The sequence below is a fragment of the Larimichthys crocea genome, chromosome VIII (genome assembly GCF_000972845.2).
Source record: "Larimichthys crocea isolate SSNF chromosome VIII, L_crocea_2.0, whole genome shotgun sequence".
In the NCBI taxonomy this organism is placed as follows: Eukaryota; Metazoa; Chordata; class Actinopteri; family Sciaenidae; genus Larimichthys; species Larimichthys crocea.
In genome coordinates, this window is record NC_040018.1 from 24,523,657 (window position 1) to 24,651,722 (window position 128,066).

General features: G+C 40.8%; 6 protein-coding genes and 1 long non-coding RNA gene across 19 annotated transcripts in view; 4 read left to right on the plus strand and 3 right to left on the minus strand.

Annotated features, from left to right (window-relative positions):
- The window catches only part of pnoca (prepronociceptin a), a 13,134-nt gene extending 5,636 nt beyond the window's left edge, over window positions 1–7,498 (minus strand). The window contains exon 1 of one of the 2 annotated variants that reach the window (XM_019258370.2): window positions 7,374–7,498. The gene's annotated coding sequence lies outside the window, so the exon portion shown is untranslated. The remainder of the gene's footprint in view (window positions 1–7,373) is intronic. The other variant, XM_010734060.3, reaches the window with a different exon arrangement.
- A 21,991-nt stretch (window positions 7,499–29,489) lies between these two features.
- Window positions 29,490–67,285, plus strand: kif13ba (kinesin family member 13Ba). Of its 4 annotated transcripts, none has more exons than XM_027281152.1 (40): window positions 29,547–29,562; window positions 30,219–30,381; window positions 30,608–30,969; window positions 36,126–36,219; window positions 45,029–45,041; window positions 45,725–45,785; window positions 45,901–45,993; window positions 46,605–46,785; window positions 47,951–48,038; window positions 48,422–48,556; window positions 52,495–52,607; window positions 52,972–53,083; window positions 53,241–53,453; window positions 53,543–53,653; window positions 53,740–53,874; window positions 54,357–54,487; window positions 54,610–54,696; window positions 54,969–55,159; window positions 55,248–55,527; window positions 55,651–55,813; window positions 55,929–56,084; window positions 56,231–56,380; window positions 56,688–56,813; window positions 56,981–57,154; window positions 57,246–57,403; window positions 57,504–57,636; window positions 57,749–57,904; window positions 58,001–58,100; window positions 58,209–58,335; window positions 58,418–58,473; window positions 58,568–58,692; window positions 58,785–59,060; window positions 59,166–59,318; window positions 59,499–59,576; window positions 59,667–59,717; window positions 59,908–60,058; window positions 60,778–60,908; window positions 61,141–61,266; window positions 61,563–62,160; window positions 62,253–67,285. In XM_027281152.1, exons 3-40 carry the CDS (start codon window positions 30,900–30,902, stop codon window positions 62,456–62,458), a joined length of 5,502 nt encoding a protein of 1,833 aa, XP_027136953.1. In that variant the 5' UTR covers window positions 29,547–29,562; window positions 30,219–30,381; window positions 30,608–30,899; the 3' UTR covers window positions 62,459–67,285. The 4 variants fall into 4 exon arrangements, with proteins under 4 accessions (XP_027136954.1, XP_027136953.1, XP_027136956.1 ...); XM_027281155.1 differs by having other exon boundaries at window positions 29,548–29,562; window positions 61,141–61,197; XM_027281154.1 differs by having other exon boundaries at window positions 29,548–29,562; window positions 60,811–60,908.
- LOC113746267 (uncharacterized) lies at window positions 37,416–37,878 on the plus strand. Its single transcript, XR_003462713.1, has 2 exons — window positions 37,416–37,601; window positions 37,780–37,878. It is a non-coding gene; the product is annotated as an uncharacterized LOC113746267 (long non-coding RNA).
- LOC104919714 (homeobox-containing protein 1) lies at window positions 65,923–86,873 on the minus strand. Of its 4 annotated transcripts, none has more exons than XM_019258381.2 (10): window positions 86,534–86,873; window positions 78,704–79,207; window positions 78,044–78,129; window positions 77,818–77,928; window positions 76,798–76,954; window positions 76,595–76,677; window positions 75,870–75,965; window positions 75,638–75,732; window positions 75,212–75,295; window positions 65,923–75,091 (listed from the first exon to the last, which is right to left on the minus strand). In XM_019258381.2, the coding sequence occupies exons 2-10, from the start codon at window positions 79,204–79,206 to the stop codon at window positions 74,762–74,764; spliced, it is 1,545 nt and encodes a 514-aa protein (XP_019113926.2). In that variant the 5' UTR covers window position 79,207; window positions 86,534–86,873; the 3' UTR covers window positions 65,923–74,761. The 4 variants fall into 4 exon arrangements, with proteins under 4 accessions (XP_019113926.2, XP_019113928.2, XP_010730096.2 ...); XM_019258383.2 differs by having other exon boundaries at window positions 75,638–75,726; window positions 86,534–86,872; XM_010731794.3 differs by having other exon boundaries at window positions 75,638–75,729; window positions 86,534–86,872.
- On the minus strand, window positions 86,318–97,567 carry tdp1 (tyrosyl-DNA phosphodiesterase 1). 4 transcript variants are annotated; one of them, XM_027281159.1, is made up of 17 exons: window positions 97,410–97,567; window positions 96,299–96,898; window positions 95,869–95,912; window positions 95,299–95,354; window positions 94,476–94,572; window positions 94,292–94,326; window positions 94,040–94,132; window positions 93,707–93,877; window positions 93,548–93,626; window positions 92,620–92,796; window positions 91,990–92,038; window positions 91,727–91,793; window positions 91,379–91,486; window positions 90,871–90,973; window positions 90,618–90,723; window positions 89,388–89,493; window positions 86,318–86,344 (listed from the first exon to the last, which is right to left on the minus strand). In XM_027281159.1, exons 2-16 carry the CDS (start codon window positions 96,894–96,896, stop codon window positions 89,420–89,422), a joined length of 1,857 nt encoding a protein of 618 aa, XP_027136960.1. In that variant the 5' UTR covers window positions 96,897–96,898; window positions 97,410–97,567; the 3' UTR covers window positions 86,318–86,344; window positions 89,388–89,419. The 4 variants fall into 4 exon arrangements, with proteins under 4 accessions (XP_027136960.1, XP_027136961.1, XP_027136962.1 ...); XM_027281160.1 differs by having other exon boundaries at window positions 86,331–86,347; window positions 89,387–89,493; XM_027281161.1 differs by lacking the exon at window positions 86,318–86,344 and having other exon boundaries at window positions 89,230–89,493; window positions 97,476–97,567.
- A 2,231-nt stretch (window positions 97,568–99,798) lies between these two features.
- eprs1 (glutamyl-prolyl-tRNA synthetase 1) lies at window positions 99,799–121,216 on the plus strand. 3 transcript variants are annotated; one of them, XM_019258386.2, is made up of 37 exons: window positions 99,799–99,987; window positions 102,739–102,823; window positions 102,922–103,021; window positions 103,108–103,264; window positions 103,370–103,506; window positions 103,805–103,899; window positions 104,023–104,149; window positions 104,236–104,428; window positions 104,538–104,709; window positions 104,845–105,078; window positions 105,275–105,359; window positions 105,921–105,980; window positions 110,109–110,219; window positions 110,437–110,573; window positions 110,680–110,887; window positions 110,972–111,084; window positions 111,214–111,331; window positions 111,763–111,936; window positions 112,012–112,179; window positions 112,407–112,649; window positions 112,949–113,167; window positions 113,412–113,651; window positions 114,196–114,414; window positions 114,534–114,764; window positions 114,844–115,109; window positions 117,025–117,076; window positions 117,187–117,396; window positions 117,531–117,603; window positions 117,775–117,854; window positions 117,986–118,087; window positions 118,246–118,401; window positions 118,657–118,854; window positions 118,965–119,138; window positions 119,259–119,419; window positions 119,795–119,873; window positions 119,960–120,024; window positions 120,192–121,216. In XM_019258386.2, exons 1-37 carry the CDS (start codon window positions 99,945–99,947, stop codon window positions 120,340–120,342), a joined length of 5,436 nt encoding a protein of 1,811 aa, XP_019113931.2. In that variant the 5' UTR covers window positions 99,799–99,944; the 3' UTR covers window positions 120,343–121,216. The 3 variants fall into 3 exon arrangements, with proteins under 3 accessions (XP_019113931.2, XP_027136957.1, XP_027136959.1); XM_027281156.1 differs by lacking the exons at window positions 112,949–113,167; window positions 113,412–113,651 and having other exon boundaries at window positions 99,800–99,987; XM_027281158.1 differs by lacking the exons at window positions 112,407–112,649; window positions 112,949–113,167; window positions 113,412–113,651 and having other exon boundaries at window positions 99,801–99,987.
- A 2,739-nt stretch (window positions 121,217–123,955) lies between these two features.
- The window catches only part of glo1 (glyoxalase 1), an 18,497-nt gene continuing 14,386 nt past the window's right edge, over window positions 123,956–128,066 (plus strand). Inside the window, exon 1 of the mRNA XM_010731826.3 lies at window positions 123,956–124,125. Coding sequence (XP_010730128.1) covers window positions 124,057–124,125 — 69 coding nt within the window. The 5' untranslated portion in view covers window positions 123,956–124,056. The remainder of the gene's footprint in view (window positions 124,126–128,066) is intronic.

The following is a 128,066-nucleotide window of genomic DNA, read 5'->3' on the forward strand; positions in this document are numbered from 1 at the left end:
AAAACTACATATGTCAACCTCATGTTGTTGTTAAAGTAGAAAAGTCAGGGGATCAGCAAATCATTAGGATTCATCATCTGGGGACCATGAATGTCTATAGCAACATTCATAGAAATCCATTCAATAGTTAGGGGATAGGAGATATTTCAGTCTTGACCAAAGTGGTGGGACGACCAAACAACAGAGCAACAGAGCAACGTTTTCATCCCCAGAGCCACATTGCTATTGTTGCAAGAAAAGCAGTTGGCTTTAAAGCTAACACTAAGTTTTATTTAGGCAGGGGAGGATAAATCTCTACCCATATGAGGGCGTTTTTATCAACATAAATAAACAGGAACCACAGAAGAGCAGATCCTATATGAGGGTGTCAGCTATTGTGGAAAAGTTGAGTACTGGCAGCTCCTAACTGACATTTCAACATATCAACACAGAAAACATACAGTCTGGCTGCAGACACTCAAGCCTCACTTAGAATATTACAGAAATGTGTGCACACACAGACATTCACACTATAAAATATCCTGTGTTGCTGAAAGCTCTGTAAAAATAAATGAAATGAAATGACTTCTCAACAAGGTCTTCTATTGACGTCTGCCAAGTTCTCTCTCAAGAGAGAGCCTTTACCCAATTACTCTGCTTTTAATTAACTGATTAACCACTAAATAAACCAGTTAATTAAGTCATTACTGTCTGTTTCTGCGCTGAGGTGCCGTTGATTGAGGTCTCGCAGTCCAGTGGATGATGAATAAAGATCATTTTTACAGATGAAGTGAATCCCCGTCTATAGATATCTCAATAGTATCTGACTCAATCTGTTACCATGTGACCACATGAACTGGTTTTGTGCCATTTGACACATTTTTCCTCCTGAAAACATCTCAAGGAATACACATTCAAACAAACAGTAAGTGGAATATCAGCACAGGATCTGTAGTCTCCTTGGAATATATCTACATATGTGGAATATAACTAAGTAAGTTCAGCAAGGTTTGCCGTGTTAAATGGAAAAAATACTGAACATCACGACAATCTTCAGATTCTTGATTCAAAAGTTTGCTAAGTCAATCATCAAAAAAGTCTCGTCATTACATAACTCACGACTCAAAATTCTCAACCTGTCTTACACTCTGTTATCAACTGTTTTCAACCATTATTTTCCACCATTACTGCCATTTTCTCATCAAGAACAGGAAGTACAAAATAAATTACTCTCAGCCCAAAGAGCGACCTAAATCCGGATTATTCACGCGTGGTTGAACGGAGGAGCTGTTTGCATACGACTTGCAGCTCTTTATTTTTAAAAGCTGAACTGCAGATTTTTACGTCATTTGAATTCAATAACTACAATATTGGAAATGTCAGTACAACATGTAACTTTTCTGACTTTGTAGGTGGTCCAGTCATTTGAACACACTGTAGCTATTCATGCACGTGCAAAAAGAGGAAAAACATAAAGACAATCTTATCTTTTTTAATGGAAATCTTCTGTACAGTGATGTTATAATTTATGCATAATGACGACTACGTTTGACAGACAGGTGCCTAATTTGTATTCTGTGGTAAGGTGCATCAAATCATGACTTGGTCTTTCAGTTAAATCTAATTAAAGGTTTAATGTAGTTCAAACTACAATATCTTATATCAATATGCAAATCATCTTTTTTTTTAAACATGATTGTCACTTTTCCTTTTTTTTACCTTTATTATGTAAAAAAATCTGTAAGTGTCTGAAAATTAGAGTGATAAAATAGTAAATGATTTTGATAAATGATTGATGAGATTTTAGTCCTAACCCATAATGTTTAATAAACTGCAGTTTTAAATGTGATAGCTTTACATGAAACTGAAGGACAATAGCTTCCAGCCCTTAAAGGAGAGAGGACCAGCATATTAACAGAAGTAAGGCAAACATAATTAGTGTGTATGAGTGTAGTGTGAGCGTATTCATGATGTTAGCTTTGTTAGTTGATGAGTCAGTTTGACAGGTAATTAAATGTTATGTAGTCTTCTGCCTGGAGACACATAGCGGACTACTTTATCTGTCAGAAAAGTCACTTTGATTGACAGCTTGTCGGAGGCCCACTCAAAATACATTGTTTTAACATTGATGGCTAACTGGCAAAGTGCTCATTGATGTGACCCTTTCAGGACATGGTATCGATATCAGGTTGATTTAAAAAGATCTAATCTATATATTAATTGTCTGTGTCACTACCTACACGCACTCTACTAGTGATTCTTCTGTCATTACCTATTTCTTTGTCTTGGATTAATATTTGCTTTCTTCCTCGTCAAGTCTCATTCTCACCCACTCATGCTCTTTCTTTCCTCTTCTTCTGTCACGCACTATCTCACTCTGATATTTGTGTTTAATGCATTTATAGATCACGATAAAACTACTACTGGCTGTAAAGTTGGGCTAAACTTTGCCAGATGAAAAATCATTTCACACTAGTTATTTTACCTGTTACAGTACTTGATACTAGAGCAACACCTGCCTTATTTTTGTATCAGTGGTGATAATCACCTCATTGGCAAAACTGTTAACATCTGAATCCTACATTACATAACTTCTCACTGATGTAGAGACGTTTCTTTTTTGCTTTAAAGCATCAAGTGCATCATGTGCCCAGGCAGTACATCTGCACTACCACAAAACACATTATCTCTCATGATGCTGTCTTATGTCTCCTGGTCAGAGTTCATGTCAGCACACAGACGTGTCTGCAGAGTGGGCGTTTTGACCTATCTCAAGACAGAAGAAATCTTTTAGAAGAAACCTTTAGTGCTTTTACAAGATGTTCCCTGTCAGTCAGACTGTGTGTGACGTGGCAGTAGATTACATGCTGAAGCCATTAATGGCAGTCACGCTAAGCTAAATCAATTTCCCTTCTCAATGCAACTAATCACCTAAGGTCTATTAATGGTTGGGAGCTGTGCACATACACACTTACACAGGGGTCATACAGCATTCATTTCATATTGATTTCTTTGTTTGTTAGTTTATGAGGCAATGCCCTGTCATCTTTTTTGCTTTTCTATCCCGCCTGCACAAATTTATTTGTTCATCCTATGTTTTTTTTCATCTTGAGACAAGTAATTAAATGTCTACCTAGCTAAACTAAATTTAAGTCACTGAATTAAGGCACAGAGCCTTTGTCAAACACAGGTGAAACTAATAACAACACTAATGGCTGCATTACATTCAGGCATGGCTGGCTTGCAAACACAGAAATCAATAATGTTATTACATGTTATTAATGTTATGTGTCTTATTCCTGCTTTAACATGTCAAAACTAGGTTTACTGAATTGTGTCGAATGAGTTCCAGAAGTCATAATCTTTTGGATGATATTTTCTGCTGTGACCAGACAAAAGTCTGATGAGTGCATGATAACATGATAACATTGTTGTACAGTGTTGTGGAGCTTAAGTTTAAGTCATGTCTTCTCTTCATACAACAGTTAGAAGACTCTCTTCATGACAGCACAGTTTAATGGCCCTTTCAGACACAACATGAGTTACACTATGCTCGCCACCCCACTTTGTTCCAAGCAAAGCATGGTGTCGTGGCCAAGCCATTGGAAATAATTGGATTCAAAACACATCGATGCTGTGGTCATCTTGCGTCATAAGACTCACACAGAAATCCATATAGAGCCAAAAGACTTTGTAATGCAGGACATTGCTTTTTATTATGATCAGCTTGTGTCAGAAGAAAAGAAGAAATCTTGTGACTGGACAAAATAACGACAGTCATTTTTCTTGCTAGCCTTGGTGGTGTGCACCATAATTTATGCTAATTATCCCAGTAGCACCTTCTCATTGCTTTAAAGCTTTGCAGACTACTACTACTACTTCTGAAAGTGAATCCAAAACATCTTGATTGCCCCCTTAGTGGAGATCTAGCAGATGCAACATGGGCCAAACTAAAAAATCTAAGTACAAAACAATGAATGTTTTTGGTTGTTTACTGGTTATAGGATCTCTTTCACTGAGGCCACCTGCTGGTCCCTGACTCGGAAGTCACACATTGCTATGTGTTGGGAAACTTTACCAAACATTTAATCTTCAAGGTTTAAAATTTCATAATAAAGGAAAAAATAATCATTTATCCACTCTCTTTTATGATGGCCACTTATGGCAAAATGCCTTAGAGTACAGTGGTAGGACAAGTGGCAGCAAACATATCCATCTTTCTTAAAAGGTTACATCAATGCATCAAATAGAGAGTAAGTAATTTTATCTAATTGACACTATGTCCTATAAATACATGCTTCCGTTCCTAATTCCTAATCAAAGAGCCTGAAGAAAGGTCAGAGCCTTTCTGCTCTGATGTGTTCCTTGTGCCACAGAGCAATCGTGTAATAAACAACAGTACTGTACATCTCTTCCCCCAGAACTAAAATGACCACAACTGCATCTGACATGAGTCGGTTCTCCTTTGATGTAGAAATAAGGGGAGGAGAAAAAAACACACTGCACAGCAAGAAGACATAACATAAAGAAGAATCTACAAAATCCTCCCAACACAAAAGGAGGGACGGGGACCCTGCTGTGTTAGGAACATTGTATCCTTGGATTAACGCCACAAATGTAATTCAGTGCAGCAACCAGAGCTGTACCACTATGCTTTGTGACCTGTGATCCAGCACTCTTTATCCCCCCTCAATTTTCCCTATCTGAATGGTTTCCTGGGTTTAAAGCCAATAAAGCCAATAAGGTATAATGTTGTGGAGGAAACCAACAAATTCAGTGATACTGAGGAGATTGTTTGAAATGTTTTTAGGCTTTGAGACAAACATAACACCACATACGCATTTGCCCTTTTTGTTAGTTTGACTGTTAAATCTGACAAACCGCACAATAAGTGCCTGAATTTGATGTATTCAGCTGTTTCGTGAGTCTGTAGGTGGTGGCAATCTGAGTATTTTATGTCCTTTTGATAGGTTTCTTCATGTCAGATAGTGATTTATTATACTAGGTGCTGAAATATCCTCTCTCCTATACATCATCATCACTTCATCTATGTTTTGGCCCATCTACGCACAGGAACACAATGAAATTGCCCGCAAAACAATGGCACAAAATGTTCACCAACAGCTGATTGTGTTTCAGGAATGTTACATTAGATCATCCACATCTCTGTTCTATCTGCAGAAATTATATTTCATACACAACTCTTATTTAATGTACTGCACTTTATCATTATTTACTCTGGGTTTTATTCCCTCCTTACAGCCTCAGTGAAGACATTACTTGCCTTGCTTCACACAGCTAATGCAGAAATGCTTAAACACAACACAAAGCTAATTAGAGGTACATTTCACAGTTACTTAAATCAGATTCAATCACATGAATGATTTGAGTACTTGCCCTAAGCTATGAGAAAGATTTCTGTGAATCAGTTAATAAATAAAACAAAATAACATTAATTCAGCCACAGCGCTATCTGTAGATTGACATCAGCTTCTCTCTGAAGATATGCACAAATCGTTTGTTACTCAGATAATTAGAAGCAGATAGATGCACTTTCAAATCAGTTACCACCACCAGTTGGTTGTTGAAAGGGCCTTTTTGTAATAGCTTTCTTAAAATAATCCATTTTGCACTGTGCCTTTATGTTCATAGGTTTTCTTTCAAGGTCAAATGAGAAGTGAGCCCCAGGCTAAAGAAAAAACACCATGTTAATTATTGAGTGTAAAATAAAAGTTGAGAACTAATCTTAAAGTGTATTACCTTCATAAATGTTTTCTGACAGCTTAGAAAACACTCAATAATGAGTTTTACACCTAATGCCTGAAGGCATGAAGACAGAACAATATGAGTAGGTTGTGCTACTTTACAGAAACAGAAATACTGCAACTACTACTACTACTGATGATACATTTAAATAAATAAACTATTAATTTAGAATAATTGCATAATGTAAATTCTAAATCAGTACATAGAAGCAATTTATACCATTCACCTAAATGTTTGATAGTAATGTGATTTTAAAATATATATTTCAAGTATATGAATCAATCACATTTAGTGTGATATTAGATTATTATTCCAACTTTTGAAGAAGAAGAAGAGGGTTTTGTCTCATAAAGACCAAGAGGCTCTGCCAGATGTGGTCAGATTTATATGTGATCAATAAAATCCACTTACATTACTGTTTATAACCTTTCCCCCTCCCTTCATGATCCGGTCATTCTTCTTTTTTTTAGTCTGTAATTCTGAACCACAAGAAAAACAGTCTGATCAAATGTAAATCAGTCTATAGGTACCAGCTTCTAAAATCATCTATTATTCATGTAATAATTCATATTTTATCACACATTGAACCTTTAGATCTGAGTTGTTTTTCACACTGAATAAACAAAATATTCCAGGCCATGAAAATCTAGAAATAATCCTCTAATGAACTGAGCCTGAGAAAATCTGACCCTGACTAATCAAGACGCACTCACCTAAATTAACTTACCTTTCATTACTCGTCCTAAGCTACAGTGTAAATACAACGCAGCAGCTTTCAGAGAAGACTCCCCTTTCATTCATGAAACCCACTAGAGTGCAGCGGTAAATCAGGCCTTAACAATTAATGACTAATAAGGACAAACAATTTATGACCTTTTTCACTTAACTTAATACCAACATGCTGACAAAACAAGCATGTGTAGTCCTCTGATGGAGTGTCTTCACCTTCACCCTGCTTCCTTATGCGTTTAATTTACTCACACACTTAGTATTTAACCTTGGGGAAGTAGTTATTGCTCCTTTAGAAGTGATGCATTGATTCTGCGAAACAAAGAATCAGGTTTGTTAAGTAGAGTTAGAGACTGTCCGTTTGTCACTGAGGTCAACAGCAGATAAAGCTTAAATTCTTTGATCAGCGTCATTACAAGCACTCAGACGTAAGAGCTCATGGGTCAGAGGGTCAGAGCAACGTAACATTAGCCGCAACACTTAACTCAACAGCAAGCATACAGCACATAAGTGATGGAGACAAAGACAAGCTTACAAATATGTCTGTCGTTTTTTTTCCCTCCCTTGTGTCCATTTGTTTCAGCTACATTTAGATTGAATTTAATTTAAATTTAACAGACACAAGTACATTACCAGCAACTAGTAAGGAGTTAAATTAATATTATCACTTTCTGGAACAGGTCACTCTGTGCAATAGTGTGCAATTTTTGCACAACATATATATAGTCTTTTTTCTGCCTGTCAATCAAATGTCACAAAATGTCAGTAAATAAAATAAATACAGCAAAAATGCAAAATGCAAAAGATTCTGTATTAAAGGTCAGAGGTCAAAGCATTTCTTTTCTTTTCCTCTTTTTTCCTCGTCCATTTCCTTGCTTCCCTCCCCAGGGTCTTCTTACCTGTGTTGGGGTCCCTCGGGTGCAGGTTGAGGTTCGTCAGCGTATGTTTCCTTCCCTCTGTCTCAGCGTGGTTTTTCTGGCTACGTGGAAGCTTGAGGCAGCTGCTCTTATAGGGACCCACCCCTCCCCTTCAACCACCTCCTCTGTTTCTCTCTCTCTCTCTCTCTCTTTCAAAACTCCCTCTTTCATCACAGAGTGGAAAAGAAAGGAGTAGGAGGAGGAGAAGGAGGAGGACAAGTAGGAGGAGAAGAAAGAAGATGGGGGAAGGAGGGGAGGGTGGTACAGAGGGAGAGAAAGATAGGAGTTAGGATAGGGAGAAAGTAAATTGCAAAAGGAACCACGAGAAAATGAGAGAGCAAAGAGAGAAATGGTAGCAGAAAATAATATCTATCTCTCTATCTATCTACTGTATCTATGCAAATATTGTTCACTCAAAAAGTTTAACCGCTAAACACTAGATGTCACTTGCTTTACCGAAAGGTCCGTTCTTAATATGCGTGTGTGCACTGTAAGTCACTCTTGTCACCGTGATATAGCACAAACTCCTGCATACGTGTGTTGAACTCACATTTCAGGTGAGCACAGAGAAACTTTCCTCCTACAGCAGATACATGTGGAAACAGCCTTCTCGTGTCAAACTCTGCACACGTCGTTCTGCTCAGTGAAGCTCAAACATCCAGCAAAGTAGCAAAAGCGAAACACAATTCTTGAGTGAAGACGTTCTACAAACAATTCTATGTTTCAGTCATTTTTACATATTTATGCTAATGTGACCAGAGCTATTTTATGATTTCTTTCTCACTCTATCAATATTTAAAGAGTCTAAACCTTTATAAACCAAGCAGCAACCTCCATGGCTGTATAGAGAAGCTTGATGGAGGTGCCATAAATTGCAGTTGTTCGAATGGCCTCCTGAGAATGGCTGCAGAGCGAGTCAATCTCCATACCAAGAGTGCCTTTATGCTTATTATTCCATGTATCTATTTACTACCAATTATTACTCTCTATATGGTAATGTAGCAAATATACTGTTACTTCCTTGTTAACAAAGAAAATGTAGTATTTATATGCAGCATTCTTTTGAGGAAAGGCTGGAGGACATCTGGCTGTCACTCCCCCACCATGTTGTGGGAGTGACAGTCAGATGTCCTCCAACCTCTCTTCAGGCAGTGGCAGGACTGTATTACTGTCAGTCTGCTCACAAACAAAAATCCACGCTGGAAACAAAAGAACCACGACGAGCTTCCCGAGTTTCTTATTATGCATATGTCCGGTCTTCATTACCAGAAGGATGTGTGCTATTCCTCTCTGATTAGGATTACTTTACTTTAGCCATACATTTGCCGGTTTTTGCTTTGATGCAGGATGAAAGTGAAGTTACTGTAACAACAAATAAACCTGTACTGAAAGCAGGGACTTCTATACACATGTGGCTGGAATACAATAAATCATCTGGATTTAAATTTTCACTTTAAGTAATGGACACAAAGCCTTTGAGGTATTGAATAAGACCAATGGCGTAGTAATAATAATAAAAATAATAATAAAAATAATAATCGTATCCTGCACATGACAGCTCTGACTTTTCATGGGTTTTGGGCACCACACAGAGTTAAATGTCACTTCCTGCATCCACTATGTTACGCTAGAGAATGCCCACTAATTATACATTAATTATATTCCAGCATAGTCGGGACACTTAACATGTGAAATTTTGGGCAGGCTGGGCAACGGACAACGCTCAAGTTCCTGTTTCATAGTCGCCATGGCAGTGGGGTTTGAAGAAAAATGTAAAATAAAAAAGTAAACTTCACTTTTTAAGGGAAACTTTGTGTTTTAGTCCCAGTAAAACTCAAGGTCAGTTGCCATGATAACTGACTCGATGAACCTATATGAGTTACCTGAGTTTCTCCATGACTCCTCCCTCTTACATAATGAATTCAGTCCGTATCAAAGCACATATCAAAGTAGATTAATGTATGTCAGAATAAAAATCCCGGTTTGATATTGGTTTGTTACGCAGGACTATCTAAAGTTACTGCTTTTATGCACTGTCAGTCATTTCTTTAAACAGCAGCTTTTGCCTACGCTTTCAAATATTATATTATATACAGCATGAAGTCACCCTCGACTTAGAAAAAAAAAATCTAAAAACAAAAAAACTCTCTTTTTGCAAGTGGAAGTTGTTTTTAAATATAACACAGTGACTCTGTCCAAAAATCACAGCTGTCAGTTTGTTAGAGCAGTTAGTCATCTGACTGTCCTTTGTTACTGCTTTCCTCTTTGGAAATATGTGCCAGAGCAATTCATTCTGTTTCTTTAGTTACTTTTACACACAGTATTGAAACATTATACTACCTGCACAACTGTTGAGGAATCTTTGAGTTGATCACAGGCAAACATGACCACCACCTACTACATTTTTATAGTCAGTAGTAAATGTCATCAGTCTGATAAACTTGTGTTTCTATTCTCTACCAATGTACAGCTGGCAACACAGTAACAAGGCAATCATCAACATCTGAGACATTCTGCACTGTACAAGAGGTACGATCACCAATACTCCAGAAGGTATTTCCTCATTTAGCATTCTGATGGTGGTGGTCCAAAATCTCTCATAGGTGTTCACCTGGGTTGAGATCAGGTGACTGTGAAGGCCATTCAATTTTAGAGGACCTGGGGCAGCTTAAAATACGTTGTGTAAAGTGGTCATTCCTCATGTGGATTCATGTCAATCTGGTGGATTAGTTGTGTGCATCATGTTTGGTTTCCTTGAGTCAATAGAGGTTTTGGGAGATAGGATCTAAAAACTGCAGGTAGGTCTGCCTCTTCAGTTGACATACACATGAACACTCGCCAACAAACAAGCTCTGCTTTTCTGACACACACGCCAATGGACATTTCTAATTTGTTGGTATGTTTATAATGAAAAAAGTTAGGACACTTTCCTACTTCCTTTCTTTTCCTTCTTTCCTTCTTGAAAGCAGTTTATAAATTATGAGGTAAAAAAGTCGTTGCTAGAGTCTCGGCTCTGTGAAGTGTAGTCGAATCCTTACAGCCACCAAACCAACAAACTGTTGTTCAAACAAACTGAATGATGTAGCAGTAAAGACAGCCAAGTGGAGGTCAATAGACCATTATTGTGTTTGTCTCTTCTAGTCAGTGGTTCATTAGTAGATACCCATCAGAGGAGGGAGAGCAGCTTGGTAATCCAAAAGACTGTCCATTAATCAAGACATCACAGGTTCAGTGCCCACTCATCTAAGATTTCCGTTCAGCCCCATGTCCAGTCCAGTGGGTCATATCATGGTATGGCTCAAAGCCCTTAATAAACATTAGTAAAATGTCAGAAGCATTGAAACTTGAAATTTTCTTACCATTCATTGCTGAAAGAAAATTAAATTACTCATCCAGAGCTGCCGTATGAATTGTGATTGCAAGTTCACTGTGGTTTAAGGGGAATGGCTTTTCGGCAAAGACTGCTTTTCATCGCTTTGTCAGGACGTTTTGAAGTAATCACAATGAAGTGAATGATACATTTTGACTAGTTGGTATTAAAAAGTTGATTAAGATGATGAATGGTAATTAACACTGATGGGCAGTGGTGGGTGCTTGGGCCAGAAAAAATGTAATAATTTAACTCGACTCAACTCAGCTCAGATGAAATAATAGTGAATCAACTCACACACAAATCAAATTAACGGAAAGCAGATAGCGCGTAATAATGAGAGCAGAGACAGTCATCAGATGTATATCTCCTTCAGTTCAAAGTTACACTCTCCTCCATCTTCAGAGACCAAAATAAATGGAGGAAGCAAACCTTAGTGGCATCAGACGATCACCCACACAGTAATGACGGTCTGCAATGCTGACTTACTTCCTCGCCTCATCGAGTGCTCACCCCTGATTACACATTCTGGTGTTTTGGCAATCTGAAAAGAGACACAAAATGCTAAATGAGCAATTAGGCTGCATTGTGGAGCCGAATGCAGCTAGCTGATTGAGCCAAACAACAAAACAGAGGAATGTTGGGTTTCTACAAACAGGACCATCTGAGAGCATCATGCCACAATAAAGAGATTTAAAGAAACTGAGAGTGTGTATAAAACAAAGTGAGTACGACAAGGACCGAGAAACAACAAGATACATCACTTTGTCTGATCTCAGTGTCTGGTCCATGAAGCAGATTTTCCTCCACCAAATGAATCAATGTCATTAATTAAATACTCATTAAGACTTTTCCTGTGGGAAATGGCTGATAGCTAAACAGTAAATTAGACAGAACCACAACAGACGCTAATTTTATCCTACATCTGAACAACCAGAAGAAAGAACACAATATTGTTTTAAGCACCACTGTGGTTTACATTTGAGCTACTGCCATCCTGCTGCTCTTTGTTTAGGCTTAATGTACCTGCATAATGATGCTTATTGTCCTCCACCTCCTTTAAAATAACTAAATTTCTAACTTCATTATCTTGACTTATGTCCACTTGCTTAACTTAATTTCTTTCCAAGCTGAAGGCTCCTGTTGTGGTCAATTATCTAAGGTTTTATTTTTTTACTGTGGCAGACAGTTAGTAACTTTTAGTTTAGTTACTGTTGCATGCACCATTTTTCTTATTAAATTAAATTTACAAGGACAACACAATGCACATCATGTAGAGTGGTACAAATAGTATACATACACAAAAATATATATATAAATAAAAACATTATGTTCTTTTCTTGTTTTAAATATACAGTGTGTGTGTGTGTGTATATATATATATATATATATATATATACATATTAAAATATATTTTGTAAAATCATTACCACCTTTGTTACTTTTTTTTTGTCTTTCCTCTCTTTCATCCTCATTTCTCCTTCTTCTGGTCCAGTAATGGGTAGGACAGAGGGAGGTTGCAGGTTTGTCGGAAAGAGATAACAGGTCTTATCTTCTCTCTGCCAGACGCTAAGAGGCCTGATCCAATCGAGACCTGGTTAAAAGAATTCATTGACTTTTACACCCCAAGCCTCAATATGAAGTAGGTTCACGGGAAAAACAAAGATGTTGATGGAGGGGTGAAGGTTTCCTTTTGTTCAAATCCGTGTCATGTTGAAGGAGCATCGCAGATAAGTTAATTAAAGCTGTCCCTGAAATAACCCACATGAAAGCATCACTCATTCATACCAGGCATGACACAACTTCCTAAACCAAATAAAGCATCATCAAAAAGTAAGTCAGAAAGTGTATGTCTCTTTCATGCTCAACAATCCTGAACTTTTCTTCTCTGAGCCATGTAGTTGTTGTCTAGTTGCCAGTGCGGGGGTGTTGTTAGCCACCAGACCATGTGTGAAAACCTATGGACCAAATGTCACAGATGTGATTCATTCAGAAGGCGTCAGACCATGTCGTTTTCTTACCAACCAAGATGCCAAAAAGGTTACTGTGACTGCCCCCTTCCTCTCCACTGCTGACTGCTGCCATTCTTTCCCATCTAATTGAGCCCCTGTCCATGAAGGTTAATGGTCATCCTCCTGCTACAACCATCGTCATATCTGATAATGATGCGTAAGTGTTTGTTCACTGCAGACACTTCCGCTTCTCTGTGATTTTTTTATCGTTAGAAAACAACACTCGCAGCAAAGTACATCCTTGTACATCTTTCCCTTTATTATTTTTCTCTGAAACCAAGTTTTATATTCATTTTCCATAGCATCCCCACAACGTGGCATAAATATACAAATTATACACACGGTGAGTACAGAAAAAAGAAACGACGAGGGGTGAGGGGTAGCATGTGGTAGGCGGAGTGAGCAAAGGGATGACGCCCTGCCCCCCCCAATCTTTTTTTCATAGAGTAAATTGCTGGTGGGTTGTAACCATAGACGATATAAATACGGACTTTGCATCTGTGACGTCATCCATAGGTTTCTGAAGAGCCATATGTGAAGGTCAGAATGTAGCAGCTCTGGCTGTCGCCATCTTGGCAGCCATCTGGTCGCCTCCCAGCTAATCTAAAAATCGACAAAGACGCGGATCATTGGTGGACCTGAGGCAGGCTGAATGACGTTTGGGTGCTCAAACAACCCACCTGTATAATCTGTACAAGCATGAGAGCTCTCATGGTTTAAAGTATTTACTGTTTTACACCAAATATGTAACAATTTATCGCTTATTTTGTCTTTCCATTTCTGGTGTATGTTAGGCTTATGCTGGACTTAATTGATCATTTGCTATCTTACTGTCAATGCGCCTGTCAATATAATTGTCATGGTTCAGAGGGGAACCCAGAAGCAGTGGGTTAGAGTGCAATGGTTTATTGAAACAGAGAGAGAATGCATGAGATGAAAAGGGAGCAGGTAGGCGAGTGTGGGAGTCCAGAGTTGGGGCCAATCAGAGAGCGGTTGGCTGGCAGGCTTGAAGGGTGGAGATCCACACGGCGGCTACACGAGACGTAGGCTGATCCCTGAGGCAGAGAGACGTGGTTAGAGTCGGGCAAACACAGACAGCAGGAGGTTGGCAGAAACAGGCAATTAATACAAAGTAGGATTTTGGGCTAGAAAGCTGTAGCATACACAATACTTGGCAATGATCTGGCAGAGACTGGCCGCTCCTTAAATACTGCCAGCAGTTGAAGAGGAGCAGGTGAGGTGATGAGGTAACGAGGTGATGATGTCAGCCAGGTGAGAGAACAACCACACACAAGACAAACAGTCATCCTGACTGGGGATTCGTGACAATAATGACAAGTGTCAGATTTACCACTTGAAATTTATTGTCATTTTTTAAACAATAAGTCGTTGATTTCAGACAGAAGTGGCTTCTCTTCTCTAGCTGACAGCTGTCAATTTTGTCAGCCCAAATGGCTGCCGTCTCTGGAAGATTTTATCAGCTGGCGACCCTAATTAAGCTAACGTTACCTCCCGGAGTTGATTGAAAATACTGTCTCAAGCTGCCTGTTAAATGTGTACAGCTGAAAAATGAGAATCCCATGAAAGGCACTTGATGACTGCATAATATTATGCTAAAATACTGAGATAGTATTCCCCTAAAAAGTCATTATTTTTACCAGTTGATGATCTATGGGAAAAAAAACTCTGAAAGCACACGGTTGTACATTGGTGTATTGCAGTGTAGCTGTAGAAGATCCTATAATTATGAGTATGATATGGAGAAACTGGAAGATCAGATTTTCTTACTAACATTTCGCCTTTGGACAAAAGGCTAAAAGGTATGAGGACTTTGCAGCTGAGGAAGAGATGCTATCTCAGATACAAGTTGGCTGGGTTTGCTGCAGTGTAAATACCCCTAAATGCAATATGATGCATGACAAAACTGCTAATGTTAGCATCCACTTCCTCAGTGAGAAAATACCATTGATTGGGTGAGCTCGACGACATCAGGACTATTTTTTATAATTTCCTTTGAAGTAATTTGATTACCACTGTAAGGTTGTAAGCCAGTTTGCCAGACATGCCATAAATTGCAGCTTACATTAGCGCAGGTACAAACACACTGTTCTCGGTGTTAGAGTATCAGCGATACTACATTTAAGCTCTGTGCACCATGATTTAACATACAAAGAAATACAAAGCTAGGCCTATCCTACATTTCTTTAAGATTTTTTTTTCTTCTGTACAGTTTTTTTGCAAACCTGATTGATGTATCTGATCAGTCAGTGACGTCAGACCTCGTCATGGCCTTGACTAATGCCTACGATGACAATAGATGAGATCACAGCTATTTTTTGTTGCACTTTTCTCCATCACTTGCTTCATTTAACTGTAGATGCAGAGGCTAGAGCCAATTAGGCTGCAATCCCAGCACTACCACCACCACAACCACAGTGGCTGATTTATCAGCCTCTAAAAGCCACACCGTGATGGCCACATTAGCTAGAACTCATGAGCAAATGATTGAATAAATGTATTTCTCCATCACTGTCTTGTGATGGCCTGTTGCATCCAGGGAGTTTAATGATGACAGAAACCTAGTATGGCGCTGTAAATTCAATGCAATTCCCATTATTCATAGCAGGGCGTCATCATCTGGTCAATGGTGGGAGCGTCAATAATCAAGCCATCCGTGGTTCAGTAGAATAGTGTTGGAGAGAGGAGGAAAACAAATGAATAAATGAACTAGGAGGATCAGACAGAGAAAGGAAGTTAACACACACCTCAATTTCAAGATAAACGGACCTCAGTAACACATCTGGGATTTCTACGTCAAATGGACTGATGTGTTCCCTCCCAGACCTCCTTATCTGGATGTAGACCGAGCAGTGATAGAGCTGAAGGTCTCTATTAATAGGCTGAGGTGGAGGTTTGGGGTGGCAGGTTGATCAGCAACAACGATTCTCAACCTGGGGGAGGCAGCTAGGGAACAGTGAGATAAGTTATCTTCTGAAAAGACAGAAAAGGAAATTCTGTCAATAATAGTAATGACAAAAACATCAAATAAATATTAACTTCATGATTTAAATGTTAAACTGCGGAGGAAGAGTGGATAAATAAGGGAAATAAGGCAATACATAAAATGCCTATAAAACTTTGATTGAGATAATAAATGGATCGTCAATATAATATGTCAATGTCCGACCATTGAAGGCTTTAAATAGTCTTCTTTAACCTCATTATGCAACTGTATGTATCTTGTTCCTACTTTGTGTCCCTCATTTGGAAAATGAAAAATATATTAAAAAAATGAATGTGATAAAATGTTATGTATAGCTGCCAGTTATGTAAACCACACTTGGCTTATGACCTTTTAAATCTTAGATAGTTAAGCATTTTGGGAAATATCCGTATTTGCTTTCATACTGAGAGTTAGTTGAGGAGATTAATTCCAGTCTCATGTCTGTCCATTAAATAATAAGATAGCCATGAGGCAGTTAGCTTAGCATTAAGACTGGAAATGGGGGATATCAGCTAGCCTGGCTCTGTCTAGAGGTACAAAATACAAGAACCTTTAAGAGTCACTAATTATTATTTTGTTTTTGAGTGCAGTTATGTCCTTAAGTCTCTGCTAGTTGCCTGATAACCTCACAGTAACAACAAAATTTCAGGAAGTGTAACAGGTATGGAATGAACCCAATTGCAGATCTAATGAACCAAGTATCCTTTTACAGAAGATGGTGACAGAGAAGTAGATCCAGGTGAGTATGGTAGGTAATGGATGCGTGGGAGTTCAGATGAGGACTGGGTGAGGATCCGGACCTTGAGACAGAGTCAGCGACAGTAGAACAGGCAAGGTGAGTCTTCTCTCAGAGCAGGAACAGGCTGAATGCCACCCAGCCACAGGCAGGCAAGGAAAAGTAAAACAGTTTAAATAAACATGCTGCATGTATTTTGTAGCCTAAATGGGTTTTTCTTTCTGTTTTAACACTTTTTAATCACCTCACAAGCCACAGATTTGTCTGATGGATTTTAGTGTAGGAAATCATTGGAGAAATCATTACAAACGTGACAATGTGTGAAAGATGTGACAAGTTGGTGCATTTCTAGTCTGCAAATGTGCACGATATTCACATTAAAAGAGCATCGATACTAATTAGATATGTGAGGATACAAAGAACAGATACAGCTGAAAACAAATAAAAAGATCTTTACAAACATCAACATGAACCTGAAGCGCCCTTCAACTCCTCATCACATGTCAAGACTTTAGTGGTTCATTTTTCAGATTATGTTTACCAAACCTCAAACCTCGGTGTCATAATGTCTTGATCCAGTCCTGATGTTACTAACATGAGGGTCAGCGGCATCCCTCTTGGATTTGGAGGATGTGAGGATAGTTGAAAAAAAAGAGTACTAGGAGTCAGGAGCAGAATAGGAGGAGAACGATACAGGGAGGAGGACGGAAGAGGTGAGTCTGGGATGGAAAGGGGCACTAATAGAGGTCAGAACCATTAGCTAAGAAATCTGGATGTGGACAGAAGGCCAAAGCATCAGGGACTGAGAGAAGCTCGACCCAGTGGTTTGTGGAGAGTTTTCCGCATAAGAGCCAGTCCCAAAGCAAGATGAGAAAAGAGACTCAAGGACAGCTGGATCAGCAAAACTGCAGAAATATTTAATGCAGGACTTTTAAAACAGTAAATGGTTCATTGTCACACACCCCTGCAAAGACTTAAAAACACACACATACACACACTCACTAGTCTATTTTCATTCCTCTGGGCTTTATCTGAAAGAGGAAGTGATTGGTGTTCAGCAGAGCAGAGAACAGAAACACTCTGTTATCTACCAGTGTTCCCTCGACGCTTCACTTCTGCCGCTGTGTCTCTGTCTGCCACACACACACACACACACACACACACACACACACACACACACACACACACACACACACACACACACATAACACTCACTGACTTAAAATCATGCACAGCTCGTACATGTACACGGACGCAAGCACACACACACACACACACACACACACACACAGCCAGAGTTTGGTAAGTAGCACTGAGCACTTAATTTATGTTGAAATCCTCTTGAAAATGCAGAAAAGGTCTCTAATAGATAACAAAGTTAGATTTAGGGTCTGGAACAAAAATCCCTGTTGCATTGAGAGCTGATGCTGTTTATTGACTAGAGTTGCCACAACAGTTGAAAATAGATTAAATGGAACCAAAGTAAAGTAAAGAAACAATAAACTGTGAATGTTTTGGTATAGAAGTATATTTGAAAGTGGCTGTACATGCCACTGGGCCATTCCGCAATAAACAATCCTGCTAATTTATTTCTGTCAGAGCTTAAAGCTTTTAAGCTTAAAGGTGAACTTCAAAGTCCAAATTACTGCCTGTGAGGAATGTCTGCAAGTAGCATAAATGTCAAGACTGAAAACACACCAGGATTGAAAATGGCAAAATGTTGTGGTTAAATCAAGTCAATCCATTGCAACTGTTGCAATCAGGGGATCTAAAGTTAATCTGTGTGAACAGAGAGTTTAAATCTTTTCTGTACAGTGGCGACCAATGAAGAGACAGAGAGCCAGAGTCCAAAATGAAGTTTATTGTAATTAGCTTTGTTGGGCCATTTACTTTTATTTAACCTCCCCCGTCAGAGCATGAACCACTCCAGCAAGCAATTGTTTGCACACAGTTAATGTTAAAAAATCTGTCTTTTTATTAAAGTGTGTGAACTTCTTGTCTTGTTAGTGACCATGCTAAGCTAACCAGAGCCTGTGAGCTCAGACAGCATTATTTTCTCTCTTCGATAACTGTTAATTGACTGACATGGTGAATAACGTGCTAGGGGGGAAGTCAACATTAGACTATCGAGAGAAAATAGTGAACTCCAGGAGTTATTGTGACCAACTACCTTTAGTCTAGCCTCAACTAGCCTTGCAAGTAGTCACTAGTCGCCAAGTTTCCAGTCCAACTTATTTCGTATGGAAAATCCATCAATTTTCTACAAATCGGACAAAGGAAACAATGTGCAATAGGATTTTGTAACACATCTTTCTAAAAGGAACATCAGCACTGAATATACTGGCAAATAGTTTAACTTCACAAATGTAAAAGATGAACAGATCAGTCAATTTCACAGTGCACAGCAGTTCTAGTGTTGAATACAAAAACAGCCAGCTGGTTATATCGCATGTAGAAAGTATCAGTGAGAGGTCAGAGGTGCACTGTATTGTGTACTATATCTAACTTTGATGCTGGAGACACTAGAGTTTATATTCTGTCACATAAAAGCAGTAATAATGGCCTTTATTTGCTATAATAATATAACTAATTAATGTTCTCTTCACCTTAAAGTGTTTAAATTGCAATACATGAACCATAAACACAATATTTCCCCAACTAATTTCAGTTTAATACCAGGCTGACCACCTAGTACACACAGGTGAATAAAACACAATGGTGAAAGGTTGCACAAGAGAAGCACAAATGAAATGTGCTGAACATGTGATGAAACAAATGTGAAATTATATTCTACCCTGGCCGTCACCAGCCAGTTCCCTAGCTTCTGTGTACCATCAAGCTCTGGGTTTAAAATAACCTTGTCAGTGGTTAATGTGTGAGACGAACAAAACAAACCCCTGCAGCTTTCTATTGAACACCGCAGACCCAGGAAGCACCAGGCTGACGAGTCAATGCAGGAACAGTCGATGATGCTGCTGTTCTTCTGCTACTGCTGCTGTTTTTCATCACTGTCTGCCTGTCTGCTGGAGGCGTAAAGTTTCTGTATCTACAAAAAGTACTCACACTGTATATGCACACACATATGCCAAACAGACACGTATGTTAACATTTTATAGTATTGTCAGTGCGTGTACAGTATGTCATAGCTTCATAGTGTCAGGTGGAAATAAGACACAAAGAGCCCCTTCTTCAAGTGTCCTGTATGGTCACGAGTAAAGCTGTATGAATGTAAATGTTAAGTATTTTCTGTCTACAGTACACAAGACAGTGTCTCCCCAGCTGCACAAGGAAACCCTTTTCACCCATGAACCAGTTTAGTTTGTCAGTGGTCAGCGGTGCGGTTGCTGATTAGATTGGCCTGTGTAAGTAATGAGCTCATGGCCATAAAGCTGCTAAAGTCATTAACCGTATAGAGCTCGCTGTAATGTCTAACCCAGTCTTACGGCAGTTTGTACGTTTGTTGAGCATTAATACTTACTGGTCTGCTGTATATTATTAGTTAACATGCACGTCTTTTGGGGTCCAAATTCTTTCCCTGGGCCCTATGATAAGACACGTGCATGAGATTTAAGTCAAAGCACTTTTTTTTTTTAAACAGTGGTCATCTTAATTGAACTTCAAAAATACCTGTAAGTCACTTGTGAAACATAAATCAGCTTTTAGAATGCTGTCAAAATGAAATGGGTATGGAGCATCCGATTTCTGGGTTGCATATTCTGGCATAGACCTCTGCCACCAAGGCCATAAAGAGCAATCTCCACTGTCTCCTGGCCAGGGCTCTGCTTTTAGCCCTAACCCCCATCATGCCCTGCATAGAGGCAATAGGCAATAAAGACAATTATATTAAGCAACCATTTGAGATCCCATTAGGGTTTGGTTGGCTGGAGCTTGAGGTTTGGAGAAGTGGGAGGCTTGATGCATTGCTTTGCCTCTTGTAATGGACAGGATGACATCACACAGCTCAAGTCGTGACTATGTTTTCAGGTGGACTGCCCTCAGATCGTGTTCAGATAAAAGATGAGTTATGATGTTCAGATGTTAAACATCAGTGAATGATGTTCTCCAGAATGAACTGGACTGCATCTGAGCTCTGTTTAACATTAAATAATTTACTGGCTAGTCAAAAAACTGCAGGACATTTCTAAGTTTTGATGTGAACAAGTCTGTTTGATTGACAATATTACTGCAAGTCACACAGTCTTGTTTAACCTTGATTAAGTGAGGATAGACAGGGAGAAGGTATAGTCTGAGGGTAAAAAGTACAGTTTTCAGTAGTAGACATCGTTATGAAAGAAGCATTTAAACAGTGTGTTTGTGTGTGTACAGTACAATGCTGGAAGCTAGCATCACTCAATTATGTCTTCATCCCGTCTGGATTTCCCCCAGGCCTTGGGAATTCAACCAAACAGTGCTTCAATCACCAGCTGGCTCCTTTAACCTGTTGTGACTGTTCACTATCTGCTGCAGACAGACCAGGAAACAAGAAAAGCTGGTTAATGTCCACAGTGTATGGAACATTTCATTTGTCACATTATCACTACCTGCACAGGGAAGAAGAATATGTAGTGCCGTCTAGAGTCTCAGCAACAGCTGTCAGCAACAGCATGTGCTTGAGTAAGGCAACCACACCCCAAATGCTAGAGAATAATGGACAATATTCTGTGGATAATTAATGACAAATAACTAATGTAAAGTAATACTATACCACTGACCATTATTAAGAGGCACAGGATGCATCTGAAAAAGGGAATATTGCCACCCCTCGACAACAAGTTTCATAATATACATAAACATACAAAAAGTGCACACACAACTGAAAATCATAGACTACAGCTGTGTGAGCAATCAAGAGGCTCAAATGAAACTAACTTTTGTGTATGCCAGGCTGTAGAACAGCTTAAGTAATGCCGAGAATCCCCAACACCAACCCATCTTTCGTCTAATCATCACACACAACGTACATACACACATGCGCACAGACACACACCATCTCCTGCTTTGGTCTGATTAGTGGCCGGAACAATTACTGTAATCGTGTCATCTCAACAAAGAAGATGATAAGAAGTCAGACCCCCCCCCCCTTACCACACGCACACAGACACATCCTTATCACTCACCCTCCCACCCACACACGCATGCACGGACACACAACATGGAAAGAAAGCTTTCCTCCAGATGCCCACCATTACTTTCACCGAAAAAACTGGATGCAGAAATAAAGAAGAGAACTACTACTAGTTATACTAGAAATAGAAATGTTAGCAGAGTAGAGGTTGACTCATCACATGTCTTATGTAGAAAGCATAGCATTTTATTTAAGAAAATACCCACTGGTTTCTAAATGGCACTTAAATCTAAGCAGACTGGAAGAAACAAAACTGTTTTCTCAGTGGTGCACCCCATATTTACAAAAAATACTCTCCAGAGGTTTGTTTTCTTCCACTGTACTTTATCTGTGTTATCTAAAAAAACTCCAGCTTTATAAAAACAAATTTCAATACTTGTATATGTGCTGCCAAATTGTCCGATTACACATCCGAGTGGGAAGACAGAAGTGTCCTCTTTTGTGTGGGAGGGAAATGGAACACTGGTTAAATGCAAGAAGTGAGTTTTCAGGCATTCATCCAGGGCTGGGTCCATCATGTCTGGCCAAATTACATCAAGCAGCGGCTCACTGTGTACACGATGCTGTGGCCAAACAGAAACAGAATTTTAGATTCAACATTAGCACTTTTGATGACATTTAAGCAGTGGTTTGTGTAGCCATTTTGTCAATAATAAATGCCTTTAATCAAATGGAGGGTGTATATGTGATGTAGGGTGTGTATATGACCTGCACTTATACAATATCCAAAAGGATAATTCGATTTTTCAAGCCAAGCTGGCAGCGTGGATCGAGGGTTGTCAGTGTCAGTCTGTCAGTTCATCAGCCCAGAACTCCAGTCTGGACTGAATTATGTCAACAAATATTGGATGCCATGACATTTTCTACAAACATTAACAGCCTCGAATGAATAGGTGACCCCCTGACTTTTTCTCTGTTGTGACCATGAGGTTGTCATTTCTTTTGTTTTTTTTGCCATCTATGAACTGAATTGACATGAAATTTGATTAATGTCCTTCTCAACGTGAAGTTTAATAACTTTGGTGATCTCTTGTTTCTCTTATAATGAAATAACTGCACTCCCGGTGCCATTGTTGAGTGAGTCACTTGATTGTTAGTGAGTAAAATGTCATAAGCAATAATTCTGTTGAGACTCAAGTTATAATAAACGGCAATTATCTTTTATGGATGAATTCCAGATTAAATAAGATTCTAATAGATTCTTGTTGGGATATGATGTTAATACATTTTTCTTTTACAAAATAGGCAAGACTCTGAGGTCTGTTATATATTATGTTGTCGCTCCCACACTCCTCTGTTGAAGTTTTAAACAAAATACGTTGGCAGTAAGAGGTCTAGCAGAATTTAAAGGTGTAGTTTCCCTGTTTGGTGTGTGCCCTCCCTGAGTGCTTCTCCCTGATGACCTCTGCCCTCTCATTTTACATGTATTTACTGTATGTGTCTGTGTGAGGGAGATAACAAGAGGCTAATTCCTCATTACGCTGAGTGGAAGATGCTGATTGAAACTGAATAATGTCAACTGTGGGAGTGTTAATATTAGTATTCTTCAAAGTCCCTGCCCTTTGAAAACCCCTGCAGTGACTCAGTCACTCTCAGCCCTCCAGGTTACCTGTGGGGTGCAAACATTTACTTTAAATTAACCAGCTTGAAAGAAAGTAAACAGACCTGTAGGGCATAACTTTGTGTCATGGTACGCACTTTGCCACAGACTTTTTCGCTTTGAGCCTGCCATTTCCATTTTGCCTATGTATAAGAGGAGTGGTACGTTTGGAAATTTGTTTGCCGTCCCTTGATTCACTTTCACCCAGTAATTACATAGCATTACAGTATATGGGATACAAGTGGCCATGTTAAGAGGATTGAAAATGTAACACACTTGTCCTTAAGCAGATCTATTAATTGAGAATAATAAATGATAAAACACTAGGGTACTTTCATAAATAAGTCGTTAAACACTCAATATGGAAATTATGACAAATCATCATGCATCCTGTGTAACTTGTGCCACTTGGGTGTATATCATTGTCACTCTCAGCCTTGATGAGCCAGACTCACTGAAGTCCATTTGACTTTCCAGAGACTGAAACATCAGATGGCGATGGGGATTGCCATCAACTGTCCAATAATTGCCGTCAGCAAGTTTCCTACTCTGCCAGTCACCTGATCCCACCTCCTGCCTGTTCACCTGTTCCCCATCAGCCATTCTGTGCCCAATCAGGATGGCAGGAAGAAAGTTTGCATGTCTAGAACGGATACATTATAATGAAGATACAAGCCTGGGGCCATTACAAAAGCGTTATTTTGCCAGAATTTGGAGGATACAACCACTCTTTTGCAGGCCACAGTATCCCAGAATCTACTGTGTGTGTTAATTCATACTTTAAAGGAAATACAGTATATCAGGAAATATCTCATTACCATGTTGTATTAGTCATTAGTCAATGTATCAAATGAACTTAATTTATATATATCTGTAAAACCCTTAACAACAAGACTGCTAATGACATGGATCATCACATGGATACAGCAATAGAGTCACTATATATGACATTATATATATATTTAAAAAAAACATTTATACATTCAGAGGTGCTGGTAGATGGACAACAGGGCAACTTCACAGTGATGTTCTTGAAAATGTTTTACAAATTGATAAAGATCTCATGAAGGGGCAGATCTAGCATAGCTTTAAGGTGTCAGCAGTTCAGTCTTTCAGCCATTGTACATATAATACATATATGTACATATATTAGCTGCCAGGCAGCCAGCAGACAAACTGATGAGAAAACACTTATTACAATGTAAACAAGAGCGTTTAATGTCCAAAGAATTTACTACTTGAATAATCTCACTCGCAATCCAATCATCAACCAACTCCAATCAACTCAAACTCTCAACACACACTTCTTGACTTCCTTATAAATACCTCACAAGACTAATTAGATTATACCATTTTTGCAGATTTCTTATATTTTCATACAGAATATAGATAAAAAAACATATTGACAATAATACCTCAAGTCCCTTCTTCAGATTGTTCTTTTTTATGTACTGAATTAGTTAAGTTTACATTCACTTCAAAACAAAGAGCAAGTGTTACAAAAAAAAATCATTTACACAGTTTTCTCAATACTGTTTCGTTCTTCAGTACTCACCTGTTAAATGACCATGTCACTGTCGATCACAGTAATGATCACTGCACATCTGGTTCTCCACAATTTTACATTTATATAACATTGATTTTTTTTCAAGAGACATTTTTCTTGCAGAATACCATGCATAGCAGAGTCATAATTTAAGGTGAGAACCAGGCCCAGGCCCTGCAGTGTAGACCAAACCTTTCTCCTCCAGTGGCAACAGTATTGGGAGAATGAGACAAAAGAAAGACACTTGCATAAAGACGTGCTTCAGTAAAGGGAGAAAATTTATATTTTAGGTTCTATATTACAAGAATGTAATAGAGACGGTAATAGTAGACGAATAAAGACCAGAGGGAGGCAGCAATGCGACAAAAACGATGCCAGGAGCCGGAAAACCACAAGGAAGAAGAAGAAGAAGCAGGGGAAGGCTAAAAGCAGAAGGGGGATGTTTTTTTCGTAACACCACAAGCGGAGAGAGTAGCAGTCAGCGGTAGGTTTGGCGTTTCAGCTCTCAGTTCAGGTCACATCATTTATCGCACATTGTAGTCTCAATCACAGCGGGTTTGGATATAAAGTGTGTGTGTGTGTGTATTTGCAGGTGAACAACGAGGCGCACCGCCCCCTAAATCCCCCGCAAAAACGTGAATGACACTGATTATCTCGTTACCACCTGTTAGTGGGCGGGATATGTTAAAGAGGAAGTGAACATTGTGTCCTCAAAGATGGCGAGTTTGACGTTTTAGAAGCAGGAAAAAATGGGTAAGAATAAGGATTTAAGTGACTTTGATAAGGGCCAAATTGTGGTGGCTAGAAGACTGGGTCACAGCATCTCCAAAACTGCAGCTCTTGTGGGGTGTTCACGGTCTGCAGTGGTCAGTATCTATCAACAGTGGTCCAAGGAAGGGACAGCAGTGAACCGGAGACAGGGTCATGGGCGTCCAAGGCTTATTGATGCACGTGGAGAGCGAAAGTTGGCCCGTGTTGTCCAATCCAACAGACAAGCTACTGTAGCTCAAATAGCTGAAAAAGTCAATGCTGGTTCAGATAGAAAGGTGTCAGAACACACAGTGCATCGCAGTTTGTTGCGTATGGGATTGCGTTGCCACAGACCAATCAGGGTGCCCATGCTGACCCCTATCCACTGCCAAAAGCGCCAACAATGGGCACTAAAGCATCAACACTGGACTGCAGAGCAATGGAAGAAGGTGGCCTGGTCTGATGTGCGTCGCTTACCTGGGAAACACATGGCACAAGCTGGCGGCGGGGGCAGTGTGATGCTTTGGGCAATGTTCTGCTGGGAAACTTTGGGTCCCGTCATTCATGTGGATGTTACTTTGACACCTACCACCTACCTAAACATTGTCACGGACCATGTACACCCTTTCATGGAAACGGTATTCCCTGATGGCAGTGGGCTCTTCCAGCAGGAAAATGCGCCCTACCACAAAGCAAAGGTGGTTCAGGAATGGTTTGAGGAACACAACAATGAGTTTGAAGTATTGACTTGGCCACCAAATTCCCCAGATCTCAATCCAATGGGGGATCTGTTGGATGCGCTGGACAAACAAGTCAGATCCATGGAGGCCCCACCTCAGGACTTAAAGGATCTGCTGCAAACATCTTGGTGCCAGATTCCACAGCACACCTTCAGAGGTCTAGTGGAGTCCATGCCTCAAAGGGTCAGTGCTGTTTTGGCAGCAGAAGGGGGACCTACTAAAGATATGTAAATAATATGTGAACAATCAATCAATAAAATGTCTTTTTGTACGAATATATCTCAGTTGTACATGATTTTTTTTTCAGTTAGTCAATTTAATGTGTTACTATATTAACTATCAAATATATATATTGAGTAACGTTGACCCCGTCAATCTCTACTTGTCTTGTCCCTTTGTAGATTTAGTTGGCCCACTTGGGGGTATTTTGTTGGGTATTCTGACTTCTTGAACGATCTCATGTGTCTTATGACTGCATTTCACTCTACATTTTGTTTATGTAATTATAGCACATGGTTAGCACAAATGTGCCCCTATCCGTCATGTGAAATTACAATAGAATAAGACATTGTAAGAAATGAATGAGTACAATATATTAGATACTGTCTATCAAGGACAATGTGTTCTTGGTAAACCCTCATGAAATCCCCACTGATCATCTCACTCTTTTACTGCTTTAAAACACCATCTAAATTAGATTATATTTACAATTTAAGGTGGATTATCTGTTTATACAAGTTCATGCAAACCATTTAAAGTAATAGTAAAATAAGAGCAGTCTTATACCTGTATATTTTATTTTCAAATATACATTTACATTAATTTCCTGAATCTCAGTGTTTGAGGAAATGCTAAAGCTGACCACAAAATCATTGTCCTGCCTTTCTTCTTGTTTTTACACATGCAGCATGAGTTTCATATAGCACAACAGTACACTCAGAGCCACCCAATGGAAAAAAAGACAGCTGAAAGTCCTTCAGACGCAAGCAGTGACGGCAGATACTGATGTGTACGTAGTTGCGTGAGAAGGAGTGGGGTATGGTCTCTGCCTACGCTGTCGAGACTGTGACGTTGAATTTGCTCTGTCCTTTCGATTACCCTTCCAGACACCTGTGGAAAAGGGATTGGTCCAAGTTGTTTGAGATGAATGATGTTGGGGGTCATTTTAAAGGTGTAAATTGTGACCTCCACCCTCTTTAGGCCTCTAATTACTATCACTCATTTTAACAGTATGTAAAGGTTACATAAACAAGTGGTAGTCTGCTAGTCTGCAAGGAGTAGGCTGTAGTAGTTGTAGTTTAAAAGCCAGTTGTTCTCTGTGGTATCCACCACATTACACTTTAATGCAGTTACATCTTGCAGCAGAGTGCCCTCTACTGGTCTCAACTCCTCTTTCCTGATCAGATCTCAGATGCATTTATATATAAATATACATATATATTTACAGATTTCTTTTCCAAAGGAGCCGGTTGGTTGGTTTATTTTTACTCAGATTTACACATCAAATAATGACTTGAAGTGGAAGACTCCTTAACTGCAGTTGACAGTGAGCATATCTCTTGCAGTCATATTTGACTTCCAATACATGAAAATGAAGTCGCTCAGTGTACACAGTTAACTGTTTTTAACCACTCTGTTTTTAAAATTCATAACCTACACAATAAGGTGACACTTGCGTTGAAACAAGAACATTTGGATGCCTGTTTTTTTTTGTTTGTTGTAAAAGTGGTTAATAAAGAGACATTCCTGTGTGAAGCCTGTGGAAGCTGATTGAAAATGTCCTTATATAGACTTTTTTTAAAGTCCTGATTGGTGACACTGTTTGTTTGTTCACATTCATATACTTGTTCTGTAACTCTCAAACATAGAGAGAAACAAGTATTACATGGTATGAGTCATCTTGTGTGAGCTAAGATAAGACTCTGGTAGGGAAAAAAATAATGAATTTGTAAGACTGAGATAGAGCAGGTCCTTTATTCCATTCATGCATTTAGTTTACACTTGAGTGACCTGGGTTAAAAACATGTGCATGTGTGTTAATTTGTAATTATACTAATTGTGGTCAGTCATTTTTATTAGAAATTACTATATTACTTATATATTATCTTGATTTTCTTTGGTCCGGTGTTTTTCAGGAGGGTACTTTTACCAACCTATTTGAAATCCTTATCATCCATCTTCTTGTTATTCAAACTTAATATAACCAGCTACATCTATCAATGTTTGAGGACATTGATGGATGTAGCTGGTCAGCTACTCAGTACGTAGGAGTAGACCACCTGGAGATGTTTGGGCCTTTAGTCTAACACAGCACAAAGCTTGAATCACCGTCTTACAAGATATTATATTATACTTTATACTATATTTTTGTAGTACAAGTAGTAAGCAAGTAAACTGTATGTAAAATAATATTGTCGTGCAGTTCCATCAATGGTCAGCAGGTGTCAGTAAACTTTCACAGAACGGTCTAACTTGACAAGAATCCTTTGTTTCGCTGAAGGATGTGTCTTTACTTCCTGTACTTTCTTTTCACAATAATAACTTATTCTAAAACACAAATAAAACACTTTTGTACTTTTGTATTTCCAAGAGTTTACAAGAGTCACGACAACAAATGTTTTATTCAACATCAGTTCAAGTTATCTGCTGCAATTTTAGATAAAGAGCTGTAAGATTTCCAGAAATCTTATGAATAAATAAAGCAGCTTATCAGTCATGAAGCAATGAATACTAATAAATGTTTATCCGTTTATCTGTAATTAACATTGCACGTGATGAACCGCTCATCTTTTCATGAATTCCTGGGAGTTTCTCATGTCATATGTTGACATGAATTATTCATGTCTACTCATCACCTGTGGACAGGATATAATCACAGAAATAATGAAATATTAATTGACTCCATTAAAAATTAATTCATTGTTTACAGATACTAAACATCAGCTATTCAAACCGAAGTTCCTGGTTTTTGGCAGTATGTCTTGCCCAATGTTCTGTGTTTTTTTTTTCAATATCTGCAATTGTGAGTTCTGAAATTTGTACTTAGTATAGGTAAGACAGTTTATTGTAAGCGTCTTGTTATATTGTAAACTAAGTGAAGTGCTGTGCTATGATGTATTTTAACTGTGCACACTCGGTGGTGGTGGAGTGAAACTAAACTGAACTGTCAGTGACATGAAGTGAATCATCGGCTCTTATTTTGAAAAATCCACTCGGATTTATTGTGTTTAGTTCGACGGTGGGCACCGGAAGTGTCGCGTGACTTGACTGGGGTCTTCAACACATCTGGTAACAAACACTTTTATTTTCACACATTTCATCCTAACTCACTCATCCAAACGGAGCCTGCGTTGTTACTTATTTAACCTCCCGTGTGTGGCTCGTAAAACTGTAAGCGGACTTCAGATTAACCGTGTCTGGCGTGACGTTAACGGTCCCCGCTGGACTCGCTGTCCCCGCTGTGGATGGATGGAGACTCCGACTGAAAGTTTGAGCCACAAACAAACAGAGTAATGTAGACGTGTTCGGTTCATTTCAACACAGATAAAACGAATAAAACTATGGCTGTTTACTGAAAAAGAATAGCAAAGGTTGGTTAGTATTTAGTTTAACAGTTTTTATCCTACTTTACTAATATGGTTGAGGTATGTAGGTGAGGCAGCTGTGTGCGGTTGAAGGTCTCTGGGTTAAAGTTTTAAAAGATAATTTAACTATGACAGTTGTGTTACCATATTTGGACGTTTGCTGCCGTTATTCGTCGGTTTGACATCGTTTCTCCGCCTTATTTGGTGGTTAAGATATAATATTAGCGACAGGACTGAATGTATCTTTAGCTGTAACGTGACATAACACAATAAAAGCGTCGTTACGAATAAAACCGTCACTTTGTTAGGTGTCCTGTTTTGGAGTTTTGACAGTTTAACCGTCGCGCTTTTACTTTGAAGGGGTGATCTTTGGCGGAAGGGCGGATGCTGCTAGCTGCGTGTAGCTCGACACGGTGGATTCCGCTGGGAAAAGCTATAGATCATCGACAAGCGGCTCATGGGCGAGCTCCTCTCCGTTGTACGCGTAGGTTAGCGGTGTCGCCTCTGGGATGAATCCACCGAGGTATGTATCTCGAAGGTGGAGTAGTTTCTGAGGATGTTATGTGGTAAAAACGTTCGGATGTGAACTGAAAAACTTGCTTCTTTCCTGCTGCCCTTCAGTTTGCCTGGCAAATTAGCTGCCTAGCCCGTTTTTTGACTTGCAGGTAGCGTATGTTTGCTCAGTCACATCCACCAGCTGCTGCGGTGTCTCGCTTTTACATTTACATTTTTTCTCGTTTCCCTTCCAGCCTCCACGCCTTTGTGGATCTATGTTAGCCTGGAATATGAGCAGAAGAAGACGGAGATAAAGCAGCAGCAGCAAGCGGCGGCCGGCTTCCTGCGGGTTTTTTTTTTTGTTTTTCCCGTGGACATGCCTGCTTCTATGGAGCGGAGCTAGCTGGCCGACAGTCCGGCTAGCGCAACATTTCCAGGCTTTTGGATGCTTGTTTAGCTGAAGAGCTGATTTATTTTGGATCAGCACCACCTCCCTCCCTCCCTCCCTCCCTCCATCCCATCCTCCTCCCTGGTTAAGGAGTCAGCATGGGGGAGCCGAGCCTGGACGACGCCAATGTCAAGGTGGCTGTTCGTGTACGGCCCATGAACAGGAGAGGTGAGGGGTCTTCAGTATGATTTTTTTTTTTTGGTGGGGGGGGTTGGGGGTTGTTATTGATACACAAACACTCAGATCAGTGTTTCACCAGAGACTGGATCTGTCAACATTATTCAGGCTAACATGATGGATACTTAAAGCCTAACAATCATATATATCATCATTGGTCAGAGACAACCTCTGACGCAAAGACTAACTCAGCTTCACTGCACAAACTGCATTTCCCAAGAACGCTGTCCACACAGGAGACTGAAGTACAATTTATCCGGGAATGCCAGTCAGAGATCTCCACCCATTAGTGAAATGAGCTCCTGCAGATTAAAGAAAGCTGTAGTCTGGATGGCACATGTTTCTACAGTGCTGCCATCGGGCTTCCCTCGTGGCCGCCTGCCATCCGAGGTAGATTTAAAGCTTGACTTGCTGTGTGGGATCTACTGTTAGGAGAGTCTAGACACTTTGTCTCCTTCTCTGGGCTGATGCAGATGCCATTAGCTCCTCGACTTTGTTTGCCACTCGCTGCAACAATGGGCCAAGTCATTGTTGTCACTTGACTGTATAGCTATGGGTTTGTATGACTTAATGAGGACAACGGCAATATGTCAGCGCTCATCTCAGGGGCATCTACACACTCGCTCACAAAGTGACCTTTATTAGAAATTAAGTTGCACAGTGATAACGTATAATGGAGGCTTTCATCGCTGCCTCACTGACAGTAAGCCATCACGCATGTATCTTCAGTCCCAATAATCTTCGCTGAGCTGCATCGTGTCTACATAACCTTACATCCTCATCTCTAATTATAGAAAAGCTTGGCTAACAAAGGCACAGTGTTAACCAAAACCTGCCAGCAAATGCTCCGGTCAATTATATTGCAAATTTTCAGTGCAGCATGCAGGGAGGCACAGATGACATTTCCTGGTCCGTTGCCAAGTTGTGTTCCTGCCGTGGAAGGCCATGTGTCCCATGAAAGGAAGAGGAGGAGGAGGAGGACGGGGAGGAGAGCTGCTGAGGCAGAGTGGTAGACCGACAAGTGGGAGAATGAATCACGTGTATGCCTCTCTCTCTCTCTCTCTCTCTCTCTCTCTCTCTCTCTCTCTACCCCCCTCTGAGCTGCAGAAGTCGGTCACAAGACCAAGGAAGTGGATTGCAACGCTGTTCCCATAGGCAGGGATTTACCGTGAACTCTAATGTACAGAAACTCAGCAGGCAAGATGACATTTTACAGTGATGGCTCTGTGCGAGCTTAGACATTTGTTTTGGACACACAGAACCCCATTTCTGTTTTTGAACAGCAACCATGAGCCAGCTATGTGTGGGTCATTTTAACCATTTAAGTATTTAGGTTGTGGTGAGATGGAGAACCTACAGAATTCAGCTTCAGATCAGGTACATTTGGATTCATACAGGCAGATCTCATTCATTTCTAACGGGACAGGCCTGTGTTCCTCACCACTTCACTGTACGCCTGTGTCGACTTCCAGCTGTCAGTGTAAAGAGCAAGATTCAGTAGGAGTACTTGACAGGTATAGGTGATGGTTTGCCAGAGTGACTTAAAAAATGACCATGAATCAAGCACAAGAAGCCCCTTTCAGAGGTAACCAGGTCCAAAGTGCACCAAAGAGACAATTAGCCTGTGTTGCATGCAAGCTGTACGTCTTTATTGTGTCAGCATTGTAAACAAATGCCTGCATCTGTCTTCCATTGCTCAGCAAGAAAAAGGCAATCATGATTTTGGTGAGAGGGAACAAGCAGGCTAATTGATGGCTTACTAAAGGCAGTGGGAATTGGTTTGGAACCAGCACTGCCACGTTTCCAGTTGTGCCTCTCTGGTCCCTCTCTGAATGGAGCTCCTGTCCATATCTACCAGTGCTAAGACTTTAATGATTTCCAAATACCCCCTTAAAAAAACAGACACAGAATTCTCATCCTGTCACATGTCAGTTCAGAAGAGGTGAGGATCAAAAATCGAATATTTTCAGCCCTCGGAAAAAAATCTTTTCCAGCTCGGAAGTCAGTTTTATTCAGGCCTGCTCACATTCACACATTAAGCTGCCTAGTTCAGACACAGCTCCTCCTCTGTCTCCTGCTGTCAGACAGTTTCTTCAGGACACTGTAGCAGCAGTTAAGAGTGGGTGAAGGAGTACCCATTCACTTTCCTCACTCGCCTTTCCACAGCCCGTGCAGTGATTCAGACCTGTGACACTGAAATAATAAGCGGGCTTCTTTCACCTCGAGGTTACTGTCCTGCGTATCCCAAGTTGAGGAGGAGAGGTGGTGTAGCTGCCTAAGCTGGACAAAGGCAGGAAGGGAGTGAGTCTGAATGAATATTTGCTAACGTTGCGTAATGGTCCATGTTCCCATGGTTGTGGCCTTCGAAGAACAGAGCAACGCCAGGCGTAGCAACAGCAGCACCACGGCCAATCAGCTTCCTGGCTGATGTCAAGACTGTTGTGCCAAACCTCAGTACCGGTAGCCCAGGGAAAGACCGGAGAGAAGCCCAGTGGAAAGTGGAAGCTGGTTATGGAGCAAGGAGAGGCAGATAACAATGGGTACATTTATCCTCCCGACCACGCTGCATCACACTTTCCTCTGTGCTAACCAGGAAGTACAGCTGCAGCACAAGAGACACATGGGTAATGTAGGCAGGAGCCGTAGAAGAAGAGTAGGCGGAACAAAAAACTATTCTCACTCTGACACTCTGTGTGACTTCCCCTGATTTACTTTATCTTGTTCTTTTGCCACTCACTGTCTTTTAGTCACTCAGACTCTGTCGGCTCACGCTGTTTTTTTTTTTTGTGTGTGTGTGTGCATTGTGGTGTCCTTGACAGCAGAAGAATTGGGGGGTGATTCAGGTCCTCTGACCTTTGACACCAAGTTTCCATGGCTCTTCCCCCGTGTTCCTGCCAGGAGCAGCAGTGTTGAACAGACAATTTAGCCTTAAATCCTTCATGCTCCTGGTTTGCACAGGGACAGCTAGCTTTCCTCAGATGTAAAGTTTCTCAGATTGGGATTCCCTTTTGTATCTCAGAGAGGGAAACCATAGTAGATTCTGACTGTGGCCACTTCACAAAACAAGTAGACAAAGGTACTTGTGAAGTAACTTGTGCTTTCTTTATTCTGCCATTCCGGCCAGATAAAATGGTTATTTGCATGTGTTTGTTAGGAAAACATTGCCATGCTAATAATTAGGTATGTAAAACACACACACAACCTGCTGACCACCTACAGAGCAGATGCAAACACTCTTGACAGGAACACAGTGGGCAGGATTGGCCAGATTTTATCATCCTGGAAAAAAAAAAGATGACTCCACGACGACTTACTAGTTCATTATACTGTATGTGCTCATCCTTGCTTGAGAGTAGTCTTGCCTTGGTCAGAAAAAAACAACTCTAGGCAGTTGAAGAAAGGAATTGAAACCACACAATGTTTCCTGTCCTAACACATTTGCTGAAGTTCTATATTCTCGCATGCTCTTGCGTGCTCTTGCATGCTCGCTGCATATTGGAGAAAGCGATTATTGACTACTCTGGGGTGCGATCGTGTATTAAAAGTCGAGGATCTGCCTTGGAAAACTACTGGCTCCTACTGAAGAGGAGCAGAATGGATGCTTGTTTACACAGGAGGCTAAAGGGTCTTACAGTTGAAGGACGTTATTTATTATCAGTCAAGTCTCCTCACTGCTGTAGTCAACACCAATTTGCATCTAAAGGAGTGCTGGCTGCAGCCCTGACCGCTGACCTCCCTGTGGAGGGTAGTGAAAGAGAGAGGATATCCCCACACAGGGGGCAAAGATTCCTGAGCCCCCTCCTAATCTTATCAACTAGGTTAAATAATAAAAAGTGACCTTCTTTAAAAAACGATGCTTCCTAGTGGCAGAGATGTTGGTGACATGACCCGTTTTTGTGTTATTAATTAACCTACAAGCCAAAATTGAGACTTTTTGTAATTGAGCTTTTTAACACAGTAACATAGTGTGATGGTGTAGTTTAATAAATTGCAGCAAATGGCCATTAAAAAAGTCCCAAGCATTCACAAGCAGCCACCAGTAAAAGACTTTTTGTGCTACTGGTAAATTAGTCAAATGCTTTTTACATTTTAAATGCACGACCAGTTCTGTTAGAAACTGGATGCCCAGGACATGCTGGCAGCACCTAGCCTGTGTGTAGACAACCATAATTTGGTCTCACTGGCAAGACACATGAATGGAGAGACCTACCAGCCTCATGAATTTCCAGTGCGGTTCATGTTGTTATTTTCCAATGCTTTTGCCTGTGACTTTCACAGTAAGGCTTTTATTAGAAGGTTATACATCTGACTCAGCTATGAAAACAAACAGATCATGTAGTGTTTTATATTAGGAACACTGTGAGGTATCTATTTTGAAGTTAGCAAAAAAAAGAGATCAGATATGTACGTTGCATTTGTAGAAAAAGCACTTTTTTTTCTGATGGGACAGTGAAATTGTAGTTGGCAAAGCAACAGCTTCGATAGGCAGCGTTACATGCTGACTTGTGCAGACTACCAGCATAAATACCTGAGTGGACAAAGCATTAAGGGCTGCTCCTTGCTGAGTTGGAAATGGTCAGTTGCTGTTGTCAAGGCCAAGTGTTGCATCATGACACAAGCAGGCCAAGGTCAGTATGGTCCTTAGTTGTGTGTGTGTGAAAGAGAAAGAGAAAGAGAAAGAGAAACTGATTGCTTGGACACGTTCTGTTTTATTGATCCACTTCATGCTCACTCCAGTTTCCACGCCCTGCTCTCACAATTGTTTGAACTTGGATGTTCCACAGGAAATTATTGTCCTTTTGTGCCATTTAACTTCTGCTCTCTCGCTAATGCAGAGTAGACTAAGAAGTAACCACCCGGCCAAAGCTTGTAAAAGTTTCTGTCAGTACATGTAGTATGAAAGCTGTTCTGCAGGACACTTAACATTTTTCACTAATTGTTCTAAATGTCAGATTAGCTGGTTAAAAGGGTAAAAGTTAAAGTTCTGGGATGAGGTTTGTCATGAAATAGAGCTAGAGACGAGAGCAAAACATACAACACAACACAACACTATGTAATAAATTAGAAAGCATCAAGAATAATAGGCATGTTTGAGTTATGCGGTTTAGGTGCTTTGCTTGTAACGCTGCGTGTCGTCTGATCCACAGAAAAGGAATTAAACACGAAATGTGTTGTGGAGATGGTGAAGAACCAGACGATCCTCCATCCATCCGGAGGTAACCTCGGCAAAGGAGACTCCAGGTACGTTTGTCTGTAGAACATCGTGTGTCCACAGCATTTTTTAAATTCACATACACATCTAATTCAACAAGTCATCCCATTAATGAATTCATGTTCACTCGCCTTATGAAAACATTTAGGGAATCCATGTTTAATTATGACTTATATGTTGAAATTGTTCTATTAAAAGAATACTTAAATATCTCTGAGACATAAGTCAAATATGGAGATACAGATATGATCCTTAACTCTTCTTCAAAATCACACAAAATACACGTTTTTTAACTCCAGAACGTCACAGAGAATCTTTGTGAAAGTACTCTGATACCACACACACACATCTGCACCTCTGTCTCTCTCGCTTTCTGTTTCTCTCTCCCTGTATGTGTCTGCTATGTTGGCTTCCTTTCTCAGCCCAAAACAACACAACATGTATTGGATTTTTTCACCCCCGTTGTTGTTAATGATGATGTAGCCTATGGAAATGTTCAAACCGACATTGTACCGAATGACATCGGCCTCAACAGGTGTGTTCACCGTTGCTTTACCTGGTCCGTGCTGTCCTGTCCACGTCTTCTAACTTAAAAGAAGAGAGCGTGTCTCTCTCTCTCTGTATCTTTCTCTGCAGAGAAGGTGCGATTGTTAGTGGACTGTACGTAGGGAGTGGAGAGATTAGTTACTCAGTCATGGATGGTGTCATGTGTGGGGAAACACTCCCACTTCTTCTGCCTCCTCACAGACACTCTGTGTGATATTCAGTGCCTTGGAAATGTTCTTGTATCCTTCCCCAGATGGCTAGTTTTTAAAAAGCTTGTTTCAGATTTGCTTGGAATGTTTCTTCGTTATGATGTAGTTTTTGGCAGGGAGCTGACTAACCAGCTGTTGGGCCTCTTGGCAACAGGTGCATTTCAACTCCAATCACTTGTTACATGTTTCCTTCTGTTTGCGTTTACTCCATTACCGTCATGTTAACCAGCTACTGTTAGTGTGCAACACAGAGTTGTTCTTAAAGTCTCTCACTACCTAAGCTGATCGAGACGTTGGGACATATTAGATTTGGTTGCATTTGCCAGAAACAGAAATGTGTGACTGCATGTACACTGTGTGTGTGTGTGCTGTCGGCTTGGTGTCTGAGTAAGGGAATGTTGCAGTACTGATCGGACCTGGAGGACAAACTGTGACGTTAATCACCTCAGCCCTAATTGAAAAGCTGTAATAATTGCAGATTTCATTTAATTTAATGACATCATAGTTCAAAATCAGCCTGTAGATCCTGCTTGACTCGCCACCAGCCATCTTGGAGGAAGCCAGCTGTGTCGGAAGAAAGACCTCCTTGTGACTGGTGGAGCAGACTGCCCGATCGCCCGATCAGACACAGCCAGAGAGGCTAGCTTCAGGCTGAGGTGCATGAGCAGACAACAGCAGCGTGTGTTTGTGTATCTGTATCTGTGGCTGGAAGAAAGACAGACAAGGCAGACAGAGACAATTATACATGAAAAGACACACTCCACTCCACCACTCTCTTCCCTCACTCTGTCGGGTCGTAACTCCCCCCCGCCTGGCTTCCTCCCTTTTTCTTAGCTCTTCCGTTTCCGTGGCAACACAGGGGGAGGTTAACTCCGGGTCGCTGTCGGTGACCGTGAAGCCCCTTCCTTGAGTGAGGAGACGATGGAAGAGGGGAAAAAAAAACCCCTCATTTTCTCGAGCATCTGTCGGCCATAAACTTCCCCCGGTGACTTTTATGGACGACTAAACAAGAGCGGAGCTGTAGTTTGTCTCTCAGTCTCTTGGTGACAAAGGAGCGAGGAAGCAGCAGCAGCAGCAGGAGGATGGGCTGACTGACTGATGCCCTCAGCGTGCAGATGCTGTTTTTATTCTTGTTTGTTTTTTCCATTTCCCAATTACAGACTGTTGACACTGGACAATTATCTTTTTACTCAGCATTTCACTTGGTGCTTAATAGATGAGAAAGACTGAAGTGGTGGCTTCAGAGAGGAAGTATGCAGCAAAGCTAGGATGTTGCAGTTGCATGGTGTTTTCTCAATAAAGTGTCACCCTTTTCTTTTGAAAACAGGGAATGCATATTTGCAGAAGATTACACACAAAAAGAGAGTATAGCTTTCCAACTGAACTCTTTCTACAGTCTGATATCAACTTTTCAAAAGTTGTGTGGGGGTTGTCGCTCAAGCTAAGGATTAGTTCTGTTTAAAAATAAATAAAGGATTTTCCACTGACTCTTGGTATGTCAGAAACAGCCAAGTAATTGGTAAAAGACGCTGGTTTGATCCGATAGCTATCCACTAAATGGTTCACAGCAGCTGGGAAGTAGAAACTTTCATTTGTATGTGTTGAATGTGTTTTTTTTCTGCAGGTCTTACTCATGGTTACTGCAGAGTGCATTCAGACAAAATGAGTTATTGCTAGATTATGACTCTGGCTACATGCCCTACAGCTAATACGTTAACAGAGATCTGGTTTGGACATATCGTGCCCATTTATTTCAAATAGAACCTATTGTCCGTGTGTCCCCCCCTCCTCATTTTTGTGCTCCTGGTTATAACAAGGCTGGAAAATCACCCTCACAGGATTAAAAACGGTTAATTGTCTGTTGATGGACTAACTTAACAGACAAGCTCAACATTGATCAGTGTTAGCCTGGAGGATTATGGTTAGTTTCATTGTTTTATGTAATCTGATAGAAGGGTCATACAAAATGTAGGAAGACATGCATTATCAAGGTATAACTTGCATGTATTTTAACTCTGTCATGGCCTAGTTAACTTTCATAACATTCTTTTACTATACTTAGAAAAGTCTCATTCAGTCAGGCACGGGCAAGAAATGGCCGCCCATGAAAGAATAGGCCATGTAAAGGAAGAGTTAAATACTTCCTCTGTCCTCTACCACATGCTGTTACATCAAAGTAAGACCTGGGCTGCAAGATGACAATTAATCTGCTGCTTAATCTAATTGGTTAAAATATAATTATTGGTAATATGTGTTCTATTAAACACCCACCTAATCTATTCAAACAAAATCTCTTTCACAAGCCAAAAATCATGTTTCAAACAAAGTGTTCAGTTCCCTACTAAATATTAAGCTTCTTTCACCTTACATACTTTTCTGTGCTTTTTTTTTTTTTACCTGATCAAAACTTCCTATTTTGGAATTCTCCACCATGAATAATTTGAGATGACCACACTTGAAGGTTATTTCCTTTTTTTGTCCCTCCTCAGTTCTGTATCGGATTCAGTTTTTCCACCAGCAGCGCGCTCTGGGCAGGCCAGAGTTCCTCACGTTGGCACTCTGAGTGACTCACTGCGGTGGTGACTTGTTTTATTAGTTTTGAATATTGGGCTTTATTTAAACACAGTTTATTGAGGATTATCAAGGGAACATTAATGCTATGAGGTACTAGCTCTCTATGCTCTCTGAAGGCCAGGGTTTACATGTTTTTTGTCTTCCTTTACATGTTACATGTCCTATCTGCTCTTGCACCTGCCCTCCTGATGTCCTGACTTCCAGAGTTTGAACAACAGGGCCAGGGCACTCTGTACTAGTCTGTCTGATAAACGAACAGTTAATCTCCCTTTCAGCCATGTGGTCAGACACTACAGTTTGCATGATGACCCGAGGCTGTTTGCATTGGCCTGGTGAAGCTGGATGTTGAAACACTCTGACAACGATCTGTCTCCTGTCAGATGTCAGTGAGGCAAACGCAGAGGCTTGGTTTCCAAGACGATACACAAAAGAGACTTTGTGGCCGCGTATCTTGGAATGATCGTGGACATTTTGTGTGTATGTCAGTGTGCAGTTTTTATTGTGGGTTTTTGGAAGTGAAGGATCTACAGTATATTTGTTAATGTTGAAAGGTGGGATCCGGATGCAGAGTAAGGCGAAGCATATAAACAGTCCAACCTAAACCAACCATGTGATGGTGGGAGCTCACTAACGTAATGACAGGGTTAGGGATTAAGGAAGGAGAGTGTCATTCATCCACAGGCCACACTGGCTCATTTTCTATAAAAAATTTCCTGTTTTGAGTTTTGTCTGAAGCAATGTCGAGGTCAGCAGCTTGACCCAAGCGTGATGAAATCTAAGTTTGCACCAGTTTTCAGAGTGCTTGGTCAGACGCAGGTTGGGCTTTGAACAGTTAGCAAAATAACATTAGGAAATCCTAAGCATTTTACAGCATGTGGTTTTAACAGTGTGTGGTCCATTCATGTGCAAGACTTCACAAGCTGTTTGTTAGAAATTCAGAAGCATAGTAGCAAATGTAAGTTAAAAAAGGGTCTTCTGATAATGTAATGAGCACCATGAGCAGTTTGTCTGGACTGTAGTGAGGAGTTACTGAGCTGAAATGATACATCAATATGGTCCTCGATCATTAATCAATGTGGATGTGGAGAAAGTGAAGCTTCAGCATTTGGTATAAAACAGAGCCTGTCGCTATAAAGATACATTTCCACCCATGCCGGATTAAATTTACACTTCATTGGCATATTTAGTTTTCAGTAACAACTCATCAAGGCGTGGAAAGGAAAGAGGGAGAGTCTGTGACGAGTCAGAGAGCCAGAGATGGTGATGTCATATAAAAAAAAGCTTTCTGACTCAGAGCAGTTTAAAAATAATGACTTCATGAGTCAAAATATAAGACAGTGGTATGAGGTTCAAGGACCATTAAGCGCTTTGTCAAAAATGGGGCTATTTTCAAGACAGTCCAATACTTTTTTTTAAACTCTGCGATGCTAGTATTGTGCTTTACTATTGGTATCAGCCAATATGGTTATTGACAATTGGTATTGTGATCCTGAACATCCAGACTCCTGGCTATAGTCTGAATATTAGCCCATTGTAGACATAGTAGAACGTCTTCTCACTGTAATCTTTCCAACCATTGTCAGAAGCGCCCAACGATTAACTGGTGACGTAGCTAGAAAAATGTCTCTCTTCCATATGAACAGTTTCACTGTCTGTTGATGCTGAAGACGATAAACATAAACAATGCAAACTATCTATATTTTCTGTGAAGAGCATGAGAATGCATAACTATCTGGAGGTCCAGTTAATGTGCATCGCATGCATACAAAGTGAACATGTGTATGTTAGGGTTTGAATTTGACTTTCATGCCAAGACACGTGTGTTTATTTTCAGTGTTTCTCGCAAGCTCCACTTCAGAATCAGATAGTGAAGAAATTTTAAGCAGATTTTACTGGCCTTTTCAGTAGGGTTATTTTGAGTTTGGTCATTTTCAGGTTTCACATAAATGTTAGCCTTTCAGTTTTTCTCTGGACCATATAATTTGTTACCTCATGCATAGCTGGGTTGATTTAATAGCTAAAGGTTTCCTCCTTGAAGTTAGCGTGCAAAGGGAAGTGAATTGACAGACCATATTAGTGTTTTTGTTTTTCCGCATGTTGTAATGCTTTATTAGACAGTGACAGCTGGAGACATGGGCAGGGAGGGATGAGATGCAGCAAAGGGCCCGGACTGGAATGGAAGCTGGGTTTGCCGTGTTAAAGACTCAGCCTTCATACACGGAGTGCACACTCTACTAAGTGAACCACTGAGGTGCAATAGCAGACCAGATTACTGAATTTTTCGATTTGACTAAAAAATACTACAAATCTGTTGTAAGGCAGCAACTACACACAGCACATTTTTTCAATAAATGACATAAAAGGAAGTTCAAAATAATTGAACTCCCCTCAGGCAGAGTAACCAGCCTCAGACTGTGTGGTGTAACATGGCCTCCGTGACATGAAAATTCAGCATGATTAGGCTGCTCAACCACAATGTATATTTGTAAAGTGATATAGCAGCTAAACAGTGATTGGGTATAATCCCCTCCCCTGAAACATACTGTTGCAAGGCTATGCTTAGTCTGCGTGGTGAACTATACAGTTATTCAGTATGTGCTGAGCTCAAGTATTAGTCTTTTACATGTCCTGCTGTCATGTGCCATCAGTATTTACTGTGTTACGCCAACGCTGTTTCTGCTTCAGCTTAACATTCCAGTGTCAGGCCCAGCCTCCTTCCTCCCTAACCCCCCTGGCTACCTTCAGCCTCCTTTCCATCCTCCATTCCTCATTCCTCCCTACACAGCCGTGGATGGTACAGTCCCAGAGAGAGGGGAGGGGAAAAAAAAGAACGCAAGAACAGAGAAAGAGAGAGGAGGGGGAAGCAACCATGCATTAAGTTATTTTTTAAATGACAGTGATCAGAGTAGAGGAGCAGGCCGAAGGGAGGAGGGACAAATCCAAGTGTACGAGGGCCGAGACAGGCGGGTTCACAGCTCTCCTGACTGCCTCATTCTCCCCTCTCATTGGTCAGTGGGGCCCCCTAGCTTCGTTAATGTGCGTTAGAGCACAAGACATGGTTGACCCTTCTCGCCTGCAGTCTTTGAAGCAACCACGACAGCTGTCATCACTACGTACGTCAAAACCTGCCACACCGATTTCACCCTTAGCGATTTGGAGACATGACTGTGGGGAGATAGTGGACATGTGAGATGTTCCCTGGTGTGTATTTCTCCAAATGCCCCTAAAAGGAGCATCCAGAAACCAAAATATTGGCAAATTAGGGATTCATGATAGATTTTATATCAGAGAGCATACAAGTCGGCACATTTTGGATGAGGGATACCAGTTTGAGGAGATTTTACTTCACGCAACTCCATCAGTGTGGAGTTTTGCTTAACAAATCGTTTGTAGGTGTGTAGAGGAGGATCGTGGTTTTAAGAGCTACTGGAATCAATAAGCCTCCAGATAGGAATTACCCTGCATGTTTTTGCTCTCTGAGTGCCGTATGTCAGCAGTAGAACGTCAGTGAAATATGAAGTGTTACAGATTGGGCTGTATGCTGGCTCATTTGTGCATGAACTGCAAGCTTTGGCGGTTTATAAAGAATGTGCATGGGTAAAAGGAAACAGGTGTGGGTGTGTGTGTGTGTGTGTGTGTGTTCTGTCTTTACAAGGGCAAGTTTAAGACATTTAGATTATCATTTAGAAGACTTTTTGTGACATAGCTTAGGGTCAAGGTTAGGTATAGTATCAGGTCAGGTATTTAGCATTGATAGTCAGCACTGGGAAATAAAATTAATGTAGTTCTATGTAAGGACATAAGTGTGTTTGTGTGTAGGTGGTGGGTGTGTAAACCACTAGCGGTCTCTTACCTCTGGCCTCATCATCTAACTTGACACAGCTCTCTGACTGACAGCTGCCCTCACCCCGTGGGTGGAGCCAGCACGGCACGGATGAGGAGGAAGATGAATAGTTGCCTGTAGTGATTGAAAAAAACACAACAGAGAGGTGCATACATTTTCTGTGGAGAACATGTTTCTATAGAAACTACTGACAGGAGATGAGTTTTTATAAATGAGAGAAATGCAGTGCATGATTTAAAAAAAAAAAAAACAGGGCCGCCAGTCTCACAAATTGTATTCCCTCAGGAACTGCCAGCTCTAATGTTGTCACCTTTTTTGATTAAAGCACCAACCAAATGGCTGATGTTACTGCCCTAATGACATTTGTCACTTTGCAATCAGGAGAAAGCGAGTCTGAGATTTGTTCATATTTTACTGGCAATTTTCTAGGCCTATATGTCATATTTGACAGTGGCTTGAATATAACAAAACGTCAAACATCTAAGGCAGCACCAGTGTCATTTTTTTTCCTACCAGCTACATACTCAGACAGATCTTTAACAGAGCGGCAGGCTACTTTTCTCAAACCTGTATTTAAAAGTAGTAGTAGACACTGTTGTACTAATATCACTCTCCATTTATTGCCCTTGTATAATAAATTTCACCCATTTTATGGGTTAGGGTTAGATTGAGATTTTGTGGCCACCGTAGTTTCCCCTTCACGGGGTGAAATAAGGGATTACACTCCACAACTACGTTCCTAGATGTTACTAAATACCTTGCTCCTTTCTGGATTCTTCTTATGCCAAAATACCCAGATGGAGTGACAGTCTATGTGCTGAGTATCTCTGACTGTTTATGTCCAAATTAATTTTTTGACATGTTTGTGTGCCGATTCATGTGTATGTGTTTGCTTGCACGTGTATTTTCTTGATTTTTTTTCTGTAAATAGTCACACAGCTATTTGGGACAATCCCTCTGTCTTTTTAAATGTCAGTCAGAGGCATTTTTTCCACTCGTCCCTTTTCATTTCTGTGCGTGACCTCGACCCAGTAACCCCTATGTACCACCATCTGATTCCACCACACACTACATAAACCCTCTGCCAACTTCAGTACCAACCCCCTCCACCACCAAACACATGCCCACACAGAGACATTCCCATAACAGCTCACCCATTCCCAGAGTTTTTTTTGTCTCCCCCAAGCCCTGCCCTGAAATGCACAGACACACACCCTCACTAAGTCCGCTGGGAAAATGGTGTGACATGTGACAAAGAAACACGACGAAAACAAGCTACACACACAGTTTATTCTGAATCAAAATGTCTGCTAAAGTGACTTGTGAAAACAAGGAAAGCCTGAGGCCAGTGGTTCTATCTCTTTCTTTCTAGCTGTCTCTGTTAACTCTTGTCTTTATTTCTCTTCCTGACACTCTCCTTCTTCTTCTCTTCTATCTCGGAGGGACAAGCACATGACAATATGAAAAAATACTGATACATAGCAAGATGAATGATTTCCATTCTCTGACGCTTCAGATTTCATCTGTTCCAAAGACAAAGACTTCTCTACAGCCTGTTTTGAATGGATTAACATGTAACTGTATCCTGTCTAACGTGTGCACTAAATGTCATCATCCTATCTCTCCACATGCTGCTGTGGACCTTGACCCACACAACATCATCAGGAGTCAATCCAAGGTAACAGCGCACACGTAAACACACATAGACCTTTTTTTTTTTTTTTTAACATGGAGCCGATTCCATGGTTGTGAATCATCTCTGTGTTGGACAAAGAAGCCGGTGTATTTCTTTGACTCTGTTCGGGAACTCTGTGCAACCATACAGGCAGTCATACAAAGTAATGTCTGCATAACTGTTTTTGCCACAAGACTCTCTTTTTTTATGTTATTAATCTATTTTATCAACTTTAAACCCTCTAGGTATATCTGTAGCTAGGAAACTTGAATATGTTTTTGCTTGCAGGACTTACTTACTGTCAGTACCTCGCAGGAAAGTATTTTTGTCTACCATCCACCATCTGAAATATTCCCAAAGTGCTGCATAAACCACACAGCACCTAAAATACACTCTGCTGACAGTATGTTGAGTGATAAAAATCATTTGTGTCCAACTTGGTTTTTGAGTTGAAAGCCAAATGAGTCAGACGTGAATAATTTGAAATGACTAATCCTATTTCATGTCGCTGAAATATGTACTTTGACACAAGTTACCACTGAATTAAACTCCAGTATTATACTGTGTGTATATATAGACATTTTCCACAACAATATATGGAAAATAAAATGTTAAAATAGCTATTAAATCAGCCACAGACATCTGTCCTTGGTGTCTCTCATCCTCCTGTTGGTTTCACTTCCTAGGTCTTTGCCTATGATTACTGTTTCTGGTCCATGGACGAGACGGACAAGGAGAAATTTGCAGGTTTGTTCATTAACAGATCCAGTGCACATCATTCAACCTTTTCAACATTTTATCTATTAAGGGCCCAATGGAATATGCAGTTATATAAAATAACATTCTTCATGTGTGTCTCTAGGTCAGGAGGTGGTTTTCCAGTGCCTTGGGGAAAGTCTTCTCCGCAATGCCTTTCAGGGCTACAATGCCTGTATCTTTGCCTATGGACAAACTGGTAATTTACAACTCTACGACCTAATACATGACATGACAGGATTTGCACATAATATGATATGAACAGTTTCTCCTTGCCCTCATTTGGATAATGCCCTAAAGCTTTTTCGATTATGATTAAGAAAGGAGTGTCAGTGTGGATGTGTTGTGGCAGGAAGGTTTGACAGCCTCTCTTCTCTCCAACAAGAACAAAATACTCTTAAATACAGTTGACTGCACAGCGTTGCTAAAAGCGATGACTGAAAATACTTTTATCACGCATATAATGTTGCAAGTTTTTTGCAGTGTCATAGATGTGTTTCTAATATTCTGCCCCTCTCGTGTGAAAATGGGATAAATAAAATCAATATCATGCAGTCCAGTACAAAACCACCTTTAACTATGACCCCAGTGATAAACACAGAATAGAGTCTGAACATTTTCAACACTGTCAGTAACAACTGAATATAGTTATACTATTTTTAAAGCCATGGCTTTTGTAGTGCATTGCACTAGATTACATAGTTACATAACTGATCGTGTTTCTCAAAGTTTTACACCAGCTGTCACAAATATGCCATCTTCACTTTTTAAACCACCTGTTCTAATTGACGTCATGTGTGTTGTTGCCAGGTTCAGGAAAGTCGTACACCATGATGGGTTCAGTGGACCAGCCAGGTCTGATTCCCCGGCTGTGCAGCGCTTTGTTTGAACGAACCCAGAGCGAACAGCGGGAGCAGGAGAGTTTTACTGTTGAAGTGTCCTACATGGAGATCTACAACGAGAAGGTCCGAGATCTGCTCGATCCCAAAGGGTACGGCCTCGACTTAATGTTCTAAGTTTCTTTTCTTTCATCAGTAGGGCGTAGTGACTCTGATAAGACCATAAGAGACCTTCACTGCTGACTACTGCTGACTGATCCTTCACAGTGAAATCCATCCAGTGAATAGATAGGATTGTGGCTTGAGAGGACAGAGTGTTAAATTAACTTCAGTTAGGTTAATTTGCAAAGTACAGATTATTGCGACTGAAACACAACTGTACCACTGTCATGTCTGTATGTGTGCTGACTGAGACAAACCAGCCTGTCCTCCCTCTAACTAGACTGGCTATAGACAGTGAATCATATCAAAGGACAAAGGGCAGAATGCCTGACTGAGACTGATGTCATTTTTTCTAAACTTAACTCAGTATTTTGATGCCATTATTGTTTATTAGAATGACACATTAGTTTGTTGTGTTTGAGTGTATATAGTGACTTTACTGTTGTAAAGATTACATTGTTGCTGCTGTAAAAACATGTACTTATATTTAAGATATAATAAATTCTAATAATTTTTGGATTTATTCTTTATTTAGTAATGAAAAACAATCGATTCATGAATCCATAAATAACCATTTAAAAACATTCAGTCAAAAAAAGCTTAAATACTAGTTAATGTATTAGTTGGTGGTCAGTGAGTCCTCCTTTTAAAGTGAGCAACCGTCTAAAGTTTTCTGTTTTACCCTCGAACAGAGAAAGGTGCTGGTGGTTTCTGGTGCCACCACTTTCAGTGGACAGTGGCTTAAAAGGTCACTCTTGTGCCCTGCAGTCACTGAAGTCCAGTTCATGTCCAGTGGGTCAGCAGTAAATCAGAAGCACAGGCTTGTGTCTGCCGCCTCAGACAGCATAACCTTTGACCCTCACTCACTTTGTGACCTTTTAACCTCAGTAAAACGGGTCAAAAAGAAGCAGGCCATCTGACCGACATATGGGCTTTCCTGCAGGGCAGAGAATGATGAAGTTCCCAGACCTGGAGCAAGTTTGAATCAGGGTCAGAGAGCCAAGTACTAACAAAGTCTCTATGACCTGGGGAAAGTGGTAATGGTGACCAGATCCAGCTGAGATTGCCTGATAAATACATCAGATGAATATTGATTTACCAAGAGCGACCATGTTGTTTGTCTGTGTTTTAAACCTGCTTTTACTCTCTGTCCAGGGGTAGACAAACTCTGAGGGTGAGAGAACATAAAGTTTTGGGTCCCTACGTGGACGGCCTGTCTCGACTAGCTGTGGCCAGCTACAAGGTAAACATATATCTTAAATATTGCCTTTTTATTATGGTCATTGACATTGACACTGCTATGTTACACATTCCCGGCTGCTACATCTGATGGCAGGCATGTGAGCGGAGCATCTTACTTCCATTCCCTCTCACTTTGATCTTTAAACAGTTCTGCTCACATGATTGCGGCAGTCTGCTTAATAGTCCCAGCAATCACACCGGAAAGAGGCTAATTAATTACATATCGTAGCTTACATTTGGCGTTCCAGGAAACTCTTGCATACCCTTGAAGCAGTTGTGTATAGAATCTCACCTAATGCACTGTATAATGTATGTATTATTTAAATGGTATTCCAATAAATACAAAAAAAAAATTTTAATATTTGATTTTTGATGTTCTGACAGGACATCGAATCTCTGATGTCAGAGGGGAATAAGTCTCGGACTGTCGCTGCTACCAACATGAATGAGGAGAGCAGTCGGTCGCACGCTGTCTTCAACATCATCCTCACACACACACTGAAAGACATAAAGTCTGGGGTAAGATATAACATGCACACAGGCTGGAGTAGGGCACAGAATTTGTTTTTATCACTTTTGAAGAATAGAGGAAGTCCAAACTTTTCATCCTAGCGTGCACATCATCAAACATTAAATGTTTTCCCTCCCTCACCTTCTGTTGTCCCAGGATCCATCTGCAGCATCTGCCTCAGGCTACATATTGTTGATGTTCTAGTGGTGAAAATGTATACATTATTGGGACATTATATACTAGTTACTCCCTCTATCAACAGACTACCATCCAGACATTTTGTCTGTGACAGAAAGTGGCACACAGGGCCTGGAAAAGCTTTTGATCGATTAGCCTGGGCAGCCAGCGAAAATGTTACAAAATGGGATGATGTAAGATCAGCTGTCAGACCAGACTCTCAAAGAAAAAGACCTAAATGACTAATTCTCCTGCCTCACTGACCCATTTAGCCTCTCCTTCTTCTTGCTCCTATTTCCAGACCAACTTGCCATGAGCGAATGCTGTTAATAATTCACAGGCATGACTTTGAGTTCGTCAGATGATACAGCCTGCTCTGTTTTCAAGGCACACTCTGAGTCAGTCGCTAAGTTGGTCAGTCAGTCAGTAGGCTCATCAAGCAAACGGCTAATGTGTAGTTTGTACAGTCGGTGAGTGAATCCCTTAGCGGACAAAGCCTATATCTGGATGACTCAGTTGTTGTTTTTTTTACCTCTGTTTGCTTTTTTTTTTTTTTATGAATAAACAGACAGAAATTTTTAAACGAGTTTGCTTACTCACAGGGAACTTCTCTTTGAACACTACAAGTCCCACTAGACCAGATGTCAGCTCATTTTAGTGCAATTTAAGCTTTATTCTCGTAGTTAATTCTATTTTGGTTTTTTTGCACAGTGATGTTTCTCTATTATGTAGTATAGTGCCTCTTTTTGTGCTACATTTTTGCTGCTTCATGGTACTCAGCAATTATGAGGGATGTTGGGCTTGGTTTCAAAGTGCAGAAGAAGTCGAATGAAAACAACAAGCAGAGCTGTGCACAGTATGCAAAATACCTCTAATGCTTTAAAACAACAGTTGATCCTTAGACTGTAAAATAATATTTCAAGGCAGTGATGTTTGGTGTTTACCTGTTTCATAATCTATAACAGACAGAACTAGAGTGTATAAATATATGATAAGTTGATTTAGAGCAATGAGTCAGTCATCAGAAATATTATTGCCAAGTATTCTGATAAGTGATCATCACGAATGATCGATTAAAAATGTATTTATCAAGCGGAGCTGTCACACATTCTCTGGTTCCAGCTTCTCAAGCAGGATTTGCTTCTTCTTCTGTTTTATATGATACAAAATTCCATATTTTGGGGTTTTAGACTCGATCAGACAAAACATGTAACTGCTTATTATAGACTATAAGATTAATAAATGTTGCTAGATTAATCAGTTATTGTAAAATAATCGCTAGTGCAGCCTTAAAAGTGATAGCTGTAGTTGTTAAATTGTGTAAGAGAGGGAAGAAATAGGAATACTGGCTGTATTTCAAGGTGTTGGAGCTCACCTGTGCCCCCTAATGGCTCAGCCGATGTTTTATGTAGAGGAACAATGATGACCGGACAGGTTAAAAAAAGCCAACTATGACCAAAGTTAAATCATCCAGTGCTGGATTAGTCATTCTGATGCCGAACACCTCACCACAGGATTTCCTTTCACTAACGTGCCCTGCTTAACCAAACACTCCACTCAAAGTTCAATCAGTTTGAACTTTGGCCCCATTTGCCGTCGCCAGCTCTGTTGTTTGCTCTTTTTGTTCTCTGCTCTTGCTAAATCCAATTCAAGCTTCGTTACCTTAGTTAAGCATAGTGCTGATTTGTTTTTGTTTTTAATTTTTTACATGATGACATCTGGTAGATTATTTCCCATGTGTAGCTCCTGCTGATGTCCTGACACTTGTTCTCCTGCTGCCAAGTAGGCTGTCACACTGTGTCTCCTGCCTGCTGATCTGGTTACTGATCCAGGTATCATCTCTCCTGGTTACAGAATACCTTTATTAAGAAAGAAAAAATCCATAGTGGTGGGTGATATTTCCTCCTTTTCACAATTTAATCAGACAGCAAGAATTTAATAGGACAACGGCGTGTGTACATTCTAGACAGAGAATAGAAATACAGAGACATGCACACTGAAAAAGGAAGTAGAGTCTACGGGTGTTTATTTCCAAGTCTGACACCACCAGGTAACAAGACCTTCCCTCTATGTTACAATCCAGGCATTGCAATAAGGAGCTGTGATTAATGAATTACACACAAGTTGTAACTTCCGGCTGTATGTTCTGGTGTTAACAGTCACCAGCACTGTCTCCCCTCTATCTGGCTCTAAAGTTAGATTCCACAGTTTGTGACCCAGATAGAAATATCCTGTTTGTTTAATAATTTACTCTGGAAGATTTGCAGCAGTTCTGTTCTGGTCTGATCTGAACACAGTTCTTCATCAGTTACCGGGTCTTTTTTAGGATCCAGGTCTTGCTTGGCCTGAGATTTCTGAGAATGTAATGTGAGACGACGTGTGACGAGAGAAAATATATTTAAGATCAGACAACCCTTTTTCTTAAGACAACGCTGCCTTTATTTTCACAATACATGTACACACATTTTACAGTAGTTTTACAGTCTCCTTCCCATCACAACCAAAGTGTGGTTGAAAACACGATATAATAAGCTTCTGTATGCAACAGAATGAGGTTTCTTTGTGCGTTTGTATTCCTTGAAATTGCTTATGCAATGCTAATGACTAATTTGTGAGTTTTTCTCTCAGCTAAAAGTAGAAACCAGAAAAATGTAGACAGCTGGGGAGAGTGAAAATAGTTATTTTTAGAGGATACAAGTTCTAAAAATTTCTTTGTGAAGAGCGTGAGGTTTAAGACAGAGCTTTGTTTAAAATGTTTTTAGTCAGTGGAATTTTACATCGCTAAAACCTACTTGAGTGAAAAAGGGTCAGAGTGGAAAGGTCAAAGGTCACACCCTGAAGAAGACAGGAGAAGTGTCAGATCTAGACTGATTTATTGAGGTATGAAGGTGTTGGATTAAATCTGTTTTCTGAACAGATCCCCTGTAGACACATACAGATGACTGCAGCTGCTGATGTCCTGCTTTTGCTGTGCGGCATGTAAAGTTCAGGTTACTTTCAGCCTTGTCAGCTACTGATCTGTCATGCTTGGCCACGAGTGGACTTGTCCCGGTACAGAATGCCATTTGATATCCGCATCTTCCGCAGTCCACGACAGAAAACAGAAGGAACCTGTCGACAAGAGACTGAAAGAAGAGAAACCAAAGTCTTAACAGAGCATTTCATCCGCATGGTAGAATCACAAGAATCAGAAAGCTTCTGAACAAGAGTGGACTAAAGCATCCTCAGTACTACAGAACAAACTCTACAGCAAATAGATGAGGGGAAGGTTTTTGATAAAGCCAAACAACTTGTTTTTTTCTGTTGCTGCCGTGCTTGTAAATCAGAGCAGCGCTTAGTTGGAAGCTGCTGGAAAAACTCAGCAGGGATCGCCTTGATGCAGTGCTTCCTCTGTGATTAATGAGACATCAGTTTTTTCAGACCCCATGAGGATGTGCAGTACTGCTTCCAGGAATGTCAGCAGATCTAGATCTGCATAAATGTCCTGGACTGCGGCTCCAGGACATTTGTATGTTCTAGACTGGACATTGCGGTGCTCATCGTCATATGGCTGGCCACCTGACAGTCTGATAAACTGGTGAACAAGAGGTGTTCTTAAAAGTCTGGCCAAAAGATACATCAAGATGAACGGAGAGCTTTACAGTTTGGACTGAAATGTTTGCAGGAAAATGAAACTAATCATATGCAAAGGTGTTTTCTTATGAACAGTTTTGAGGTTATAAATGAAATGAGACTTTATTTCCGTCCCACTTTCTTTTTTTTTCTGTAGACGAGTGGGGAGAAGGTGAGTCGGTTGAGTCTGGTAGACTTGGCTGGAAGTGAGCGAGCGGCAAAGACTGGAGCGGCAGGAGAACGACTCAAGGAAGGAAGCAACATTAACAAGTACGCAACATAGATACACCCACAAAAACAAACCCATGATTCTGTGTTTTCCCAATTAGACAGGTTCTTGTTTTTTTGTTTGTTTTTTTCATACCGACAGGGCGTTGTCATAACACTCATGAGACATTTTATTTTGTCACTTGCACCTACAGCTGGAGGTGTGAAAGGAAGCACACTGCTTTTAACTTTGTACACCATTTACTTGCACATACAGTCCAACTGCCGTACTTTTACTTTCACCTAAAGCTTAAGGTCACACTACTGGAAAAACCCTTGAAGCAAACATTCGTTGTGAAACCAGTTCTTGAACATACTGTACATGAAATGAAATCACTTGACTGTAGTGTTTTTGTGTGTTTGTCAGGTCTCTCACTACTCTTGGTCTGGTGATCTCAGCGTTGGCTGAACAGGGAACAGCCAAGAACAAGAACAAGTTTGTTCCTTACAGAGATTCTGTTCTCACATGGCTGCTGAAGGTATATACGTGCATTAAAAAAATCATTTCACTTGACTATCCTTTGACTATCATGCATTCATATAAGAAGAGTACTGCTGTTTCAGTGATTTCTTCTGTCACTCTCTGTCTCTGCTTATTTTCTCTTTCTCCGTTTTATTTCTTGCGTGTTTCTCCAGGACTGTCTAGGTGGCAACAGTCGTACAGCGATGGTTGCAACCGTGAGTCCAGCAGCAGACAACTACGAGGAGACGCTATCGACACTGCGCTATGCGGACCGAGCAAAGAACATTGTGAACCACGCTGTTGTTAATGAAGACCCCAACGCTCGCATCATCAGGGAGCTCAGAGAGGAAGTAGAGAAACTACGAGTACAACTGACTCAGGCAGAAGTGAGATATGTTTAAAATCTTCCAAATAAGTATTTGGAAATCAGGGATTTCCCCCTAAACCTTAATCTGCTGGGGGTTTTTTCCTCTAGTCTTTAAAGGCTCCGGAGCTGAAAGATCGTCTGGAAGAGTCAGAAAAGTTGATTCAGGAGATGACCATCACATGGGAGGAGAAGCTTCGCAAAACTGAGGAGATTGCACAGGTAACGACACACAGGGTGATGAAAGTTAGAAAATCACTCCTTCATACACTATGTTAATAAAATCTTTGTCTCTTGTGTGTTTGCAGGAGCGTCAGAAGCAGTTAGAGAGTCTGGGTATATCTCTCCAGTCTTCAGGGATTAAAGTTGGAGATGATAAGAGTTTTCTTGTAAACCTTAATGCTGATCCTGCCCTCAACGAACTTCTGGTGTACTACCTGAAGGTACACACACCAGACGATATTATCAATGTGTCTACAATCTGTGTTTGATACAGTTTATGATCTGTCTATACATAAACATTAGTTCCCAACTCAGCTGTCATAACAAATCTTAACATATGCCTACTGTTTGGATTATATAAAGTGGCATTTCATTTTCAGAACTGATTAGAAGTCAGTTGTAATCTTGACTGCTTGTGGAAAACTGTGTTTTGTGTGTTGGGGAGCCTCAAGTCAGAAATGAAATCAATTATACCAATTCTGAAAGCACAAATCAGTAATAAGATGGTGTTTAGCCAGATCAGAACTAATAAAGTCATATCAAGACACTCATGGCAGGGACGAATAACGTTTGTGTCGGTTGTGATTGCATTTATTTAAAAAAGTGGATAAACTCGTCCAAACTTGTGCCTTGTCTTAACTTTAATAATTCGCCAGACTCGCAGCTGTCAATGTCTAGTAATATCTTTAATGCTGTGTCTCAGGAACACACAAAGGTGGGCTCGGCCGACTCTCAGGACATCCAGCTGTGCGGGATGGGTATTCAGGCAGAGCACTGTGTCATCGATATTACTCCAGACGCTGCCGTCATCATCACTCCTTACCGCAATGCTCGGTAAGGAACACCAATGTCACAGATTCAAAGACAGTGCTGAGTGTTGGAGGTTGGTGGGTACCACTGGGGACATCGTCACATGAGATTATCAGCAAGTCACTGGTGTCTTCATTGTGTTATAGGACATGTGTTAACGGTTCTCCAGTAACCAGCGGTCTACAGCTTCACCACGGTGACCGAATCCTCTGGGGAAACAACCACTTCTTTAGGTAATTAAAGATAGACTCTGAATGTTTGTATGTTGTTTGTTGTTATGCATACTCTTTAGCATATAATCATAATATTTCTAGAAATTATTCTGTCATTTTACATATGTCCACATGCTTTAGATTTATCTTCATCACTTAATATCTATCTAATTTAATCTGTACTAGTTCCCTGCAGGAATTATTAAAGGTATCACTTTAACGTGGATAATTGGGCTATGGCGGGTTCACCAGCCAAAGACTACAGTTAATTAACTGAACAATCCTACCTGCAGGATCAACCTGCCTAAGCGACGGGCTCGGGGAGCTGAGGACGAGGAGGGTGAGGGTGGTGTGATGAAGAACAGTGGGAGCAGCGAGCAGCTGGATGCAGATGGCGACACAGCCAGTGAAGTGTCCAGTGAAGTCAGCTTCTCCTACGAGTTCGCCCAGACAGAGGTCATGATGAAAGCCCTGGGCAGTAATGGTAAGGCGGTGTGAGGAAATGAACTATGGAGCGTTAGTTTTGTATTCTGTTTATGTTTTTCTGACTCCACCATCTTCTGTCCTGTCAGACCCCATGCAAGCGGTCCTCCAGTCCCTGGAGAGGCAGCATGAAGAGGAGAAGCGCTCTGCTCTGGAGCGTCAACGACAAATGTACGAGCAGGAACTCCAGCAGCTCCGCAAGAAGCTGAATCCGGACCGTCTGTCCACAGGCTCATCAACAGGACTGCCGCCTGGGCAGCAAGTTCCGGGTCAGCAGTCTCACTACCGCAGTCTGGAGAGACTCAGTATGGGAGGGATGAGCCATTCAACCAGTGCTCAGAGCAGACTGAGGCAGTGGAGTGAGGACAGGTGGGAATGTCTCTGTCTGTCTGTGTATATCAGGAAGAGACTTTTGACTGGATATGGATGCTCTTCCTTTAATTCCCTTCTTAACGTCCCCGTCTCCCCTTCTTCGTCTCCTCTCTGCTTCAGGGAGGCAGTGTTGGTGAGGAGTCTGAGGCGGCTGAGGGAGCAGATAGTGAGGGCAAACCTCATGGTGCAAGAAGCCTGTTTCATCGCCGACGAGCTGGAGCGACACACAGAGTACAGAGTGACTCTGCAGATCCCGTCGGATAACCTCAACGCAAACCGCAAGGTCTGACATACAAACATGTAGACCCTCATGTTTCGTTCTGTTTTTAGCGCAACCAATTCTCTAAATACATCCCGTGTGTGTGTGTGTGTCTGTGTGTGTGTGTGTGTGTGTATAGAGGGATGCCGTGCTCAGTGAACCAGCAATTCAGGTTCGACGTCGGTGTCGAGGGAAGCAGATCTGGAGTCTAGATAAGATGGAGAACCGTCTGGTCGACATGAGAGAGCTGTACCAGGAGTGGCAGGACTACCACGCGAATCACCAGGACAACCCTGTGAGTAATCTTGACAAATTTGCCATGAGTTTTACCTGCCAGGCCACGTAATGAGAAAAAAAAAAGGTCTGCACGGTTGAGACCTACTAATCTGCTAACATGCATGTCAATAAATTAAAGTCGTGTTTCACATTTTCTTTGTTCAGGTGATGCGCTCATATTTCCGTCGCGCAGACCCTTTCTTTGACGAGCAGGAAAACCACAGTCTGATCGGTGTCGCCAACGTCTTCCTCTCCTGTCTCTTCTACGACGTCAAGCTGCAGTATGCTATTCCCATCATCAACCAGAAAGGAGAGGTGGGTAGTCGCAGACTTTGTATTATCAAGATCTTCAGTGTAGTTTTTGTTGTAGTTTATAAATGTATAAAAGCAGCTGCATCTGTGACTTTCAGTAAGATTAGTAGTTCAAAGTTATTGAAACTGGATCATCAGGGGCGTCAGAGTCATAGGTCACATGATATTCAAATAATAATCATGCTGCTTAATTGTAAAAGTATGGTTTAAAAAATGCCAGAAAAGGTATTAAAAAGGAAATGCCAGCTCTGTGTTCACAGTACAAATCCAAATGCTGGCCGATTATGTTTTACCTTCTCCTTGTGATTAGGTGGCGGGGCGTCTTCATGTGGAGGTGGTGAGGGTTGGAGGCGGTTTGGAGGACAACATGGCTGGAGGAGATGATTCTGACAACAACCAAGACGCTGAAATCCACGATCGCAAACTGGTCTGCATGGTAAGACGAGAGCTCATCTGAGAGAGAAGTACAGCAGATTATCTCTGTTATTCAGACAGTGGTTTAAAATCATTCCAGGAGCTTTATTTAATAGTTTCATAGGCGTGTTTTGCTCTACTTTCAGTGTGGAGCATTTGTGTATGTAAACACCTGTGTATCCTCTGCAGATTAAGATCCTGCAGGCCACTGGTCTTCCCCAGTACCTGTCCAACTTCGTCTTCTGTCAGTATGCATTCTGGGACCAGCCTGAGCCGATCATAGTGGCTCCTGAAGTAGACCCATCGTCCTCATCGCCCAACACCAAGGACCCACACTGCATGGTGGTGTTTGACAGCTGCAAGGTGAAGCCTGGGAGGGAGGAAGACAAGGAGGACAAGTCCATATTTAATGTTGTACAAAACTGATTTTCTTTTTTTTTTTTTGGTCCTGCAGGAGTTGGCTGTGTCGGTAACTGAGGAATTCATTGAATACCTGACTGAAGGGGCAGTCGCCATCGAGGTATATGGACACAGACAGGCTGATGCAGGGAGAAACCCTGCCCTATGGGACCTGAGCATCATCCAGGCCAAGACACGCACACTACGAGACAGGTAGACACACACACACACACACACCTCTCTGACTCTTAGTCTTGTCTTTCCAGTAACTGATGAACAATGCACCATTGTTGTTTTTTTGTTTTTTTTTTAGATGGAGTGAGGTAACGCGTCGCCTGGAGCTGTGGATTCAAATCCTAGAGATAAACGAGAACGGAGACTTTGTCCCAGTGGAAGTGGTTCCTGCTAGAGATGTGCGGACGGGGGGAATCTTCCAGCTTCGGCAGGTAGGGATGAGCTTTAACACAGCCATCATTAACCTGGTCACAGCAGGGGAAACTAGCAAACCTCATCCGTAAAGCCTGTGTTGTTCAACCTCCTCCCCTTATTCATCTCCAGGGTCAGTCCAGGCGAATCCAGGTGGACGTGCGTTCAGTTCAGGACTCGGGCACCATGCCTCTGATAGCAGAAATACTGCTTGCGGTGTCAGTGGGTTGTGTGGAGATCAGAAACACCACAGCAAACCAGGAAGTAGACGAGATGGACAGTTATCAGGTAGTTTAATACATCTCTGCCTGCAGTCTCGGTGGCCTCTTTCAAAAAGTTGACTTACAGGAAAACTGATGATTTACTGACTGGTTTGTTGTGTAGGAAAGAGATCTGGAGCGTCTGCGAGCGCAGTGGTTGGCTGCTCTCACCAAGAGACAGGAATACCTCGACCAACACCTTCAGAGCCTGGTCAGCAAAGCAGGTAAAGCACAAGCGTACATCAGTATACAGATGTTCAAACTCTCAGAGTTGTAGTGATCTACAATTTGTAGGCTAGGTGTTTAATGTTTGATCGTTGTCGTGTTAACAGAAAAGACAGAGGATGACATGGAGAGGGAGGCCCAGCTCCTGGAGTGGCGTCTGACTCTGACAGAGGAGAGAAACGCTGTAATGGTGCCCTCTGCTGGCAGTGGCATTCCTGGAGCACCTGCTGAGTGGTACGACACATGGCAGGATGTGTGTGTGATGTGATGCGGACAAGAATAGATACTGATCTCTGTGTATTGTGTTTGTTCACAGGGTTCCTCTGTCAGGCATGGAGACTCATATTCCTGTCATCTTCCTGAACCTCAAACGTATGTCTTTCTAAATTTTAAATAAATAAATTCTGCTCTGCACGTTTTTTCTGCTCACAGGCTGATTTATGATGTTTTCTGTTGTTTCTCCCAGCTGATGATCTCAGCTCTCAGGATCAGTTTGAAGTTCCTGAGGCTGGAGGTTGGGATGCCACCCTGAATGGAGAGGATGAAGACGACTTCTTTGACCTGCAGATCGTCAAACACTACGATGGAGAGGTGAGGACGGACCAGCATGACGTGTTTTCTCTGAGGAATTCCTTTTGGGAGAGACCGTTTCATTAACTCTTAGTGTTTGTGCAACCCTGCAGGTGAAAGCAGAGGCATCGTGGGACTCCACCGTTCATGAGTGTCCCCAGCTCAGTCGTGGAGGAGCGTGGCCGGAGCAGCGGGTATACCTGACGATTCGAGTGGTGGTCCAGCTCAGCCACCCTGCCGACATGCAGCTGGTCCTGAGAAAGAGGATCTGCGTCAACGTTAACCCGGGCCGGCAGGGTTTTGCACACAACTTCCTGAGAAGGATGTCCACCCGCAGCACCATACCTGGCTGTGGGGTCACCTTCGAGGTGGTCTCTAACATTCCCGGGGTAAGGCTAGCGGAAAATATCGCATAATTTGTGTTTTTACTGAAGAACACCTCAGCAGGGAGGATTATTAAACACACATCTTTTTATGATGTTTTGTTCCATCAGGACGCCCCTGGTTCAGAGGACAGGGAGATGCTGGCCCGGCTTGCTGCGAGTGCACACAGCAGCCAGTCAGCAGATGAAGAGGCTGCAATAGAGAAATACCTCCGCAGTGTCCTCAGTCTGGAGAACATCCTGACTCTGGACAGACTCAGACAGGTAGATCAAGAAACTAGAATACAGACTAAAATAGATATAGACTGTCAAAAAATAGATCAGTTTTTAACACACACAGCATCCTAGAACTTGTCAAAATATACCATTTTTATCAAAGTTTTGATGCAACTTTAGACTTTTGGACTTTCTAATATGTTTAAAATGTCCTGGGTGTGTTTTTAGGAGGTGGCAGTGAAGGAGCAACTGACTAGCAGAGGGAGAAGCAGCAGACGGAGCCTAAGTTCTCCTTCTGTCCACAGGGTAAAACAAACAAATATCATTATACTGTCTAATATATTACAATATAATATGATTTCTCTTAATTAACTCACTCTATTTATCCATTCACAGCTGTCTGGAAGTAGACAAGATCTGTCCACAACCTGCCTGCTGGAAGATAAGGTAACAGTACGCTCAGCAACAGTTGAACAAAATGCTGAGATCAATTATTTATTTTGGGAAATATTAGTCCGTTGTAACTCCATAGCAAGACTTACATCTAGTATTACATATGTAGATATTATATACACGTTTTATTGTATTATATTTTGAAATCAATGTCCTGTCATCTTTCCACCCGTCTGTTTCGCAGGGTCGATGGGAGAGTCAGCAGGATATCTTCATGCCGACTCACCGCACCCTCCCTCGGCCCGCCTCTTCTCCTTCCTCCTACTCCACCTCCCCTTCTTCATCCCCAACTCCCTTCGGCATGACGCCCCCACAGAACCAGGAACCAGAGCAAGGTAAACCTCCTCACGTCACCCCCCTCCACCTCTTGTCTCTTCTCTACCATCAATTTCACAAACACTGTTTCTTCACTCTCCCATTTCTTTCATCCATCTCTATTCTTATTTCCAAACGGGTTTATCCATTTCCACGATATGCTGATCTCAGTAATATTTTGGCAGACTCTTTGCTTTACTTCATGATCGTCTTCCATCTCCTCTCATTCCTGTAACTTGCTTTGTCTAATATAGCATCTACCGCAACTTCTCCCTCCTCATATTCATTATTCGTGTTTTTGTTCTGGTCTGATCAATCAGATTTTTGCTGTCTCATATCGATTTCTCGCCCATGTCAGATTTCATGTTACTGTGCCGTGCTTGAGATTAATTCTGTTCACTAAACGAACAGGATTAATCATTTTTTTTTATTTCTGTTTCACAATCCAGTGATTCTTTTTTTTTTTTTTCTTTAAATGACATTGCAAAAGCTAAATCAACCATCTGTGTGTCAGCGTGTCTTATGGCCGGCTGATGTCTTCTTCTGCCAGTCTGTCACTGAGTTGGGGTTTTTGCCATTTCCTGGACTCTCTTTTCAACTTTTTGTCTTAATCTTTCACACCTCCTCTACCTCCCACACCTGCTCTTCTTTCCTTGTTATCCTTCCTCATTTCTGCCTCCTCCTCCTCCTCCTCCTCCTCCTCTTCTTTCTCTTTCACCTCTCCGCCCCCCTCCCCCAGGTCGTTCAGGACTTGCTGCCTCTTATCTTTCAGTTAAGGCGCTGGTCCCTCAGATGCCCAAACTGCTCAAGTCTCTGTTTCCAGCACGAGACGACAAGAAGGAGCTGAGGCCTTCGCCACACAACCAGCAGGTCAGCAGGCACACGTTTAGAGGAGCTCAGTGCTAAGCTAAAATACTCTTAATCTAACTGTGAGAGCGGGGAAGGATTCAGTCAGACTGAAGGAATAGTGATTAAGAATGTTAAATATATATAATTAGCTGTAAATTATGCTAGACTCGTTCAACTAGTACATTTCAAGCTCTGACAGCGAGGCAAGTGTTTTTGTTTCCATGTCATGACCGTGCTTGTTGTTACTCGACAGCATGTTCCTCGTATCGTGACATCAGGAGGAGACGACAGCCGAGGCAAGGCTGAGACGGTGAGATTGCGTTCCTGTCCACCCTCCCCATTAGAAGCTGACAATCAATTACAGATAAATACATCGACGGTATGCAGTTTTTTAGATCTTCCACGTACTGCTATTTCCTTATCAACCCAAAGGGCGACTGTGTTATTTGTGCAGTCGAGCAGTATGTTGCCGCTAATGTCACAAGAAAACATTGGCAGATGATGTAAATAGTCCTTCAGTGTATATTTGTGCTGCACATAACACACCCTACACAAATGTGTAACATTTTTAGGGAAGTTGATGATCATTGCTGATTATTGTTTTGTTGTTTCGCCTTGTCTGCATGCTCTCGCCTGTGTCCCTCCGTTCCTGTGGCAACCGATGGTTTCCTCTAGACTGCTATTCTGCGGCCCCCAACCAAAGACAAACGGGCAGAGTTCCCAGAAGTCCCTCCTCTTCCTGTGCATGACCCGCATGAAACTACCCCCCTCAGCCCCCTCAGCCAGTCATCAAGTGGCTACTTCTCCAGTAGTGTTTCTACAGTTACCCTGTCTGACGTCCTCCAAACCTCCTCCTCATCTTCCTCCCTCCTGGCCGCTGAGACTACGTTACCCACAAACCCCCAGCAGCAGCAGCAGCAGCAGAGTGCTGACAGGAATGACGTTGTGACCTCTCCTCCTCAGTGTGGCGCCAAGATGGCCGTCGTCGCTCCGCCCACTTCTCACAGCTCAGCCAATCACAATAACGTCGGTGCAGAAAACTCCTCTGAACACTCGGGAGGGGGAGAAGGAGGAGAAGGAGGTAAAGGGTTTGAGAGGCTGGAGATTTTTGTGGACGATGAAGAGCAAAGCCATGTTGACGTACTCCCCGATTGGCTGACGGAAGGGGCGTATGTTACAGTAGGAAGCAATAAGGCCGGAACAGTGCGCTACGTGGGAGTGACGCAGTTTGCTGAGGGAGTGTGGGTGGGGGTGGAGCTGGACACCCCTGTAGGTAGGTTCACAATCACAACAAGGGTCAGTAGACTTACACTTACCCGATGACATCTGATCGGTGGTAATGACCTTTTTGTTTTCACCTCACAGGTAAAAATGACGGTTCAGTCGGAGGTCATCGGTATTTCCACTGTAAACCAGGTTACGGGGTGCTGGTTCGCCCAGACCGGCTCACGCTCCGTGATCGGACTAGCCGTCGCACGGCAGACTTTGCCGCTCCCGCCCACGTCCCCATCCTGCGAGGAGAAGCCATCGTTGCCCGCCGGGGGGAGAACCGCAAATCCTGGAGCAGTTGAGACAAACAAACCAGGAACTAGATGGGAGAGATGAACTCCCCACAGCCCTCCTCCTTCTCCTCCTCCTCCTCCTCTTCTCTCCTCCTCCCAGCTATGCAACAGGCTCACACAGAACTGACACACTGCCTACCCTCCGATAGTTTGGAACTACAGTCACTACATCCATTCACAAATAATGGATAAAAATAGTTCAGAACGAACACGAGTAAGTTGATGAAAGACTATGCAGAGTATATAGAGGTCCGTGGAAGGACTATTATCATGTGGGAAGATTGCGGTCAGTGGGAAGACCGGCAAGGATGAATGGAAGTCAGTGTAGACCTTATCAAAGTGGATCGGACATTGCAGACCGGATCATTTGCCTCAGAGATGCTTTCTGAGCTGATATACAGGGATGCAAACTATTCGCATTTTAGGCAGGAGTTACTTTATTTTTATTTTTTTTTGCTTTTTCTCCGAGTATATGTCAGACTTTGAGGTCATGATAGAGAAACACTAGTATAAAACGTCTTCATCTGTAGCAGCTCCGGCTGATTTGTTATTTATTTCTTCTTCTCCACCATTCGTAATAATTAGTTATTCTTAGGAAAACATTAAAATATACTGTATGGGCATTCTGACCTGTGACGTGTTTGCATCCCTGGATATGATGTTTCCACCAGACAGTCCTGAGACTCTCAATGTCCCAGAATTCCCTGCGCCGGCTGCCACTCCTCTGAACTCTCTAGGTCTTAGTCTGCAGTGTCAAAGCGTCTAGTCCGAGTCATTGTTGACTCATTGTTTGAGACACGTCTCCTCCTCCTGGACTCTTTTCTTTTGAAGATGGATCCTCCCAGAATGTGCCTTCACCATGGCTTGGTTTGTTTCTCTTTTTTTTTTCCTGTGTATTTAATTTCAGTTCGCTGTGTTTTGCGTTTTAAGAGAATGCCTCGAGCTAAGTGTGAGGTGATCTCAGGGACTGCAGAGGGGAAAAGGACAAGGAGGGGCGTGTGTGTGTGTGTGTTTGTGTGTGCGTGTTTGTAAATGTTGTACAGTGAAGTTGTTGGCCTCTGTGCACAAATAAGTTCATATTGTCGTAGCTGTGTTTTTAATGATGAAGATTATATGTGTAAAGCAGGAAAAGTCACGTCCTTGTCGGACAAAGCCACTATGGGAGCATGGTGTTTGTACTGGGAGGCTTTAAAAAAGTCGATTTTGCACTGGAGACGTTGGACAAGAAGCATTTGTATGTGAGCAGGACATGTCTGCGGTCACAGTGCAGCGCAGCCGAGAGGTTAGACGAGTGTCAACAGATTCCTCAAACCAACTTGTAATGTGAAAACGGTTCTCGATGACCTTAAATCAGAGTATATTCTCCGTCTGGATGTCTGTCCTTGATGCATATTTGCTAAGTTATCCTCTGTGGCTAACATTCAGACACCAGGGGGCGCTGTTTTAAAGTAGTACTTTTGTGTTGTGTTGGTGGGAAAATAGGGACGTGTATGTGTTGAGGAAAAGGAAGTGAGATGGACACGTGGATGATCTGCTGGGTTTGCTTCTATGCATGTTTTTAGAGAGAGACGACGTACTCTCTATGACTTAGAGAGAGTTGTACATTTTGGGAAAGTATTCAACACACGAGCAGTTCTGACTGATCGAACATTAAAATTAGTTTTTCGTCTTTATTGAGTATCACCAGAGGAGACTTTAACATTTCACAGTGACTTTATTCTTTGATCATTTAATGGGAAAGCATTGGAAGAAGAACACAGCACTGTTTCATACGTTGATATTCACGGAGAACGCAGACAGAATGCTCTCAGTGCTTTTCCATATGTTAAAGGGGCACTCCACCAATTTTACACATGTAGTTCAGTTCCCTGTCATAAGGAGGACTGTGCCGCTTGTGAAAACAGTTGTAGCTTTGGAGAGACGCTACAAACTTGGTCGTAACAAAATAAATTGCCAAGAATAGGCCAGTTGCCAGTTGCTGCTCTGGTGATTTTTGGAGCTTCACCCACAATAATACACACCAAAAGTGAGCGTTTGGGCGGCCTCTGCTGTTTTTAAATTCAGCTCGTTTAGGTCCGTCTGTCACATCTTTCCTTACTTAACTAAATTGTGGGAGTGCCCCTTTTTAATAAACTAGACCGAGGTCAGTGTAAAGTGTTTTGTTTGAGTCATCCTGAGTTGGAGTGATGCTGTCTCACCAAGTGAGGTAAAAGCATTTGCTGATGGCGGATGATGGGAAAGTATCCTTTAGTACTATGTCTCATTTACAGACAGCTAGGCTGAGTTCATATCCTGATGACGATGACGATGATGATGATGAAGATGATGATGACAAATCTAAATGTTAGTTGACATGTTAATGACGTCCGCTGAGGCAGGTTTTACAGCCTGTAAGCTGTTTCTATGGAGACATTCGGTTTATCCATGTACACTAGGGAGTCTACAGATTTCTGATGGGATGATTCGACGATGCATGCTCATGAGTCGATCACCTGGCATAACGTGTGGGTCTAAATGCACTCGGTATGTCCAAACACTATCATCTTTATGGATACAGTATGTCTTTTTCCATTCTTTTTATCATGCGTCTTCTTAATTCGAGAGACGTGAATTTACTATTTATATTTAAATGCTTATACACATGCATTTATCGCATGAAAATTGATTAAAAAAAAAAACGTTTTATTTTAATAAATATTGCACAAATGATTCCATGAAAATTGCTGCTATTAGCATTGTAAATTTACCTGTATATGGATCAATTGATTTATCTAACACTCTCTATCTCTGACTGTATACTAGATTGGAATTCAGTAGTTGGCGAGCGCTTTGGTTCAGTGGCCAATATGTCTTTTAATATGAAGCAGTACAATTTCTAAAAGTGAGGCACTTTGTCATGTAAGCCTTGAAGAAGATGTGTGAGGAAAGGTTGGAATATTTTCTGGGTGAATAATCACTCCATTGATTTTTTTTTTTTTTTGAGAGGAGACTTTAATGTTGGAGTTGAAGTATGGAGGCGATATTTCACCATAGTCTAGTTATTATCTGTGTATTTATTATCTGGCCTTAAAGCCCAGGACCCTGTAATTGGTTACTGTCTGGTATGTTATTGGTTGGAAAGTAGGAAGTGTTTCTTAGGTTGGACTCTGGCTGGGTTGATTGTTTGTAATAATATTGTGGTTCAGAACGGTTATGTGGTAATGAAGGAAGGGAGTACAGTTTTCTCGTGTATGTGTGGGTGTGTGTGTGTGAATGTTGGGTGGACATTTAGGTGGCTTTGCTTCAGACGTGTCCACGAGTTCTCACCAAGATGGGAAATGACCGCCAGCTGCCCGCTTCACTTGTTCGGACTCGAGCCGAGAGCGACAAACCTTCAACCCTCTCTGTTATGGCTGATGCGACTTCCCATCCTGGTCTTTGCTCGTGACACCGTTAAAGGGGCTTGAGATCACTTCAGGCTTCTGGATGTCCCCTTTTTTTTTTTTTTTTTTTTTACGTTATTGTGCCTCAGAAATCATATGACCATCTATCTATCTATCTTCCACACACTGTTTTCATATCAGTGCTTCAATTCATTTGCACAGAAGTCTCCAGAGGGAATCGAAGAGTTCATTTCTGGAACGCTTGTATATGTAGGAAGAAAATACAAAATGTTTTTTTGTTTATTTTAACGATTCAAGTGTTCTCAAGTTTCCTGATGCTCTTTAAATTGTACTGAAATTTGAATTCTCTGCTTTGAGTTTCAGTTTTTGGAGCAATATTCTTGAGCTACATTCCTTCACTCGACTCAATTTTCTGTTAAAAAAAAGATGAAATTTGGTTAATTTGGGAGCTATTATTTAACATGACAGCAGAGCCAAGCTCAAACATGGTGGTAATAAATGTCTCTTTTTTTTCTCGCACACATCCTCATCTTTAACTCTCCACGCAGTTTGCAGCGTCAAATCTGTTATTTTAGTAGAACATGTGGGGTGCAGCTCGCGGGCTGCGTGATGCACGCGATCCACAGAATACTAGAGTCTGGTGTATCAATTATTTTCCACAGAAAACTAGAATTAGTCGTAACTAAAGAGATTAGAGCGAAGCCAGCAGTGTTATTTCTGCGGCTGAATCAACCATAAAAAAACACATTCAGTTCTGTTTTTATTAACCTGATTTGTGTCCAGTCATATTTTAGACTGCTTATTGATCTGAATGAGTCTTTTCTAAGTGCTTTTGTTTTGCTCAGATACCCATTGGTCCCATATCTTTATTGCATTCACCTCCTGTTGCATTTCCTGTAGCTCTGTGCTAACTATGGGATCACTGGTCTGGAGCAACATGGTGCCCCGCCTTAACGTCGCCTTCAATCTGGATCCAGACTGGTTTTAGCAGGAACAATCTCAGCTCTCTCTTACCCAGACGTGCTGTACTCTAAACACTCAGCGTACTGTGCTATGGAAGAGAGTCATTCCGAAATAGTCTGGTTTACAATTTAAAAAGGCATAAAAACATGATGAGTAAGTCCATCTCCAGATTAATATCGACACGTTGAGTAGAAAAGATCCTTTGGTCACAGATGCTGTCAGGTTTTGAAGACCTCAGAGGGATTTCTAAAGATTTCCACTGATCCAACCCTCCTGTATCGCTGCCTTACTGGAGGGAAAGTCATCATGTTGTCTCCCAGAGGCTGCTGTCACACCTCAGTCAGAAAAGATTCCCACACAGGGAATTTTATATATACGACAAGAAAACCATCAAAGCGAATGAATTTACAACTCACCACTGCCCTACAGCAGCATGCCCCCGACAGCTTCTGCCTCCTCGGGATCGTCACACTACCAGCCAGAGATCGCGTTCTGTTTGAGAAAAAGCAATGGATTGAGCTTGATTTTTGTATTTTTCGCCAGCACTAAAACATATTAAACTGCCTCGGTCGTGAGCGTTCACCTTTTTTACTACCTCTTTCTCGCCTGTCCAGTGTTCTGCCAACTTCCTTTCCCCCTCCTCCTCCTCCTCCTCCGAGGCCTTTCAGCTGACAGAGTTTTACCTGCTTCACGACTGAACTGGCTGAAATCCAGTTCACCTCTTGTGTGTTCTGAAATATTAGAATAAACCACACAAACGAGCAATACTTGACTGTCAGGTGATGCATTGCAGCTTTGTTGCAGGTGCACAGTCTTTTTTCTTCTTTTTTTTCTGTTGCAGTTTTTTGGCAGTGACCTGTAATTTGTACAGCTGGGTCCGCTTTCCAGGAACATTCAGATACAACTTCTCCTCTTGGTATATTTTAAAAGGCAGTTGGTATCAGTACAATGTTGCGTTAATATTTCCTAGGTACCAGCAGCCATATTTAACAGAGCTGTGTAATAATGGAAGGTTGATAGGAGCTTAAGGAGAGGGCTTGGTGCTTGCTAAGTCAGGGAGTTTTAGTAGAACCTTGTTACTCCTGCAAAAAAGCCCCTCCAGTCCCTGTAAGCCTTCACACGCTGGAGAAAACATTTTTAATAATCCAACATGGGTTTAATGTGGCCTCGGCCTGGTCAACAGTATTACTATATCATCCTATCTAATCATTATCAGTTGTTTGTTGCTACTGTTGATTCGATGGAGCAGGTTTTGTCTTGATGTGTCATTTGTATGTGTGAGTGCACCATTGGAGTGGTTGATCTGTGTATGTATGTGTGTGTGTGTGTGTGTGTATATATGCGCATATTAAGACTTATAAAAAGAAAAAATCTGAGCACAAGTTTGGGTTTTGATTAATTTAATTTTGTTTTATGTAATTCTATGCTGCAATCCAAAGAATAAACATGTATTATAATACATTTATAATTTTCATTTTTTTTATCATCTGAACAGTAATCTGGTAAGAAAAAATAATAATAAAAAAAGAGGAAGATTAACAGAGTATTTGTTCTTTATTTGTACCAAACTGATTTAATGGTCAAAGAAATGTGCAGACTCACACCATGTTGTGTAATAATGCAGATTTGTTTTACCAAAAACTGCTAACTAATATTAGTGAAGTATAAACATACATTCTGAAGAGGTAACCACATTTTATCCCCGACTCTATTGACATAAAAATTACTAGTTACTTGTTCTGGGGCTTCAAACTTACTTCACATCTTTATCAGCGGATGAAGTTTCCTCAGTTGTCATGGAGATAGATCTGTTGACAACCCCAGTACCTCATTGTTTTGCCAGCGGTCATCGTCTTGCAAACTCTTCCTGCCAAAGATTGTGATATATTTGAAAGCTCTGAAACAAGCTGATCAGTGGCCCTGAATTCAATGACTACTTCTGACATGCATAAGTTACATACTATTTATTGAAGGCTGAACCGCTAATATGGATTTTTTTTTTCTGAGCCCTTTAAAAAGGTCCACTGTGTGGGCATGTAGTGGTGAGCTCACAGACTGCTGAACCCCTGATCTGAAAGTATGTACCAGTGTTTGGTTTGTCTGTTCTAGGCTACTGTAGTAACAGCCGATTTTGTGGACGAGGCTCATTCAAAAGGTAATTAACAGATTATACACTAATGAAAACATAGTTATGACTTTTATTCCATTTCTGCCAATAGATGCTCCTAAATGTTCCACAATGTAAAAATCAGTCTCACTGCGAGTGATGCAGATCTAAATGAACTCAAAACAATCAAAATAAAATGAACAGTTCGGGTTATTTCATACATGAGTTGTGTTTTAGTCTCAGCAATATTTGCTGATGACGACCCTGATCACACCACACCTATATGGTCCCAATGAAACAAGTCTGTTAATTAAAGGATTTGATTTTATTCTTTGTCTGATTCTTATTAGGCTGTGAATATTTAATGTTTGAGAGAAAAACTTAACCGAGCCTTGAGGCTCTTGCAGTCTTCATTGAGTGAATGGAGCTGCCATTCATTCATCTATTTTAACACGTGCCAGAATACAATTTGTTTTAAAAAAATATAATTTCTAAGACTTCATACACATTTACTGTGCACAGTTGGATGTGGTTGGAACAGAAACCCCTCCACCCACCTGCCCAGGCTGTGTTAGTGCTTACTGTACACGTTGGCTTACAGACAAAACAAACCAGGACACACCACATGGACTCTGATCAGTTTTTATTCCCTTGTAAATAGAATATCAATAAAAACACACCTTAAAAATAACAAATAAGGTTTATCCAACAGATGAAAAAGTAACAAAAGGCATATGTAGATTTTCTACACAGCGATTACAGAACAGTCTACTGTCCAAAAAAGGCACTAAATCTTGAAATAGAGAGGAACGAGAGAGGATAAAACTCAGTTCAAACCGATACAACAAACGTCCTGCTGAGGTTTGAGATTTTTCATTCGATCGAGAATTATTGAAGAGTTTATTGCCAAAATGAAATGGTGACCGCTCAGGTTTCTTTTTTTTTTAATAAAAACAAAAACATTTTTTTACATGACTGATAAAATGTTTGAACCAGATGGTCTTTTTTTTAAAAGTAGTATTTACAGTCATTGGCTGATTAAAGGAGAATATTAAGAATGGAACATCTACATTTTATGTTGACTCTTCCCACCTAAATAATAATAAAAGACAGCATTTTGGAATATAACTCTTCAAATGTCATACTGCATCTCATGTATTCACCACATTGACAAAAGGTAAGAGACAACCAGATCCCACATGCTTTCTCTTTGTTCACACAGCAGGCCTCAGATCAGATGCTGCTACAACCTTATTACATCAAAAGGGCCAGTGAGGTATTCCAGGTGTAAAACAGGATCTGATCCGAGAGCTGCTTTGTTCCCGTGAAGAACCAGCGAAGGAAGAGTGAAGCCGACAAAAAGACAACATGCTGCCGTCGCTGCGGTCAGAAACAAAGTGCACATGGGCAGTCTGACACAGTGCTGAATATAACTGGAAGAGCGAAGGCGTTCTATGTCATGTTTATGGGGAAAACTGGTATCACTGTGGTTCTTTTTTCATGACAATTTTCACTTACTATGCTTTTCAAGTTGATTATAATAATAATATGAAAACACACTTTACTTTCTGGCACTGTGATTGTCGTAAATAAAAAGTACGGAGCCAATTTAGGGTCAAGCGCTGAGAGCAAAATGAAGAAATTTAGAGATTGCTGTCGTGAAATCAGTTCATGAAGTAGTTATTTTGGCTCGTATTGATGATCTGTTCCACATTGAAGTGTCAGAGGAGGTAAATCTGAAGCATCTTAACAAGCTTGTCTGAGGTGAAAACTGAGAAGTTAGTGTGCTTCACGTTTGAACCGAGCCATGGTACAAAAAATAACTATTTTACACAATAAGACTGAGACAGCAATCTCCAATTTAGTTTCTGTTCATTGTTTTTTTGTTCCTCATTTTTTTAACTCTCAGACTTTTTTGGCTCCAAAATGACTAAAACAAACAAACAAAAAAAATTACACTAATAAACTACTTTTTTCACTTCACATCAATTTGCTGCTTCAGGGGTCCATCTTCATGAGAGGACCATGAATGAAACAATTTTAAAACCCTGAAATAATCTCAAAAGCATGTTGTCTTCAATGAATCCACAGATTCACGTCAGAAAGGCTTCTGCTTAGCAGATTTGAAAGAAAATAATAATAATAGTAAATAAAAAAAACAAACATTTTCTAACCCACAGTGGGATAGTATATGTTGATATTTTGGTGTAAATAATTCAAACAGATGACAGAAAGCTACAGAAGTGACTAATGTCATAAAGCAAAGACACCCGGGACAGCTCTGCTGCCGTACGATTAAAGAGACATTCCACCACAAAACTTAAATTCTCCAACACAAACACTGACGAGTTGTGTTAGTATTCCACCAGGCCGAGCGGGAAACGTGTTTTAGAAGCATTCAATGGACTCTGGTGGAGGCAGGAGCTTATGAATGAATACATTTTTTTGAAGTGGAATTTCCCTTTACTTTCAAACTTAATATTTATTGGCTCGAGTTCAAGAAGAAATTTCCCTTTTGAAAAAAGAAGAAGAAAAAGGACACTGACATCTCTGTTGTCCCTGATCAGCTAGTGAACCGTCTTTACAGCCTCGTCACAGTTTGCTGTCAGTCTCCTCCGAATAAAATCAGCTCTACAGTTACTTTTTACTCTCGACTGTCTAAACTTTGATTCACATTGAAGCAGCTGTGGAAAAACCTGGGGGGGGGTGTGTAGCTTATAGCTGCGGGGGGTAAAGTGAGGTATTTGTGTTGAGTTTTTTTTTAAACTCTGAACTAGTAGCTTAGCCTGTAAAGCACCTGGTGATGAACAATGATGAACCGATCTGAACGAAGCCACGTGAGTGTGGGCTGTTACAGAACATCATGTGTTTAGCTTTCTTGCATTATTTCTGATACAGTGATGTATGAACAGCCGTTGTAGAAGTCCATCTTTGTGCACTGATACTGTGTTAGTACACTGCAAAAAAATAAGGCACTTCAACTTAAAAACAGTATATTTCATGTGTTGAACAAAAAATAATGTAACATTACTGACATGACTCTGGATGGCTGGAAAACTGAATAATTGATACACCAGACTCTAGTATTTTTTACTTTTGAACAAGTGTTTAGTGTCACTTATTTACTAACTTGCTGTACAATACCTGACTAGCACTGAACAGCAAATAAACAAATAGCTGGTGAACGTAGTGGGACGTTAAGAGCCACATATTTACCTCAGGGGTTAGTGGAGACCTAAACAGAGCTAAAAGAAGAGTCGATATTGGATTTAAAGTCAATATTAAATTTAATGCTAAAGTTGCTCTGTGTCTGTGTGATGCGTAAACAGGCAACAACTTTATAAAAAAGTGGGCTAATGGGTCAGTGCTTTGTTTGTTGTGCTGTTATTAAGATGCACACATCTCCAACTTTACCCAAACAAAGGAAAAGAAATAGAAAAAATATATATATCTTAGGAATTGACTCATAGCGAGTATTCTTTCAAATTAAAAGAAAACGCTGGTAAAATGAATGTTTCTCAGCCAACCCGATGTCAGACTATCTTTAAGCCCAAACGTCTTAAAAAGGGCAAAATCAGAAATAAAAGAAACAAAAAGAAAATTCCCTGTGAGATTAACAAAGGCAGAAAACAGTTGGTCTTCTACAACGGCTATACAGGGATAAATATTTCGTGCGAGTAGTTTGATCAAATATTTATTTCTCAGCTAAATAACACTTCTTGCTGTGGTTGTTTCCCACTCGCTCACTAAAAGATTAACTATTAGCTTTCTCAGGAAAAAAAATAAAAAATAAAAAAATCAGCTTTCTCAGATACATTTTTTTTCTCTTACTGCCTCTCTGGTCTGTTATTCGCGCTGTTTCAACAGCAGGGACTCTAAGCACCATGATATTGATCCAATAAAGTTTCATTTAGAATGAAAACACAATTTTAAACATGACTGTATGTGTTTAGAACACATGGCATGTCGAGCACAAACACAGATATACCTAAAAAAAAAATTCAAAAAAAATTAAAAAATGAAATGCATTTTGCTTGCAATAATTTGACACATCTGATGCATCTTTGATTAGCATATCTCTAATACATAGTTCCACCCGTGACTATCATACACTCAGACACTACACCAAATTTAAACTTAATACTTTGGCTAATGCTTCACTCACCTTTCACCAACAATAAAGACTCATACTGACAGTTTCTCTCATTTGAAGCTAATACGTCTATATACTGTAAATAGAAATGGATCCGGTACATATATATAAATATGTACCGCCACAGTTTGTATAATATACTGTATATATATATATGCGTGTGTATGCATACATACACGTGGTATGTATGTATTCACTTTATTCTTTAATAGTATGTAATAACAGTTTGTTACACTGTTGAATACCTCCCAACTGATCTGTAGTAATTACAGATCATCTCACAGTGATTCATTCATTCTGCACAAAATGAATAACACTCGGTCACCTGGACGTCTGGGTTTTTAGTTTTTGTACAAATGTGTCGCTTTCTTTTCTTTTTTCTTTTTCTTTTAATTACTTGTTATTAATATGGAAGCAAAGAGAGGATGTGAGGATTTGAATCTTGCAAGCAACTGAACACCCAATTGTGAATTATCTACTGAATACTTACTGTTGATATTTATATGCCACTGAATGGTGTTTAAAATTAAGTATAATATGAAATAATAAAAAAAACAAAATCAAGTTCTTCATTGTGAATTGGTGAAATTCAGACATTAAAATCAAGATTCAAGGTAAAAAAAAAAATACATTTGAGTATTTGGGACACCAAATTAGCAGTGATAAAATAAATCTGATGTCTGGCCCATCAGATAATGGTCTGTCAGTCACATTATCCAAATAAATTCACGGTGCCAGGTTTTGACGTTTGAAATTAAATGAAATTAAAGAACTTGATATTAATTACTGGAGGAGAATTTAACCACATAATTAGTTAATTTTCAAATGAAACTAATTCAAGCTGTTTTCAGTTGCTCACAAAATTTAAAATCACAATGACCTTTCTTTTCTTCCATATATTGAGCTTATTTTACCAGGGCAGGGTAAGGACGAGTAGGTTATTCTTTCTCTCTTTTACATTTTTTAAATCATCTTAGGCTCGCAGAAATATCAACGAGCCGTGACCTTGAGGAAACTGAGCTTGTTCTGCTGTTCTTCTCACTGGAAGGAATTAACAACAAAACAATTTGAAATAAGATAAACTGATGATGAAATGTGCTACAGTCATTTTAAAAACAGTTATAATGAACTTAACTTTCAAATTCAGGTATTTTATCTTTTGAGGCTGTTCAGTTGTGTTGTGATCACAGTACAAGACCCTGAAACTATTTGAACCTCGTGTCAAATACAGTGTTGTCCTGCTGTGAAAAATGCAGTTTCCAAAGAAATCTGCACATCCTGTCCTGTTAGACAGTCTGCTATGGAAGATTAAAAATGCCTAAATAAAACAAATCAACAATAATAATAATAATAATAATAATACACATTGCTACTGTGTGTTGTTTTTACTGTGTCACTTTCTTTGTTTGATTTGTTTTCATTCAGGCATTTTCATAGTGTGCTGTGGTGCACTTAAAATAAAACAAATAAAAGTGTATAATTATTATCATCATTATTATAATATACTAGCAATACCTATAAGAGCGTAGCAGAGTAGGTTGGTGGTTGGAGGTAGGGTTGGGAGGTATCTCAGGGTTGGAGTTTACACGACTTTTGGTCTTTTTTTTTTCACTTATTACATTCCTATAACATCTGCTTGCATATTAACACACCTCTGATCTTATGCCATTCACTACTCCGACAAATCTAATATCCACTGCCCTCCTTCAGTCGTCCTCCAGCGTTTCCGTCTTGATGTCATTCCCCATACTGCACCTTGCTCCATCCACCTGATTGGCTAGGGCTTGGTTGCTGTGGTCGACAGCCGCCTTCTCCAAGCCGATTTGGTCCTGGGGCTCGGACAGCGCGCTGTGGATGGTGGGTTCGTCCTGGAGGGAGGGTGAGGGCGGAGACCAGGACACGCCTGACAATCTGGAACCCTCCGCCTGAGGGCCCACCACTGACACTAGGGAGCGGCCGATCAGAGAAGTGCCCCTCTGTCCAGACAAGGCCCCTCTACCCAGGGTGGAAAACCAGCTGGGGAGCAGCGTGGGAACCTGAGCGAGGAGAGGGGAAATGAACGATTAGCAGATTTAATCTGGATTTTCTTTCTTTCTTTTTTTATACTGTGACGTGAAGAGCAGTGTTAATGCAGTTGTAGTAAACTCGGGTTGTACCTGGGTCGGAGAGGACAGGTCAGCTCGACTGAAACCAAATTGCCTGGTTGAAGCTCTCTTGTCAAATAAAGACACCTCGCAGCCCTGTGGCAGAGCAACACAGCAGTTATAGAATAAGCAGGCCATCTTACAGTCACAGCTATCTCTGACGTTATTTATATTGTTAGAGATGTTGAAATCTCTGCTGCTGACCAAACACGGGTCAAATGTGACTAAATGTAAATTTAAATAGGTGACACAAACAGGAATCAAAACAAAGTAGACTCCAATGTTTCATACACTGTTTAACTTTACTGACCATGAGTTCGTTGACCCCCGCTGTGCATATTTACTGTTACACACACTAATCTTCTGTTGTCACCGGACAGCTCTATTAGAGGCTTTGTGTGTTCGGGAGGAGTTGCAACTCGTTTACATCTAGTTCACCTGGTCGGGGAAGTCGTTGCCGTCCACCTCGTCGCTGTTGGACTGACCTCCTGGACTCTGAACCTCGATGCCGTGGCTCTCCAAGATGGCTGCTTCTTCAAAAACACAAACCTCATCATAGCGTATCGACAAGAAGCCACTCAAACAAATACACGCATGTGTAAAGGACATGTATGTATAACTACAACAACATCCATTATTGTTGACACACATACAAAGAGGAAGATATTACCAATGTTGGCGCGTCTCTTGATGTCTTTGCGGCGGTTGGCAAACCAGTTGTAGACTTTCAGAGATGTTACCCTCTCCAAATCAGACAGCTTCTTCCCTGTAACACACACACATACATATACACACTTTATTTGAAGGCTCATTCAAGCATTTTTCCTGAGACATGTTATCTTGAAGTACAGATGTAAGACTCAATGCTGTTGCTTAATAATCCAGCATACTTAAGTGGTGCACTTGTCATGATGCAGATACCTCATTTTCATTGTTGGACATGAGCTAAAGAGACGACTGAACATCAGATAAAAACTAAATCAATTCTTCAAACGGAGGAAACCAGATGTACTGACCAGGTTAACTAAAAGAAGCTGAAAGAAAACTAATCGGATATTGATGGCGATGAATGCACGTCAGCGGGAACAATGCAGAGTTTTTCCTACAATCATGTATTTCCTCTCAGTAATTCCTAAATAGAATAATATAATTCATAGCCAATGACATTAAAATAGAAATATCTACGTGGTTACATTTGCACCATGATGTGGACCTGTTATCAAAGACACCACTGATTGGCTAAGACACTGAACTGTCGTCCTCTCACTCGGTAAAAGCTGCTATCGTCTACTTTAGAAATGTGAAGCAGTGAAGAGTAAAACAAGTTCACTTGTGATTATATATAATTATATTTAGTCATTTTAGTCAAAGTCATTCATTTGTGTTTTTACCTACCTGGTTTCTGAATGACAGCGTTGCAGGCAGTGGCAATCTCCTCCCTCTTGGCCTCATCGGGGTACTGGTTATCACTAAAGTAGCTGTGAAGACACAAACAAACACACACAGCCAATTAAAAATAATACACGCTGATTTCAATTTCTTTATGTAACCTCCTCCCCAACATTCCTGACAGCTCACCACCTCCTCCTCCTCCTCACCTCTCCATAACAGCCAAACACTCCTTCCTCCAGGTGAACCTGCTCCCTCGCCGCAGACGGAAGCCCGTGGGGGCAGAACCAAAGGTAGGCGGGGCTTGGTGCCAATCCATCATGTCGTCTAGAGCCAATGGGGCGGCTCGCATGGCAAGAGTAGCACCTGAAGTCACAAACGCCAGGCGGCAACAATAATAAAAGTTTATGTTCATTTCAGTGTGAAGCAGTTTTTCAGCTGAAAAATGTGGCACAAATAAAACAATGATTATTTATTGTGCATTTGCTGTGTCTCTTTGTTGTGTTCATCATCTGTTTGTAAGGACAGGGTAACACATCACACCCTGACATTCATTTATTTTAGAGCATCGAGCCAATAACACAAATTCAAGTCAAGAGATTCTAATTAAAGCATCATGGCAGTGTTTTTCTCCCTGAGCAAGGACACAGGCTGACATGAGCTAGATGTACTGATTTCTTCATATTGTACATTCCACTATGCTGGTCTCAGCTTAACACAATATAGTCATTGTTCAGTCACAGGAAAAACAGTTTACAGTCTTTATTTCTGTAACCAGGGACATCTCAAGACACCCATGAAAAGAAAAGACTGATTACATTTATGTATCATCTGAAACCTGTCCTCTGCTGCAAAATGATGGATAAAAATATAATTAAACTCTTTTTAGTTCATATTGTAATCACAGCTATGAATACTAATGAGCTGTGGTAATGGATTATTTTGCTGCACTGATGTATTCGAGCTGTCAATCTCGTGTGTCTAGAGTCCTAACTGACTATATTTAATGAATATACTGATCTTCCATGCTTTTAATATATAACTAGCTCTTCTTTACGTTGTAGAAGGGATTGTCCTCCTAAGTATGCATGGCCTCATTTTTTCAGTCAGCACTACCAGTCATACAATCAGAGCAGTTACAAAACAGGTTATCGCTTTTGTTTTACAGCATCTTCTCACAAGTGGAGGGGGGGGGTTAGGGTGATGTAGGCCTAATGGTAGGAGGTTACCAGGATTAGTCTTCTCCAGCTGGTACCATCGGAAGAAGGCTCGTTTCTTCTGCTCGCTGAGGTCTGATCCCTGCTGCAGGAGCCAGTGGGAGATCCGACTCTGGCTGATCCCTGGAGGAAGGAAGAGGAATGAAGCGAGATCTGTATTGTCAGTAGACTTTCTGGCATGCCAACTCTTTCTGTTGATGATTTAGCAGGTCCGGTTGGAGTGGCAGATGATACTCACCTGTTACCTGAGCGACCACAGCCTGGGAGATTCGCCTGTTGGCCAGGAAGGACTTAATCTCCTCTTTGATCACAGCACTGTCCCTCCTGCAAGCAGAGAGGAGAATTTACTGTTTACGACAAAGTACAATAAACGTTCACATCTCCAACAGAATGATATTACTAACGTGCGGCACAGGATAACCTTCACTGCACTTAAACCGGCTGTAGCTCTGCAATCCATATATACTGCACATTAATGGGAGTAGCTGCTAGAGCTGAATACGTGCAGGAATCAGAGGCCACATTGCGATGATTACATCACTCGCTGCTCTCTTTTCTGGTTTGATTTCATCTTCACACACCCTTAAATCAATACCGCCTCTGACTGCAGACTACAGATGAGAAGCACTAGTATGTGTGTGTAATATATAAATATATACGTGTGTAGTATATGTTATCATATTCAGATTCATATTTCAGGCAGGCTTGTCGACCACCATGCCCTCTATTGCTGCACCTGCTCTCTGGTGCAGCCATCTACTACTGTATGTTGCCAGTGGGTTCAAGACCAACATACATTTCTGATAGCAACATATTCTTGTGTGTATTCTTGTATGATCTTATGATTGCAGTCACAACAAGGTTCCAAGATGTTGGCTTAATTTAAGACAAGTCTTACCTCATCAAGTCCTCCACCTTGTCATCAACATCTATGTCCTCTTCACTGGTCTCAAACCCGTAGCCCGGTGCCGTCACACTACCACTAACTACACCAAGAGGAAACCGGGGCGGCGAGAGCTTCCCATTGGTGACAGCGACTAGACCGTTCTGAGCTACGCCTGCGATGGCTACAGGTGAGGCTACTGGCATTGGTAGAGGTGGGGAGGTGGTGTCGAAGTTGTTGTTAGGCGACAGTGAGAGCCGGTTGTCAGGGAAAGTTGTCTGAGTGGCGGTGGAAGTCATAGAAGAAGAGGCGGCGGCGGTGCTAGAAGAAGACAAGGAAGACGAGGGAGGCATGTAGGAAGGTTTATGGGGCAACTTGTGTCCATGTTTCCGGTCCAGGTGGTCCAGGGTGTCCAGGGCGTGGAGGACCTCCGCCTGTGTGATTCCTGTCCTCCTTAGCCTCTGGAGGAGGTCAATCTGCTCGATGGTGAAACGAGGCTCCTCACACTGCTGGAACATCCTGAAGGAGATCATAACAACCCCATTAATGACATTTACACACGCACATGCACACGCACACACACACACACTACTCTTCTTGTCTGATGCAGTGGCGCTTTATATAAACACTCCCAGCTTGTAAGAAGCTGCTGTTAGTCTCCAACATTTTACAGAGGAATGATGTCATTTTAATCCATTACAGTTATTTGACAGTTGTAACGTAACAGTTCCTGTGCAGAGTAAAACATACCACATTAAATATAATCCATTTTTAAAGTTCAGCCTACTCTAGAACAAATGGAGTTATGTCAGCTGAGCCACTAAAATACCTCTTGTATGTTATGCCCATAATCAAATTAGACTTGATTTTCTCTTACAAGAAGGAGCCACTGTATTTCAGACAGCTCAGCAGATGTGACGAGCACTACACTACTACGAACTACCCAAGAGTATTTTTCTACAAACAAACCAATTCCATAGAGTTTAGTACATTTTACCATCTGCCTTACTTGTGCAAGTTAATTGTACAGAAAAACAAATAAATATTTGCTAGTTGGTAAAAGGTAAATGGACTGTACTTCATTTAGTTGTATGCATTCACATATTCGTACAGTGATGGCATTGGCTGCCATGCGAGGTGCTCAACAGAAGGGAGCTGATTACGAATGCATATTTGGGGCTCAGTATCTTGCCCATGGCTGGAGGAACGAGGGATCAAACCACCGATCTTTCAATCAGAAGATTTCTTCCCCCACCCCTCACCACTGGCAAGTAAAGTATGACAGCATTGACAAAGACAATGAAGATTCACATGAAGAAGAAGACCACAACTGCTGGCATGAGAACGTGACGTGAACGACACAGACCTATTTTCTTTTTTTACTTTTCAGGGAAACAAGTAGGAAATGTTTTCTGGTGAGAAACAGTGGCAGTAAACATAATTGAGTCTGACTTCTTCCACATCACGTTCAATAGATGCATGCATTGTTTTCTGTGAGTGCCTCATGCATGAGTGCACAACTTGAATCCCACTTAATGAAGGTGGAGGATATACAGCGTGGGGAAATAAGAATTCAACACGTCAACATTGTTTTCATTGCACATACTTCCAGTGTAGCTGTTCACAAGACCAGACATTGGTGTTAACTCAATAGAACTACACAGATAAAGAAATCCTAACCTTTACATCCATAAAACGTATTTAACACTTGGTGGAGAAGCTTTTTTTTTGCAATGACAGCTTTAAGACGTTTCCTGAACAGAAGAAGAAACTAATCTCTCTCAGTGTTCAGATATTTTTTTCACACAGTCTTTAAATCCTAAAGATTCATAAGGCCGCTGGTGAATCTTGATCTTCTTCCACAATTGTTCCATTGACTTTTAGTCTAGTGATTAACTGGGTCAGTCCAACACCTTTATTTTCCTCCGCTAAGACCAACTGACAAGTTTAATTTGCAGTACGTTTTGGATCGTTCCCCTGCTGGAAAGTCCATCCTCATCTCATCGTCTCGATGACCACATTTTCCTCAAGAATTTCAGGTACATGGCTCAACTCATCTTCTTTTCGATAATTTGGATTCTGCCAGTATCGTGAGAAGAAAACAGATATCTGCAGCCAAGGGACTAAGATTTTGGCACCAGGGTGTGGGTGTGGTTGGTAATAGTTGAGCAGGTTCTGGTTGCAACAATCCTTGTTTAGAGCAGGAAAAAAAAACTGAACACAGTGGCCTAATTGCAATCCTGGAACCTGTCAGTTATTGTTTGACGATGATTTATCTTTTTTACCTGTTTACATATGCAGATATGTCTTCATAGAGATTAGCAGAAATGGGATTTTCTCTTCATTCTCATGTATCATGTTGCTGATTAGAAGAAGAAGTCTTGGCAGAGATATGTGCTGGCTACACCAGAAGCAGAGAAACATTAGCCATTGCAACCTAGAGGCTAAAAGACCAACTGGTTCCAAGACTGAGCCTGTTTTCACCTCCAGACTTCATTGTAGGTATGATATTTTTAGGGTCATATGCATAGCCTTTTTTCCCAAACATGGCACATATATTACTGCAGAAATATTTTATATTTGAATCCCTACATTCTCCCAGTAATCTACAGGCTTCTCACATGTTGTGTTGCAAACTGCATAACAGCTTTTCAACATGCCTTTTCTTTAGTAATATAGGGGTGATCGTGCGACTGTGGCAGTGGAGTGCATCGCCTTTGGTTTTCCCTGTTACGACAGTTCCTTCTGCTTCCAGGTCTCTTTTTGGAGCTCTTTTCAAGTCATCCTTGGCTCTTGGGCTACTCTGAACTTACTGACTAACTTTGACTGCTCGGGGCAGCTGTGGCTCAGGAAGTAGAGCAGGTTGTCCACTAATCAGGTGATCAAGGGCAAGATACTGAACCCCAAATTGCTGCCGCACGCTGCATCATCGGTGTGTGAATGCGTGTGAATATATAGATATGATATGTAGTGTAAAAGTGTTTTGAGTGGTCAGAAAACTAGAAAGGCGCTATATATGTACAGTCCATTTACCATTTGGTTGGAATTTTGCAAAAAGCTGTTGTGCATGGTCGGAGATGTTCCTTCCACTTGTGGATAATGGCTCCAACTGTGCTAATAGGAGCATTGAGGAGCTGAGAAATCCATTGCTATGTAGATCAACAATGTTGCTGCAACAATCTTGGGAAAGCTCTTCGCCTCTACCCGTCATGAGATGTTTATCACATGGCAGCTTTGTAACAAATGATTTGTTTACTTGGATGCAGAGGTGGGTAACCCTTTTAGCAGAAGTACTAACCTGCCAACAAGCATGAACCCAGCTGATTTTAATTAGCAAGGGTGGGAGAACTAATCAATCTGTAATGAGCTGATTTAGTGCTTTTTCTTACTTTGTTTAATAGTTTTCCTGTTTCATACCACAAGCACATCACTTCTTTTTTTACAGATTTCAATGTTACCAATTCTTCATTTGTATTGTTTTATCGTGAATTAAAGGCTGCACTGGAAATAGGTTTAGTAAAACTGTAAAGAGGCACTTAAAGAATGCAAATACGCTGAGTGGCTATTGCACAAAAAACACTGTAATTAGTGTCAAAAACTGGGCCTGCTGTAATGCAAATCTACATCTTTCCATTTATGATTCACTGATACATTTTAGCTCATTAGTGACCTCTCTCTCTCTCTCCACACTGAGCTTCACATCCCTGAATATTAGAAAGAAAAAATGAGACAATCACAGAACAAAATGGAAGTCACATCTGTTAGCTTCCTGCCTGCAGATTTACAGCACACATACGCACACAGTAAGACATCAGCGCTCTGCAGCTGCTATCCAGATATGAAGTGCATTCCTCCAGACAAAATAAGGTTTTTATTATGGTGCATATAGCTTTTCAACCGCAGTGATCACATCATGTAACGTATGGTATCTGCTCAAACCAAAAACATGCCCACTTCAACGTGGCTTTAACAAAAAAAATATTATTTCCACATCTAAATTTGTATCTTGTATAAGCCATGTACTTTGTGCACTGATTTTGTGTCATTTCATAATAATAGTCGCTGAAGCTGAAGTGAGAGAGCGAAAGAGGGCGAGGAGGATAAACGGAGAAATGAGATAACACATCTGTCTCGACGCTTGTTTTTTTGTTTTTTTCTCCTGATGCAGAGAAGAAAAGCAGGCCACAGCAGAGAATCAAAGTCAGCAGACATGTCAACACTTATATAGAGAAGTAGGGTGAAGGCGAGTGTGTATCTGCGTGCACGTGTGTGCGCGCGCGGTATTTGGAAAAATGCCAAGAAAAATTTACATCCCAGGCAGCCAAGCTCCATACTTTGTCTCACTGCTGCAGAGGATGAGTCACGCTGTATAAAGTTAGACTGATACATAGGATCGATACAGGATTGCAAAAGTATGGCAGCATGACGTTTTTATTTCATAATAACAGATTAATAATTGTTGTAAATTGTGCAAATTGCGTCACTTATTTCAGCGTAGTATTTATCCAGTTGTTGACAGTCTTCCTGCATATAAAACTGATATAATTATCATTAAAATCATTTTTACAATTAAGGCTTCGTAACACAATACAACACAACATTTCTCTGACCAAAGTGGAAGAAGAAGAAGAAATGCTTGACATACAAATAAGATTACAGTTTATATTCATTGTGCAAGCCTTGGTCAATATCAGCTTCCATGCCTTCATTCGATCGAGCCAACAGCAGAGAGATGACAGGAAATTAAAAAAAGAACTCAATGAGGAATGACATGCCACAAAAAGTCACCAGCCAAATGCACATCAGGGATGTTGATTCCTGGTTTGCACCCTTAGGGTGCCCCAACAAATAACTTTTAATTAACCCTGCCTTCTTATGTCTCTCAGTATCTCTACCACTCCTGTCTGAGTTTGGCCAGAAATACAGCTCCACAAAACATCTTCCATCTTTATAATGAGGAGGTTCAGTGGAGTTTATGTGTGTATGTACACTGTGAACTGTGAACTACAGTATGTGTGTCAATTATTCAGACACAATTTAAAAAGATCAAAAGAAAACCACATATATCTAAGTGCAGTTTGACTGATTGTCCACATACAATCAGTGGCAGCCCACTAAGAAAATAGACTTTTGATGATTTATTTTAGTAAATGATGAAATGCACCCGCCAGGGAGAAAGCAGGGTTATTTTGGTCTAATCTGTCTAAGTTAGTCTCGCAGCAGCCACTTTGGCAGGAAACCAACGTTCCTTTATAAAAGGTGCTCCTATTGTAAGAAGACACAGTGGCTTTTAGATTCACAATGACACCATGTGACCAAGAGGCAAACACAATGTTTCCTTCCTGTCCTGAGAAAAGAATCGGACATATTATTTATCACAGCCTAGCAGAGAAGAAGAATATATCCCACCCAGAGAGTCCATCTTTCTTCTGAAGCAAACTATGTAATGTACTTGCCACAGAGGCTGCCAGATCGGTTGAAGTTTTTTTTTTTCTTCACACTGTCTGGTGTGACTTCTGTGGTCGCTAAACTTCTTCATTATTGCTACAGCACAAGACTTTTCAGCAGCTTCAGTAATAACACGAATGCAACAAAATCTTTGCTTTAAATCATTATAAAGAGACAAAATTATTATATAAATGAGATAAAAGGTAAACCATAAACATTATATGGTGCAGTTTTAAATCCAATCCGATTTCACTATTAACCGCCGTTAAATGTTCAGCTACGCCATGTGTTGCTCATAAAATCAACAAAGTAGCTGTGAGTTAACAAAGAGTTGGACTTTCAGTGCAACAAAGCAGGTTAAAGGAGCACTGCACCTCATCAAAACATCAAGAGTACAACACCTGTGTATGGATTTTCTTCTCAATTTCATTTTAACTAAACCTGCAAAACAAACACAAGAACGCATATGCGATTTCATACATCCATAATGTTGTGAAATAAACTGTTGCGTTTCTAGTGGGGTTACACGGGACTCACACCGAACGCGGAACGGAAGCGGAACGGAAGCGGAACGGTACTTTGCCCGGCGTCAACTCACACCGGACGCGGATCAGCCGCGGAACGGCAGCGGAGCGAGCCGGCCGTATTCACGCGAGATCACGAGATCACGCGAGAATCCTGGACATACCCGAGACCCCGCGATAAACAGTGTATAAAGAAAACAACAACAACAAACAGCTGACTTTGCTTCTCCGACGTGGAGGAGATTATAAAAAGCATCTGTTGTGTCATAAATGATTGTGTGTTGTTCCACTTCAACAATTAGTCTCTCGTTGAGACCCTTTGATCGATCTTTGATCACCTGGTGCCACCGGTCATGACGTCACGTTGATGTGAAGTTGTAAAAAGCTACATGAACTGAGTATTGTGTTTTATTTTGAAAGGGGGCGGAAGTTTATTACGTTGATTCAAGGCCCGGTTTCCTGTCTGGTGCGCAGTGCTCTGTTGAAATTTACGAGGTTCAGCCGCGGCTCGCGGAAGAAATAGAAATCCTGCGGAAAGCTCGCGCCGTGGCGCGGAGAGCCGCTTCTGGGACGCTTCTGATCCGCGTCTGATCCGCGCCCGGTGTGAGTGCTCTCATTGACTAGACTGGATTCTATTTGCTACGGTGACCGCGGCGGTACCGTTCCGCTTCCGTTCCGCTTCCGTTCCGCGTCCGGTGTGAGTTGGCCTTTAGACGTTAGGCATGTGTGATTACAGTGTGTGAAGCTCAGTGGAAAAAAAGTAGGAATATTAATCAAACCAGTAATCAAATAGTGCTGACTGACAATGTGCAACTCCTTAAGTATACGAGTACAGGCAGGCACACATGGAAACACACAAACGGTAAAAAGCCACAACCGAGAGACTTAAACTCCGACTAAGCTCTGGAGCTAAACTTGACCTGACCTCTGACCTCGCCCTGCAGCAGAGAACCTCAACAAACTCTCAGGCTGTCTTTAGGTTGACCTCCTGGACAAACTGCACACCACAGGACACTGAGCTCTCACTTTCACTGTGTTTTTAGTCTGTATCAGTCCTCCTGCACCCAGTGACCTGCTAAAAGATCATAACCAGACGTGGCATAAAAAGTGCAGCCTGGTTGCAGACATGAGCCAGCTGGGCACATACAGACAAAAGTCATTTTAATTACAGTAGGCAACTTTTTTTTCTTTAAACTGGCCTTGAAACCGCAAATTTGACCAGACAAAAAAGCACAGCTGGCACATGTGGCTGTAGTAACCCTAAATGTCAAAGGGGACAGCCTAGATGCAGAGTACATTTATAAATAATGGATTTTAATTTCGCCCTGCTTCTAGGAAAAATGGGCATGCCCGATAGAGGGTGTCTCAAGACGGTGTACGCACACAACGGAGAACAACTACACAAATCGGCGTATATATCTTACAAAGTAAACCATTAAAACCACAAGGTTTTGTGACAGGTTCGCCTGTGTTTAGCACACTCACACTAACAAACACACTGCACACACACACTCACCGCGTTTAGCGGGCATTAAACACCGAGCTGGAAAAGTTGACATTGTGTTTGATGAAGTGTTCGCTGGAGAATTACTTGCACGCCGAATTAACGGCTGGCCGTTTACAATTCAAAAATAACCGTTAACGTCAGTTGACGTGCTGTGTGTGTGTGTGTGTGTGTGTGTGTGTGGAGCTTTAACCGCCAAGTAAAAACGCCGCAGCAACAAACACACACACACAAACACACACACAGAGAGAGCCCGAAATATTTAAGGAGTTTTCAGTTATCGCCGCACAAGAGAGAGAAAAGGAAACGTATCGGGCGAGCAGGAAGGTTTAAAGACAGCAGTAGTTGGAGCTGCAGGACTTAACTTACCTTAATATTCCAGTCTAAGAGCCTCCACAGATGTTTCTTTTACCATATATGTATCGCCTTGGGGCGCCAGGACACACGGACGCTGACAGTTTTCCCAAAATGTCTCCTCTGTTTCTAATTGGGTTTCAATCCTCCGTCAGACAGATTCGCCTTTTGTCCGGCAGACAGGCGCCATGTTGACACAATGACGCAAGGAACGACGGGAGTCGCAGTTTACAGAACTTACTGTACTCGCTGGAAGGTGCCACTTTGTGAGGCACATCTGGCTGCGAACTGAAATAAAACAATGCAACATCCACGCAGTGCTGGCCTAGTTTTGGTAGTTTTATGGTGTTCAAGAAGCTACACTGTGTTTCTCTCTCTCTCTCACCATCTGTAAACATACATGTCTCATTAATGCATGTTACTAACTAAACTTCTGTGCTCTCTCGTCCAGCAGGTTCTCATGGATCGTGGCTGCTGCTGTGATCCTGCATGACATCCACTACACATATTATTATTGCTACCATATCTCTATTACAGTTTATAGTTAGGTGATGATTTGCTGCCTCTGTGTCTCTCTATATCACAGGTTCCACTGCTACTGTAATCATTTTATTATTCATTGTAATTCATTGTTATTTTATCATTCATTGTAATTGTACAATATGTTTGTGTTTGTTCAGTACACGTGACATCTATTGCACATCTGTCTGTCCTGGGAGAGGGATCCCTGCTCTGTGGCTCTTCCTGAGGTTTCTTCCACCTTTTTTACCTGTTAAAAGTTTTTCCTCACTCGAACCGAGGGTCTAAGGACAGAGGGTGTCACTCCCTGTACAGATTGTAAAGCCCTCCGAGGCAAATGTACTTTATGACTTTGGGCTATACAAATAAAATCTGATGTGATTTGATTCTAATATTTTTTGTCCACCCAGAATTTTTCTTACATAGTTTGCATATGCTGCTGTTTTGCATACTATCAGTAAAACAGTTCCTTTCCTCTATTTTATGTTTATTTATTCACAGTGTAAACATTTAGGCAACTAACATACAAGATTACAAAAGCGCCTTGTTCCCACGGAGCTGCAAAACAGAACCAGACATGCGTGTGCATTGTTCCTCCTGTAATCTTTGAGTAATCATAACCACCAGGTTTCTTCATGTATATAAGTGACATAAGACATTTTAAGCAGCTGTGGGGTGATTCTTTACAATCAGTGCTCTGCACTAAATCAAACATGTAGTTAAAAGCAATAAATCAATTTAAAAAAAAATCTGAATAAAATATGACATAGAACATAAAAATCAGCTAAATGCATTTTAAATCACTATAAAAGAGTTTGCAGCCCTGATCACCTGAGGCAGGTCATTTCACAGTCTTGGAGCCCTGACTGCACAGGCTCTGTCTCCTTTGTGTATAAATCTGGAGCAAGGAACAATCAGGAATAATGCACCTGAGGCCCTTGGGGAGTGAGAGGGGACAAAGGGCACTAAAAGTTCAGCTAAAATAACTTGGGGCGAGGCTTCTCAGGGCTTTATAAGTAATCAATTTTATAAACAACTGGTAGCTAGTGTAAAGAAGCTAGAATCGGTGTGATGTGATCATGTTTCTTTGTCCAAAATGATAAATATTAATTTTAAACATTCCTTACAACAGTGTATGTTGGCACTGGCGCATCAAAACCATGAAGAACCTCTGTCGCCTCCATAGATCAGTGATGTTCATGCTCGTTACTCAGAGTCCAGCTTGTTTGTATTCTAGCTGCCTAATCAGTGACTAATAAACACATGGGACACAATAGGAATACAATTATCAACCTGGGGTAGTTAGAAAGCCTTGGTAGACTGAGAACCGCTACTGCATGCACATGGTAAACTATTAACAGATTATACTGTTTAGATGATACAACATGGTGTCTGCAAGTCCTGCGTCTGTTTTATTAAGCTGCATTCCTCCATTTATTAAAATCAATTTTTATTCATGCTGAAAGGTGTTTTGGAGAAATAGCTGAAATCAATGGTCAGTGGTGAGGTCAGGAGGGAAGAAGGTGTTCAGAAGCCTCTGATGTCTTATGCTGTAATATTTATTGACGCTTGGCCAAGGAGAATTAGAGACACTCTCAAAATACATCATAAGTGTCTGAGTTGGTCTCACATGCCGAACTCCAGACTTTAAACCCCTCCCGATAACACCGCAAATACTATACACTCAGAAATAGTCAAAGAGAATGTTTTTTTACCCAGCACATTTTAGTCTCGAGACACTGTTGTCTGTTGTTGTTTATGTTAATGAAATGTCATCAGCAAGCTATCTATTATGTCTAGGAAGGCAACATTCAGTTCCTTTGACCCTGATCACGGCAGTGTTGAGATAGGCTGTCCCCAAACAAACTCCTGAGGACCTCAAAAAATTCCAAAACAAAAGGTAACTTTAGGATGATATTCAGGAATACTTGCTAAATCAACAGATTTGAAACAGTCCTGAAACTTGCTCTGAAGCTATTTTGATTTGATTCCTGCAGGAGTTCACGTGACTCTGACCTCTGGACACATTTAATGGCACATTTGTTCTCATCACTGTTCTCTCACTGAGTGATAATACAGCTAATGCAATGCTTTGTTGGACAGACCTTATATGTAAAGTGCTGAAGTATGAGGTATTTTACATGTAAACCCTGTTGCAAAATCTACAGAAAACAGATGACATCACTACTGGGCAATGATAACATGATTCTGTTTATTGGTACAAAACATGTCAGTCTACTTAAAGACAGTCTAGAGTGTGGTATAAAATATAAAAATAAATGTTACTGACAACTAACACTTAGACAGTTGCAAACAGCAGTATTAAAGTAATAGAGAGGTGTATATATATGTGTGTGTGTGTGTGTGTGTGTGTGTGTGTGTTCAAGAGGGAACCCAGATGTTGCCGTGTGTGTCGGGTGCCTGGCTGTACGGAATGTTCCAGATCCAAGGCTGATCTGAAACCAGAGAAAGAAAAGAGTTCAGTAAAATTAAACCTCTACTATAAAATGGACAAAATGGCAACATTTATGCCTCCTGCTGCTGCAGAGTCTTCATCACTAAGTAAAAGTATCCCATCAGTTTTAAACCAAGCCCCTTCATCTGCACTGATCTACTAAAATAAATTAGATTGAAAGGTTTTTAGAAATAATCTATAACATATAAAACCTTCTGAATTTCACTAAAAATCCATCAGTTTTGTCGCTGGATACAATAAAAAAGCCCTACAATGAATTTAAAAAATGAGCACAAGTGGTGGCTGAATTTCAGCTTGGACTAGCTGCACGGCCAACATTTTCCCTTGTCAAAGCTGGAAAAACATTGGTAAACTAAACTGTCCCGGTAACATTGAACTAGCACTGACAAAAGTAGGACCTTCCCTAAATGGAATATAGCAATCATTATTGCACCTGTGAGTTTTCTGCAATGACATGTCAAAAGGTCTGCTGTGCAACCAGTTCGTTAAACTATAGTACCTTAGAGTATTTTACAAGTATTGCAGGAAAACTACTAATCTATCCAACCTCATTAGTAAATCTGTGTACTGCTTAAACAAAGCCCGGTTGGTCAATAGTGGAAAGGTCAATTTTGTAGAATAAAATTTTGTAGAATAGATGGTGTTTTTGTTTTGTTTGTTATAGGCCGTAGGCCATTATCAGTCAATAATATCAGTATCGATATATTGCTCAGGCTCTACTATGAACATAGCTTAATTTACAGAAAATTTCATTATTATTAAAAAGCATATAAGCCACAAACAATCAGAGTTCAACAATACGCCATGACTGCCGAGAAATGGTTTCAGTCTTACACCAAGTTTCCAACTAAAGACAAAACATGTAGCGGCTGTCGCTGTTAGTTCCGTTAACAAGTTGCCGTTTCCTTTAAACTTGTGTTTTGTGGAATAAAATGTGTGAAGCCTCTTTAAAGCAGTGGTTTTGTGCCACTAAATAGCACTACCTACACCTGCTGCATGCACAACACTCAAATCAGACATCGGAAAACATTTTCTAGAAGAGATCAATATAAATAGCATTATTGCTGACCATGTGGTATTTTAACAAAGGTTAGACTGCAGTACCTTTAGGAGAGTAGCATGTAGGAGGGAGGTCAAAGGGCACAGGGAAACCAGAGGAGGAAGAAGAGGCAGGAAATGGGTTTTTGTGAACAGGGAAGGTCTTCATGTTCTGGAAGGAGACAACATTATTCAGCACATTTAACATCTCTTCTTCCATGTTGTCATTCATATGTTTGAACACTGAAAATGTGGTGTATTGACTGAAAAACGCCATGTTGGTGTAGAGCTACTGTTTCTCCATGTGTGTTGTGCTTACAAAGGCGGAGGGCACATAGAGGACTCCCAGCTCGTACGAACGAACCATCACCTGAGTGTTGTTCTTCTCCAGCGCACCCCACGCTGCTTTGGACAGGTTGGCACTGAAACACAAACAGAAACATACAAGCTTTAATGTTTTAGTAGAGCTGTGTGAATGAGGAAACATCTTTTCAGCATGTAAACAATCTGAAATCATCATTTTTAACTGACTTTCAGTTGGATGCTGAACTGTCATGTGAGAAACAGTCCTCCAAAAAATAAGATTTTCTTTTTTTAGAGAATTTTTTTGTATAAAAAAAAACAAGAATGTAGGACTCAGAGAATTTGCTGGAAGTTTATAATAATGGATTTAAGGTAAAATATGACAAAATGGATTTTTGGATAAACTTTACAGTACCATTTCTTTAAGGAGTTACCAGTTTAAGTAAGTAATATGTGAGAAATGAAAGAACACATAAATCATTTAACATAATAAAAATGAACAAATCTGAACCTAGCGCACACACCTTGTGACGAGGAACCAGGCAAGCTGAGTGAAGTCTGGTGACGCCCTCATGTACGTCTTGATGTGTGGCATAGCATGACTTCTTCCTGTTGTATTCGCCTTCCAACGACTATACACACAAACACACAGGACACACAGTTTTATTAAACTGTTGAACTAAACAGGAATGTGAGTCACTATGAATAGGTCTGTGTAAACCGTCAGTCTTTAAAAAGCTGGAATCATCCTGCGCTATAACTTCTGACCACATTTCAAATACAATTCAGATCTATAGAACATTGTAGCAATTTGAAATACGGATTATGAAAGAACAACAGGAATGATTTTTGATTAGGTGAAGTGAACTTACTGGAAGTACGAGTGGAGCCAAAGTTGTTTCTGCGCTGTCTGGATGCTGTAAGGAAGAGATCCTCCCGCTGGAGGGCAAAAGAGATGTACATCACAGCTAAATACACAGCAATCACTAAAAAAGCCAAATGCTAGATGAATGATGCTGGACGTAGATAATTAAATTAATAAATGAGCCAGAAATTAAGCTTATGTTATGGCAAAAATGTACCAATGTGGTAAAGGTTGTTTTTATTTGCATGTGACTTCTAAAACACGACTCACCTGGATAACCTTCTAAACTATTCCTCACATCTTCGACAGATGGATACAGCTGCAAAAGCAAAAGATCAATCCATCAGCATCAGAGTTTTATAACCTTTTCCTGGACTGTGGAAAAACTTGGCAGTTACAGGAAATGAAAAGTAGCACAAACTGAGAAAAAACATTAGTCAGTAAACTGACTCAGTTATTCCAACAACTGAGTTTAACCACAAACTACCATTCATACCAGGAGTAGGGATAAAGCAAACAAAATCACAGAGTAAACCACACAGTATAGACATACTGTACATTTTCACATTTGACAAAAAACATAAGAGATCAGTCAACTGTGCCAGTGGGTTTTCTATCAAGCATTACTGTGGTCTGAAACCCTTTACAAATTAGTTTTAGGCAATCAAATGCCCTGCAGGGACTCTGAGGAAGTGCAAAATGTAACCTCAAAATGACTCTTCTATTATTTACCCCTCGAAAGCTGAAAGCTATTAGAAAGCACAATGATAATAGTGGCAGCAGTAGTCACAGAAAACCTAATTTGTACTGTATTACTTAGTATTATCTTTCCTCATAACATTTGAAATGCTGCACCACACAAGCTACAGGCAGACATCAGGTTGTGTTGGAGGAACGTACCAAGTGCATGGGGGGGTCTGAGCGCAGAGAGGATTTCCCCAGCGTGGTCATGGTGCGCTGAAATTCCCCTGCCAACCATTTGGACTTATCCAGTCCCATTGAGCCGATGCTGGAGAACTGGCCAATCACAGGCCACCTTTCCTCGCTGGGAACAGGATCAGTGTGGTCATACAACAGCTAATAAAATAAGAAAAAGAGAAAGAAACAAAGGACATACCTGTTAGAGGCCACATGGAAACATTTTCTGTTTTTTAGCACAATGCAAGTACTCAATGAGACAATGAGAGAGAGGTGGATGGCACTCCATGGATTTTGTTGCTCGGTATCAGTGTCATATTGACCATGGTGTACCAGAAATGGCCAGAAAATGTATTAAAATCATCCATCATGCTAGATCAAATGTTCTCTATATGTAATATACCTATGAGCTCACTTCACCAGTCAGACGGTATCTGACTTCCAGAGCATTTGCTATTCCAAACATAATCGTGCTTTGCAAAGAAACACCGTGCTTCAGTACGAAAAGGAGAAAATCTAAATAATGCAATCACCAAAATATACAGTTTCACAACCTCTGCGCTGTCTTTTGTAAAAATATAAATTTGGTAGCAATTCATCACATTGGCATCACCTGGTTGTTGAGATGCTGCTGAACTGAGACTTCCTAATAGATTACATACATGCAGACACTTGAAATTAAAAGTGACATGAGCAGTGCTGCTGTAGACTATGCACTACAAATTGTTTAAACTGCTTGTAAATTTAAAAGCTGGCTGAATTCACATTATCCTTTCCTTGGTGTCCATGTTGGCTGATTCCATTATTACCTTAATGACTTTTGTTTACGTTCTTGTTTTCTGTCTTGCACTGCAGTATGTTGTTAACGAATCAGAGAGAAGAATGGGAGATGAAGAGAGTAGGGACAAACCTTCCTCATCCTCAGGTGGCCCCAACGCTCCATGTCTGAACCAACATATCTCCCCGGGGTTGAGCCCACCAAATAAACCCTGATAAAAGAAGAAGATAAGATGAGAGACGAACATCAAGTCCATATGTGTACATGTGTAACAGTCTGTACGTGCCTCACCTGGTCTCTGACAGGTCGTGCTCTTTGATTCGTTGGATCCACTCCTCGAGTTCTGGTGCACGGTATGATGCCAAGTATTCTAGCAGGTCCCTTTTAAAGAAGGTCGGTGACTCACCTGAGGTTGCACTGCTGCCCTTTGGTAAACGTGGATACAAGGGGCTCATCCACAACCTGGATTGGAAATAATATATTTGGGGGCATTTTCAAACTTCATATCTGGATACTGTGCAACAAAATATGACACTACTGTCTTCCTCACGTTTGACTAGCTTTTTTGTTTTGTTTTGTTTTAGCCTTTCCTTTGTTAAATAAAGAGTAAGCAGACAGACTCACCCTTGTGTTTTCTGGTACCAGTCAGCTCTGATGAGATTGGAGGTCATAATGATGACTCTGAAGCCTTCCTCATACCACAGCAACATCATCTTCCTGCACAAAGGCACACAGCAATTGTTTGTTTCATATAACAATAACAACAAAGAGTACTCACCCACACCTGTAATTTCTGCAATGTTAAATCACATGGTGCTACACAGACAGTTCCTGACTAACCTCACAATAATACCAGGCAGGGAAAGAAATGCTTACGTGTGGTGAGTTCCAAAAGCAATATCCAACTTGGCCTGTTGGGGAGAATCACACACATTAATCACATTTAAAGGGAAATCTAATTTAAAAGGGGAGTCTCATTAACAAGCATTTCATGATGGTTCAAAATGCACATCAGAGAAGCTGTTATTAAACAAGTGATTCTTTGGTTGTGAGTCTGTACCTGACAGAATCGAACATGTGGGAAAGGCTGAGCCTGCTGCACGAGCCGGGCTTTGGCCTCCCTCTTATCTCCATGGACAAGCAGAACGGGACGATCCCTGTAAACACAACCCAAAACAAAGGGCTAAGACTGGGCTTTCACTGGATTTATCACCAACCTTCATGACTGTTGGACTGCTTCTTTTATTATGGCAATTCTTTAGGTATTAAATGATCTAAGTAGTTTCCTCTGTAATTCAATATGTGTTTTGTATCACCTTCATTAATACTAAAAGAATAAACACATATCATTATCCAAATTTGAATCAGGAGTTGTGTCCCATGATGGTTTACAGTTTCTTTTTTTCCACCCAGACAAGAATGAAAGAAACATGAATAATCAACTAGTATAAAAACTTCAAATATCACAAAAACAACCGGACATTTAAATAAAATAACATCAGTACTAGCCTTGAAAAGCCATGTTTGTAAAATCCAAAATCTTTCCATGCAAACAATATCCTAAATACTGACCAGATATCACAACAAATGCATAAACCTCTCTTTTTAACTGTAAGTCTCTGTTAATAAAAAGTATGAACTGACTCAGAGCTGCAGAATTGCTCACAACAATAACAAATAGAGATTTTTGTCATTTTCTCCAGTTTATTTATTCAGCATTGTGAGAAAACGTCTCACATACAGCAACACATTTACAACCATACAAGCCATGCTACACTAGAGGGTGCTGTCGTCAGTGTAACGTGGACTTGAGCAGATTCCCACTAATCACAGCTACAGGAACATGGTTATGATAATGTGAAGAAAAAAGAAACAAAACTTACCTAAACTCTGCTGGGTACTGATTAACCATCCAGGCAATATCAAAGCAGTAGTTGAACTATAAAGAAATAAAGTACGCTGGTATTAATGACCATAATTCCCTCCAAACCTGGTAGAAAGATGTAAATAAGAGTCTTCCTAACAGCTAGTAGGGAGACTGTTCGTCACAGTGGCACTTTGTGCTAATGTGAGCATCACAGTAACTATGCCAACAAGCTGATGTTCAGCAGGTATAGTACCTACCACGTTTTCTCACCTTACTGAAGTATGATAGCATGATAACATTTGCTAACCCAAAATACAGCAGAGACTAATGGTTTCATTCATTTTGTATTATAATTAATAATAATTATGTTTAAGATTAGGCTTTAATTGCAGAACAAGACAGAAATTAAACATAATATGCATAACTCTGTTTTCAATAGTGTAGAATCACCTGAAAATAAGAATTTTTATCACCTTAAGTAATTCTTTTATATCTACATGGGTCCTCTTTCATGGACACTACCATGTTACAGTAGCCTAATAGACACCTACCACGTAGAGTTTCCACAGTTAATATGGTTACTGACCTGAACAGATTCTTTCAGGGTCCCGAATAATGGAGAGAGGATGTCTAGATGAAGGACAAAGTAAAGATTACTTGATAGAAGTAATGTGTAAAAGGCAGATACCTTATTCACATGTAGAGCAATCTACATTTTGTGTTACTTTGACTGTTCCAAAAGATTCAACCAGCTGTTTTTATTTAACGTAGTATTTAACCAGGAAAGGCTTGATGGAGATTAAACATTTCCCTTTAATCGAGTCCTGGCAAGAAAGACAGTTTTACAACACATAACATCCCAAATAAATAATAGTGCAGTACAAGCTGCCCACTGATCAACTCCACTGGCACACAAAGAGCAGAATGAGTGATACTGGCCATTCTCTGTTTTGACTTTCCTAGCTGATCTTGGTTGTTTTATTTACCTAATTTAATTCAATTAAAACTCTTCTCACCTCTGATGTGCAGAGCTCCACTGTTGTACTTCCTGTCCAGGCCTGTGACTTTGTTCAGGTAAAACCTGTACATGTCGTTCAGACAGGGAACGCTGGATTCAAAGAAGTCGTCTGGCTCGTCGATGTAAAAGAGCCGGCCGTGGGGACTCGGCGGACGCTCGTTCTCCACCTTTGCTTTCTTTGTTTTGGGGCTTGGTGCCTTCTTTGGCAAGTTACTGACACTCTTCCCCTTTGCATGTCCATCATCGTCGTCATCACTCTCCGAGAGAGCCCAGCCTGAGCCATCCGACACCTCTTTCTTCCGCTTTCCAGCCAGTGACTGACTAGTTTCATACTTCACTGGATTTAACTGGTTCATTGCTGCTGACTGCCTGGCCTCAGAGCCGACAACAAGTGAGGATACAGGGGTGTTGGCTGGTTCTGGTTTCACCTCCACAGGTGGTTCAAGTTTAGGGCTTGGGGGAGAGGCAGACCGATGAAGACCGGGATTAGAAGCAGGGGGTCGGTTAGATGATGTAGTCCCAGAGGGAGGAAGAGCCTCGTCATCGTCATCACTGCTGGAGATGGTCCACTTGCCGTGTTGACTGTCCTGAGTCATGTCTGACCAGAGACACAGAGAGAGTTCAAATATCAGCTGTTGTAACAGTTTCAATGGGTGTGCGACAACTTGATATAGCTGAATCTTTACTCCGATAATAGCTGGTTTGATGTTATACCAAACATCTGCTGATAACCATGACACCAGGGGGACAGATGGACTTAACTCTAGCATGAAATGAAAGCATTTAGGTGCATTTAGGGTATTATAAGATGGTGTTATATACTGCATAGTGCAAAGTCAATAACAGCAACGTGGTGTGTCTAAATATAAAATGTGTCAACATCTATTAACAGCATGCATATGCACAGAAACTGCAAAAACATGAATGCACGCAATGGTTCAGAAATATGCAAAATGTGACAATACGATTTAAAATATAAAGCAATGAAAAACAAACAAAAACATTGCATTCATGCAGAAATCATGCAAGCAAAGCAGATCACGCAAGCTCTGCAGTTTATAAATGATAAGGTGATAAAATGTGTCGGCGGAGCGCCGAGTTTGATTTACCAGGTGTGATCTGATATGAATGCAGAGACTTTTATCAATGAACCGCCGCTGAACAAACAAACTCACTTCAACACACATGAGACAACAAACAACCCGCAAAGTGCAGGAGGCGCTCACGGAACACGTGTCCGGGCGGAAACCTCTTTTCCTGTGTTGTCTTACAGTTCCGCCACAAAGGTTGGTTCATGTTTATTTACTTATTTTTAATTTAATGTTTCTACAGTTTTGACAACAAAATAATAATTTAAAAAAACATCTTGATATTTTAGGTGTCCACTCTCAGTTTCTTTTTGAAACTCCTCATAAATATTAACGAGCCTCTCTTTTGATTGGCTCACTGTTATGTCTGAGGATATATATATATATTTTTATAGATAGAAGAATCCAGTAGCAGCATGAGGCACAGTAAACACACAGTAAGCATGCATGAAAATGAACCTATACCACAGTAAACATGTGTTAAAGTTAACCTATGAGCGGAATCTGTATTTAAAATTAAACCTGTGCCAGTTAGTTAAATATGTGCATAGAAATTGAACATGTACACAGAGATGACAGATATGCTAAGAAATGAAACGAACTATATTTGATTAAATTAGGCTGTAGACATTGAATGAATCAATAAAAGTCCTTTCCAGGCCAACCACAATAATTAAAGGTCCAGTGTGTAAGATTTAGGAGTATTTATTTGCAGGTATGGATCGCAGTAATCATTAGTATGTTTCCATCACTGTATAATAACCTGAACATAAGAAACGTTGTGTTTTTGTTGTCCTAAAATGAACCATTTACAGTGAGAGGGTGTCCACCATGATGAACAGACAAACCAAACACTGACTTAGATATGGCCTTTTGCTTTTAATGTGAATTTTGTAGCCAGAGTTTTTCCTCCATGCTCAGAATTGGTGGGTGAAGCGTGGGAGAGTATTCATTTGGTTGAAAACTTCACAGCCAGGTGCCACTAAATCCTGCATACCGGACCTTTAATTTTGATTGTAGCCTTCCTGGATGGTGGGTCCAGGTGGGCCATGCTCAGGACTATGATTGTATAGTTGAGCCATCACAATCTTAAGTTCTTGTAAGGCATGTGTCTGACAAAACGTATGTATTAAAACACTGTGCTGGGGTTTCCTTGTGGTTCTTATAGTCTCCAAAAGTAATAGGAGCCAGAGCCTTGAGCTATCAAGCTCCTCTCTTCTGGTAGGTTCTCATGGGTCTATCTATCTACTCCAAAACTCAACCGGTCTTGCTGTAGGTTTTGCTTAACATTTTTGCCTCTTAAAGGAAGTTTTAACAGCTTCCTAAACTGCTGGGTATCTGTAAATAATATTATAAGTAGTATTGTATTCACCTCCCCTATTTGACAAATGGAGTGAGAGTCAGAAAAAAATAAAACTGATTTCAGTATTTGTGTTGTAGATTTTGTTAGTTTGTTTATTGTGTTAGTTAATAGATATAGAACTGTAAAACATTTAAGTAATAAATAAATAAACAAAGACCAAATATAAGATGAACAAACTGGTAAAAATCGCCATGTTTGTGTACAAACCACAGACAGTATAGAACTGGTACTAATAGATACCAACTCTTATTTGTTAAACTTCCTGTTTACTTGGTGGTTTGTATCAGAATCAGAATTTAGAAATACTTTATTAATCCCTGCGGGGAAATTGTTTTTGTTACAGCAGCTCCCAAACGGTAAGTGAGATAGTAAGTGATAGCAAGAAAACAATAGCAAGAAAACAAAACTTTAACAATATACACCTATCCGATACCCTGTTTTAACACTTTATACACATGTATAAATAACAGTAAAATAAAACCAGTGACAGTAAAATAAAAACCAAGTAACAGTGAACTATGCAATATGTAAATCTAAACCGTATAAAGAATTTTGTCTTTGAGAGACTGTACAGAGAGTACACTGATTGTTAAATTGAGTATGCATGTGTGGCAGATTTCACTTATGTATTGCACCAAACCAGTTCAATAACTACTGGACTTGACTTGGAGTGTTTGATATTTTGAGGTTGTAGAGACTGATGCTCACAGGTAGGAAAGACTTCTTGTGTCTCTCTGTGGAGCATCTTGGTGTCACTGTCAGCAGTCTCTGGCTGAAGGTGCTCCTGAGTCTGTCCAGCACCTCATGGAGTGGGTGGGAGTCATAGTCCAAGATAGCCCGCACCTTAGACAGCATATTGTATGCGGATATTTAAATTATTACCACATTTATTTGCACAGGTTTAATTTAAACACAGACTTATCTTACAGGTTAATTCTAACGTTATAGTTTAAGTTTAATGCATGTTTACTGTGCTGGATCTGTCTATGGCTGTACCACACACTCCCGTCCAGTTGATGGCAGTGTGATGGCAACAAAAGAAGTCGCTGCTGGCTCTTCACGCCGTGCTGCTCGGTGTGTGTGGAGGGGTCTCTTGGCTGTCCTCTGACTGCTGCTGCTGCTGTGTCTCTTAAAACAGTGAGGGAGAAAAAAAGGCTTCACCACCCCTTTGTGTGCAAGAAGGATTTGACAGCATGGCGTTAAACTTCACCATCAACACGAGCAATCCGCCTTTAGGTGAGCTGACAAACACTTCTCCAGCGAGCCGTGTGCTCGCGTGACAGCTGGCCGGCTAACACTTAGCACGTTACGTGTCACAGACGAGACAAACTGTGTTTGAAGTTTGTTTCAAATAAATAAATAATTAAATGCGTCACAGGGCCGAGCTTGAGGATTTTAAGATTAATACAGCAGGCGTGGAAATGGTTAGTAAAATTAAAAAAGGCGATATTAAAAGTAGCATCTTTTTGTTGAATTGATGTAAACCGGCAGAGCTATTTAATTTAATTTAATTTATACCTTGCAGTTATTATTTATATCATGGTCACTTACTTTTGTAATATTATTCATATTATGGTCACTACTCTTTCAGTAATATTATTTGTATCATGGTCATCACTCTTTTTATATATCATGACACTTTTTATCCTCAGTACTTGTCTGTTTTTCGTGTTTATTATGTAGGTTATAGATATTTCTGTCTGTTATTTTGCCTTTTCTACTTTTTTCTAATCCTGTAGTGCATGCTACACTTTCCTCTGCTGCTGTAACAAGTACATTTCCCCGTGGTGCGATGAATAAAGTATATTTAATCTAATTTAATTTAATTCGCGGCTCTCTAAATGAAGGTTTACAGAGTAGATAGATAGATAGATAGATAGATAGATAGATAGATAGATAGATAGATAGATAGATATACTTTATTTATCCCAAGCTGGGAAATTATAGTGCAGCAGCAGCATTACACACAGTGACAAAAAAAATAAAAATATACTATAAAGCAAACTATACATAATAAAATATCAAAAAAGCAATAGTAAATACGATAAAATAAAATATATTGTACAGAGGTATATACAGCAAGTTGGCAGTGTTGATATGTGCAAAGTAGGGAGAAATGTGAGGTGACTGTAGATTATGACTTAGCTTTTGTTATACAGTTGGTTAAACAGTTGGTTTATATTATGAATGAAAGCAGCTCTGTGTGTTGACCTATATATATGTGTGTATATATAGGTGACATATGACATGTTATATATGAATTAAATACCATATAAGTTGAATGGGGCGTGTTTTGAAGTGAGCTAGCCTGCTAACTGAAAGCTATCCGTAGCTCGCGTGTCGTCGTGGCACTTCAAACCACAACAACATGTGGACACTTTGTTACATTTCCTCCATAATAACAGCACCTGTCTAACACTTTACACTCTCAGTCCACTGCGGCACGCCTGTAAACGTAAGCTGTAAGCTTCATCGTGTGCAAAAACTGTTTGTGAACTTGTGAAATGACACATGGATTAAACCGTGCACGTTGAGTTATGGACGTGAGCTAACCCAGGTTAGCTCAGCAGGGATTATATATGTGTGTGTGTAATGCGTCTATAACCTGACGTATTTTATTAATAACGTGTGACAGTTTTTTATATTACGTTCAGTAAGGTCTGAGCACTGCTGCAGCTATTCGTGTCGATGCTTTATACCGAGATAAAATAATCTTTTGACCAGCCTGAGGCTGAAACAGCGCCGCCGTGTGGTTTGTGGTGAACACAGCAGGCTGATGCAAGCAAGCTGAAACGTGGACTGTTATGGATGGGGTGTGCATAATCCTATTGCTGTCTCATCTGGGAAGCACCGGCGCCAATCCTCTGAATTTGGAAATGAAAGTAAAGCTGCCTCTGCAGCTCTCCTGTCAGACCTTGTCATGGCTGACTGTTTAGATGTGAGACAAACAAAGGCACGAGATGACTGACATGTATGATCTCTTTGCCAAACATTGGCCTACATGAACATCATGAACTGAGCCTGAACTACACAATTAGTCTGTTTTCTTCAACTTTTTATGTTATATAATCTGTTAAATACCGGATCTGATAAGATTTTATAATGCCTATGCGGAAATAATCATATGATCTTTTGTTTTCCCTTCAAACTGATGCTGCATACTTTGCAGTTTAGCCCCTCGAGTGACGCCTGTATTGATATAAGATCTTACAGTACAGAGACTACAAAGAGTGCACAGCTGTCGAGGCAGGATGAGCAGGTTAAGATTGTGAGTTTATGAAGGTAAAACACCACAGTGTGTATGTTGTGCATCACAGGACCAGTTCAACAGGTTTATATTATTTAAGATAAGTTTTTTTCTAAGGTTCAAGATATTTTTTTGGCCTTTTTCAAGCTTTATTTCTGATAGAGACAGCTGAAGAGTGACAGAAATGCAGGGATAGAGAAGCGGGAAAGAGCCACTGGTCGAATTCGAACCCTGGGCTTCCGCAGCAAGGACTGAGCCTTCGCACATGGGGCGGCTGCTCTACCAACTGAGCTAAACGCCGCCCTCAACAGGTTTTCTAGTAGAAATATCTGTGCCGCTTGTCAATCATCCAAGTCACGACTTGTAGTTGTTCTGAACTGAAGAAGCAAAACATATTATGTAATAATCTAAAGCAAATTAACAACAAACAAAACAAATGCTTTTGACTTAACACGCAAAGATATTCTAAGAAAAGTTGACTGAAGCTGTTTCATGCTGTTAAAGTTCCAGTGTTTAAGATTTAGGGAATTTATTTGAAGTGTATGCTGGTATAAATGGACTATAATATTACAAGAGACAAACCAAACACTGCCTCTAGAGGGTATTCATTTGGCTGCAATCTGCAACTTCACCGCTAGATTCCATTAAGTCCTACACACGGGTCATGTACTACATGTAAGTTATGTTTATCCAGACTCAAAATGCGAACATACACTGACTTTTTTCCCTCTGTCCTGCAGGAGCGCTTCTGGCAGCAGAGCATGTGAAGGGCAGCGTCCAGGTATCAGTGGAGGAAGGCAAAGACACCCAGCTTCATGTCTCAGAGTAGGTCACATACTGTAGAAAATCTATATATGAAGTTTGTGCAGTTGTTAAAGTGTTTTTCATTATTAGTCACTCTATATTCTCCTTCCTTCCCTCAGTGCGATCCAGTTCAACGATGCTAACTCCATCAGCCGCTACTTGGCTCGGGTGGCTCCTTCTCTTGGCCTTTATGGAGCCAACATGATGGAGCAGACTGAGGTACATATGTTTATTTGTGCGTGCAACATACTCTAGCAGTTTGGGGTTTCTGATTGGTATTTAAGATGCTCACCTGGTATCTGCAGGTCGACCACTGGTTGGAGTTTAGTGCTCGGCGTCTGTGTGGTCAGCCTGGTTTGACTGTGGCACTGGGTGAACTGGATAAGGCCCTTTCCCTGCGGACCTTCCTGGTTGGACATGCCATCACCCTGGCTGATCTTTCTGTCTGGGCTGCCCTTAAAGGTTTGGATCTCTACTTATCTGTTGCCTTTGGTATTTATTGGGTTTGAAGCTCTGCAGTTACACAGGTGGAATGCAGAATAACAGGTTGTGGTTGTTTCTCTGCAGGGCACAAGGAATGGCCCAATCAGGGCAAATCATTCTCCCACGTCAATCGCTGGTTCTCCTTCCTGAGCTCACAGGTTCCTTTCTCTTCTGTGGGAAACAAGTACACCACAAAGAAAGCTCCAATGACCAAATCCAATGTAAGTGCAATTTCCAATATTAACAAATTATTTGATATGTTGATATAACCTGTTGAGAAAAAGAGCATCAATTTGAAGCCAGTCATAGCTGATGTGGAGTGTGTGTGCTCAGTATACTGAATAAACAAAGAATAACATAATGATTTTTATTGTAAATGACTTTTAAATATTGATTTATGTTTATTGTAACTAACTCTTCGTTTGACATCACTGGAACTCACCAAAAAATAACAGAATAATACGATATGAATGCCATTGTCCTGTTGTATTGCTGACTGTTTGTGTCCCTGGGCAACAGTCGGATGAGAAGAAGCAGGATGTTGGCAAGTTTGTGGATTTGCCCGGAGCTGAGATGGGCAAAGTGGTGGTCCGATTCCCCCCTGAGGCCAGCGGGTAAGGCTTGGCATGGAGTTTGTGAGAAGTTCAGATTATACGTGGTCAATAGACTGATGAGTGCAGCTGGAGTTCAGTAGTTCCTTTTAATATTTCATGATTTTTCTGTCTCTCTGTTGCCAGATACCTGCATATCGGTCACGCCAAGGCCGCTCTGCTCAACCAACACTACCAGGTCACATTTAAAGGCAAGCTTATCATGCGCTTTGACGACACCAACCCCGAGAAAGAAAAGGAGGACTTCGAGAAGGTAAAACACTCAGAGCAAAAGGAAAAACATCAGATGGAAAAAAATCTTTATAAATTTTCATCTTACATGTCTATATTTGTTCCTAGGTGATTCTGGAAGATGTTGCCATGCTCCAGATCCATCCAGACCAGTTCACCTACACCAGCGACCATTTCCCCACCATAATGAAGTTTGCTGAAAAGCTGCTTTCTGAGGGCAAGGCCTACATCGACAACACGCCTCCTGAGCAGATGAAGCAGGAAAGGGATCAGCGCGCTGAGTCCAAATGCAGAAATAACAGTACGCCTGCGGAAACATGACATGATACCAGTCACAGTGAAAGTAGATGCCACAACACGCACCTTTCTAAACTTTATGAACCTACAATTTGCGACTTCTCTCTGTGTAGCGGTGGAACAGAACATGAAGATGTGGTCAGAGATGAAAGCTGGGACGGAGTTTGGTCAGACCTGCTGCATGAGGGCCAAGATCGACATGAGCTCCAACAACGGCTGCATGAGAGACCCTACCCTCTTCCGCTGCAAGAACACACCCCACCCTCGCACTGGAAGCACCTATAAGTACGTGACTTTAATGAGTTCAGGGGCAGACTACATTATTAGTCGTAATGATTGTTTTATAAAAAATAAAAAAAAAAACGATTTAAATATTCTACAAATACTAATTGTTCACATTGTCTCAATTCTTTCTTCCAGAATCTACCCAACATATGACTTTGCCTGTCCAATCGTAGACAGTTTGGAGGGTGTGACACATGCTCTTAGGACCACCGAGTACCACGATCGTGACGAGCAGTTCTACTGGATAATCGAAGCCCTGGGCCTCAGGAAGCCTTATATCTGGGAGTATGCCCGACTCAACCTCAACAACACAGTACTGTCCAAGAGGAAGCTCACTTGGTTCGTCGACCAGGGATACGTCGATGGATGGTAGGTTTAGTGTGATTCATCTGGTGACTGGTGCTTGGTAATTTGAGTATCCAGAATATATAAGCTGTTTACTACTTCGGTAACTCACAACCTCCCCTTCCTCGCCTCTGTCCCCTAATTCCCCCCCTTCTTCTCTTTACCTTTGTCCTCTCTACCGCAATGTTCTCCTTTTGACTTTTCTCATCTCTTCCTCCAGGGATGACCCTCGCTTCCCCACTGTCAGAGGAGTCCTGAGGAGAGGAATGACTGTTGATGGTCTGAAACAGTTCATAGCAGCCCAGGTATATCTGTCATAGTTAGGGTGCAGGCACACCTGAGCGATTGCCTGTCATGTAGACTTACTTTGGAGAGCAGGATATCCGACCAAGCAGTGCATGATGGATACGCTGTAGCAAGTTGGATTGCCATACCTGAATTTGCATAAACTCACTCAACTCTTCAACTCTTTTTATTTTGCAATGACTCCATCCCATGTAACACACCATGCTTGCCAAAGATGAATCTAGTTTTAGTCACAGAACTAGTTTCTGTTACTACCTTTTTTCAAATGATTTCAGAAACAAACACGTTTGTTACTGTTTAGCTGCAATATGAGAGCTTCTGACCCAACGACGCCATGTTGAAAACGGTGTTGTGTGTGTAGATTCTGTGTCTCAGCATCAGAGGGAAAAAGACAGGAGTTGATAAATTGCAGATAAAGATGATGGATCATTGAAATTTGAATAGTTGAATAGTGACCCAGAAAAAGTTTTTTCTATTAATCAACAGACTTCAGTTTGTAAAATGTAGTATCCACAGAGTACATATACTTACGTGTTTCTCTTTTATTCTCCTGTGTCTAGGGTGGATCAAGATCAGTCGTGAACATGGAGTGGGACAAGATCTGGGCCTTCAATAAGAAGGTACATTTTAATCCTTTGTCATGTCACGTCTAGGCCTTTTTTCTGAACCTAGCTGTATACTTAAATGGTGACTTTTTAAAAAACAATTCAGCAAAATAGAAAAAGTAAGACAAACAAATAACTTCATATATTTCAAATGGTTCTTATGTAGACCACTGTCTATGTCGAAGACTAAAGTAAATTAATGATATAATCTTGACTTTGTGACCAGTCATTCAACTTTGAATGAGTCCGTGTGAGAATTTTATCCATTCTGACATGCAGACATTTATATAAAGTGCTATTTTTGAAGGATAAGAGCTTTTTTTAGGTTTGTCTGACCTAGTTTGTATGTTAGAGAAAGAGAGGATATAATGGATGAATGAATATGACACAAACCTCACAGGCTTTGACTGACAGAGGTTCAGAGAATAGCCTGTGGGTTCACTGCTGGCATGGCTTCTTTCTGCTTTGCTGTTCTCATTCTGTTAAACACTTTACTTTGCTGCCTGGTTTCCTGCCTCATCACCCCACCCTCACCCTCCATATCACCTCCAGTAACACTGGAAACCTCAAAAAACCAAACCAGCTGCTTCATTTTACATCCCTCATGTTTGTATTCATGTTTTTGTTTTTTTGTTTTTTGTCATCTGTGTCGACATCAGTGTTGCGTCCTCTGTGTGGTTTTCCTTGCTGGCACTTGCTGCTTCATCCCAGAGTCAACTCGAAGGTGTGAAGCTAGTTTAAAAATGTACATAAACAGAGAGTGAATTGGAGTGGTTCAACGCATATACACCTCTAATAACAGGTGGAAGTTTTCAGAATTGAAAGTACATTTTATACTGAGGATAGGCTAGACTTGTGACAGTGACTGACAGTTGGCGTCAGATCTATGAACAGCTGCTTCTGTTATTGCAAAGGGCTTCATATGCATGATCAACTAACTCCTTCTCCCTGCCTTCTTCAGAGAGTCAAAAGTTTCTTCATGTCAACTTAGAAATATTTGAAGTTGCTGTAACAGCAGCTAATTGTTAACTCTCTTCACTTTACCCCTATTTTTAATCAACAGCTTTTGTCTTCTTTTTTTTAGGCGGGGAAGGGTATCTTTATATTTAGTGGGAAATAACGGGTCAACAGTATATGTCACACAGAAGTGGTATACATCATTTAAAAGATGGGAACCTGGAGATGAATTTGAGATGCACTCAGTTATGTGTGTCAAGGTTTTCTAATCCTAAATCTGTAATAAACATTGCTTTGTTTAGGCGTCTATTCAGATATTGAAAGTTATTGAATGACTTAGCACATCATGACTGAAGTGTGTGAAGGCAACTTCCCATGCTCAGTTATGTCGATGTTGGATGTTGACGTCTGCGTGGTGCAGAAGAGGTTAAATGTTGGATTCAGACGTTCACGTTTTTATGTTCAGTCCAGTATTTAGCTATACATGTGTACATTTAGTATTAAATGAGTCATAGTTCAGAATAATGCAGAAAGAACGAACCATGATTAATTGGGCTTCCCTGACTTAGCTCAAGCTCAAACAGGTTTGAAGTAATCTTAGCACAATATACAGCAGGATTTAGCATCCGTTAAAATTAATCTGTGGCTCTGCAGGTGGCGCTATTTCAAGGCTTTACTTAGGCCTCCATGTTTGTACAGTAGCCCAGAATAAATATACCAAACACTGGCTGTAGATGGGGCCTTTCTCACATTTCTCAGCCACCTTAGTTTCTGCTTCACGCTAGGAAGTCAACCACTAGATGCCACTAAATCCTACACAGTGGTCCTTTTTAGACAGGTGAAATAGTAGTCTTGCAATGCAACTTGCAATATTAAAGCTAATAACATTTCCCCATTTTGTCATTAGTATTTCTTTTTGTTCGGCAACTGAGAACATACATATTATAAACAAGAGTTCAGATTTTGTGCAATATATTGACATCATTCATTTATATTATTATACTTAGCTCATTTCTGTATTTGGGCTGTTCTTATGCTGTATTCAGGCAGACCATAGATGTCCAGATATCATTTTAGTGTCCTCATAACAGACAAACATTATCGATGGATCCTGGATATGGATAGATACATTATAGAGTGTTGTCTCAGTACAACAATACATAACAGGAGTGAAGTGGAGGCTTGGCTAGAGGTGGAAATAAAAAAAAGAGACAAACGGGAAGGTGTAACAACTGTATTGAGGAGAAAGTGGTGAGGGGAAATTATGTAAACGGTCCATTCTATGTAAATGTGTCTCTACCTCTTTCTTCTTTTCTCTTCCTCCCTCCTTGTATCTGACATTAAACAGCATCTCACTCTTCTGTTTCCAAGCTGCCAATTAGCTGTCTGAAGGTACTCCACCTCCTCCTCCTCTTGCTCATTTTCACCCACTCCCTCCCTGCTTTCATCATGGGCTGGTTTGTCTGAAAATCCACCAACGACCTTCACTAATTTACCAGCCAAGCAGATGTTCAGACGTTATGTATCCAAATAATGTCTGGGTACCTTTTTTAAATAACAAAAATCAAAGGGCAGCAGAGTTGTTTAGCTCCCAGGTGTTTTTTTAAATCTGCAGTAGAGGATTGAAGTGGTTGGTGAACTAGTTATTTTTGGTTGGATTCTCTCTCTCTCAACTCTGAATTGCCCGCTATGTAAAAGTTCAACTTGTATCATAGCACAAAAAATAGTAATATGCTAAAATGATGGATCAATGTTGCCCTCTTCCACACTGTTTTTTTTTTTTTCCTGTTCGTTGCTTTCATCACTTGTCATTCTCCATCCTCACTGATTTAAAACAGATTATGACAATATTAGTTAAGTTAACATGGTGAGTGCTCTCGTTCTGTCACACTGTTCTAGTTTTGGGGGATTTCAGTGCTCAAAACATAAATGGTGGCTGGTAAATTAAACATGGCATCTGGGGGGTGAAATGGAGGTGTTGATGATACTTTATTTTTATATAGAAAGAATAAAAACACCGGGGTGTTATTGTAGTTTGATAAACAGGAAATGCAATTTGCTTAAACCGAAACCAGTTATGGAAATAGTTTGGGTTACTTGTCTCACTTGAAGTGAACAGGATGCTCTTGTCTGCAGACCTTCTATGATTTAGGATGATTTAAACCCAGGGAAATGGGATGACCAGATTTTATAGACGTACTTTCCTTTAAATCTCTACAAAACAGACTACTTACTGCAAAATATATTTAAAAAGTCAGACGGTTCATCATCAGAGGAAGTATTAAAAGCCCTTAGGCTTCCTATTTTGTAAGACAAGTCATTCAGTGTTTAATCCTCCTCCCTTCATGTGTTCCTCTTCATCGTTTCCCTTCATCCTTTAGTCTGTTGCAGTTTTTTGAGTGATCAGTTGAGATGTTTTCGTTTCTTTCGACTATATCCACTTCATTTAACATGTTCATTCTTTAGAGGAGACCCCAAAGGTCATTGTTGAGTTAAATCTTTACATTTTGTCAGCCTTTCCTGATTACTGATGAGATACAGCAGTTGCCACCTTACTGTAAAATTATCATACATATGTAACATTTTGTATAATGATAAGTTGTGTTGTTAGACTGGTGGATTTCTTTTGTGAAATAACAAACGCCGTGTGTGTGTGTGTGTGTGTGTGTGTGTGTGTGTGTGTCGCTGGTTTTGTAGTGAATATGAGGACAATGAGCTCATCACCTGGCTCCATTCCATTATTAGTATTAGAAACCATTATCGTTCCCACTAGAGCCTGCATACTGAAAATGCCTACTTCTGTTGTACTGCGGGGTAAAATGTGTAAACATATCCACGAATGCTTTTGTTTCACATGTTTCTACTTGAATAGAAAATTATTATTCAGGCTCTGAAACACTGGAGCTGGCTGGTAAAGTGGTGAAAGTTGATGTTGGCTGAATAAGCGTTTCCTTCACACTCACACAGTCATGATTCACTCATGAAATCACTTTTTCTTTCTTCTTGTGTGTCTTACTTTCCTTGTTTTTGAGTTTTTGAATAAAGTTGCCACATTTTCCGCTTTGTCCTTTCATCACTCACCTTTTTGGATGTGGATATTGTTATAAAGTGTTATTCTGCCGTTTCTTTTACTGACGTGTTTGTGTTTGTGTCTCTGTATGTCATTGTCTCTCTGGGTGTGTTTAGGTTATTGACCCGGTAGCTCCCAGGTACACCGCTCTGTCCAGTTCATATGTGGTTCCTGTTTCTGTCGCAGAGGCTAAAGAGGAGAACAAGGAAGTGGCCAAACACCCTAAGGTCAGAGCTCTCTGTGACTCACTCACACACAACTGTTAGACCTTGAATTTGAGATTGGATTATACTGATCATAAAAATTGAAACTTTCTCCATGAGATGATCTAATCAGCAGACTGCTTGTAATTTATTTAGTAACAGAGATGTTGGATTGGAAATTAATGGGAACTTATCTAATACTAATTAAACTGTATGCGTTGTTGTTTCTGTGTCCATCCAGAATGCAGATGTGGGCATGAAAGAGGTTTGGTATGGACCTCGGGTTCTTGTTGAAGGAGCCGATGCTGAGACGTTCACAGAGGGAGAGATGGTCACGTTCATCAACTGGGGCAACCTCATCATCACCAAGATCAACAAGTATGCAGGGATCGTTTCTCAGCTAATCCATATTGTTGTTCAGAATCGTGGCTTCGTGAAAGTAATCATGTGCTTCTTTTTCTTCCACCTCTTTGTCACTATTCAGAGGGGCTGATGGTAAGGTCGTGTCCATGGAGGCTCGCCTGAACCTGGAGAACAAAGACTTCAAGAAGACGACAAAGATCACATGGCTGGCTGACACAAACAGCGCCCCCCTGCTGCCCACCATCTGCGTCAACTACCAGCCTCTCATCTCTAAGGCTGTCATCACCAAAGATGACGACTTCAAAGACTACATTAATAAAAACAGCAAGGTCTGTTCTGCAGTGTGTGGCTGACCTTTGCCATGATTATTCGTTTATCTTTTGTTGATCTTTGTCTCATTGTTTGTTTTTCAGTTGGAGGAGAAGATGCTTGGCGATCCCTGTCTGAAGAACCTGAAGAAAGGAGACATCATCCAGCTCCAAAGACGAGGCTTCTACATCTGTGACCAGCCCTATGAGCCAGTTAGGTGAGGGGAAAGGACCTATTTATTCCACCCAATATGGTGGAGATCACCAAATACATGGATCTGCCTTTTACTTTCACTTTTCTGCTGATCGTCCTACTATCTGTGTCTAACTGTGGTTAACATCTACAGTCCTAACAGCTGTAAAGAGAGTCCCTGTGTCCTGCTCTACATTCCTGATGGACACGTCAAGGAGATGCCAACTGCTGGATCCAAGGACAAGAGCAAGAGCCAGGCCTCCAGCAACACAGTGAGTAGTTTTGAAGAACACCACCATCCAAATGTTTGATTATGTACAAATTATCTTTTTATACTTAATTTTATCTGTAAATCAGACTTGTTATGTGTTTAAGACCTCTTATATGGTCCAACAGCAACACTGGAACTATCAGTAATTTTACATCCATAGATGGTGGATGATGAGAAACAAAATGTGTCTTAATTGGAAGTTGCTGTGTTTTTTTTTTTTTTTGTTTGGCCAAATCATAGATGAGCTTCACTGATGTCTTTAAACCTGGAATAGACTGGACTCAAAGTCGGTCTATTCTCTGTCTTGAACTATAACTGGGAAGTTGTTGAATAGAAATGCTAAGAATAACCTGCAGTTATCTCTTTGAGAAGAAGAAGTTACCGGTTTATCCCAGACATCAGTCTCTAAATCTGCCTTAAATCTCGCCGTAGTCTGCCGCCCCTGCCAAGGTTGCCTCAGCCTCTGCCCCTGCTCCTGCCTCAACCTCAGCCGGTGACTTGTTCTCGAGCATTGTAGCACAAGGTGAAACTGTTCGCCAGCTTAAGGTCGCCAAAGCTCCTAAAGACGAAGTGGACAAGGCAGTTCAGCAGCTGCTTTCTCTAAAGGTATGTCAGCTAAACTAAATAAAGTCTTAATTATTCAAATGCAGTGTCATTCTTTAACTATCTCTCTCTCTGCAGGCACAGTTTAAGCAGCAGACAGGTATAGACTACAAGCCAGGCATGGCTCCTCCCACCTCTGCTCCAGCCCCGGCCACCACACAAACAGACTCCACCTCCTGCCCGCACGCCCGCGTTTCCCAGCAGGGCGAGGTGGTCAGGAAACTGAAGGCAGAGGGGGCCCCTAAGGTACTTTGACATTTATCCAAGAACTAATCATCTCCTCATTTGTTTGACTGATGTTCAGGTTCATGGCATCACGTACCAAGTACTCCATTCACTGACACTACAGTGAGCGGTTGCTGCTCCTGACCCGAATGATTTGTCCACCCATTCCTCCTGTGCCCACATCATTTGCATGCCAGTCAATTTTATCCTTCACTCCCAACAATGAGCTGGTTTGTTGATGGTACTAGGACCAGATTGATGCAGCAGTGAAGCAGCTCCTCGCTCTCAAGGCGGAGTTTAAAAAGCTCACCGGTCAGGATTACAAACCAGGGATGGCTCCTCCTGCACCTGTCTCCTCTGCTTCTTCTCCTGCATCCACCACTTCCTCCTCCTCTTCCTCCTCTTCTACCTCTTCTTCTTCTGGCCTGTATGAGCATGTTGCACAACAGGGTGAAGTGGTCAGGAAACTGAAGGCAGAGAAAGCACCTAAGGTACTTTGACATTTGTCCAATTACTAATCACGTTCTCATCTGTTTGTCCAGTCAGTGTTCACGTTGACATACGTTTATCCAATCAGGACTTACGTCCCAAGTCATCCGTCTGTTTATTTACACTGCAGTGAGTGATTTTGTGTCCTCATTTGTTGTCCAGTTAATTCTCGCATCTAGATTAATTTATCTAGTCATTGGTCGCTTGTGTCCCAAATGGTTTGTCCATTGCACGGCCCCACATCATTTGCATGCCAGTCAAGCTTTACTCCAACAATAAGCTGATTTGTTGATGGTACTAGGACCAGATTGATGCAGCAGTGAAACAGCTCCTCGCTCTCAAGGCTGAGTTTAAAAAGCTGACCGGTCAGGATTACAAACCAGGGATGGCTCCTTCCTCTCCTGTCTCCTCTAGTCCTTCTCCTGTGACCTCCTCCTCTTCCTCTTCTTCTGGCTTGTATGAGCGTGTAGCACAACAGGGTGAGGTGGTCAGGAAACTGAAAGCAGAGCAGGCACCTAAGGTACTTTGACATTTGTCCCATTACTAATCAGTGTTCATGTCCACATAAGTTTGTCCATCATCCATCCGTTCATTCATATTGCAGTGAGTAATTTTTGTCATTTATCCTGTCCTGTTGCCCAGTGATTTCTCACGCCCAAGGTCATTTGTTTAGTTGTTAAATGCTCGTGTCCCCTCATCATTTGCATGCAAAGTCAATTTTATCCTTCACTTCCAACAATAAGCTTGTTTGTTGATGGTACTAGGACCAGATTGATGCAGCAGTGAAGCAGCTCCTCGCTCTCAAGGCGGAGTTTAAAAATCTCACCGGTCAGGATTACAAACCAGGAATGGCTCCTCCCACTCCTATCTCCTCTACTCCTTCTTCTGCAGCCACCACTTCTTCCTCCTCCTCCTCCTCTTCCTCTTCTTCTTCTGACTTGTACGAGCATGTTGCACAACAGGGGGAGGTTGTGAGGAAACTCAAGTCTGAAAAAGCCCCCAAGGTATTCTGATGCATCAAAGCAGACAGTAGAAATGTAGATGGAGAATAGTGAGTGGTCACTTGTCTACATACAACAACCAGCCACGCTCCTGTCCCTCTGTTTTTTTAAGGTTAAAATGATTTGAATCTTTCTGACTCCACCAGCCACCGTCACTGCTGCAGGAAAATATATTTTTTTTAGAGAGACGTAGGAATAATCTCAGGTTCACGAGCTTCTGTCTGATGTAGGAAAGCCTCTAAACTTTGCCACTCTAAGCTACAACTACAACACAGGATGTTCCTGGTGTTATCTTATACGCAGATTTTAAAAATTGTACTATAGGAAGAGTGGGTAAGTAAAATTAATAATAAAGATATTAGATACAGTATAAATACTAGGAAACTTTTGGTTTAAACAAGATCTTGTATGGAGCATTAACAGACAGACCCAACACCAATAATAATGAAATATAAGCTAATATGCTTAAACATGTTTTTTTTATTATACAACTTATTGAGTTATAGCTATAAATTGAGTCACAGTATCCTTGTCTATGTATCTCCAGGACCAGGTTGATGCAGCAGTGAAACAGCTGCTCGCCCTGAAGGCAGAGTACAAACAGGCCACAGGCCAGGAGTACAAGCCCGGAGCTGCCCCAGTTCAGAAAGCCCCTGCCCCAGTCCAGAACAGCCCCAGCCCTGCTCCTGCTGCCACCGGCCTGTACGAGAGGGTTGCTCAGCAGGGAGAAATGGTCAGGAAACTGAAGACTGAAAAGGCCCCCAAGGTGAGACCACATATCCATCTACTACCAGTGTTTCTGCTGTTCTTTATATTGTCGAATAGTCCCGCAACTGTTCCTACTGCTGTGACTGAATGGTTCTCCTCTTGCTGGCTGTTCATCAGGATCAGGTAGATGCTGCAGTGAAGGAGCTGTTGGCTTTAAAGGCAGAGTATAAACAGCAGACTGGACAGGATTACAAACCAGGTCAACAAGCCACAGCTAGCCCTGCCCCAGCCCAGTCCAGTGCTTCCTCAGCCCAGTCCAGCTCTTCACCGCAGGCAGAGAGCCTATTCTCACAGGTGGCCCAACAGGGAGAGTTAGTGAGAAAGTTAAAGTCTGAGAAAGCTCCCAAGGTAAGCAACCAATCACAGAATGGAATTAATTACAGCTAGTGCTGGACAGGAAATGACAACAATTGTGTTTCCATTTCAGGACCAGGTGGATGAAGCCGTGAAGACTCTCCTGGACCTGAAGACCAAGTACAAGACGCTTACAGGAGAAGAATACAAACCAGTAGCTGCTGCCGGAGCCACTGGTGGAGAGGACAAAAACCGCAAGGAGAGGGAGAACAAGTCTGAGAAGCAAGGAGGAGGTGGAGGTGGAAAGAAGGGTAAAGGAGACAAAGCCAGCCAGGGCAAGGAGGGCTCTGGAGGAGCAGGAGGCTCTGGAGAGGGTCAAGGTCCCAAGAAACAAACACGGTGAGATACTGGAACGGATGAGAGGTGAAGAAGTAGATCCAGACGATGAGGATGATGAACATTTAAAATATTACCAACCAGAGCAATGTTACTATGAAATGGGACTCCATATATAATATTTAAGTCTTATTGTCATAATCATAAAAACACATGTTTTAGCCACTGTAGGTTTTCATCAGCACCTTTAATCACCTTTCAGTATTCTTTGGAGTGCATGCATTGCCTTCCTCTTTATCCTGTTTTGTTTCCCCAATTTTCCAAGAGCACCTGATGGTAGCATTTGAGTATACAGAGCAATCGGTCCTCTCCTTTTTATGAGGAACAACATTTTATTTCACTTTTTGCATCTGAATTCAACTTTTCTGCTTTGAACTCTTTCATTCTCTCTCTGTAAGTGTCTCTGTAAGTGTAACCTTCAACCTGTGTTTGGCTTTACTTTTGGTGTTTCTTACTATAGTGACTGGTGAGAATAATTCTTTGTTATCCTGTATGCGCTGCAAGGCTCTGCAGACTGAAAAAGTGTTTTGATATAGTCAGACGTATGGGGGAGTCAAAATGTCTGTGCCAATAAAAAGCCTCATATTGAACTTTCTTCTCAGAACTCTGTTTTGAGTAAATCATAGTTAGTTGAGTGAGATGCTTCCTTAGAAAGATGCATTGTTTTGTACAGAGGTTTTGAATTGTTACCATATAATCTACTCTATATGGTAGTTAATGGGTAGTTTTATTCAAACCTTTAGGCGCTGTGAGTTTTATACTTTTAACTATACTTAGTTACTTTTAGCCTTTTAAACATACACTGGAGCTTTGTCGGGACAGAAAGCGGAGGGGCGTACTTGGATTTTTTTTTTTCTTGGATGCTGAAGATGGACCTAAGCACAACCCTCTGCTGCTCTAGTTTAATCACTGAAGAGTTTTTTGTATTCAGATGTGGTGAGTCTTAAATGGTTGGTGTGGTTTTTAAAACTGATTGTTCAGTGCTTGTGGTCTGCTCTCAGCCTCAAGGGTGAAATTTGATTGCTCTGATAGTGCTGCACTGCTCATATATAAATATTTTGTACACTGCATGTTTTTTCTATCCATTTGGAACATCAGATGCAAAAAGTAAATAAAACAGACAATAGACGTGTTACCGTTCCTCAGATTAAGATCAACAATCATGATCATAACATCAGTCCAATAATTAGTTATGCTCTATCTCAGTTGGATTGAACTGGTTTGCTGGCTTCATAGCTACTCGTGTGAGCTTTGAGTTGCATGGTTGGCTGGACAGGAAATGGCTGTTTTGTTGGAATTGTTTGAATGTGTCTTCTACCTGCATCTAGACTGACTAATAAGGGTGTTTTTGGTTTAGATTTATGGGGCTGTGCTCACACACCACTTTAATCTTCTTCCCCTGATTTTTCCCAACAGTTAGAAACAAAACTGTAAACTATCCACGGCGCCTGTGATTTAAAACACAATACCATAAAATGTCTCTTTCTCGTGTCTCGCGTGTTTCTCTGCCATACACTAAAATGGGTTGCCAGTCATAAATATACCATGAGGCACACTCACTCACTTTTCTGTGGAATAAAATAAATGTGATCAGCTCTTTAGATTGCCATTTATAGAGACCACTGATCGATCTATTTAGAGTGGCTAATGGCCAATCAGTCGGAGCACCCTTCTTACTAATGAGACATGAACTGGCATCTGTTTGTGTTGTGATAGTTTCCTATGTTGCTCTGCTTTTGTATTTGTATAGTGCTTCATCAACACTGCCTTTACTTGGCAGCGAGATTATGAAAATAAGATCTTCTTCACCTAACAAAATATTAGCTAAATAAAAAATATCTTAAATATCTTATTTACATTTTAATTTGGACTTGCATCAAGGTTTGCATCACACTAACTTTTTTTTGTCTCCTGGTAGGTTGGGTTTGGAGGCCAAGAAAGAGGAGAACCTGGCTGACTGGTACTCTCAGGTAAGTTAGACATGTGTCCTCTTTACTCCAACTAAACCTCTTCAGATTTCTAGAAAAGCCACGATAAGCATCAACAAAACACAGAATGAAATATTTATTCTCTTTTCCAGGTCATCACTAAAGCAGAGATGATTGAGTACTATGATGTCAGTGGATGTTATGTGCTGCGGCCCTGGTCCTACTCCATCTGGGAGTCCATTAAAGAATTCTTTGACCGCGAGATTAGGAAACTGGGTGTGGAGAACTGCTACTTCCCCATGTTCGTCTCTCAGGCTGCACTGGAGAAGGAAAAATCCCACATTGAAGACTTTGCTCCAGAGGTAAGATCATTAAAATGGCATGATGAAGGGGTAAAAAGCATGTGTCGCAGTATTAAGGACCCCAAGATAATGATTGTAGCACAACAATAGGATCGTCAATAATCATTTAATGGTGATGTTGTCATGGTTGTCAGGTTGCCTGGGTAACCCGGTCAGGAAAGACTGAGCTGGCCGAGCCCATTGCTGTCAGACCGACCAGTGAGACAGGTCTGAACCACACCTCCTTATCGAACTTAAAGACCAACTGTACACATTAATACAGACACACATGCACAATAAATAAATAGCTTTTTAAACCGTCATCTTGTTTTTAATGTAGCGGTTTTGTTGTTGTCACATTTGGTCCGAACCATTGGTCTGTTTTTGTTTTTCTTTTAGTGATGTACCCTGCCTATGCTAAATGGGTCCAGTCCCACAGAGACCTGCCAATCAAACTCAACCAGTGGTGTAACGTTGTGGTCAGTAGCCTCCTACAGTCGCATCTACACATCTTCATCCACAACTCCTCTTTCGCACGTCTTAGTTGTTCATCTATTTTTTTCTCTTCCCACCACTTTTTTTTTGTTTTTTTACTCACGCCTCCCTCCAGAGATGGGAGTTCAAACACCCCCAGCCTTTCCTGAGGACAAGAGAGTTCCTGTGGCAGGAGGGACATACGGCCTTTGCCACCAAGGAGGAGGCAGCTGAGGAGGTAGGAGCCAGGGCAACATTGCCACAAGCAGTCATCTACAAGTTGTTGAATCAGTGACGCATAATAGTGTCGTACATTCTCTATACCAAAATGACTGTGTTCACTATGCTGCAGAGCAGTAAGTCTCTGTGCTTTACACGTTGTGTATGTATTTGTAGGTGCTTCAGATCCTGGATCTGTATGCCAGGGTGTATGAGGAACTGATGGCAATCCCGGTGGTAAAGGGGAGGAAGACCGAGAAGGAGAAGTTTGCAGGAGGAGATTACACCACTACCGTGGAGGCGTTCATCTCTGCCAGCGGCCGAGCCATTCAGGTAGTGTAGTATACTGGATTATTTTATTGATCCTCTCATCAAAATTGCATTGAAGCCAATAGAATATGATGTTTAAATTGCAAATCTCAACACTGGATTGAATTAAACTTTAATCTCCAATGATGAGCTGCAGAGAAACGGATGAGGATTGTTTTGTATGTTGTAAAACATCAAATCATCAACCTGTCTATTAAAAAAAAAACAACAACAACCCATGAGTCATCCGGCCTCTGGCATTGTTCTGTGCTTCTTTAGGGTGCTACATCTCATCATCTTGGTCAAAACTTTTCCAAGATGTTTGAAATTACTTTTGAGGATCCAAAGAAGCCAGGCGAGAAACAGCTGGCTTTCCAGAACTCCTGGGGAATCACAACCAGGACCATCGGTGTCCTCACCATGGTCCACGGAGACAACATGGGACTTGTACTGCCACCCAAGGTGGCCTGCCTGCAGGTACATGCACATTCTCTCACAGAAACATGGAAATACAGTAGATATTCTTAATGGACAATTTTACTTTAACTGACAAATGACACCATTAAAATTTCTCTTCGCTTTTCCAGGTTGTCATCATCCCATGTGGCATCACTGCCTCCCTGCCAGAGCAGGAAAAGGAGGCCCTGATGGCCCAGTGCTCTAAATACCAGAGCAGGCTGCTGGGTGCTGACATCAGGGTGAAGTGTGACCTCCGAGACAACTATTCCCCAGGATGGAAATTCAACCACTGGGAACTCAAGGTCATGAATAATATGATAATAACCATTATGTAGTGGTGGTCGTTAATGAAGTACTTTACCTGAAGGATTGTTCTCACTCTCTTTGTTATTTCTATTCACGTATGCCTGTGTCTCATACAGGGAGTTCCTATCCGTCTGGAAGTGGGTCCTAAAGATATGCAGCAGCGTCAGTGCGTCACAGTGAGGAGAGACACGGGTGCAAAGGTGACAATTCCAGAAGATGAAGTGGAGAAGAGGATAGTCGCCATGTTGGAGGACATCCAGAATAACCTGTTCAAGAAGTAAGTCAACAGTGAAGAACTGACAAACCTAAAGACACTTGAAACTTGTCTCTGTCTTAAAACTGCACCTTTTCCTTTTTCCGAAAAAAAGTCAGCCAATCAGAAGATTCTCATGAATATTAATGATACAAGGGACAGGAAATACCCTGTTGAAAGAGGAGACATATCTATTTGAAGATGAATGAATGTTTGAAAGTTTTCAGTACTTGAAACCACAAATATAAAATATCTTCCATATCAACACTTCAAACACAAGAAAAGCTGTAAAATATGGGACCTTTTAACTGACTTCACTTTCACAGCTCTCATAGCGTTGTTTTTGGATGCAGTGGGCTTACATGGCATTAAAGTGTGTGTTATGTGTGTATTTGTCAGAGCTTCAGATGACCTAAAGAATAACATGGTGGCTGCAGACACAATGGAACAGTTCCAGAAAGAGTTGGACCAGGGCAAGGTGAGTAACACAACCCAGACTCGGCACAAAACATTTCTGTCCTAACCTGAGTAAATGGTTGATAACATGTTTGTCTTGCTTGATAGATCGTCCAGATCCCGTTCTGTGGAGGAATTGAATGCGAGGACTGGATCAAGAAAACCACTGCCAAGTACGTTTTGACATGTCATTGTCTGACGTGATGTTGGTGTTAAAGGAGCAAAAGACAACGCTGTCACTGATTTCATTATTTCTATAGTTCATGACACAACTCTCAAGTTATCAACATCGAGTAATTTCAAACCAGTAAAGACATTTTTGTGCTTTGTTCTCCTGCAGGGACCAGGACCTGGAGCCTGGGGCTCCATCCATGGGGGCCAAGAGCCTCTGTATTCCCTTCTCCCCCCTGAAGAAGCTGGAGCCTGGTCAGATGTGTGTCAGCGGCAAGGAGCCTGCTCAGTATTACACCTTGTTTGGACGCAGCTACTAAAGACCTGCTCTGCTGGCTGACGGGGATGAACATGTAGTTGAAAAGGGCTTCCCTACCTTTTCTCATCTATTTCTTCTTCTCTGATCTCTTGGGGGTGTCTGGGATAATAAGAATATAAGAGGCGACTGGATTGTGGGACTTCAAATGGGAAAATGCTGTTTTTGTCTATTTTTTAACATATGTTAACATTATTATCCATCCGTTAACTTTTCCGTTAGTCTCTTACTATTTTGTTACGAAAAAAGTTGTGCTGTTTTGTGGAAAGTGGAAAGAACACGCCGGCCAGCAGTGCTTTGCATTAGGATGGCAAATGTTAAATCTTCCCTTTGTGTGGCAGGTAATAAGTCACATTTTGGAGTCCTTTCAAAACACGGCATGTAAATTGGTAAAAGCTTCTGGTCGATTTTTGGAAAACCACTTGTGAATTATTTTGTTTAACTCCCTCCTTCACTGTCAAAATCTTGTTTAGTTACTTTAAGTTCCTGTCAGCATTTATGAATTTAGTGGGTTTGGGCCTTTTTGAAATCTGGAAAAACTCCAAAACAACAAGTAGTGGAAAAAATGCCTGCAAGGGGGGAAAAAAAGTACTCTTTGCCTGCCAGCAGTCCCATCTCTTGCAGCCAAACTGTCTCAGGAACTCTGCTGGTACTCAGGCTTGCAGTTGTTATTGTAACAGCTTTATCGGCCCTCCTCTCTCTGAACGACTAGTTACAGTATGTGGCTCATAGTTCACAGCTTAATACAAATTCCTCAGATCCATTAAAGCCAGAATGATGAAAGCTTTGATGAACTGTGTACGGTTAACAGCCTGCAATATAGCCACCCTCTGTCACCTCTCTCCCATTAAAGAACTCCTTATACACCTTGTCTATAATTAAGTGTTGTTTTTGAACCTGATAAAGATGGGCGGGGCAGCTGAATTGGTCATTAAATATTTGAGTTGGACTGATTTTATTGGAGGTTAGTGTGACAGAAAAAAGGAAGTATCAGAATGAGTGTTATGGCTTACAATGTAAACGAGATGATGGGTTACAGATTACCAAATGACAATACTGGGATGTAGTAGTACACTGAACAGTTAAGAGTATTGTAGCCTCCACGCAACAATTTTATTTTGAAAATAAAAACAGGAAGTGTTTTATCTCTATTGGCTAGACAAGGGTCAGTATTATGTAACTAAGGAGGCTTAGTGTAGAATGGATGATATACCCTGCATATTGCAGTATGTAGACATATATAAAGTACATAGGCACACCTGTACAACCTAGTTGGAGTGCTGACACAGGTGAGGGTGAGGATTATATTGTCAATTAAATCAAGATTATTATTGTTTTGAAAATGACTCTTCAAAGTGGATACATTTGAAAAATGTGATCAAATACTAGTGTTCAATCAATAGTGTCAAAAATATTTTCCTTACCACAATCAGTTAATTATGTGATTTTATGCCATTGGGTGCTAATCACAGCATTTTACAGTGCATCTTTAGTGATGTTGAATATGTGTCTGCCTTATCAAAGGTCATCACAGTATGAACAGCTGATTTTTTTCAGATTTCAATCAATCAACCTTTATGTATATAACACCTCTGAAACAAACTGAATGCAATCCAAAGTGTTTTACAAGTGACTGACAACAACATAGGATGTTTAAATGGATTTAGAGTTAAATGAAGAGACTACAATAAAAGATGGGTAGCTAAGAAGCAATACAAAACTGAAAATTGAAAAACAAAACTGATATATAACTGATTGATTGAAAATTTTTATTTTGAACATGTAAAAGCAAAAAAGAAAAAAAAAAAACAAACCTGTACACACCAAACTCAATATAAGTTCTCTGAACAAAAACACATCTTACTTATATATAGTTCATCATATAGTTATATATATAATATATATATAGTATATATATATAGATATAATATAGAGATACTATATAGATATCGATAGATATATATATATTACACCCCACACATAATGGTGGCAGACTGAATATATCCCTCTGTATTTATGTTGTATATTTATTCACACATTCTCACATCTTATTATTACTGTCAATCTATTCTTTTCATCCCTAATTTAATATAATTCACTTTTATAACATGTTCTTTATGCAAGTATTAATTATAAAGAGTACAGAGGCCTGTCTAGTGTAGTCAGTTACTCTTACAATCAGCACACAGATAGTGTAATATATCATATTATCCTATGTTCATATCTGTTTATACAGTAATATTTGAATATAGTTGTCACAACCTTGTGAACAGGGGAACAGGGGTCTTCATATTCATTTATTGTCACAATAACTGACAATTTTCACCAAAATAATTTGTGAGAATTAAAAACATATAACAAAAATGATAATGAGTAAACTGCAAGCATTAATATGCAATAAAAAAAAGCTAGTTTTGACAAAAACTATTACTATTTAAAAATGATTTATAAATTATTCCATTATGCTTGAATGTTTTATCAATCATAAACACATATAGGCTAATAACCCAGCATATAAATAGGTTAATAAGGTGAAATAAAAGGTGAATAAAGTTAATATAAAAGTTATTATAAGCCAGGCTTAAAATGGGACACATGTCGGGGGTCTCTGTTCTGTTTGTCTCTCCTCCATGGGCTGAAAAAGACCCCTGGTATAGAAGATTGAAACATTCTATTTTAGTTTTATTTTTTGTACATTTTGTATTATATGCATGTTTATATTTTTCAGTATATTTTGTATTTTATATTCTTCTTTACCTATTTGTATAGTATGTTATTTTAGCCTCCTTCTATCTGTTACACTCTCTTAATGTTGAGCTGACTGCATTGTATTGTTGATTGTTGTTTGTTGTTGTTGTTGTTCACCTCTTCTTCTTCTTCTCCTTTCAGCTTTTCCCTTCAGGGGTCACCACAGCGAATCAGTTGCCTCCATCTAACCCTGTCTTCTGCATCCTCTTCTCTCACACCAGCTACCTTCATGTCCTCTTTCACTGCATCCATAAACCTCCTCTTTGGTCTTCCTCTAGGCGTCCTGTCTGGCAGTTCAAAACTCAGCATCCTTCTACCAAGATATTCACCATCTCTTCTCTGGACATGTCTAAACCATCTCAGTCTGGCCTCTCTGACTTTATCTCCAAAACCTCTAACATGTGCTGTCCCTCTGATCCATCTTGGTCACTCCCAAAGAGAACCTCAGCATCTTCATCTCTGCTACCTCCAGCTCTGCCTCCTGTCTTTTCTTTCCCTCAGTGGCACTGTCTCTAGACCAAACAACATCGCTGGTCTCACCACAGTTTTGTACACCTTTCCTTTTCATTTTAGCTGAAACTCTTCTATCACACCTGACACTTTTCTCCACCCGTTCCAACCTGCCTGCACACGCTTCTTCGCCTCTTTCCCACACTCTCCATTGCTCTGGACTGTTGACCCTAAATACTTAAAATCCTCCACCTTCTTTATCTCTTCTCCCTGTGACCTCACTCTTCCACTTGGGTGGAACACACATGTACTCCGTCTTGCTGCGGCTAACCTTCACTCCTCTCCTTTCCAGGACGAACCTCCTGTTGTTGTTCACCTGCATGTGACAAATAAACCCGAAACTTTTATTTTGAAAGCCAGTACCGGAAGTCTTCCTGTCCGGATTCCCTCGGCGGAGTCACTCTCCCGTCATCCGACCAGCCGAGCCGCCGTGCTGCTGTTTTACCGTCTGTTTGCAAAAATGAGCGACAAAGGTCTGTCAGACGAAGCAGCGGCAGCAGCTTGTAAAGATGGAGACGCAATAACTAAGGTAGGATGTCTGTTTTACCTGTTAAAGCTCAACTTAACTACCCTGTCAAACCCAGCACACCCAGCAGGCCGACGGCTCCCAGACAGGTTAACCAGCGAGGGGCGTCTATCATCGGGACACGATTTTCACAAAATGTGCATCACGGACCGGGTGACAACTGTATCAAACACGACTATCAAAGCCTGTTTTAAGCGTTGAAGCCGCACATGAGTCCTGGCAAACACGGTGTGTTGGTTTTATTCCAGTTTTTTTGTGAGCTAGCTAACCCACAGTTCAACTTTCTCATGTGGAAAGAAACTCCTCACAAACTTCAGACGCGGTTTATTAAATCGTGCGTAGCTCAAAGCATTCAATAAAACACACACACACACACACTGAGCCTGTACTCACAGGAAAAGTTAGTATTTAGGCGCGGTCAGTCAGCCACTGTGGTGAAATGCAGGCGGGACTGGGAAGAGCTAACGTGGGCTGTGGTGCAAGCTGCTGCTGCTGGAGGCAACCTGTGCAGCTCGTTTTAAAAATATGCAAATGAATTTACCCTGAGACACTGACACACTGCTGTACATTCACCGTGCATGTGCAATATGCACACACAGAAAGTTAGGCCCCAAAAAATAGGTAAACAGCAATATAAAATGATTAAACCATCATCATTGAGTATATATATTTCAGAAATAATAATGAATTTGTTTTTACGTGTTTTTTGGCAGTAAATTCCTTTAGCACATTTTTATGGTGGCTTTTAATCTGGCATCACTGCATACTGTATGCAGACTTGCATGCATGTACAAATCACCAGCAGTAAATATTTTGCTAGTATTGAACTACAAGACGCAAAACGAGGGATGCACCGAAAATTCGGCCACCGAAAATTTTCGGCCGAAAATGGTCCAAAAGTGCATTTTCGGCTTTCGGTGAAGTGGCCGAATAGTAAGTCCGAATAGTGGCGTGACGCAATTGATGCAATGAAACAACGTGCGCGGTGATCTGGCCAGGGTTGCTGATTCTTTTCTCATTCACACACAATAAACTCACAATGCAGGATATAGGAAAAACACAGGCAAGAAATACAGACCCTTTCCAAAAAATTAGAATATCGTAGAAAAGTTTACTTATTTCCATAATTCCATTAAAAAGGATAAACTTTCATAGATTATAGATTCAGGGCCCACAATTCAAATAATTTCAAGTATTTATTTGTTTATTTTTAACAAAATTTGGGCTTCCAGCTCAAAAAACCCACGAAAACAGGAATTCAAAAAATTAGAATACTGTGAAGAAATCAGCCCAAATTTTGCAGGGCATTAATGTTTTTAACTGGGTGTCACACACTAATCATCTACTAAACTCAAAGCACCTGACAGACTTGACAACTGGCCAGAAGACCATCATTGATACCCTCCATAGGATGGGTAAGCCACAAAAGTTCATAGCTAAGGAGGCTGGCTGTTCACAGAGTGCTGTGTCCAAGCATATCAATGGAAAGTCTAGTGGAAGGGCAAAATGTGTCAGGAAAAGATGCACCAGCATAAGAGATGACCGTGGACTTCAGCAGATTATCAAATGGAGAAGATTCAAGAATCTGGCAGAGATCCAGAAAGAGTGAAATGAGGCGGGAGTCACAGCTTCAAAAATCACCACATTCAGACACATCCAGGAGATGGGCTACAACTGTCGGGTTCCTCGGGTCAGGCCACTTCTGAGCCTGAGCCAACGCAGGAAGCGACCTGGCCCCTGCCGATACCGCCAGAAGCACCAAAACTTGGTTTAATCCCATGCCATCACAGTGCTTGACTGGCCAGTCAACTCGCCAGACCTAAACCCCATTGAGAATCTATGGGGTATTATCAAAAGGAAAATGAGGGCTACCAGACCCCCCAAAAAAGAAAGAAATCTGGGCTTCCATAACTCCCACGCAATGCCACAGGCTGATTGCCTCAATGCCACAACACATCGAGGCAGTGATTAAGGCAAAGGGATTCCCAACCAAGTATTGAACATTGACATATCGTTTAGAAAGTACCATATTTTGACTGATTTGATGTGATCCTAATATCTTTCTTTCTTTCAGCTAAAACTGAGAAGTAAATGGTGATTTCTTCACAGTATTCTAATTTTTTGAATTCCTGTTTTCGTGTTTTTTTTTAGCTGGAAGCCCAAAATATGTAAAAATAAACAAATAAATACTTGAAATTGTTTGAATTGTGGGCCCTGAATCTATAATCTATGAAAGTTTAACCTTTTTAATGGAATTATGGAAATAAGTAAACTTTTCTATGATATTCTAATTTTTTGGAAAGGGTCTGTACATCATACACTACTCTTTAGCGAAGCTATATACTCTCTACACATGCGAGGTGCGTTCAACACCGTCGGAATGACTATGATGCGTTCATGAACGTGGGAAAAATGGAAATTCACCGGAAATATAATAAAAGTAAATAGTATTTCTTTCAAGAACAAATTAACAGTGATTAAAACAACATGGGCTTTCTAACAGTATAAATGAAATAATAATTAATACTAACTGGAAATTCTACTGGAATATTTGAAGGATATTAAATAAACATTTACTTTCTTTGAAAAAACATGTCCAAAAATTTATTCTAGGCTATTTATGCAATAGTAAAAAAAATAGTGAAAAATTTAACAACGGCATTTCATATTCGGTTTCGGTATTCGGCCAACCATTTAATTTTTTTTGGTTTTCGGCCGAAAATTTTCATTTCGGTGCATCCCTACGCAAAACAGTTGCAAGCCTTTGATTAGAGTTATGTAAAGCTTTTGATGGGATAGTTAGGTCCTAGAGATGTGGTGACAACAGCTGCGCAGAGGGGGGCCCAATTTGATTTTTTTTTTTTGTCATGGGGCCCAAAATTCATAGCCTGCACATAGGCGCACTGATAAATATCAACACATCTCCCACAGATTGCCTCTAGTCTGCAGGTATTTGCTAAAAAAAAAAGTTACTTATAGGCTTTTTTATCTCACTTCCATTAAAGTCCATGCTAAAGACTTCCAGCAGATCCACAGCTCAAAGTTTACTGTTGCAATAATTTGACCCGAGTAATAAAAGAGACTGATGAAGTCCGTCCAAACCTCTCAGACCTCTCTTGGAGCATGATCCACGCCTCTCACAGCTCAGTTACTTTTAGCAGAGCTTCCAAAGTTCAAGAGAGTTGAACTTTGGAAACTCCGCTAGAAGTAATCAGGTTACTTTCAGCTACAAGTTGGCAGAACTGTTGGCTGACGGGAACACATGAAGAACTGGTTCATGCTGCAGCAAAGTGTCTTTCTAAAGATGTGTGATACATTTCTGAAGCTGAAAATGTGGCACGTTTGGAGGAAGGGCACAGGAAAGAGGAACAGTTGCGTGCCATAGAGATAACACGCGACTGTGAAACACACACACACACACACACACACAAAGTAGAAGTTATACTTAAACCCCTTTTTTTTTTCTCCTATTTTTTTGACACATTTCATTTAATTTAAAATACACCCCAAACGTCTTACTGGTTCACTCTTAAATCCAGATTTTGAAGCAACAATCCTGTGAAACATGTCAGTGTTTGTCCCTTTAGGACATCTGCAGACGTCAGTACAAGCCTAGCATGCAAAACTCTTCTTTCTTCCTTATGTTTTTGCATAGAAAATAAGACGTAAATGTAGCCCACGCTGATCTGTTCAGGATGGTAATACTGCCTGATTCACATCTCACACGGATGTGATGATCATTGGGTTTATGCGCTTGGTTGCACAGAGGTGCAATTTGGCTGAAATCCTTCACAGGTGAGTGCCAGGATACAAATTTTCATCTGCTGGAATTCAAACACAACCAATATTTGGTTGTGAAGGGTAACACAGGGGTAATAAACCATAGACATATATACATCGTACGTAAACGGCGCCGCCATATTGGTTCGGGCAGATCTGCCTGT

Excerpts from the sequence above, each read along its gene's own strand:
- tdp1 (XM_027281159.1), bottom strand. The coding sequence starts at position 96,896 with ATGACTCAGGACAGTCAACACGGCAAGTGGACCATCTCCAGCAGTGAT. Across the intron at positions 93,878-94,039 it reads TGGTACCAGAAAACACAAGG|GTTGTGGATGAGCCCCTTGT; the intron begins GTGAGTCTGTCT and ends TTTCCAATCCAG. Across the intron at positions 90,724-90,870 it reads TCTATGTGCCCTCCGCCTTT|AACATGAAGACCTTCCCTGT; the intron begins GTAAGCACAACA and ends GTCTCCTTCCAG.
- eprs1 (XM_019258386.2), top strand. The coding sequence starts at position 99,945 with ATGGCGTTAAACTTCACCATCAACACGAGCAATCCGCCTTTAG. Across the intron at positions 111,937-112,011 it reads AGCAGCTGCTTTCTCTAAAG|GCACAGTTTAAGCAGCAGAC; the intron begins GTATGTCAGCTA and ends CTCTCTCTGCAG. Across the intron at positions 118,855-118,964 it reads CCAAGGTGGCCTGCCTGCAG|GTTGTCATCATCCCATGTGG; the intron begins GTACATGCACAT and ends TCGCTTTTCCAG.
- kif13ba (XM_027281153.1), top strand. The coding sequence starts at position 30,900 with ATGGGGGAGCCGAGCCTGGACGACGCCAATGTCAAGGTGGCTGTTCGT. Across the intron at positions 58,336-58,417 it reads CCTGGAGCACCTGCTGAGTG|GGTTCCTCTGTCAGGCATGG; the intron begins GTACGACACATG and ends GTTTGTTCACAG. Across the intron at positions 60,059-60,777 it reads GAACCAGGAACCAGAGCAAG|GTCGTTCAGGACTTGCTGCC; the intron begins GTAAACCTCCTC and ends CCCCTCCCCCAG.
- LOC104919714 (XM_019258381.2), bottom strand. The coding sequence starts at position 79,206 with ATGTTCCAGCAGTGTGAGGAGCCTCGTTTCACCATCGAGCAGATTGAC. Across the intron at positions 76,955-77,817 it reads GCTGGAGAAGACTAATCCTG|GTGCTACTCTTGCCATGCGA; the intron begins GTAACCTCCTAC and ends TTGTGACTTCAG. Across the intron at positions 76,678-76,797 it reads TGTTTGGCTGTTATGGAGAG|CTACTTTAGTGATAACCAGT; the intron begins GTGAGGAGGAGG and ends GTGTCTTCACAG.